Below are 104,967 nucleotides of genomic sequence, written 5' to 3' on the forward strand. Positions count from 1 at the left end.
GGAGGACAGCTTAGAGAGTATCTAATGAAACACACTCATTGGGTAATGGTGATGCTGAAGCCCAGGCGGGTAGAGATTTTGCCAAGACCACACAATGACAATGTCCTACCCTTCCAGAATGTGAGCTGAGAGGCTACAGCCTGGGCCCCAGAACCCAAAAGATGCCCTACCACTTGCTTGTGAAGGTATGTGACCTAGGGCAAGTGACTTAGCCTTCCAGAGCCTCAGCGACTTCTTTCTAAACATAAGGATGATGACAATAGTTACAGGATGGCTGTGGAATGTGGAGAGGATATTCCACAAAGTGCAATCAGCATGATGCCAGGCAAGAAATTTGTTTAATTCATCATTTATTGTGTGCCAGGGACTTATTATTAACCACTTCAAGTTACATTTGTCATGCCAGGCATGTGCTCATCACTTTATATGCATGAACTGTATTATGTCATTTAAATCTCACAGACATCCTCTGAAGTGGGAATTATAAGTACTCCCATTTTTCAGATGTGAAAAAGGAAGCCAAAGGAAGTAAAGCAGATGTTTTCTTTCTATTAATGGCCTCTCAGAGCTAAAGAGACACTGTATATCACTGGGGCCAACCTCTCACCTTGAATGGCTCCTGCAACATTCTGGAAGGTAGTTGTGATAGGGAACTTGGTTGCTCCTAAACATCCTACTGTGTCTTTGAATGGCTTTGGTTATAAGAAAATGCTTTTTTGGAGGGAGGCAAAATTGATTTCTCTGTAACCTCCACTTTTTTGCATGGTGGAAAAAACACTGGACTGAATCAGATGCCTTAGGCTTGTGTCCCAGCCCTCCCACTTAATAGCACTGTGACCACTGGCAAGCCACTCCTCTGGGCCTGTTTTCCCAGGTGAAAATGAAGGAATTGGATGAGATAAGCTCTGGGTCCTTCCTGGTTTGGACATTTTAGGATTATGTAATTCATGATTGTGTATGTAGTGCACACATATCTGATTATAATGATGGAAACAGTGAAGGAGTGGACACTGTGTTCCAAGGAACAGATCTGTTTCTGCCAGGTGGGGACCCTGCCAGCTGAGAAGAATCCAGAAGGTTCTTAGAAATGGAGTTCTTCTCTTGTCTTAAAATAAAACCCCTCCTTTCCTCTCTTCCTTCTCTCTCCTTCATTCTGTCCTTCCTTCCTCATCACCTTATTCCTTTCTTTCTGATTCAGAGGCATAAAGGACACTTTCCTAATCAAAGTTAAAGATTTAACTCCGGGAACATGTTTCTCACATCACATTAAACATGTAGAATTAATCTGCTTTCGGAAGGGACAACCCATGGAAACAGGATCCTGAATTGCTTCCTGTCTCTGAGAACCTCTCACATTTGGCTGCTGAAGTCCCAGCTCTTCAATTATAAGGTCCATGCATGAACTTTGTCTGGGGGCCTCTGAAATAGTATGCAAATTTGTGCATGGTGTGTGTATATGCATCTTCTAGGAAAAGGGGTCTGTGAAAGAGAAGAACAGCCTTTGATAGCTGGGCTAGACTGGGAGCTGGGCCTTGGTGAACCCAGGATCTGGACCTGGGACTCAGAGTCAGGCTGTGGTGTTCTCTGTGATGTCATAGAACACCACATCAGATAAACTGGATGAAGACCGGAAAAAAAAAAGGCCTTCTTCATAATCATGTCTGAGCAGAGACTAAAACAAAAACATTATCCAAACCACAAAAATGATCAAACATCCCTCTTTCCTGGCTAATTTGAGTGACTGATACTTTTCTTCCCATTAGATATGAATTAAGACATGCAATCTTTGTATTACCCCTGTTTCCTGACAACATCCAATCCAGAGCAAAACCCCACTTCCTTGAACTCCCCCCTAAAATAACCCATCACATGCCTGCATCCTATAATAAATCCCTACTAAAATCCTTTTACTGAGAAGTTCCATAGTTCCGATGTGTGTGTTCTCTTTCATTGCAGAATCAATAAACTCAGCTTTGTTCAGTTATCATCATCTCTTGCCTGGCTCAGCTTCCTGTCTCTCTATATGTACCCTTGCCTTATATCCAACATACCAGTTAAAATAATCCTTTTAAGAGATAAGGCAGACCATGTTACTGCTCTTTTCTAAACCTGGCAGTGGCATCCATTTCTCACCAGTTGAAGCCAACACCCCTTCCACAACCTGCATAATCTGATCCCTGTGACCTCTCTGGCTTCATCTCCACATACTGACCCCTTTGCTCACTCTACGTCTGTTACACCAGTGTCCATGCTCTTTCAATAGGACACCAGGCATGCTCCTGCCTTAGCCTTGGACAGTAGGTGCTTCCCCTGCCTAGTACGATAGATGGCCACATGGCTCTTTCACCATCTCCAAGTTTTTGCTCTTCTCACCTTCTCATTGAAGCCTATTGGGAAAAGCAAACCCTCTCTCAACCACTCCCTACCTCCCCTGCCCTGCTCTACTTTTCTTTTTTCCCACAGCTCTAATCTCCTTCCAACATTCAAGGTTGATCCCCCATTTATTGCCATTATTGTTCATTGCATGTCTCCCCCAGCTGGAATCTCATTCCACAAAGGCAGGGATCTAGGTGACCAGCACCTAGACTTGGGCCTGGCCTACAGTTACCAATCAATATTTATCTATTGGGTGTTGCTGAATAAATTAGCATCATGGGGGCTGGAAAGTTAAGACTGAACACAACTTCTGGCTTGGGATTCCTCACTGAGAAACATGGAGCGAGGCTGCTTGCCTTAGGCTCAGCTCATTATCAATTCCACATATTTTTTTAAGACAGTTTCCTAAACTTGAATCATGTGCACGCCAACCTCATGATTTTTGCCTTAAGAACAACCTATACTTTTGTTTACTTCAGACCTTTCCATAAATGGACTTACTTTCAGACAAATATGCTTATTTTCAAAGAAAATTGTATATCATGGCTTTGATGTGCTAGTTACCTTTTTTCTAATACATGTTAAAATAAACATATACTATTAAAATGAGGAGTGTTCCTCTGCACTAACTCATCTTGCTTACCCCCAGTGGAAACCTGTCTTATGCTTTTCCCTTCAACCTGGGAGACCCTTCTGCTCCTTTCTACCTACCCAAATCCTGCCCATCCTTCTCCAGGAAGCCTCGGGAAGCTCTTCCAGCATATGCCTTCACTCACTTCTCTGACCTTCCTTCACACTTACAGAAAGGAATACACAAACTGACATTTGGGTACTTATACACCATGCGGTTTTGTTTTCTGTTTTACAACATAAGATTACAAAATATCTTAGGGGTATAGATAAAAGAGAGTGTTCAACTCCCTTGCTTTATAGGCCACCAAAGAGAGCAAGAGGTTTGTCCCAAATCCTGCCAGGGGCAAAGCCAAGACTAGAACTTGGGTCTTCTTGATGGTCCTTACACACTGGGAATGCACAAGTACCTACTGATGTGTCTGGCATTGTGCCAGGCACAGGAGATCATGGTGAGGACACATAGAGCTTACAGTGGAGCTAGGAAGTCGCACACGCTAAACAAACAATTACACGTGATTCAGTAAATAATTGCAAGTGCCTTGGAAGAGAATTGCAGGGTTGAGTAGAGACCCCAGCCTGTTTGGAGGGCCCAGAAAACCTCACTAAGGAAGTATGTTTAGATGCATAGAGTTAGCTGAAGAGGAGCTGGCAGATTGCTAAAGGGTGCCAGGCTAACTTGCAGAGGCCTGCTTTGATGTTGGAAAGCTGAGCTGCATTGTGGGTTAATTAGGCCACTGTGACCCAACCTATTTGCTAAAGTGCTCAGGGAGAAGGCGACCCAACACCTCAGAGACTCTGGTGCCTCCAAACATTGCAGGGGTCCCCTCCACCCTGTGTTCAGCAAGGTGACGAGACACTTCTGGCCCTCTCTGGAGGGGGCCCCTCACCCTTACCTGGCACAGAGTTTGGGAATATTGGATACATTGGTTGTTTTTGCCAAGGGAGTGCCTACAATGTGAGCTCTGACATTAACAAAAATAAATCCTTCCTTCCTGGAAGTGGAAAATCTTAGTATTACATATGAGGCCCACTACAAGGCCTCTGCAGTCTCACCTAGCTAGTAAAATGTAGGTTTTTCAAGAAGGGAATGCATTTAAGTCACTGTTACTGTTCCAACTAGAGTTTATCTTGATGTTTCCTTGTGATATTTCAGTGGAGCTGGTTAAACTATATCTAAGAAAGCCCAACTGCATCCTGCCTTGGTCTTTGAAAATTAAACCTGAGAAGCAATGCAATGGAGTCATGATGTAGAAGAGCGATGTGTCTGGACTGACAGAGCCTTGGGGTTGGGTCCCTGACTCTGCCCCTTATTAGGTTGGGAAAACTGCTTCACCTTTCTGAGCCTCAATGTCCTTACCTGTAAAATGGGGATAATAATAATTCCTGTACCTAGTGAGATTCTTGAGACATTAAATGGGAATCTATGAGAATTCCTTTGTAAGATCGAAAATGCTGCAAAAAGTCACAGACATGAACCTCCTGTTATAAATCCTCTTTTGTAAAGCTCAAACAGGCTCAGAGGCCTGGCTGGAGCTGGAACAAAGGTCACCTGATACCTGCTCACTTTCTCCCCAGGTTACTGCACTGCAGGCTGCCTTCGGGAAGAGCAATTATTGGCAAGAGCAAGTTCCTGGGGAAATCAATCTGTGCTGGGAGGGAAGAGCGAGTAGAGGGATCCCCACCGGGGTAAGAAGAGGGCAACAGAAGTGGGGAGGGGAAGGACAGACTTTCCTACCTTCTCAGTTTGCTGAGGTCTCTGAGGTTAGGCTTTCTCAGGTCTCTACTCCCACCTTTCTCCACCTCTGCATTTGCCTGTCTTGGTGTGGCTGAAGCTGACCTGGCACAAAATAACATGCTATTTCGCTTTTTTGCACATTTTGAAAGCAAAGTCAGACTTTAATGATCAGTTTTCTGTTCCTTGGTATTTTCTTTCAAGCAAAGGCCATGTTTTTGTAAGATACTACATTTCAATGGGGCTATTCTTTCTTCCCCAGCAAACATTCCTGAGTGGTAGGTTTTAGGAGACTTTCCAATTTATTACCTCTGGTGTCCGATAACCTTGGAATGAGTATCTGTCTCCATGCGCCCTAAGGCCATGTTATTTCAGAATGTTACAACTCTTAAAATTGTTCTCTAATAAAAGCAAGCGCCACTAATTCTAAGTAAAGTGAGCTTTCCAAATAAGACCAGCTGTGAATGTTGATATATAAAAAAAGGAAGACATTTCAACAATAGGAGTCCGTAGTGAAACTACGTAGCTGAACTTCTTCAGGCATTTTCACAACCGTTTAAAAAGATGTCTTCAGCAAACTCATCTAAATTAGCTAAAAATGCTGGGCATGAGGGACATGTTGCATCTGTAGGCCAATATTCAATCCAGGTAGAGGAATCTAAAGGGTAGATGTACCTGCCAAGAAAATGTGAAAACAAAGCATTTGTTATGAAGGCCACAGACAGAGAACAGCAGAATTCGACTGAGCCCAGGCTGTTCAGGACCCCAGGGGCCAGGCTGTTGGACAAACTTTTCTGGAATGGCCTCCTGCTGGGAAGGTCCACAGACCCAATGATTGTGAAGCTACCTAGGTCTACCACGGTTAAAAGCAGGAAAGCATCTGTTTCAATGTCTAATTTTTAAAAACAGATAACAAAATGCATATTTAAACATTTCCTTCTGTACAAAAAGGATGGTCTGAGAACTTATTGAGGGAGCAGATGTGGTATAGGGTGTTGAGTGAGCACCCTTGGATTTATCTTTAGACCCAGGCATTCAGCTGGTTTATCCTCAGCTGCCCTGATGGTTTTAAGTAGTTCTTTGTTTTAAACTCACATTATCTCATTTATACTAACTAGCTAACAACCTTTAGCTAGCTAACAGGGAGACACATAAGAAACATGTAGTATATTTAAGGAGTAAATTACACTCAGTTTTGGAGAGAAGATCAGGGACTCCAAAATACTGGTGACTTACTTGAAACTGAATTTGTATTTTATCTGGAGGGCTTCTTTACCCATAATTAAATACTGTCTTCCTTCTTTCAAGTCAACATTTGCACAGGTTGTCTTTTTAATGAAGGTTATTTCAGAGTCTTTTTCTGCAGCAGCTTCACCTGAGAGACACACAACAAGTAAGGTTTATCACATTCACATGACAATGTCATGATTATAACCTCTCTCAAGTGTTCCAGTCCCTCATGGCTATTTATTGACCAGAGTAAATTTATATTGAGAGGCTAATGGCTATTGGAGAGCAGCAATGTCCACATGGTTAAGACTTCACTCAGGAGTCTGGTTATGTGGTTTCTACCCCAGCTTGGCCACTTCCTGCCTGTGTGGTCCTGGCCAAATGACTCATGCTCTCTACGTAAAGGCTCAGACCCTTTATCTGAAATATGGGTGGGATGATAAAACCTACCCTGTAGAACAGTTGTGAGTTAATATATGAAAGAGCTTAGAATCCAGTAAGCATATATAAATACGTGTTATTCTTATAGAACCAGAAATTGAAAGAACTTCTCTATGCTGAAAAATACTAATCTCCATGTGCTACATGGCAAAATAAAAAAGCATTTGGTAGCTGGCAATGGGCAACTTTGTAGAAAAGTACAAGACACGTGAAAGACGTGGCAAATTTTATGGAGGAGAACTTTGAGATTCCCAAGGAACTCAGAAGCAGCTAAGAAGCTGGCTTCCCTGCCTGGAATGTGTTCCTCCCTCCCCATGTTGGCATGTTGAATTTGTACCCATCTTTAAAGACATCTGCAATTCTCAGAGTATCCAGTTAGCACTACTTGATGCTCTTTGTCCTAAATATCTGTCTCGCCTTACTAGCACAGTATAATGAATTTCTATTATACTGTGCTAGGCTGGAAACTTATTCAGGCAGAGACTGGTCTGATTGCTATATATTCATGAATGGTATCTGGTTATTAAACTCTGGCAGTCATCCTAATTATTAAATCCTGAAAAATTTTGGAAACTGTTGGTAAATAGTATATAATAGTAACTGTGTAAATGGTAAAATTGAATTAGTAATATAAATTCTAGTGTACACACATTAGTTTAAGATAATTTAACTGGGCTTTCCCCACAACCATTAGACATGACTTCCTGTTGTAGAACTACCTAAAACTGTTTCCAGCACCATTTGCCAGTTCAGCCCTTGTCATGGTCAGCAGTGTGGCTGTGAGGCACATTCATCATTATATTTAAAACTTCTTGTTATGAAACACTTCAAATATATTGAGAAGAAGAGAGAATAGTTAATTAACCTCAGCTTCAACAATCACTAATCATATTTTTCATTCATATCCTCACCTGATCTAAGTACCCTGTGGTTTATGAAAATATCAATTTAGCATTTTCCTTGAACTACATAGCTGCCCTTGATTCTAAATAGTTTAGTTTTTACTCTGGTTTACTGTTAATATACAGCAATTGTTGTGTAAGTGGCTTTTTGATACTTATAAAAAGTCAACTTCTGTATACATTAAAAATGAACACCCACAATGAAGAGATAACAAAGAACACAAAAGTTTCTCAACATTTCCTTTTAAATATCATAAGTATTAATCTTCTGACCCAACAGGAGAACAAAGAAGAAATTATATTTATTAAGAACTGCAGCTTGGGGATATTCTGATTCAGCGTCTTTTGATACCAGGCAAGAATTGGTACAAAATAGAACAGTCTTGTCACATTTCAGGAATGAAAAACACTTGATTATTTCAGTAAAAATAGGAAAGGCTTATTATTGCTTATGATATGAATGCTAGATGAAAATGGTGCTCCAAATTTGGGTTGTGGAAAGACCAACCTATTTTGTCAGAATGACAATCATGGTTAAAATTAAGAAAATTTGTAATCAACAATGATAAAAAAAAAAAATAACATCACAAATGAATTTCAGACAGTGAAACATTTGGCATAATAAAAACCAGACACATTTTTATCAGAATATTGATCAAGCAAATAAAAATTTGGTAAGTATTAATTAGAATTTTTAACTCTATAGTGTATTGTTAGAACTAATCAAGCATTCAGACTTGAAACTTGATAGAATTTCAAAAGACAAAAAAATCAATATAAACATATCGTTGCAAATTAGGTTTTTGGTCCTACTTATTGAAAAATTTACAGCTACTGAAAGGAGAACACAGCTTTTTGGGAAATATAATTAAGGTAATAAAATTTCAATCATTGGAGAGAAAATCAACTACTTAATATAAAAAGTGTTTTAAATAGCTTAAAATGAAAAATTGGAGACTTTGAAGATGAAAAAATGTTTCTTGATCTCAAGGTACTGGAAGGAACAACTGAACAGCACAGCAAACTGTGAGGAAAAAAGGTGTCAATGAGAAATACTTATATGAATACCTTATTAGTGTAAATGTAATGTCAGGGACAGTCTGGGGCTTCAGCAAAAATTCTGTAATTTCCAGCTGTTTCAATTAGGTACTGACTGAATACCTATCAAATGTCTCTGGATAATACAATCAAAGATTCAAGCCAAGCAAAAATTACTTTAAATATTGCCTTCATTAATCTGGTATTTACTACTACATATCTAATATGCACTGGAAAGAATTAAATGATATAAAGAGCTTTAAAAATTGCAATAATGATAATTGGAAAACGATTGGTATTTTAACAAGCAGCTGGTTGTCCTAAAAGAGAAAAAGCAGTTGGGAAATCAAATCAAGCCTGATAGATTCCCTGATAGGAGTATACATTTAGAAATGTATATAATAGAGGAGTGAACATTTAGAAAGTGAGCATATATACTTTTTAGTGATTTGTCTATAATGTTTAAGGAATTATGTCAATACTACCTTTAGGTATTTAGGAAAAATGCTTCAGCTTTAATAAACTGCCAGATTAATAAATGAATGACAAAACTGTATAGAAATAACTAAAGGAAACTATGAAAGTAAAGTAAGAGCTGTTACAAAATGAAGAATGATATGCCATTTGATACAGAACAAAATATCAATTTAAGAGAAAATCTAATTATGTGAAAATGTTTTTGTTTTAAGTGACAAAAGTGAAAAAATACAATGAGTGTTTAAACTCTTAAAAATTTGTGTATCTGAAAACTGTCACAGATACTTGTGAAGCTCTAAGGGCTGAAGGCAAATAAAAATTAAGAAAATCAGAAAACTAAATATTACATTTGAATAATTTTTTTATGATTTAGCTGGTAATAGAGACATACTGAATACATAAAAATGTCACACAGTGTCATAAAGACTAGAGGCGTTTTGACTGTAATTACTGCTAGGTTGGCAGAAACTGAGAGAGTTCAATACCATGAACAATAGTGTTGCTATCAGGAGAAACTACTTATTGAGATTATAGATCATGTAATGATTATCAATCCAACAGAGATATAATTGGGAGAGTTTGATGTGGTTCCTTGCTGTCAAATTGAAGCTCCAACAGGGTTTGATGTGGTTCCTTGTTACCAAACTAAGCTCAAACAGGGGAGTCATGCAAAATAACACTGACAATTCCTAAAAATAAAAAACTTCTTTGTAATTACTAGTATGATTTAATGAATCATTTGTGTTATAACCTGTATCATTTGAAAAGCCATTTTATAATATTTGTAGCATAGCTTACTTAGAGAATAAAAGGGAACATTTTAAACTGCTGTTTTATATGTTATTTTACATACAAATCCATTTTATTGCACTGGCTATCAAAACTCTCATTTATCCTCACATGGCATCTAACCCAAGGCTTTGCACTTCATAGATGCTCTTAAGTGGTGTCCCTGTTTCTACTCTTGCTTCATCACACACTGGCTCTCCCTCCTCCCTAGAGTCCAGTCACCCACTGGTGTTCTTCCAGTTCCTTGATTGAGAGGTTCTTGGCTATCTCAGGGCCTTTGCACACTTGGTTCCCTCCACCTTCTACCCCACCCTTTAAGAATGGCTAACTCCTAACACCACCTCCTAAAATACACCATCTGTTATCACACTGAAGGAGTTTCCACATTAACTCCATGTCTGTTTCAAATATAATACTTGTTATGGTTATAATTGATTTATCTGTCCATTTCCTTTTTATTTTTAAATGTGTCGCCTCAAATAGAATATAAACTTTATGAAGTCAGGAACTCTGCCTATCTTATTCAAGTTGTATCCTCTGTGTCTAATATAATGCATGGCACATAATAAGTACTAACTAGTTATTGAATGAAAGAATTAATTAATGAATTCTCACCAGCTTTGTAGATATCCAGGAGGGTTGCAGTGTATTTAACAAAAACATTTTCTTCAGCAATGGATTTGATATTAACTTTATAAGCTGTTAAAAAAACACATACACAACAATTCATGCTTAATATCACTATTGCCATATCTAGTAAAAGTTTGTCAAACAAATGAAAAACGAAGCATGGCAAGCTCTTTTGGGCATCCTGAGGTAAATCTCATTTCTTCCAAGAAGTCTTCCCAAGTACTGTCAGTCCAGTTATAGAGATCATGACTCTAACAATTCATTCTACTTAGAATCATTAGCCATGGGCACTGTTATAGAACAATCTGATATGGATAAGAGCAATATTAAACTGAAAAACAAGCACAGAAAACAAACTTACTAAGCCTTTGTTAGATGCAAAGTTCAGATTCTGATCCTTAAGATCGGTGGAGTCATGCCCCTGGAACACTCTGAGTAGCCCCTTCCTTCTCTGCACGCTCACAGAGGGCCCTGATCTATCACTCGGGCCCACCGTACGAGCCTCCTTGTTCCCTTGACTCCACTTGAGTACCTCCATTGGATTCGATCTTTGTTTTTTGATAGGATGCTGTTTTCTGACTAAGCTTTGCTGGGATTGGCAGCTGTCTGACATGAGACGTTCTCAGTCCTGTTTTCTTTTTAATCAGGCAGCGATGCTTACCCATCCCTTCTTTATGACTGAGAAGAGATCCTTTCATTTTTGCTTTTGATGGGGTTGAAGTGAATGACCCAAAAGGTCTGTCTACTTTTGAGATCCTAGCCAGCTAGATATATAGATGAATGAATGAACTCATTATGGCAGAAGCAAACGTTGTGTAAATTACTGGCTTAACATAGATTTTAGAAAGTCCTAAAATTCAGATTCATAAGTTCATATGGTGGATATGAGCAATATACCTACTGTATAAGGCACAGGTAGAGAGAGGGAACTATTTTATTTCATTTCTATTCTGTTATTCCAGGATCACCCCGTGGTCTCCAAAAAAGCCAACTAAGTTTTCTCTTGAATGTAAATAAACTATTCTGTTAAACTATTTTTTTAATATTTAAGAGTAAAGTAATTATAAAATGGAGGGAAGAAATAATTTAGTGAAATTTGTGTTTGTTAAAACAATATAGTATTATTTTCAGGTCTCAGTATATTTTAAAAACCACAGTGGGTCTTGGCTGAGGCAGGCAGCTTTCTAGCTTTAAAAAAAAAATCAAGATGAATTTTAAGGAAGGAAAAACTAATAAACCATACAAAATTTGTTCTGATGGCTTTATCTCCATTAAGAGAATTCAGCAAAATATAATGGAAATAATACTGGAGACCAGGATGCATCCCAGTTTTACTATTTAAGTCCTGCATGACTTTGAGCAAATTATTTAATCTCCCTGAAGCTCAGTTTTTTCACTGGTAAAGTAGTGATAAGACTCTTAAAGGAGTTTTATGGTCCTCAGTGAAAAGCCATGTATGGAAGCAGTTGGTAAACAGAAAGTGCTAAATCACTGTATTTATTTTTTATTTATAAATAATACTCTACCAATTTGCAAGTAAACATTTAAGATATGGTACAATATGTTCTTTATCTCTTAAAAAAAAAGCCAGAAATAAGAATTAGAAGCTATGGATAGAAAATCAAGGAGCTAATTCTATGAGGACCTTGAGACAAGACTACAACTGTACTTAGGCCTTTGATTTAGCTCTGAGCTCTGGACAGCTAGCAGGAGATGCTCCTTTTGAAATGCAGAGTCTCAAACATAGATTGCAGTTATGCATATATTAAAAATTATTTAGTATTAATATTTTTACCTTGACTTTGAAGGGTTTTAAAAAAACCCCGAACTCCAAAACCACCATTTTCCCTATATACATTTAGAAATGTATATAATATAGGAGTAAACATTTAGAAAGTGAGCATACATACTTTTTAGTGATTTGTCTATGATGTTTTAGCTATTATGTCAATACTATCTTTAGGTGTTTAATGTATTCAAAACTAGAAGAATCCAGAAGTGAAATCTTATACCTTTGTGGCTTCTCAAAAGTTCCTTTTGAATACATTTTAGCACCTTTAATTCAGTGGGATCTATTAGAGTAAAGGGTCTTGGCTGGGTGTGTACCTTACTCCTATCATTTTTAATGAAAATCATAGTTCCTTGCTGAAGGATAAATAACATTGCATGTTAATGCTGAAAATTGATGGCATTTCCTTCAAGGGAACACATGGGATGTTATATCCATATAATCACAATGTAAAGTTGTTGAGCATTCTAACTGATCAAATATTCATAAAATTTCTTGTTTAATGGAACTATCTATTGAATTTTGGAACTTACCATATGCAATCTCTGGTTTACATGCTGTTTCTTTTCTAGTATCTGCAGAGATTGTCAGATCCAGTTCTGTCTGCATTTGTCCACAGTCAGCTGGATTTTCAAAAATTGTAAAAATAAGGTTAATATAAGGCAACATTCACTCTCTTTGGGAGTAAACACATTTTCATGAACCCTGAGACAATCCAATATAATCCTACAAATACCAGATTCCTAAAACCTTTCTATTTTCTCCTCTTCCATAAAGTAAGACATTGTATAAAACAAAAACAAGACAAAACAGACAAAAATAAAGTCTTGAACAAGAGACCTATTCTAAGAATGGATAATCATTCCACATTTAGCTCTTTAGAAATGTATATGCTTCCATTGAAGAAAGGAAGAAAATTCCCCATTTTGAGTATAATCAAAAGTCCTTTGAGGGAACTAAAATGATAAGTTGACTGATTTACAGCTGTAAGATGGTACAATAAGTATCTAAGAAATGTGTCGATATTAAGGATTTTGAAAAACAACCCAAACCAGCCTAAAGCCTTACAGAGTCAGCTGTTGATTATTGGTAAGTTCTGAGTTCTTTTCTTGGCCAAGAAGGCTGCCTTGGATTTACAAAAGACTGAATGGAACTGTGCAATAAACAGAGAATGTCACTAACTGGGAAGCAGGTGCAAGGGAAAGGAAGAGGAGCTGGTGGCTCTGTTCTGAGCCTGCATTCTCCTAGGCTGTACTCCTATGACATTAAAAAGACCAAGTGAAAAGTAAGAATTTCGTATCATGTTATCCCTCTGATAATCAACAACTCTCTGCAGGGTGTTTCTCCACCTGTGTATAGTAGAGACTATCAGGTTGTTCAGGAGTTGTCAAGAAGTAGCTGTACATTTGTACTTTTCAGAAATGGCAGTTTATTGAACAGTCTCCCCCAGATTAGCCCCGGATTATGAGTGGCTGCTTTAAACAAGCAGGCAGCCTAAACATGTTAAATGAAGTTTACCTTCTACACATTTGCATGTTGTTCCTTCACAGACTTGCTGAAGTTTGGTATGGGATGGGCTATAAAATATGGTGCACTGTTTATCTGTGGCAATGAAAGCATAGTTAGGAAAGGTGATGTAATTAATGCACAACATATTTACTGATGGGTGAACCTGTCCTATGGGGCCTTGGAGGTCACCTATTGCAAGCCCTTCTTTTTGTAGCTAAGGTCCAGGGAGGTTAAATTATTACTTGCCTGTCCTGGCTGCTCTACCCTCAAAATGATCTCCCCTCCTGTGCTTGGAATTTTACTATTCGATATTCATTTCTTAGGATGAAAATATTTGATGCTTCCATGAATAAGAGGAAATAAATTATGTTAGACAAGAGTCTATTGAAAGAATTGTTAACTTTTGGAAAAGAAACTAATAAAATATATATATCTCAAGGGGGGAGAGGGCTAAGTATGTTCTAGGCAGTTTCAGAAGATAGAATGAATGAGTGTCAGAGTTTGACTCACTTTAAGATATTTTTTAAACTAGTAGAACTGTCCAAAGTGGAGTCATCTGTCTTGTGAATCAGCTCTCCAATCACTTAATATTCTCAGAAGAGGCTAAGTGATCAAATGTGGAGTCTTTCATTCAACATTTATCACTTCACATTATGTACCCAACACTGTTAGATAGATACTAGGGGTACAAGGATGAAAACATTCTGTTTGGGGTTGGTGAGAAAGGCATGCAAACGAATAATGACAATGTGATGTGAACTATAACAGAACTTCTCTGCAAAATGTGAAGAGGATATGGATGGCGTAGAAGTTGATTCTGTAAAGATTAAAGGAATAGTAAGGTGTGGGCTTCTCTAAAAAGGGAAGATGAAATGAATACTGAAAGCATACACCAAAGATAAATTAGAGGCAAATAATTTAAAACTTGGGAGCAATCTAATCCAGTATTTTGAAAATGAAGAAACTGAGGGTCAGAGAGGGGAAATGATTTGCCTGATGTCATGAAGTAGTTTGTATGTCCAAGTTAGGACTTTGTGAAGTGAGTCCTAGGAGAGGCAATATAGAAAATTTACAGGTCTCTAGAGGATTTCTAAAGGTTCTTCAATGAATACACAGTAGTCCTCTGGAGAAATTTTTGAGTAGAGTTGATTACCTGGTCTGTGGTATTCATACACTGTGAAAGTAGCAGGACTCATAAATCCAACTTGAAAGAGCTCAAATATCCGGAATCGAACACACACAAACTCACTGGAAGGAATCTGTTTGACAAATTTAAGGTTTAAGGAAATTATGGAAGACAAAACTCATAATACTTTAGCTCTAAATTTTGAATAATAATTGAAATGAGCAATGGTGGGAGGTGGAACTTACTGAATCCAACTGCAGAATAACATGCCCATCTTTGATCTGGTAATCAGTTAATAGTTGATCCACCCCCTCCACAAGCTCAGGGAAGAAAAAGAAAAGCTTGAATTTAGTTTCATGATCTTTTTGTTTAAATGCATTCACCAGTGATGGGATGTCAAATCACGGGGATGTAATCTACTTTTCAAAGAAGATGAAGAGCAGCCACTCCTCTTGAAATAGTGGACATGGCATCATTTTTCATACCATGCAGGTATATGCCCCCACTTCACTTAAAAAAAATCAAAAATTAGGTAGACGGTTTGGAAAGAATATTCTTGGAGATTCTATGAAAGTGACATACAGGAATGAAAGGATATACCCTTGTCTGTAAAATAATCCATCCATAACAATATTTAAAAGGCAATATTTACAACTCTTAAGTCCTCTGAGTTTGCATTGATTCCAGTAGGCAAAGAGATATCCATCACTGCGTGGGAGGACCCAGATGATGATTCTTCTCTGCTGGGCTTGTAGCTAAAATAAATTAGAGATTAGGAAATGGAATAAATAAATGGATGATATTCTTAAGAAAAGGCCCTATTCCTTAATAGGCTTTAATTTTGGAATTTGGATCTCTACTTATTTGTCTCTCTACAACATATTGCAATGCAATCTGTGAATTTTAGTTACCAGAGACCTTTGAGTCTTCTATTCTAAATCTTGACTCACTTGACCAGTAATCTTAATGGACCACCATTCTGGAGCTGGAAAAGATCATCGAAGTCATTCAGTCCAAGCTCTTAATTAATTAGTTGAGGAAACTGAGGATGAGAGTAAGCACTTGCTCAGGGTCACATGACTAGTTCACTTCAGCTCTTCGTAGATCTCTTGCTTGTCATTCTAGTTTCTTTTTCTAATGGAGCATATTCAAGGAAGAAAATAAGCTACATATTGGAAAGAGACTCAATAAGCATGTTTAAGAAAAGACTGGAAGGAAATGTACTAAAATGTCAACAGCTACTTTCTCTGGATGGTGAGATTATAAGTGATTATCTCTTTTCCATGCTTTTCTCTATTTTCTAAAATTTCCACAATAAACACTTCATGCTTAAAAAATGTTTCAAAGACTATCCTTTGTCTAGGAACTGTGCACATGGGCAAGCTAAGGAGAAAGGCAGAAGAGGTAACATGGGAGATTTGGAGCATTTTTTGGTTTGGGGGGGTCTTTTCTGGTAAGAGAGAAAAGGACATTGAAAGGGGGAAATCAGGAAACTTGGGTTTTATCCAAGGTGCTGAGAGATTCCACAAATCACTCTCTCTTTCTGGAGCTCATTTTCATATTTGTAAGAACTGTGAAGAGGTATAAACTTGTATTTTAAATGTATCTTTATAGTTCTAAGGCTTCATTTTGAGTGGCAGAGCCTTGGTGCTCCCATTATGCAGAATTGGAAGATTTAAAAGAGGGGCAAGTTGGTGGGTCAGGAATTGGGGACCAGGGCAGGGTGAGTGTGGTTCTGCAAAGGTTGAGTTGCAGGTTTCAGTTTTACCTCAAGCTATCTGGGAGGCAGCTGGACATTTGAGAGCAGAGCTTGGGAGAAGAGGATTAAAGGAAGAGACTGGAGAGACAGCTTCATAAGAGGGAAAGTGAATTGAGTATTAGTGAAATGGGTGGTATTATGTGAGGTGGCAAGGGATCTCTTTTCTATAATAACACCTTATAGAGCACATATAAAGCAGACCCTATTAGAAGGTTTGTATGCAATATTTACCATAATAATTAAAATATTATAAAATCTCTAGCTTATAGAGATTTCATTCTTCACCAAATTAACAACAGAATATAAGACAACATGGAACTGTAATATGACCTGGGGACATCTCCCTAATTGGATGGGTATCACAGAAGCAAATACTCTGCTCACAGATGCAAATGCTCTGTCAACAGGATGGAAAAGGGCCTCCTGAGTGGACAGTGTCTGTGAAAAGTTGCTGGAGTCTTGATGACTGGTTGCCATGGTGACTGTTTCAGCCATGGAACAGAAACCTCCCTTTCAAGAAGCTTTTTGCCTGCTGCCAAAGACAGCAATCTTCCCCAAAGGCATTTTGTTCCGAAAGAGGGAGAGAAATGAAATCCTTTTTTCTTTTCTTATGAATACAACAGAGATGTTGTAAAAAGCTAAATACACGAGAGACCTCCTGAATACAGAAACTGTAGGCTGGCATTTTTTTTTACTCAGGAGAGAGAATATTTGAAGGCAAAGAATTTACATGAATAAGCACTGCACAGTTACTTTTGGAATTTTTCCAACTTAACTTCAGCATCACGGAGCAAAAGCATAGTCCACCTGGCTTTTTTGAACATTCTGTCCCCGATTTATAAAAGCCAAAGGATACACTATTTCATACCACATCTCTATTTGCTTTCTTTTGTATATGAACAATCTGGAATTAGGTCTCCTGTCAATGAATTCAAATCAATGAGTTTTTATGTATAGTAGAGTTGTGGAACATTAGAACTGGAAGACATTTGAGATCAGATCTTCCAATATCCTTGCTTTACAGGAGAGGTCCAGAGAAGTAAGTTGGTTTGCCAACGGTCACTTAAAACATTTCATGGCAGAGGCCACCCACAGGTGTCCCACTCTAGGTATCCCCATGCAGGGTCCCAGGCACTGATTCTGGCTCTGCCCAGAACAAGTTTGCTCACACCTTCTTGTGACAAGTGTTATGGATTTAAAGGCAACCGTGATCATACCCCTCCCCTAGAGAAGAGGTTCACAGGAGTGCAACTGGCAGTTAGGAGGAAGGAAGCTGCCTGGGAAAGAAAGGGTGACCTTATGGAAAGAAGTTAGGGAAGGAGGAAGGGTAATTGAGGAGGAACAGAGGGCAGAGACTGGCCAAAGAAGGAAGGAGTTATCGAGAGTGGGCTGGCTGGTGAAGGAATCCAGCAAAGAGAGTGACTGGGCTGGGGTCCTTGAGCAAGGATGGGATGGCTGAGAGGGAGGCAGTGAGACACAGTGTGCTGTTCCTCAAGGTCAGTTGTCTCAGACTGTACCCACTGAAAGAGGTGGTTTGCATATTGCACTAGGTGTCAGGATCTGGAATTGAGGCTCTGCTTCTAACTCTGTGAGAACTTGGCAGCTTACTTCATCTCTTTGTGCCTGAATTTCTTTATTTCTAAAATGAGGGTATTACTTTATCATCCCTAAAGTCCCTTTGGCTCTAATTTAATACATAACTCTTTAGAATTTCTAAGTTATCTATACTGAGTGCTGTGATATCATGTGTGATCATAAGTAAAACCAGCAAAATACCAACCATAGGAACCTGTGTTACTGAGAAAATGAAGAGTTAAGGAAACAGAGCACAAAGGGAGGTACTGAGGGGTGATGGAGAGAAGGAAGAAGCCTGTGTTCTAGTCATGGCTCTGCACTAGCTGCTTCCCTTGGTGTCATTGCTAGGGTATATACACATACTTTCAAAAACATTTTAGCAGGGTGGCTGTGGTAACCAGAATAATGCCCCTGAAGGTGTCCACGTCCTAATCCCCTGAACCTGTGAATATGTTACTTCACGTGACAGAAAGGACTCACAGATGTGATTAAATTAAGGATCTTGCCATAGGGAGGTTATCCTGGGTTATCTGGGCAGGCCCAATCTAACCATAAAGGTCTTTATAAGGCAAAGAAGCAGCAGAGTCAGGGGAGATGTGGGGATGGAAACAGGGGTCAGGGTCAGAGAAGAAAGAGTACACTATGCTGCACTGCAGCTTTGAAGATGGAAGCAGAGGCCACAGGCCAAGGAATGCAGGTGGCCTATAGAATCTGGGAAAGGTAAGGAAATGGATACTCCCCAAGAGCCTCAGAGGAAATGCAGAACTGACAACACATCAATTTTAGGACTTCTGACTTCCAGAATTGCAAGAGAATAAATTTTTTTCTTTTAAGGCATTAAGGTTGCACTAAATTGTTATGCAGCAGCAATAGGAAACTATTACAGTGGCCAATTCAGGCCTCTGAGTTAGTCTGCAGATGGCTGGGCATAAGTGGTTCTCAGTCCTGGCTACCATCAGAATGCCAGATGAGGTCGAAGTTTTGGAAAGTTTTGAAAGCTATTGAGCTGACTTCAATGTGCAACCTGAGTTGAGAACCATTTGCTAGTAATGGTCAGGGATTTTGCTGGTGTGATTTTTCTAAGTAAGAGAGTAGGAGCTGCTTAGGACAGAATCTTTTGGTTTTTTTTTTCCTAATACTTTATCATATCTCTACCTTTCTGAAAGACAGAAAAAATTAATATCATAGTGTTTGAATTAGAAGAAGGCCAAAAATGGGAAGGAAAATTATGTATGAGCAAAAGCAAAGTTGTTCTGTATAGTAAGCAGCTATTTAAGAATACCTGTTGTGTTCTGCATTAAAAAAAAAATGAACACTTTTACATCTTCTGGCCATCTTAAAATTCACAAAGTTGTAAAGTAATAATGCCAAGGCAAAAGTGAGGCCTTAAAGTCTACACTTCCCTTCGCGGAAAAGCGCTCACCTGGCACATGCTACTATGCGCTTGTATTCGGAGTCACTGTAGCCTCTGTAGCTGGGTGCTGGCGCACACAACAAAGAAACACACAGACAAATAAAGAAAAATGAGAGTAAATCAGATCACAACAGTGTATTATTATTTTTTTTAATTTTATTTTGGTATCATTAATCTACAATTACATGAAGGACATTATGTTTACTAGGCTCCCCCCTTCACCAAGTCCCCCCCACATCGCCGTTCACAGTCACTGTCCATCAACACACAACAGTGTATTATTGAACAGGCTCTGAACACACTTAATGATTTGTGATTTGGAAGTTGGCAATTTCAGGGTTCTTAATGGAAATTCATGACTACTGACAGTACCAAGAAGTCTTTAAATAATTAGGACAGTTCTCTGTTCTCAAGAACTTATAATTTAAGGAAGGAGTCATTTAAGGTAAGTATGTATTGGTAATGTGTTTGGAGGAGGTTGCAGAGAGGAGGAACTGATGCCTGGATTCGCTGGTAGTTGGAACATTTTCTGTAGGAACAGGCTTCTGAGCCATAAATGGAAGCTATCAGGGCAGAGGAGCAGCACACACCCTGCCCCTGAGGCCATGGTTAGAGAAGGACTGGGGTGTGCTAGAGGACTTGCTTTTAGACTGGGGGAGGGGGGTGAGAACAATCCACCAGAAGAGGGTTGTGAAGGATGCAGGTGGAGAAAAAAAAGGCACCCTGATAAAAAATCATAAGTACTAGAGAGATCAAGTTGAAGATGGAAGCAGAGAAATGTGTATTTGTCTGAATCCTTGGAGTACAGAAAGAGTAAAGGATGGAAATTCAACAGTGTGAGAAGACAAATTCAAGGTGGTAGAATGTAACGTTGACATGAAAGTAACAGAAATTCTGAAATTAGATCTTTCTGTGGCTTTAAAACTAGTTACATTCTTAAAAAGTAATGTAGTTAGTCAAAACAATTTCTTGATCAATAGTACATACATAGTTACTGTTATTTAACACCAGTTCACTGCTATTGCCCAAGAGTTACCTCTATTATAATAAATGACAGTAATGTTTATTTGGATGTCAATGTGCTAAAGAATTTGATTAAGAAATTTTGTTTTTTGAGCAAGCACATACTTCTTAATTAGGGAGGCTGTCTGATATTCTCTTTGTTTAGCCAACATTACAGTATAAATTATGCTTTACCTTCAATGTCCTGGCTTTCGATTTTTAAATTAAAGTTGCAAACTTCCTCAGAGGTACTGGTTTTGTGAACCACGGTTGCCACCTACATTGAGACAAGTAAACTTAAGAAGATTCTATCTTAAATGGGAAAGTGGAAAAGGTATTATGGTAATACTGCTGTCGTATATGGAATATTGAAATATCATTTTCATAATCCAGTGCAAATGATATAAAGACCCATTTTCCCAGAAGCTGGATTTTCATCAAACTCTGTAATTTGAAACATAGCTAAGAAGCCCAAAGTAAGCAAAAATCAACCTCTGGTCAGGCAGAATCTTGGTCTAAATCCCACACAGTCAAATCTGAGCACCTCACTCTACAGGAAAGTTCCTGAGACTCTTATCCTTGTGCCTGCACACTCAAATTTTCCATGTAACACTACGAAGCCAAGAACTGTGGTTTTCTCCCAGCCCACACACCACGGTAGTGAACAACAAATTACAGGTGTGTGAGGCTGGGCAGGAGTGTTGCCAGAAGTAGGTATATTGAGAGCAACTAGACGTTATGGAAAAGTAGACAATCTATTTCCTTGCTACCATGAAATCTTATAAACAATCTTTGAAGGGGTAAATGCGCTAAAGGTAAGAATACAATTAAAACCATTAATAGCATATTAATTTATGCTCAGAATACATAGTTTATATTTTTTTTAGATATTTGGCAGTTGTAAGTTATTCTAAGCTGTTTATGTATGTACATGTGGTCTATGACTAAAATAAAAGAAACTTCAGCCCTTACATATATGCATCAATCTGCAATAACACTGGATAAATGCACTGTGACTATGTTACTAACTGCAGAAAAATATATATATATACACACACACATTCCAAAAATACACAGACTACATGTATACAAGGATTAATGTAACTATTTTTTTTTGTATCATTAATACACAATCACATGAGCAACACTGTAGTTACTAAATTCCCCCGATTACCAAGTCCCACCACATACCCCATTACAGTCACTGTCCATCAGCATAGTTAGATGCTATAGAGTCACTACTTGTCTTCTCTGTGCTATACTGCCTTCCCCGTGCTCACCCCTACATTATGTGTGCTAATCGTAATGCCCCTTATTCCCCTTCTCCCTCCCTTCCCACCCACCCCTCCCCAGTCCCTTTCCCTTTGGCAACTGTAAGTCCATTCTTGGGTTCTGTGAGTCTGCTGCTGTTTTGTTGCTTCAGTGTTTGCTTTGTTCTTATACTCCACAGATAAGTGAAATCATTTGGTACTTGTCTTTCTCCACCTGGCTTATTTCACTGAGCATAATACCCTCTAGCTCCATCCATGTTGTTGTCAAAGGTAGGATTTGTTTTCTTCTTATGGCTGAATAATATTCCATTGTGTATATGTACCACTTCTTCTTTATCCATTCATCTACTGATGGACACTTAGGTTGCTTCCATTTCTTGGCTACTGCAAATAGTATCATATGCAATAAACACAGGGGTGCATATGTCTTTTCAAACTAGGATCCTGCATTCTTAGGGTAAATTCCTAGAAGTGGAATTCCTGGGTTAAATGGTATTTCTATTTTTAGTTTTTGGAAGAACTTCCATACTGCTTTCCACAATGGTTGAACTAGTTTACATTCCCACCAGCAGTGTAGGAGGGTCCCTCTTTGTCCGCATCCTTGCCAGCATTTGTTGTTTCGAGTCATTTCTATGATGGCCACCCAACTGGTGTGAGGTGATATCTCATTGTGGTTTTAATTTGCATTTCCCTGATAATTAGCAATGTGGTCCATTTTTTCATGTGCTTGTTGGCCATCTGAATTTCTTCTTTGGAGAAGTGTCTGTTCATATCCTCCACCCATTTTTTAATTGGGTTATTTCCTTTTTGGGTGTTGAGGCGTGTGAGTTCGTTATATATTTTGGATGTTAATTCCTTTTCAGATATGTCATTTACAAATATATTCTCTATAGTGTAGGATGCCTTTTTGTTCTGCTGATGGTGTTCTTTGCTGTACCGAAGCTTTTTAGGATGATGTAGTCCCATTTGTTCATTTTTTATTTTGTTTCCCTTGCCTGAGGAGATGCATTCAGGAAAAAGTTGGTCATGTTTATATTCAAGAGATTTTTGCCTATGTTTTCTTCTAGAGTTTTATGGTTTCATGACTTATATCCAGGTCTTTGATCCATTTTGAGTTTACTTTTGTGTATGGGGTTAGACAATAATCCAGTTTCATTCTTTTGCTTGTAGCTGTCCAGTTTTGCCCACACCAGCTGTTGAAGAGGCTGTCATTTCCCCATTGTATATCCATGGCTCCTTTGTTGTATATTAATTGACCATATATGCTTGGGTTTATATCTGGGCTCTCCAGTCTTTTCCATTGGTCTATGGATCTGTTCTTGTGCCAGTACCAAATTGTTTTGATCACTGTGGCTTTGTAGTAGAGCTTGAAGTCAGGGAGTATAATCCCCCCAGCTTTATTCTTCCTTCTCAGGATTGCTTTGGCTATTCAGAGTCTGTGGTTCCATATGAATTTTAGAACTATTTTTTCTAGTTCTTTGAAGAATACTGTTGGTATTTTGATAGGGATTGCATTGAATCTGTAGATTGCTTTAGGCAGGATGGCCATTTTGACAATATTAATTCTTCTTATCCATGAGCACGGGATGAGTTTCCATTTATTGGTATCTTCTTTAATTTCTCTCATGAGTGTCTTGTAGTTTTCAGGGTATAGGTCTTTCACTTCCTTGGTTACATTTATTCCTAGATATTTTATTCTTTTTGATGCAATTGTGAATGGAATTGTTTTCCTGATTTCTCTTTCTGCTAGTTCATCGTTAGTGTATAGGAAAGCAACAGATTTAATTTTGTATCTGCAACTTTGCTGAACTCAGATATTAGATATAGTAGTTTTGGAGTGGATTCTTTAGGGTTTTTTATGTACAATATCATGTCATCTGCAAACAGTGACAGTTTGACTTCTTCGTTGCCTGTCTGGATGACTTTTATTTCTTTGTGTTGTCTGATTGCCATGGCTAGGACCTACAGAGCTATACTGAATAAAAGTGGGGAGAGTGAGCATCCTTGTCTTGTTCCCAATATTAAAGGAAAGGCTTTCTGCTTCTTGCTATTCAGTATGATGTTGGCTGTGGGTTTATCATATATGGCCTTTATTACATTGAGGTACTTGCCCTCTATAACCATTTTGTTGAGAGTTTTTATCATGAATTGATGTTGAATTTTGTCAAATGCTTTTATGCTTTTTCAGCATCTATGGAGATGATGCATTTTCGTTAATGTGGTGGATGATGTTGATGAATTTTTGAATGTTGTACCATCCTTGCATCCCTGGAGTATTACTTGATCATGATGGATGATCTTTTTGAAGTATTTTTGAATTTGGTTTGCTAATATTTTGTTGAGTATTTTTGCATCCATGTTCATCAGGGATATTGGTCTATAGTTTTATTTTTTTGTGGTGTCTTTGCCTGGTTTTGGTATAAGAGTGATGCTGGCCTTGTAGAATGAGTTTGGGAGTATTCCCCCCCACCCTTCTACTTTTTGGAAAACTTTAAGGAGAATGGGTATTAGGCCTTCACTAAATGTTTGATAAATGATATAACTGTTTTTGAAAAGAAATCATGAGGATAGATACCAGATAGCTAGAAAGAATTAGATAAATGAACGCTACTTTAGTCATGGTAACCCAAGCTTCGGTTTCTGTAACTTTGTGGCAAAGTCCCTAACTTTCTCTTATGTTACTTAATACAAGCAGACATGTGACTCTGAATTAAATAAGCTCTCAGTGAAATACTTACATGCACTGTAGCCAAGCCATTGCTATATCCAGTACTGACAACAAGGTCATCATTGAGGGGCACCTGGAAAGACAAATGAGAAACCATGCTTTCTTTCATCATTTAATAGGGAGGGAGGAGAGAGCAATGAAAAGAGTGAGCTGACACCTGCCAGCTTCCTTTCTCAGAGATTTTGTGAGATTAAATGGACAAGGCATTGAAGATCCTGTGCACACAACCACTTTTATTTATTTATTTTTAAAATGTGTTTATTATTTTTTATTAAAGAATCACTGATACGTGATGGTTTCACATACACAACACAGTGGTTCAACGTTCACCCACATTATCAAGTCCTCACCCTCTTCACTGCACTCACTGTTTATCAACATAGTGAGATGTTACAGAGTTATTAGTTGTATTCTCTGTGCTGCATTACCGTCCCTGCACTACCCAACACCTATATTGTGATTGCAAATTGTAGTGCCACTTAATCCCCTTCTCCCTCCCCATCCACCCACCCAAAACCCTCCCCTTTGGTAACCAGTAGTCCCTTCGTGGTGTCTGTGAGTCTGCTGCTATTTTGTTCCTTCTGTTTTGCTTTGTTTTTATACTCTATAAATGAGTGAAATCATTTGGTGTCTGTCTTTCTCTGCTTTGCTTATTTCACTGAGCCTAATACCTTCTAGATCCATCCATGTTGTTGCAAATCACAGGATTTCTTTTTCTTTTATGGTTGAATAATATTCATTGTGTATATGTACCACATCTTTATCCATTCATCTATTGATGGAACACTTAAGTTGCCTCCATATCTTGGCTATTGTAAATAGTGCAGCAATAAATATAGGGGTGCAAATGGCTTTTTGAATCAGGGATCTTGTTTTCCTTGGGTAAATTCCTAGGAGTGGAATTACTGGGTCAAACAGTATTTCTATTTGCAGTTTTTTGAGGAACCTCCACATTGCTTTCCACAATGGTTGAACCAACTTACATTCCCACCAATGGTATAGGAGGGTTCCCCTTTTTCTGCATCCTCGCCAGCATTTGTTGTTTCTTGTCTTTTGGATGTTGGCCATCCTAACTGGTGTGAGGTGATATCTCATTGTGGTTTTAATTTGCATCTCCCTGATGATTAGCGATGTGGAGCATCTTTTCAGCATAGAGCCACTTTTAAAATGCTGGAAATTCCCCTTCCCTTCTACATGTAAATAAGATGTCTGAGATCTCCTGAGTAAATGAGCAAAACCAACATTTTAGCGGTCTCTTTTGGTTACATTTTCATTTATATATGGTTATGGTGACAACTGGATTGCCATCTCCTTTAACTGAATTAATTCCTTTCAGTGCCTAGCTTGGGTATTACCATCCTATGTGTCAAAGAAGATTGTTTTCATTAGCACCAAGAATAGGGAACCTCAACATAACTCTGAAGGGGATGCAATCTATGTTTGCCCCTCCCACCTTCCCCTTTTGCACACCTCTCTCACCTCATATTTGTCTCTTCTACTTTCTACTTGTTTGTTTCTTGAAACCCCTGGCACCCCACCTAAAACCCCTGGCACCCCCCCATTCTAGATGCTGCCGCTTTTCTTCCCATTTTGCAAGGAGGAGAGCAAAAACTTTAGGTTAAAACTACTGAGTTAAATAATTCTCCCTTTCAGGGAAACTCTATCATAAATATGCTCCCTGCTTTGTGGAAAGCATGGGAGAGACTATTTTGAGCAAGAGGCCTGAGGAGTCCGGTCTTTGCTCACTCCAAGGCTGCAGTCTGCCTTTCCCTTTCCTTAGCGCACTATTACGAAAGGAATTTGGTATGCATGAAAGGCTGTCAGCCCTTCCTCCTCATTTCAGTAAATGTAGGTAAATGGGCCAATTTTCTTGTTCTCCTGATGCAGTATAGCAGCATTTACTGGAGAGCCACTGCAACATGCTATTGCATAAGGAATAGTACTATGGACATAAGTTGGAAGATACAGTTGGGAAATGTACACTGTTCCCTCTCACTGCCACTGTCACCTCCTCCATCGCCATTCTTCCCCAGAATCACCACATTTGGTCACATACATATTAAAGACAGGGTATGCTGTATGAAATAACTTGTTTAAGTTCATTTAAACTTGAGTTTCCCACACTTACTTGACCACCAAACATTTTTTCATTTAACACATTTTAGGAAATGCTAGAATAGAGAATTCCAAACTAGATAATAATAGCTTAGGTTTCACAGGAAGGCAGTATCATGGGCTGAGGTTTAAGTAATTAAAAAATGACAAGAGGTCCCTTACAGCATTATCCCTGTAGGGTAGAATAACTCCAGCTCTCTCCAGCATGGCCCTACCAGGCTCTTCAGGCCAAGAGCTTCTCATTATTGGCTCAGTATGTGAATATCTGGCAAACTCTAAATGCTCCCAGAGAACAAAGTCACATTACTGAGCTGGGGGCCATAAGCACAAATGCCTGCAAAAACTCATGCACAGACCAAGTATGGATGAAGGTGCATATACGTATATCATGTGACCTCTGGGGACAGGGCAAAGTGAAGAAGGCGGCCTGCTGTTGACAGTACCCTGTTGCCAGAGCTTAGGGTTTTTCAAAAGACTCGGAAATCAGATTCTTATTGGAAATCCATGGGTTTTAAAATGGTGGAATATATCTATGCCTATATATATATCCATATCTATCTATATATGTTTTTATTAAGGGTCAATAGTTTGCAACATTGCATTAAATTTTATTTCTCATGCCTTTTTACTTTTCACACACATAGATTTGTGGAGGATGTGGACAGTAAGAACTATTTCTTACTGTTACTTGTATATTTTATTATTTGTATATACTTACTTATAGATTTTAATATGCCTTAAAATACCCTAAAATGTGGTAATTAGAAAAATACATATTAGCATCTGTATACTAGCACCTACTATGACTGATACAGAAACTGGTTTTCCCAATGTGTCCTTTTCTTTGGGAAATTCTCATAGGCCATCAAGGTTTTCATTTTTAAAAATCCAGTAGTAGGGAAGGACAAGGGAAGTTGCTGGGGAGATCTAAAGGCCAGTTTTCCAATTTGGCCACAGTCTGCACGTGTGGTTGGGACAGTGGAACCACTGGCAGACTCCTAAGTGTGTCTTCTCTCTTCCTCTACCACTTCCTCTACCTTTGTGAGTGTTGCTGTTCTCTTTGTGGAATGTTCTTCCCTTTTCCTCACCTGACTAACTTGTTCCAATCTTCCAGATTTAACCTCCCCATCTGGACTCAAACTCCTCTCGTCTTTCCATTTGAGTCAGGAGGCCCCTCTCTGTCTTTCCATGTACTGATTAGGTTCTTTTTTTTTCACTGTCTGCTTAAATGACTGTTTCCCCCCAGCACACAGGTTCTTTGTGCTTGTTTGAGTCCCCTATGTCCAGGACACAGTAGGCGTCCCTGCTTAGGACATAAGGTGTATTCAATATAAGCTGAAGTAGTGAATACATACATTCACAAAATAAGGGTAGAACAATTATAAAATAGTTTAAAAAGTCCTTCATTTACCTCTACTGGCCTCCCAAGGAAATTCTTCTCTGTTATCTTGTAATTGTAGAAGTCACCTTTATGCTTGTAAGAAATATTGATATCCATATTCAAGTGGAGTTTTTTAACCAGGAGTGAATATTCTGTCAGGCCCTCGATGGCATTAATTGTATCCTATCAACAATTGACAAGGCACAAAAGTCAGTTTAGCTCATTTACTTACTCTCTGTGTTTACAAATACCCTTTCTTATGAGAGGGTGGGATAGCATTGTCTGGAGATAAAACTCCAGCTGATCTAGTGAAACTGGTCAAGGGCCCTCATGTGGAAGTGGAAGGATGGTCTTTTCCTTCCCAATACCAATGCTGCTGTTATCAGTGTCAGGAAGGAAGTGTGGCCTCAGGTCCGGGTTCTCTGCATATCCCGTACGTGTAACCTCAGGCAAGTCACTCTTTGCAGAATACCTCCAACTCCTTGCTTGACTGTTTCCTTCACATCCTTAGGTCTCAGCTTAATTATCTCCAAGTGAGGCCATAAATACGCTCCCCCTTCCCATTATTCTGTTTTACTGTTCCCCTTCTGCCCTTTATAGAATTCATCTCCATTTATAATACTTTTATGCATAATTTGTTGTTGGCTTCCCCCATTGTAATATAAGATTCATGGGGGGAAAGTAGGATATCTTTGTTGACATCTATTACATTTAGTAAGTACATACATGTAGCTATTAAACAAGTATTTGTTGAAGGAATCAGTGGAGGAACTTAATTTTGGGGGCTTCATCTTTCTCATTGATAAAATCAGGAAATGTGACTATATCAGAGATATCAAAATACCTGGCTTCCCCCTCTGTCCTTGTCCATAGCAGCCAATGCTAATCAATGGGCAGTTTCCTGCTAAGCCCAATGTTCCCCCCAAAATGAAACCTGTTTGCCTCCCTAGATTAGATGATTAGTAAAGTAATCCTGAAGGACCCCTCCAGCTCTAAATTTTATAAACATGTACACACACTCCATCATTGTCCAAACATCCGGGGAACAGAGAATATGCTAACACCTGACCTAAATTTTGAATATAGATGTATATTATACAATTACATAACAGTTATTTATAGCTTAAAATACCTAAGCTATGTCTATCTCCTCCATAGAAGAAGAGTGTCAATGCAGGTCATTTCTAAGGGTCTTTTGATTCTAATCACTTATTCATATCTATGACATGGGATGTTCCTTTGTTGGACAAAAAAAAGCATGGAGGCCAGAATGAGTATGGAATGAGTGGTGTGGGAGGCAGTAAAAATGTCTCCAGGGGATCAAACAAGACAAAGAAATGTTACCTGGGTTGAATAAAAGCCACCTCCATACCTCTGCTCTTCAGATAGCCATTTGATGATTGGGTTAACATAATTCATCTCTTTTAAGCTCAGACAGGTGAGTAAAGCATAGGCAGTGGTTTCTACCATCTGTGCGGTACCAGCATTAGGGGCAGAGCTGTCTTTCTGCTGAGGATCATCTTTCCAAAAACGATAAATGGGTGGATTACCTGAACATCAACAAATCACATTCATTCATATGATTAAATTTGAATTTGACATAACCATTCGAGCAGATTTCTAGAAATTTCTTCTGGTAGTGTTTCTAGAAGTTTCTTACTCTTTTACAAGAAGAACGTCCTCAAAGTGACCAACATAAAACAATACAGTGCTATTTGTCTAAATTTAAGGACATTATACAGTGATTCATACAGCTATTTGTCTTTATTTGAAATGGTCAGCATGGAAAAGTCCACATATACTAGTGAGACACAGAATAATAGTGTGGAAAGTGCAGTAAATGGTAAATAGTGCAACCAGGTTTTAGTCTCTACTAACTTCCCATGTAGACTTGGACAAGTTCTTTTAGTTCTGTGGGACTCATTTCCTAATACCTGAAGTGTAGGTAATACTTTCTTTGTTGCAGTGAAATTCAAGTGATATACCAAATGCAAATGTTTTTATAGACCAGAAAACACCATACACATACAGAGGATTATTATTATGATTGACACTACACAATAAATTGAGGAACTTTTTTCCCTAACAGAAAAAAATAATCTACATCACAGAAATTATGAGATCACACCCAAAGCCTTGTTCAGTCTTTTATTATCTTGTCCCAATTCAAAGTACTAAAGACAATCTCATATTTGCAGCACTTTTCATAAATTAGTTTCTAAATAATACTTGTTTGTTATTGCCCTAGTCATTTAAATCTGCCACCTTGAATCCTTTTTGGGGGGACAAATTATTTTTTAAAAGACCATAAGGCATATTTGGAAATCATTTTTGATGACTGGTCAAAATTTTGATGTGCCTGTTTACAATTCATAATTACATGATTTGCATGACTTTGGACAAAATGTTTTCCCACCCTCTCAGAGACTCAGATTTGCTGTATTAAGAATTAAAAGTTTAGTTTTTAAAGCTACTTCCAGAATCTTTACATTATTTGAATTATTAAATTGTCTTCTAGCTCTTAACCTCTATGATTTTATGATCTGTATCTTACAATATCCAAGACATTTCTTTTTGTGTTATTTTAAAAGTATTATACAAGTAGTTTTGATTCATACAAGTATGTTAAGATTCAGTCATTTTAAATGATGACAGATGTCAAATTTTGTAGACAGTGATAAAACTCATGTAAGATTTATTAAACCTTTAGAACCTCAGCCTAGAGAGGACTCTGGAGTGCCTGACCGTGCCTGTGCTGGTATAGGCACACTGGCCTGTAACCCCTGCTACTCTTTTTCTCTTTTCTTTCCTCTTGACCTAAAGGAAGCAGTATCTTTATTCTTCAAAATGAAATACATCCATAGCCAGCCTGGTACAGTATAAAGAGAGTGGAAAGAGCAATAAACTGGTAATTAGTACACCTCTGCTCAAAATCCTCAAATGCCTTCCCTTCCCACTTGAAGTGGAAGTTAAAGGTCTAGGGTTTCCACTGGCTCCCACGGCATCTTGATGGGAGTAAGACACAGGTACCCCTTGCTCTGGTGGAGGCACACCCAAACTAGGGTGCATGGCTGGGCAAGGGGAGCACAGGCTGGATTTCAGGTTCAATTCACTGGCTTACTTGGGAGTCTTGTACATGGCACAACTGCGTGCAGGAGTCCTGTCACATTCCTGTCATGACCTTCAGGCCCTACGTGGCCTCCTTCATCCTTCACTCTTTCTTTCCCTGCCCTCAGCTCCTACCCATCATCTCACTCCTCTTCAGCCACCCTGGTCTCCTTACCATTCTCAGAGCACCAGGCATGCTCCTGCATCAGGCATTTGCACATGCCTGTTTCTCCACCAGGAATACTCTTCCAGATGGCCACCAGCTTGCTTCCTCACCACCTTTCAAATCTTGATGCAAATACTTTCCTCTCAGTGAGGAAGCCTGACCACCAATCTAAAGTTACAGTCTACCACCCTTCCTGTCTTCCTTCCCTGCCTTATTTTTCTACACATTGGTCACCACCAATCTATTCACTAGATGCAATACTTTACTTATTTATCATGTTTGTCTTTCTCCCTAACTAGAATGTAAATTTTATGAGGGTCTGGATTTTTTTCTTTTAGTCTGTTGCTTTATCCCCAGAGGCCAAAACAGTGTCTGCCATATAGCAGGTACTCAATATATATTTGTTGAAATAAGGAATTAATTGAATAACAGCACTTAATACATTGCATTCATGATGGTTTCTTACTTACTACATAGTATTGTGATAGCTTGTTTTTTGAGACAGGGTCGTGTCTACTCAATTTTGCTGCCACCAGTCCCTTCCCAGAATTAGCAGACTATATGCTCAGTAAGCACTTGCCACATAAATGTATGGAACAAGTCATACCTTTAACGGAAGCTTTCTTCTTCAGGGCTGAGACAAATGAACGAAACTGTGGGTGAGTGTTATCTCCCAGGGAAAGAGCATAAGCAGCAATGGCCAGTGTGAAGGTGCTCTGGTCCAAGTGGGTATTTTCAAGCAGAAAAGTGTCAGCTTTAGTTAGAGCTGTGTTGATTTTCTGGAAACAAGAGCAGACGATACCTAAGTTTGCCAAGCATCAACCCATCAACTGATGTGAACTACCCCCAGGTGGCACCATCCTGGGGCAGGCAATGTGAAAGGTGGAAAAAGAAATGACCTAATCGTTCCTGGAGAAGGAACAGAACGTAATTTCAGAAGTAAAAATGTGGTTGTCTAAACTGGGTTGAGCTCTGTGCCTCTGAATTCTTACATCTCCTGTACAGGTGTTTCCCTTTGTTTCCATTTCCCATGTAGGACCTAGCCTCTGAGAACAAACATCCAGCATAGACACAGCTTTCCTCATTGCCCCTCAGCATTGCTGGGATAGATTCATATTTTTCACATTTTCAAAAGGAGTTTAACTAAATAAAATCATAAATAGGAGAAAAACAGCCAAGTTGCCAAAATGTTTTTTGCTTCTAAGAATTCCTGGGAAAATGGTCTATTACTTTGTACTGAGACAACTAAATCTGTTACTTTGGGTAAATGGATTAGGAGAAAGCCTGGTGCAATGCTGCAAATATCTTGCCTGTCTCCTCTCCCAGCTCCGTCTGTGTTTCACTCATGTACTACTAGGTGCCAACTGGTCCTCTAGACCCTTGGGAATGGGTCCTTGTTGATTATTTTGTCCTCTTAAGTGTAAATAACAATTCTCTTGAAATAAATGAAAACCATTATTTCATTTTGTGGTTCAAGTACCCCTGAGTTTTTCCATCTCTGTTCTGTGTGCTGGTTTGAAGGACATGTCTAATTTACTTCTGGTTTGTAGGCAGGAGTATTTAACCTCAGCACAAGGATCTGTGTCTTCCCAGATCAGGGTATCATCTCTATTACCCTATGGCATCTTCCACACTGATTCACTTAGGTAAATCCTCTTCTTTCTCCCTCCTCAGCTTCCAAGCAAACGAAACAGCACAACCCAAATAAGCAAAAATGCCATCATATATCCATGGTATAGTGTGCCTCAGTGCGTATCGTAAGATTTAACAGAGACAAGAGAAAAAGGCAGGGGACATGGGGTCATTCTCTCATCATCAACAGAAGTTATCAGTTCTAGTCCCAGTTCTATAACTTAGCCCGTGACAAATTCACATGACTTAAAGGCCTCAGTTTTCTCAACTGTCAACAAGTAGGTTGGACTAGCTGGTGTTTAATATTTGCCATAATTCTGAAATCCTTTGATTCTGGAGTTAAAGTTATTTCCAAGGTGGCCCCTTCCAGTGTATGGTACAGAAACAGGTGATGGAGGTTGGAAAAAGGAAATTCTTACTTACCATAATGGGGCATATATCAAAAGCCTTTCTAATTCCAATCACAGAAAAGGCTGTAAGATATAAGGTGTTCTCTTGGGCTTCAGAAGGCAAGGTACCCTAAAATAAGCAATGTTAAAAAGGAGAGTGAAATGTTATCTTTAAAGTGAAATGACCTGGTTCTAATCTACGTTTTGAGCCCCTTCTCCCTCTTCCCCTCATGCATTCCAGTTGGACTGCTTGCCATTTCTCAATAAGCTCTGGATCTTACTTTTGTGCCTTCATGAGCCCTTCTCTCCCTCACCTCCCACCCTGGAGTTCTATTTTATACCTCTTCACCACATTCAAATTCTTTCCCTCTTCCAAGACCCTGTTGAAATGCCACCTCCTCTATGAAGTATTTTACAGCTTCTGTTCTCCCATATTTTTCCTCTTAAGGCAGTGACATTCCAATGCAATGCTTTTGTAAGATCTTCCATGAAGTGCCCTCTACTTACCTCTCCAGCTTCATATCACTCACCCCCTAGTTCTCTTGATTCTAGTTTTTTAATGAACCACCTTATCTCTCCACTTCAAAATGCCAGGCGTGCTGTTTGCTCCACTTGAAACACTCTTTCTGACTCCCTCCTAGCTCCCAGGAGCCTGATCAACTCATTTTTTCAACTCCCCCAACCCAGGTTAGATCTCCTGATTTCAATGAAACTCTCTCTCCCTTTTTTAAACATGTATCATATACTTGGAATTACTTACTCAAATGTCTGACTTCTCTGCCAGGTCATAAGCTCTATGGCCTCAGAGACCACACTTGTTTTGTTCACTGCTGTGTCCCTACCATGTAGCATTTAGTACACATTCAACAAATTTTTATTGAGTAAATAACTGAACACACAGAGTTATATCTGGGTTAGAGTGGCTAGTATGTATACCTCACTTTACCTACCAGCATGTGAGCTCTTTTGTGGCAGGGACACTCTCTGGTTCCTCCTTCCCACACTTCCTCCCCCATTTTGCCCAAAATAGGTTCTTACGTGCATTAGGTGCTCAGAGAATGGTTGTTGAATGAATGTGGATGGATGGATGGATAGGTTGGTATCTTAAGAAAAAAAGTTTTGTAGTATTTTACTCTTCAAATAGCATCTAGATGAAGTCAATTGCCCTGATTTATTGTGGGAGTCCTAATCTGCTATCGATGCAATGGAGCCACTCAAGCCTGATAAGAAAGGGACTGGATTGGGACAAGCAAAAACAAAAACAAAAAATCTCAGAGAAAACTTCTTGAATCTTAAAGTAACATTCTAAGAAGTAGAAGATATTGTAGTGGTATCTTGGAGAGAGATTGTAATTACTCTGTAATTCAAGTTTATAAATAGATTCTAATCTCAACACTTTGCTGCAGTTTGATAAACTGACCCCAATCTCTCTTATTAACAGTGTATAATTGGGTTCTATCTTTCATGACAACATTGAAGCCTTTGTAAGGAGGCTCTCAACTTTATGTACAGATTCTGTACATGGACAGATTAGTACATTTCACCCATTCTGAGATCTCAGGCCCTTACAGCCTGCGAACCAGCAATGCCTGTTATATGATATATCAAGGATATCACTTATCTGACCTCTTGTGAATTATCCAAAGAGCAGTAGGAGACCTTGCATATGCTTTACCTGTACACAAGGGGAGTTTCTCAAAGGATTGCACATGTCTTTTTTTTCCCCCTCTCCTCTTCATCCTCTTAAAATAGGATGAGAACAAAACTCAAACTTACAAATAAAATTATTGCTAACCTGTATATTTGTTTTCCTTACCTGTAATTTTACCGGTTTGTACTGGGAATTTTCCTTAAAAGATCCATTTTCTAGTTGACAGTTCTCAACCAGCCACAATAAAGAATTACAAATTGAATTTTGGTCCTGATTTATGTATTTATTTACTTGTCCAAGTACTCTTAAAGCAAAGGCTGTTAACCTTTAAGACAAAATCAAGTAAATAAACATTTAGATGTTGAATCTCCTTTGGCTCTCAATTTACAATGTGTTTTAATTCACAGTACCTTTATTCTTTAAGAGAAAATAACATTTTAAATGATACAATTCTAAAGTAAGTCATCATGATTTTATAATGGAAGAGAGGATTTTAGGAAGATCCCTTAAAACATTCAGTTCAGAAATGTGAACAACACATCTTTTGTGATTGCAACATTGTTAGCCAGCACACAAACTAAAAGTTGATGCCTGAGACCTGGAAAAAAAATTACTGTCCAAACTAAAAGACAATAGCGGTGAAACAAACACTTTTAAGTCAAGGTACTGACCCATGAACATGAGACATGGAAGACTAAAATCATAAAATTCTAGACTATAAAATGTGTACATGCTTTCTAACCTACATCCCTGTCTGGGGCCTGAATTTCCTCCCCTATCATCTACCGGAGTGTTTGTCCTCCCTCGATGAGCCTTACCACTGATGCAGAATTCACCACCTCATGAGGCAGTTTTTCATAATTATTGAGTCAAAAAGCAATTTCAGTCTTTACTCATATCTCCCAAGGAATATCAGAGAGGGTCTACTCCAAAACCCCCATCAGGCCTTACACCTCCACCCCCCTGCTCCCCTTTCCTGTCCTCAGTCATTTGCCCAAGAGTCACCTACTAGCCAGCACCTCAGGTCGTTGCTTCTGAGACTCACAGCACTTGACTCTCCTTCTCACTTAAAAATTTGTTTTCATTTTCCTTTTCAAAATGAATGTTATATTATCCTTTGAGCTTTTTTGTATCTTCCCGGTATTTCTCAAAAAAACTTTAAAGAAAGTACCTGGGTACCAACCATTTTCTTCTATGAATATGCTTCTCTCAAGGAACTTCTGGAGTTGGGTTTAGGACAGTACCTAAGAGTTTCTATGTTTCTGGCTGAACACTCTCCACTCAGTGTTGCCCAGAACTCTTGAGAAGCTCTGGGGGTTTATGAGAGGCTATTGCATCTTCTTGGGGGGATTTCTGTTCCCCAGGTATTTAGAGCCTAGCTCCTGTTGTGGTGGTTTCCAGTCTGCATCATCCTCCACCCCCTGCATCCTGGTGGTATCCTCTACTCTGATTGGTATAATCCAGGGGCCTGTGTGTCTTTTAAAATGTGCCACTTACTCATGGTTAGACCCATTCCTGAGGTATAATCTGTAGGACTTGGTGACTGATAGAGACCAAAAGGAAAGGGAAGAGTCAAATTTGGTCACTGAAGACCAAGTATAGAGTATTACTGTACACTGATTAAGGAAAAAGAGAAAGAAGAATGAATTTGGCATTGATTATGTTTGAAGGGCCTTTGGCTCCCAGGCCCTGCAATGTGGGTCTGGAGCTTAGAAAAGAATTTAGGCCTTGAGACATTAATTAGGGAATCATCTGCATAGAAGTTATGGTAGTCATAGGCAAAGATGACATTGCACAGGGAGAAATGACAGAAAACAAGGGGTCAAGGATGAATTCCTGTGGATTCTCAACAGTTAAGTGGCATATTCTAAAAGTCAATTATTATAGATTGAAAACTCCTTAAAAACATTTCATATAGTAGACTCCCAACAAAGCACCTGGCACACTATGTTTTTATTAATTATTTTGTCAAAGCATAATAGTTTTTTTTGAAAATAGATTGTCATATGGACTTTTAATTAAATCAGACTGTCATTAGAATTATGGAAGTATTATGAATTATGGAAACTTCATTAGAAAAGTACTTATTAAGTATGTTCTAGGTACCAGGAATACCTGGGACCACCCACCTGGAGCTTATACTTCAAGGGCAAGACAGACAATAAGTGAGATAAGAAAACATGTTAGTGATAAAGTCTAAGAAGGAAAGGAAAGTTGGGGAGAAGGATATGAAGTGTTGGGATATGAATGGGATAATGCAATTTTAGATTGAAAGGTTAGCAGAGGCCTTTTGGTAAAGACCTGAGAGAAGTAAAATCGTCAGCCATGCTGATACCTGGGGAGAAGCATTCCAGACAAGGGAACAGTCAGTAGAAAGGCCCTGAAGTGGAAGCATGCCTAGCATGCTCAAGGAACAGCAAGGAGGCCAGTGGAGCTCTAGTGGAATGAGAGAGAGTGGTAAGGGATGCAGTTGGAGAAGTGAGGTGGGGCTAGACCATGTGAGGCCTTATAGATCACAGTAAGAAGTTTGGTTTTTATCCTGGGTAAGATGGGGGGAGCTCCTGAATGGTTTTGAATGGTGTGACCTAACTTATGTTTAACAGAGTCACTCTGGTTTCTGTGCTGAGTATAGACTGAAGAGGGGCCAGGGCTGAAGCCAAAAGGCCAGAGGAAGATAGTGCAGTAATCCAGGTGAGAGATGAGAGTGGCTTGGATCAGGATGGTGTGGTGGGGTTGGTAAGAAGTAGTCAAGTTCCAGATATATTTTGAAGGTGCAGACAAAAATATTTGCTGGGTCAAATGTGGCTTGTAAGTGAAAGAGGGCAGTGAAGGTTAACTAGGCTTTTAGCTGGAGTAACTGGACAAATGATTTCCATTAAGGTTATTCTTTAGTTAATTAATCAACTACTATATGAAAACACAAGGTATTTATTTCTACTTACCAGGTGCTAGCACTTCCACCCTTCCACATGCTGTATGAATAGTCAATATTTCTGTAGGACATGATGCTCACCAACCCTAAGAGGCACCAGAAAAAGAACACAGTGCTTCACTTTCATTTCTTCTCAGAGTGCTCTATTAGCCCCTGGGAATGGTAAATTTCTTTGGTGTTGGGCAGCAAGCATGTGCTCTGTGGCCAACATTGGACTTCTCAAAGGAAGTATATGAATTGCTTGAACTGGAAATTACCAAGTAGAAATTCTGAGCTCTTTGAAGAAGGAAGGAAGTGGTCTGTAGAGTTTGGAATGCAGCTGTCTTGTCTCTTATCCAGGCATTTTGGTAAGTTAAGCCAAAATATTATAGCAAATAGTATTTATTTATTACTTATGTAGTAGAGTCTACCTCATGATTTTTTCCTGTGGAAATGCTTTTGCCATTAAACTTTTGTGTAATTCATAACAAGATTTTTATGTATAATATGTGAAATAGATTTTTATTTTACCTTCTTTCAATTTTTTCTTTAGGTTCTGTTGTTTAGTTAATGAGTTCGGAGAAAAAATGTTCCAATTATTTCCTGCTTCCAGGTAGTGAAAAACATAGAATATTGGGACAATGCTCATCAGTTCCGCTTCTGCATTCCCCTTAGGGAGGTGGGTAAGGATATCGATGCCTTCCTGACTCAGAACTGCAGACATGACCTCACCTAAAAGCAGTCCTGTAACAAACACAATAATCAAAGTAGACACAATCAATTTTTATCAACTTCTAAGTAATAGCATATTTTAAATAGATAAGAGAGCAATCATCCCTATTATTTCCTTTTATTTAGGCAGTTGAATTACTTCTCAACTGGGAAGGAAAAAAAAGATCTGGTGAGAGATGCATTTAAAAGAAATACTGTTAGAATATGATGGCAAGATGGTATGATAGTGGGCAGGTCACTGAATAGAGGACATGGCAAATTAGTTGTCATTCAGTCTGACATCTTTACACATTGTAAACCCTAATCAATAGCTTCCACCAAGCGAAGCAAAGAGTCTGAACTGTGAATACTCTGGAGCACCCATAAGTTCCTGTTTGATCCTGAGCAAACCACTTTTTTATATTTCCAGCAACAGGATTGCATATGATTAACAAGATTCTTTCTAGTACTAACATTCTGTGATTTCAGGGTTTTATCTGAGATAAAATGTAGTCAGAACATTCTGTTATTTTAATGATGTTATTGACCTATAAAGGCTAGAGACAAGGAGAAACCTACCAAAGATGCCACTTCTGCAAATGTACTGGAAGGAAGAGCACCCCTCTGAGACTAGTCCTTCAACAGAGCAGTGTGGCTCCTGGGACCACCTGCAGGACCTAAAGCCTTCTCTGGAATATGACTGGTCCCTAAGATCATGGAAGTTGAATCTAGAAGCACTGCACCCCCACTTTAGAGAAGTTTTTGGGCCAGTGACAGCCCCCACCCTCCATCATGGGAGAATGAATCTTTATTTAAATCCAGCCAGTGAGAGAAGATAGTTGGAGAAGTAGTGGGATTTGAAGGTGGGAGTAGGACAAAGTTACTCCCAGAGGTAGATTTGTATATGCTACTGAGTAGAGGAGAAACAGAATAATCATGAGGTATTGGATTTTTCTCTGAAGCATAAAGTGAAAAAAGAAATAAAAATGGCATTTGTTAGTTTACCTTTTACACTCACAATCCTTTTGACTTTTGTTTTGGGGACCAAATCTAATGGTACCCTGTATGGGAACTCCTTGTGTCTGCTAACAATACCTGGAATTAAAAATAAAAATTATTAAATTTACACAGAATTCTTAGGGTAAGACTATTTATAGTTTATTTATAATATACCTGCTTGCAAAGAATTTTTTAAAAGACTTTTTTATAATAACAATATTAAAATGTAAAAAGGAAGTTAAAAATAATCAAGGATATTTATCAAACCATAGGTGTATATAATCTGTTTAAATAAAGCACTTAATTTGACTGTAAGCTTTCTGGTCATTATAAGATAGGAAATAAATAGGTTATATAAACCGTGTTCACCAGTAAAAGGGAGCATGTTGTTTTGTCCAAATAGAGAAAATTGTTCTCAGAACTGAAACCTAAAAATAACTTACATGTAATTCCTTAGTCAAGGATATGTGAAGATTACCTCCACTGGGAAGCATGCCCTGAAATTCTTTCTACCTTCTCCTCTCGGTCTAATTTAGACACCTTTTCTCTGTGCACAGTAACAGAGCTTTAGCATACTTGTATCAAGAGCATTTTTCTATTCTAATCATTGGTTTATTTCATATAAATGATAATATTTATTATTCTGCTGGTAGAATACCACACACTCTGCTAAGCTCTTTAAATGCATTGTTAGACTGGATCCTCACAACAACCTCCTATTAGATCTATTATTATTATTTTAATTTTATAAATGAGGAAACTGAACCTTAGAAAGCAAATTGCTCAAGGTCACAGAGATACCATAGATGGAGCTTTGATCTGAACTCAAGAAGTTTTTCTGCACAAAGCCCCTCATAGTCACCACAAAGAGACTACACCTCCCATTGTCCTGCTAAGAAAGCTCTTTGAGGGCAGGGACCATTTCCTATTGATTGCTCTAGGCCCAGTGTTTAGCAGTCCCTGACACAAGGCAGATGTTAAAATAATAATAATAATAATAATAATAATAATGATAATGACATTTTGCAATCTAATGGCTTTGCAGAAGAGACAGGAATGTTCCTCCTTCTTCCTTCATTAACCTTTGATAAATTCTGAAGATATAATAATAAAATAAAACTCAGTGAAGACATTTAAGTGGTTTGCTCTGTGGTTGAAAGAGTGAGTTCAGAAAGAGCTTACTCTGGACATGACATCTTTCTATGCCTTGGTTTGCTCTTTGGTTCTTCAATAGAGGTAATATTTTCCCCAAAGGCTTTTGGTGATGGTAAAAATAATATAGATAAAGAGCATGACAAACAGTTGCTGCTTGATATATGGAATGTAATGACAGTAGGATATTCGAAATTACCCAAGTTTGATCCTCCACTTTTTTTTCCATTGATACTTGCCCTTGACTATTTCAATTCTTATTAGCAACTCTGCTACCAGCTGGAAAAGGTACAAAAGAGAAAGCCAAAACTATGAGAAGTCAATTTACTCCTTGTTAGGGATCATGATAAAAACCCATCTAGATTTCACATATAAAGATAGATGCCAGATAAATTAATACTCTTTAAAGCTAAATATATAAAACCAATAGGATAGAATATACAGCAATATCTTTGTGAAGTAAGGGTGGGGAAAGACTTCTTCAAGATTACCTCCAGAATATCTAACCATAAAATGAAATTATAATGAATTTGACTCTATCAGAATCAAGGATTCCTGTTCAAAACCCACTAGAGCCTGTTATTCTCAAAGAAGTATACCAGAGACAAAATTAAAAAGACATAGAAAAGAAAACTCAAGTGCAAAATAGGAAGAAGTGCAAAAGATAGGAATAGGCAATTCACAGATGGGAAGCCCAAATGGCCAAGAAGCATATGAAGAAATGTTCAAAAATTACTAGAAATCAGAAGAACCCAAATTGAAACAATAATGAGATATCATTTTATACTCTTCAAAGGTGACATATTTTAGAGAGACAACTAATACCATGTGTTGGTGAAGATGTGGAGAGATAAGAACCCTCAGGCAGTGCTGATGGAAGTGCAAATAGTACAGTCATTCTGAGCAATAAGTCAGAAGTAAATGATATTCAGTATATGTATGCCCTTTGACCCAGCAGTCCCACTCATGGATATATCATCCAGATAAATGCTCACACAAATTTGTACGGAGACTCTGAAATATTATGTAAGAAGCAGTGAATTAAATGTACATATAGATGTGCAAACAGAGATATTTCTTTAAAACAGAGTGTTGAGTTTAAAATTTTAAGGAATAGAATAGAATCTATAGCAAAATACCTTTTCTATAGGTTAAAAGACACACACACAAAAAACACCTTTACCTTCCTATTCAAAGACACAAATCAAGTACATTTGAGTGAGTACATTTGGAGGAAAGGAAATGGGAGAGGGGGTCAGGAAAGAAGGGAGAAAATAAAACCTGAGAGGCAGCTGCCCAGACCTAGGTGTAGTGTGTCAGGAGTGAGGAAGGAGCTGAACTCCCTGCATCTGGGATATGAAAAGAGCTGGGAAAAAGGGCTTGTCAGGGAAAGAAAGGAGAAACTAAAAACTAGGGCTAGTCATATTGAGTCACTGTGTTTAGTCTCTTTTTAAGCTGATGTCACACAATTTTTATTACTATTGCTCACAATTTGTTCTGATACCTCATTCTCCCTTACTGACTTTTTTTTTCAGATTTCCCATAACACTGTTGTCCATTTACTTTTCCAAATATATCTTAGCCTTAAAAAAGGGGGAATTTTATAAAGTATCATACTGATAGATCAATTCCAATATATAAATATTAGATGTATTTAGTACAGTCTCTGAAATACACTGGATTGAATTGATTGTCATCTTCACCCTATTTAACTCTTTAAAAGGTAAAAATACTGCCTAAATCTAAGGTCTAAAATGATGAGAAAAAAGTCATATAATAAGATTGGAAAGAGGCATAGATTTTTTTTCATGGAAGATTTATTCCCAGATAAAAGATCATTCCTATCTTGTGATCTTGATATTCACACCTAGGATGTATCAGACCATTTCGGAAAGCTGTTTGCAATAATTTCAGTATAGAAGGCATAAGGGCGAGAAGGAAGAAAGCTACAGGACACAGTGTCCCTGAGGCTTGATGTAACTGCATGAGGCCAAAACCCTCAGAACTTGTAATACCTCTACCCATAGATCCTTCACAAAGGGCAGGCTGCAAGGAGGGCTATGTGAAGATGAAATTAAAGAAAAAAGTTAGCATCTGGAATATATGTACATAGGATGGATTTTTCTTTTTACTTTATTGAAGACATTATTCAGCTTAGGATACTCAGATGATTTAAAATGTAAAGGTCTTAATTCTTTGCTTTCCCAGAGGAAATGGTACTCTGAGTAGAGTGGTCTTGATTTGTAAATAAACTTTTTTTCCCATTGCTATATCACTGAAAGAAAAGAAAGATAATTCAGGGCAACAATAAGGTAAATTTTAATCATTTAATAAGAACTATAACAATTGGTCCTTTTTTGTGTGTGTTGAAAAGAATTGTTACCTGAGTATGTTCTAAATTTCACAAATACATATGTATTTAGGCCTTGATTAAATGCTCAAATGTCTGCAAAATTCTAACTTTGAGAAGATTCAGAATATCTCAGTTAAGGAAAAGCAGGGAAGCAGGAATGAAGAAAGGATTTGTTAAGTGATTAATCAGCATTATTGTGTTTTCAAATAATGTATGTTAAGTACGTATATAAATGACTTCTTAGGTGTTCTTTGGACTGATGGGTTTATAAGAATCTTATCAATTATATTTGCAATGGATAGAAAATGACTGGATAGGTGGATTCTCAAGATGGCAGCAGGAGTAGGGTGGTGGAAATCTCCTCCCAAAACCACATATATTTTGAAAATACAGCAAATACAACTCTTCCTAAAAGAGTGACCAGCAGATACAGTATATGAGCCAGGCTACATCTGCAAGAACCCAACATCTCACGGAAAAGGATAAGATACAAAGCCATGGCCCGGTGGGACCCAAGCACTCCCCCCACCACAGCTCACTGGCGGGAGGAAAAGAATCAGAGTGGGGAGGGAGTGGAAGAATGGGACTGCTAAATAACCAGCCCTAGTAATCTGCCTTGGGAGCACAGACACACATTACATGGTGACCTGGACATTAGAGAAGCAGAAAAGCAAAATCCAAGATTAGGATTGCGAACAGGTTCTCACAGCTGGCTGCCCTGGGACAAAAGAAAAGCAGGTGCTTTAAAAGTCTTAAAGGGACAAGGGTTTAATAGGTGGAAAAAATACTCCTGGCACACTCAGCCCAGCAGGCTGGGAACTTTAAGGAACTTCAGGCACGCTAACCCCCCCCTGGATGGCAGAGCAGCTCCAAACTGTCTCATGGCACAAGCAGCCTGCCATTCCTGCCCCCCGCCGGCACTGCAAGCAAACTGGCTGACTCGCCATTGCTACAGAACAGCCGGAGAGCAGCCCCACCTACAGCAACCACACAGCTGAATACAGAAGTTTCTTCCTGCACGCAGCAAACCAGCCCAGACCCAGAGGCTGCTCCCTGCATGCGGTTGACCAACACAGACAGTGGAGACCAGTGCAGAGTCCAGGAGACACAAAGGGGCTTTGTTCTTGTGGTAGAACACGTGCCTCTCGCCTGTGACCCCTACCAGTGCCCTAGGCCATCCTGAGGACCACCCCACCCATGGCAGCTCAGGGGATTAATCCAAAGGCTGCTCCCTGTGTGTGGTTGACTGGCACAGACAACAGAGACAGGAGCAGAGTCCAGAAGCATGAAGGGCTTTGCTCTTGCAGCAGAACACGCGCAGCTGGCCTGTGACCACCGCAATTGCCCTAGGCCATCTTGAAAGCCACCATGCCCACAGCACCTTAGGGGATGAACCCAGAGGCTGCTCCCTGTGTGCAGTCAACCGGCACAGACAGCAGAGACAAGGCAAGGTGACCGGCAAGCAGGAAGGAATTTTGTTCTCCCAGCTAACACACGGGCCACCTGCTGGTGACCACTCCCATCGCCATGAAAAGGCAGAAGAACCTTGTTCAGTCCAAAATCCCTCAAACACCAGAGAGATGACTTGGTTAGACTGAAATCACCAATCTTCCTGAAAAAGAACTCAAAATAAAAGTCATAAGTATGCTTATGGAGCTACAGAGAAATATTCAAGAGCTAAGGGATGAATTCAGGAGGGAGATAACAGAAATGAAACAAACAATAGAAGGATTAAGAGCAGACTGGATGAGGTAGAAGAGACTGTTACTGGAATAGAAATTAGAGAACAGGAATACAGAGAAGCTGAGGCAGAGAGAGATAAAATAATTTCTAGAGATGAAAGAATATTAAGAGAACTGTGTGACCAATCCAAAAGGAACAATATCCACATTATAGGGGTACCAGAAGAAGAAGAAAGAGAAAAAGGAATAGAAAGTGTCTTGGAAAAAATAATTGCTGAAAACTTCCCCAATCTGGGGAAGGATATAGTCTCTCAGAACATGGAAGTCCACAGATCTCCCAACATAAGGAACCCAAGGAGGACAACACCAAGACATATAATAATTAAAATATCAAAGATCAAATACAAGGACAGAACATTAAAAGCAGCAAGAGAGAGAAAAAAGATCACCTACAAAGGAAAACCCATCAGGCTATCATCAGACATCTCAGCAGAAACCTTACAGGCCAGAAGGGAATGGCATGATATATTCAAGGCAATGAAACAGAAGGGCCTTGAACCAAGAATGCTGTATCCAGCAAGATTATCATTTAAATTTGAAGGAGGGTTTAAACAATTCCAGGATAAGCAAAAGTTGAGGGAATTTACCTCCCACAAACCATCTCTACAGTGTATTTTTGGAGGGACTGCTCTAGATGGAAGTATGCCTAAGGCTAAATAGATGTCACCAGAGAAAATAAAACCACGGAAAAAAAAGTAGACCAACCAAATACTAACTAAATGCAAAATAAAATCAGCTATCCACAAAATCAGGCAAGGGAAACACAAAGAGTACAGAATAAAACACCTAACATATAAAGAGTGGAGGAGGAAGAAAAAGAAGGGAGAGAAATAAAGAATCATCAGACTGTGTTATAATAGTGTAATAAGTGAGTTAAGTTAGATGGTTAGATAGTAAAGAAGCTGCCCTTGAACCTTTGGTAACCACGAATCCAAAGCCTGCAATGGCAATAAGTACATATCTATCAATAATCACCCTAAATGTAAATGGACTGAATGCACCAATCAAAAGACACAGAGTAATACAAAGAATAAAAAAGTAAGACCCATCTATACGCTACTTACAAGAGACTCACCTCAAACCCAAAGACATACACAGACTAAAAGTGAAGGGATGGAAAAAGATATTTCATGCAAACAATAGGAAGAAAAAGGCAGGTGTTGCAGTACTTGTATCAGACAAAATAGACTTCAAAACAAAGAAAGTAACAAGAGACAAAGGACATTATGTAATGATAAAGGGGTCAGTCTAAGAAGAGGATATAACCATTATAAATATCTATGCACCCAACACAGGAGCACCTACATATGTAAAACAAACACTAACAGAATTAAAGGAGGAAATAGAATGCAATGCATTCATTTTAGGAGACTTCAACACACCACTCACTCCAAAGGACAGATCCACCAGAAAGAAAATAAGTAAGGACACAGAGGTACTGAACAACACATTAGAACAGATCGACCTAACAGACATCTACAGAACTCTACACCCAAAAGCAGCAGGATACACATTCTTCTCAAGTGCACATGGAACATTTTCCAGAATAGATCACATACTAGGCCACAAAAAGAGCCTCAGTAAATTAAAAAAGATTGAAATTCTACCAACCAACTTCTCAGATCACAAAGGTATAAAACTAGAAATAAATTGTACAAAGAGAACAAAAAGGCTTTTGTTTTGGAGGCTTAACAACATGCTCCTAAATAATCAATGGATCAGTGACCAAATTAAAACAGAGATCAATCAATATATGGAGACAAATGACAACAACAGCACAAAGCCCTAACTTCTGTGGGACGCAGTGAAGGCAGTTTTAAGAGGAAAATATACAGCAATCCAGGCCTATTTAAAGAAGGAAGAACAATCATAAATCAATAGTCTAAAGTCACAATTATGGAAACTGGAGAATAAATGAGGCCCAAAGTCAGCAGAAGGAGGAACATAATAAAGATCAGAGAAGAAATAAATAAAATTGAGAAGAATAAAACAATAGAAAAAATCAATGAAACCAAGAGCTGGTTCTTTGAGAAAATAAACAAAATAGATAAACTCCTAACAAGACTTATTAAGAATAAAAGAGAATCTACACACATAAACAGAATCAGAAATGAGAAAGGAAAAATCAAGACAAACACCACAGAAATACAAAGAATTATTAGAGAATACTATGAAAATATATATGCTAACAAACTGGATAAACTAGAAGAAATGGACAGCTTTCCAGACAAATACAACCTTCTAAGACTGACCCAGGAAGAAACAGAAAATCTAAACAGACCAATAACCAGCAATGAAATTGAACTGGTTATCAAAAAACTACCCAAGAACAAAACCCCCGGACCAGATGGATTCACTGCTGAATTTTATCAGACATATAGAGAAGACATAATACCCATTCTCCTTAAAGTTTTCCAAAAAGTAGAAGAGGAGAGAATACTTCCAAACTCATTCTATGAAGTCAGCAACACCCTAATATCAAAACCAAGCAAAGACACCACAAAAAAAGAAAATTACAGACCAATATCCCTGATAAACATAGATGCAAAAATACTCAACAAAATATTAGCAAACCAAATTTAAAAATACATCAAGAGGATCACACACCATGATCAAGTGGGATTCTCACAGGGATGCAAGAATGGTACAACATTCAAAAATCCATCAACATCATCCACCACATAAACAAAAAGAAGGACAAAAACCACATGATCATTTCCATAAATGCTGAAAAAGCATTCGACAAAATTCAACATCCATTCATGATAAAAACTCTCAACAACATGGGGATAGAGGGCAAGTACCTCAACATAATAAAGGCCATATATGACAAACCTACAGCCAACATTATACTTAACAGCGAGAGGTTGAAAGCTTTTCCCCTAAGATTGGGAACAAGACAAGGATGCCCACTCTCCCTGCTTTTGTCAGCATAGGACTGGAGGTCCTAGCCATGGCAATTAGACAACACAAAGAAATAAAAATCATCCAGATTGGCAAGGAAGAAGTCAAACTGTCACTGTTTGCAGATGACATGATACTGTACATAAAAAACCCTAAAGAATCCACTCCAAAACTACTAGAACTAATATCTGAATTCAGCAAAGTTGGGGGATACAAAATTAATACACAGAAATCTGTTGCATTCCTATACACTAATGATGAGCTAACAGGAAGAGAAATCAGGAAAACAATTCCATTCACAACTGCATCAGAAAGAATAAAATACCTAGGTATAAACCTAACCAAGGAAGTGAAAGACCTATACCCTGAAAACTACAAGACACTCTTAAGAGAAATTAAAGAGGACACTAGTAAATGGAAATTCATCCCATGCTCTTGAGTAGGAAGAATTAATATTGTCAAAATGGCCATCCTGCCTAAAGCAATCTATAGATTCAAGTCAATCCCTATCAAAATACCAACAGAATTCTTCAATGAACTGGAAGAAATAGTTCTAAAATTCATATGGAACCACAAAAGACACCGAATAGCCAAAGCAATCCTGAGAAGGAAGAATAAAGCAGGGGGATCTCGCTTCCCAACTTCAAGCTCTACTACAAAGCCACAGCAATCAAGACAATTTGGAATTGGCACAAGAACAGACCCATAGACCAGTGGAACACAATAGAGAGCCCAGATATGAACCCAAGCATATATGATCAATTAATATACAATAAAGGAGCCATGGATATACAATGGTAAAATGATGGACTCTTCAACAGCTGGTGTTGGGAAAACTGGACAGCTACATGTAAGAGAATGAAACTGGATTACTGTCTAACTCCATACACAAAAGTAAATTCGAAATGGATCAAAGACCTGAATGTAAGTCATGAAATCATAAAACTCTTAGACAAAAACAGAGGCAAACTCTCTTGAATATAAACATGAACAACTTCATGAACATATCTCCCCGGGCAAGGGAAACAAAAGCAAAAATGAACAAGTGGGACTATATCAAACTAAAAAGCTTCTGGACAGCAAAGGACACCATCAGTAGAACAAAATATACTAAAAAATGACGTATCTGATAAGGGGTTGACATCCAAAATATACAAAAAGCCCACGCACCTCAACAAACAAAAAGCAAATAATCCAATTAAAAAATGGGCAGAGGAGCTGAACAGACACTTCTCCAACGAAGAAATTCAGATAGCCAACAGGCACATGAAAAGATGCTCCACATCACTAATCATCAGAGAAATGCAAATTAAAACCACAATGAGATATCACCTCACACCAGTTAGGATGGCTGTCATCCAAAAGACAAACAACAACAAATGTTGGCGAGGATGTGGAGAAATTGGGACCCTCCTACACTGCTGGTGGGAATGTAAATTAGTTCAACCATTGTGGAAAGCAGTATGGAGGTTCCTCAGAAAGCTCAAAATAGAAATACCATTTGACCCAGGAATTCTACTCCTAGGAATTTACCCTAAGAATGCAGGAGCCCAGTTTGAAAAAGACGGATGCACCCCTATGTTTATTGCAGCACTATTTACAATAGCCAAGAAATGGAAGCAACCCAAGTGTCCACCAGTAGATGAATGGATAAAGAAGATGTGGTACATATACACAATAGGATATTATTCAGCCACAAGAAGAAAACAAATCCTACAATTTGCAACAACATGGATGGAGCTAGAGGGTATTATGCTCAGTGAAATAAGCCAGGAGGAGAAAGACAAGTACCAAATGACTTCACTCATCTGTGGAGCATAAGAACAAAGCAAAAACTGAAGGAACAAAACAGCATCAGACTCACAGAACCCAAGAATGGACTAACAGTTGCCAAAGGGAAAGGGACTGGGGTGAATGGGTGGGAAGGGAGGGATAAGAGGAAAAAGGGGCATTACTATTAGCACACAGAATGTAAGGAGGGCAGCATGGGGAAGGCAGTATAGCACAGAGAAGACAAGTAGTGATTCTATAGCATCTTACTACACTGAAGGACAGTGACTATACTGGGGTATGTGGTGGGGACTTGATAATGGGGGGAATCTAGTAACCACAATGTTGCTAATGTAATTGTATATTAATGATACTAAAAAAAGAAAAAAAGAAAAAAAGAAAATGACTGGATAGAAAATAGAAGGGAAGTCATGTGGTTATTACTATTTCAATGCTTTGCATTTAAAACTAGTGGAATTATTTTTCTTTGTTCCAAATTCACCCAGATCATAGTATAGTACAACACATGCTATCAAGGATTGCAATGAACTAAGAAGTGGGTATTTCTGATAATAGACAACTAATATTTTAAAAAATAGTGTTTCAGGTCACATATACAATTTGATTTCTAAAGCAAAAGCCAACATAAAAAACAAAATTGTTTTACCTACCATAAATACCCTTTGGGTCCAGAGTAATACCAGCATAACTTTCCTTTCTGATACCTTCTGGCTAAAATAAAGACAGAAAACATTCAGGTTAGAACATAATCATATCTATGTGACCTGAATTCTTGGATTTATTTGCCCATTTTCCAATTTTTAAAAAATCCCCCTTTTTTTTGAGAAGGCAGAATATGTTTAATTATTTATATATACATGTAAGAATAAGATTTTCTGGTTATTTGCATGATAATTAGAGCAAACAATTACATTTAAATTATTACATAAATGAAGTAATTGATTTAAGTATGTATCAGCTCATATAACCTCATGTAACACTCTATGAAATAGGTGCTCTTATTACTCCCAGTTGCCAGATGAGAGAGATCGAGAAAATAACCTTTGTCACACTGCTAGAAGTGGTGGAACCCGGATTCAAACCCAGGCAACCTGGCTCTAGAGTCTGCATGGAACCACCATGCAAAGATGCAAAGAGCATGCTTTGCACAAAATAAGTCAGTACATGTTTACTGAAGTGAATTTTGTGGCTGAAAACAGAACTGAGAGAGTTGAAGATGCAGAACGACCCCTGTTCTGCCATTCACTAGCAAGACTGTTATCTTCATCTTAATAAGATAGCCTGAAAACACTCAACAGACTATATGGGTAAACAGTACTTAATAAATTATAGTTTTCTTCCTTTTTTGGCCTGTTTACTCATTTATAAAATGGAACATTTTCTAGACTGTTAATTCTAAACTAAAAATGCATGAGCTAGGTCTTATTAATTACTCTATTTCCAGTACCTCCACAGCACCATGTCTGGCATGTAGATTTCCAGGCACACTTTCTGAGTGTGTTGAGGGGAAAATACCTTGAAGGCTATATGCCAAATTGTTAAAATTGGATATTTCTGGGCATGGGAGTTATTGGTGATTTTTTTCTTCTCTGTGGCTCTTCAGTATTCCATATTTTCTACAGTAAACTACTATCATCATTTTATTTAAAAATTTAAAACATAATTTCAGACTTAAGGAAAGTTACAAAAAAATCTGATAACTTTCACCCAGATTCCCCCAAACGTGAACACTTTATTACAGTTATGTTTTCATTTTTTTCTGCCTCTCTTTCTGAATCACTTGAGCGTAAATTATTGACAACTTTTTTTCAGAACAAAAAAAATGTTAAAGAGAATCAGAAAAAGCATGTTTTTCTTACCACCACTCGTAATGTTTTTACTAAAATTTCTTTTCCAACTGAAGTCTCCAGTGAAAAATTGATGTTGTGGAGGCCGATTTCCAGAGGGAGCACAGTGAAGGTCACCCAGTGACTGGAGGAACCCTCTATTCTCTGGGGCAGACATTTGGAGGACTTTCTCCCCTGATGTTCAGTGGCTGAGCTTCCAGTACAGATCCCCTCCACAGGAGACATTTTAACACAGAACTGAAATATCACCAGTGAACAATATATCAAAACACTTTGTGAAAAGGAAACCATGTCCTGACTGTTTAATTGGATACAAACTCTCCCCTGGTACTTTTACAGTGTTAAATAATCCCTTAATTCTAAGGCAAAGTAGAAAGCTCATTTCAGTTCATCTAAAACACACATAGGTTGCTGTAGAGCCTAGCGTGAAATGTCTTACCTTCCTTAGACTGTTACCTAACTGTTATCTATGAAGCTACTGAAGTTCTTTGTTCGTGTTCTCATGATAGTATTTGTTGCACCACCTCCTTACATGTTTGCATTTTAGACAGTGGGAGTCCCAGGCTCAGGTACTCTGTGTCTTATTCATCTTGATATCTTTTAGCATTTAACAAATGATGGTTTTATGAAAAGTTAAAAACTCCATCTCTTGGCACTCAAGGCCCTGACTAATTTGTCCCCAACTTACTTTTCCAATCTCATCTCATATTAACTTCCCATTTATACACCATGTTACAGCCAAACTCTGGCTCCAGAAAGACCTAAGTTCAAATCTTGACTCTGCCTCTTACTGTGTGTCAAGAGCAGGTTGCATTACCTCTTTAATCCTCCATTTCCTCACCTTTGTAACCCTCCATTTCCTCACTGAGTTCTGGCTCAAGTGAAAAAAATTGAATATTTTCCATTTTCCCTCCAAAATCTAGTGAACTAACAGAATTGAGAACTATACCCCAAAGGATAAACCCTTAAGAAACAGAATAAATCAAGCAGGTACACAAGAAAGAGTGCCAACATTCAACAACTAATTTGAGGAATTTCTCAAAAATGGAGAGGTCCTTCTTCCTCTTAACTATCTTCTTGAGAAACACAACCTGGGTGGTTGGGGCAGGAGCTAAAGAAGCCTATTGGGTCATCCAAAGCCAACCATTCTCCCAGGACAGCAGGGGTAGGGTAGGAAAGGATAGATACAGAAGAATCAGTTGATAAAATTCAACATAAATTCATTCTAAAAATTCTTAGTAAATTGGGAATAGAAAGGAACTTTTGAAACTGAATATATTCAGTTTTTTCAGCTACAGAATTAAATTAAAATCAATTTAAAAAATCTATGACATTGGTCCTACTTTCAGTAACAGCTAAGTAGATCTTATTGGATAACCATTCTGCAAATATTAACTATAATCTCTGAACAAAACATATATTTAAAAAAACTACCTGAAGTCACTAGAGAGTGGAAGAGAAGATGACAGTCACAAGAAATGACTGATGATGGTGAAAGTCCTGTTTTTACAGTTCTGACCTGAGGACAGGCCCCATTAATACCTTGAGTGGTGGCTAAATCCCTCATAGAAACTGCCATCTTACAGCCTGGGACTGAAGATCTGGGGGACAGAGTATGGGGAAGCTACAACAGCTGAAAAGTGAAGGGGCTCCAAGTATACTTTATAAACTTTGCTCAAACCCAGGTGGTGAGATGTTTGAAATAAAAATGTTACAGGGGATGACAAAAATCTACAAAGTGAAGATGAATATGAATGACTAAAGTGGAGGAAAGGGTTTTAGTGGCAAGGAGATCATGGACCTCAAAGTCCATGGTGAAAGTGAACTAAATGTGAACTCATCTTTCTCTGAACCACCACAGCACAGTGATTATCTTATAGACTTGTATTCTTTAAATTGGAGTTGCATGAATATTGTCTTAACTCTTACTCTTTTCTTCATCCCTCCACTGAGTTGAATTTGTACATGTGTGTGTGTATGTAATAATTCAGTTAAGAGAATTATCAGAAAATCAGAGAATTCTTTTTTTCCACTTATTTGAACATATCATAAACACATACTTACCTGCATTCCAGATGTTCTGTAGTTGTAAACAGTTCCTTTTAACTGAATCTGTTCCCCTCGTACAACAGAATATGGTATATTCATTTCCAGAAAGATGTCTTTGAACACTTGTGCCTTGAGAGTATCAGCCACACATATACCTTCAGCCCAAAGTGAAAACAAAGTAGAAGCATATTAGGGAATTCCTATAATGCCTTATTAGTACTAACATGTCACAGATTTGCTTTGCTTCAAAGAAAATGGAATATTAGACCAGTTTTTCTCTGTACTATCACCCCATGTCCTTGAATTTCCTATTTCATTGATCTTTAGTTCAGTAGTTATTGGAATTAACAGAAAACTTTATTTGTCCAACAAGTACTTAATTCTATTTAAGCATGAGAATGCTTATCGATTAAAGAAATAAATCTCTTTTTATATATTCATTATTGGCTCCATTTAATGGGTATAAAATTTTGATTGTGAAAAACCAAGATTTTGTAAAACTAAAGAATAATGAACAAACAAAACCAACTCTGAAGTTATTTATAAACTATCTGTACTACATCACCACAAAAAGGCATCAGCCAAGGAGAGAAGTCGTGTATTTGTTTCTAACTCTATTCAAGTACCCAGTCACTGAAAAAAATGAAGGAAAATGGGGAATTGATACCAACATTTATAAAATGATGGCTATTAACTAGTGGAGGTGAGGATTTAATAATATGGGTAACTGTCAAACCACTGTGCTGCATATATGAAACCAATATAAGATTGTATATCAATGACACTTCAATAAAGAATAAAATAATATGATGGCTATTAGAAGAGCATAAGAAGAAATAGATATGGTCAAAGATGTGAGCATATCCAAGTTTTTTTTGTAATACATAAAAAAGAATATATTAAAGAATTATACCACTTAAGTTCTGGGTAAACTAAGCAGACAATGACCAAAAAAACTACATTTTGATAATCAAATCACTCCTTAAATGAGTGTATAACTTAAGCTTGCTTACCACTGTTTGATATGCCAACACCTTGAATTTCCCAGGTGGTTAGAGAATCAGGTAGCACAATTTGCAACTGGTTTCTGAAAGTTAAAATGTTGATATTCAAATACAGTGGAACATTGATTAACCCAACTTGACAGCGTTAATTAACAGAATTTTTGTTTCATACTGCCTTAGAAGAAAGAAAAAAACTCACAACAAAACGAAATCATATCAGGTATTAAGGAAAAACCAAGCAACAAACATATATTCAGGATCTCTTCTATTTGTTCTACATTTTTAGATATTTCACTTATGTGATGAGAGTTCATACGTAGAAGGATGCCTCTGAAACATTGCAAACACAAAAGTGCACCACAAAGAAAAAATTATGTGCATTGCATAGTAAGTTTTAAAATAAGGAAGCAAAATAATGCATTTTAACACTGCTCATGACAAAGCTGACGTAACTAAAATTTTCTGCTTAAAATTGAGCTTATATAGTTATTCATTCAATAAACAGCTATTGTCCACCAACTTTTTGTCAGGCATAGGTATAAATACTGAGTACACAGCACTTAAAAGATATGGTCCTGCTCTCAAATAATTTGTAATCTAGTGGAAGAAACAGTTAAGCAAATAAATTGCAATTTTCTGTAATAACTGTACCAATAAAGCATTTAAATAGTTCAGAAGCAGTGCATTGATTCAACACATTTATTTCAGTGCCTCTACAAGCTGGACCCTGTGCCAGGTGCTAGATATAAAATGGCAATCTGAATTTAGTTTTCATCTTGGAGTTACTTTTACTTACACTTTAATGTGGAAGACAGGCAAATTAATCTAATCACTGGTAGGGTTGGAGGCAGTGGTGGGAAGGCTTACCATACATAGGAAGTGCTAGCTAAGGGGCAATGTCAGCTGCAGTAGATAACATTATAGACAAAGGGTTACGGGGGACAAGGGTGGAGATAAGGAGACCCATTATAAGACTGATGCCATGCGCGGAACTCAGTGTCTTGCCTGCTCCATGGAGAGTCAGTGCTTTGAGCTTCCTGGGAAGGGAGATGCTCAGGGACTTGGCACTGTAAAGCACTGTTTCAATGCCTGGTACAGAGTAAGCATTCCATAAAAATGTGTTGAATAAAGGACTTTAACAAGAAAAGAACTTTTCTTTTCATCAATCAATGTTTGTTTTATAGTACAGATATTTCAGGAAGAAAACAGCTGCTTAATATAGTGTATAGCACACAGTTGTGTCCAGTAAAGGCTTACTGAAGTGAAATGAAATTAAATGGAAGGGTACACTTCTTCCCTAAGAGTTAATCATGCCTCAGAAACAATTATTAGAACAAATCACACATTTAAAAAAATAATAATAATAAGTCAAAATAAAACAAAATTTAACCCAATAGTATTGTCTTAAATTTTACATAAACTATTGGGAAATGGGTAGTTTCCAGATTTTTGGCCATAATATTTTCATTTTCCCACATTTTTCAGAGGAATATCAAAGAAGTATACTACCTTCTGGTGACATGATGAACTTCCCATAACCAGCTTTCTGGAAAATAGCTCCTTATTTCTGGCTTGGTTACTGGTAACAGGGTCTTTATATCTAGGGGGAAAAAAGCATATTTGATTATGGAAAAACAACATAAATTCTACTTAGAGCTGAATTTTAAAATATGGACATTAATCTATAACTTAAGCATTTTATGAAGGGTCAATGAAACATTTTGTTTAGCAATTACAAAATAGAACTATAAAAGCCTTAGAAGTTCTCCACTAATACCACTGACAAAACAAAACATAAAAATATCTTTAATTATTTGTTTTTTAAATTGCAAAATCTTTAGTGTTCCTGAATTATACAAGACACTAATCAGTCTATAAAGTTATCTGCATTTTTAGAAATGTAATAATTGTGTTTATATTAGGAGGTTTTTGTGATTCTCCTTCTTACCTCAGAAATTTACTTACATTTCCTCTGATAAAAATAGACAGAACTTCTGCTTCTGTACAAGATGTACTAATAGGGATTGGAGTTACCTTTCTGCATTAAAAATCTTAAAAAACACTACACAGATGGACAGTGACTGTGAAGGGGTATGTGGGGGGGACTTGGTGAAGGGGGGATCCTAGTAAACATAATGTTCTTTCTGTAATTGTAGATTAATGATACAAAAAAAAAAACAACTTAAAAAACAGACACACTCTAAAAAACAACACTTTTCTTACTTTAGTGCTTAAGTGATCCAGGACTGTGATCCTGGAGAGAAGGGAGACAGATAAGGTGAAACCTAAAATTGTCCAGGTTTACTGTCTGGAGGCAGTTTACAGACTGCAGAGGAGAGAGAGAGGAACCTATGCAGACCCTTGCAAGTTGTGGCAACACACATGGGAGTTTTGGGGGACCAAGCTGTCTAGAATGAGGGGCAGAGTACCAGAGAGGAAGGAGCTGCAGAGACTGAGTTACATGCAGCTGAAGCCAAACCAGATGATTTAGTTGAAAAATTGGACAATGAAAATATACATATTTGATTTCTCATGAAAACACTGCCTATAATAAGCAAAAATGTGAAAGCAACCTATATTTATCTAATAACATGGTTTTGGTAAATGGCCACAAGAATTTGTTTGCAGAAATATATCCATTCAGATGGATGATGTTTTAAGACATACTGTAAAGCAAAACAGTAAGATTATTTAACAGGAGCTGTGCCTGCTTTTGTTTGTTTTGTTCTGACTATATATAGATGAAACAAAAGTCATGGGGATGGTAGTAGAGAATGGAGAATATAGTTAATGATTCTGTAACATCTTCCTATGCTGACAGATAGTAACTGCACTTGTGGGGGTGAGGATTTAATAATATGGGTAACTCTTGAACCACTGTGATGTATACTAGAAAGCAATGTAAGATTGTATATCAACTACACATCCATTAAAAAAATTACTATTCAAAAGAAGAAATTCAGATGGCCAACAGACACATGAAAAGATGCTCCACATCGCTTGTCATCAGAGAAATGCAAATTAAAACCACAGTGAGATATCACCTCACTCCAGTAAGTATGGCCATCACTAAAAGACAAACAACAACAAATGTTGGCCAGGTTGTGGAGAAAGGGGGACCCTCCTACACTGCTGGTGGGAATGTAAATTAGTTCAACCATTGTGGAAAGCAGTATGGAGGTTCCTCAGAATGCTCAAAATAGAAATACCATTTGACCCAGGAATTCCACTTCTAGGAATTTACCCTAAGAATGCAGCAGCTCAGTTTGAAAAAAACAGATGCACCCCTATGTTTATCGCTGCAGTATTTACAATAGTTAAGATATGGAAGCAACCTAAATGTCCATCAGTAGATGAATGGATAAAGAAGATGTGGTACATATACACAATGGAATATTACTCAGCCATAAGAAAAAAACAGATCCTACCATTTGCAACAACATGGATGAAGCTAGAGGGTATTATGCTCAGTGAAATAAGCCAGGCGGAGAAAGACAAGTACCAAATGATTTCACTCATATGTGGAGTATAAGAACAAAGGAAAACTGAAGGAACAAAACAGCAGCAGAATCACAGAACCCACGAATGGACTAATAGTTACCAAAGGAAAAGGGACTGGGAAGGATGGGTGCGAAGGAAGGAACAAGGGTGGGGAAAAAGAAAGGGGGCATTACGATTAGCATGTATAGTGTGTGGGGGTACGGGAGGGCTGTGCAACACAGAGAAGACAAGTAGTGATTTTACAGCATCTTACTACACTGATGGACAGTGACTGTGAAGGGGTATGTGGGGGGGACTTGGTGAAGGGGGGAGCCTAGTAAACATAACGTTCTTCATGTAATTGTAGATTAATGATACCAAAATTAAAAAATAAAAAAAAAATTATTATTCATCACTTTAAAAAAATGAGGAGGTTGAGGCTCAGAGCAGAAAAATAATCATTCAAGTTGATAGAATGAGCTGGCTTGAAATTTGCCCTGGGTCTTGATTATAAACTAGTGCTCTCTGTTTTACACTACACATATATTTTGATTTTCAAAATTAATAACTGATTTCTTCTTATGGATATTTTATAAGTTATCTTTTCTACTTGCAATTTGAAATAGAGCATGAAAACCATCATTTTAGCTGCATAAAATTTACACAAAATTCCTCATATTGCGCAGAATTGTGATAGGAAATGTCAAACTTACGTAACCTTCCCAACTGGATTTTTTTGTGAGACTCTTCATCACGGTGCTGCTTTGCGATGTTACAACATTCCTTGAAAGCTCTGACACAGTTTGGTCCTATCTGAATGCGGGCAGCTCGCTTCTCACAGTTTTCATCATCATTAAGAAAGGCTCCATCATAACAGCATTTCTTCACTATTGAGTGTTTGTATTTAGCAACTGAAATGGTAATGATACAAGTGCCCTTGGTCATGCTCAGAGTCATGACACACAGCTTAGAAGGGATATTGAGGGTTACTTGGTTTCTATTGTCACCCCACAACAGCCATGGCTGGTGGACTGCCCAGCCTTTCTTTGGAACTGCTCTAGGAATGGGGAGAATGTGTCCTCACCAGACAGCTCATCCCAACTCACACTAAACGGTTAAATGGCTTCCTGCAACTAAGCTAAACACTCTCCCTTGAAACTGGTCCTTGGGTTTGACATCCTTTGAGTAAAAAAGTGAACTATCTGAGATCTCAAATATTTGAAGATACCTATCATCACTATACAAGTATTTCCTTCTTCAAGCTACATATCTTATTTTTCCAAGTATCTCTTTTATGATATGATTTGTGGACTTTCACCAGTGGCAACATTCTTCATCATAAGTGCACAAATGTATCAGTGTTTTTATTTACATATCATTAGAACTTAGAATAAGTTTGGAATTAAAATAACATATACATACATATGGAAGGAATTATTATATTACTATAAGCATGATTATTAGCTTATCATTAGTACTCAGGCAACTGATTTCCAATTCTAAGTGCTTTCTATTTTAATTGCCAATTGTCATATTTCCATTCAAGTAATTGTTTTAGAATAATTTCTGTTAGACTTATTTCACAAAGAATGATCCAGATTATTATTAACTGTTAAAAATATAAAATAGAAGAAATAGATTTTGGGGTACACCCCAAGGTTAATTAAATCATGGATTTTCTCATAATAAAATGGAAGAATATTATTTTAATTGCTAGGTAAAGTTTGTAGAGGGGAAATATTATGACAAACAAAAGTCAATTGTTTAGATTTAGAGATAGAAATAATAATAATAATTTTCCTCAGATTAAGGTTATGGCAAATGAACTATTGGACTTAAATGGATTAATCTTTCTGAGAGAGGTGAGCTAGATGTCTGTACATATCTTTTAATTCATTCTATTTAGATTAGGGAAAATTAGATACTATTTATTATCTCCAGCTTTTGACTATGATCATAACCTTTTTACAATCACATGAAATGTTTAGAGTACCTTCTTCCTCTATTTTCTTATTCAGCATTCTTCTTGGCCTGAGAATCTCTTTACAAGGTTCATCTGTTTAAAAAAAAAGAAGATGAAGAAGGAAGAAAGGGCGATAAAAACCTCAAAAAGAAAATCCCATGAAATTATTTCAGTATTTAAAACAATCATGTCATTTGTTCATTCAGCAAATATTGAGGGTCTGTTTTTGACTATGCATTAAATGTTAGAAATCTTAATATGACTTGTTTTATCTTAGAAGAGCTCATGATCTAGTGTCATATGGTTCAACTTGTTTGATCTGAGTTTGGTTTTGAATCTTGAAACCTTTCTGGTCCACTGATTATAGAAAAATACCTAAGGATTTAGATGGCTTTTCTTGGGTAAGCTATTTTTATTATTTGTTCTTTGTGCTATATACTATTACAGAGAATAGCTCTAGGATAATTATGAACCATTTTAAAGCCCTAAAAAGATGATAAGATGTGGGTCTGGTCCTTATAGAGCTCACAGTGCAGTGACTTAGACAACATGTATAAGTAAGTGTAAGAATGTGCAACGATGCACTGCTATTACATTACTTTTATAAGAGATAAATTCCTACAATATTCTGGATATTAAAGGAGGAGGGAATTATCAACTTTATATGGCACAGAGGCCTCACAGAGGAGATGATTCTTACACTAACTTCTTTATGCTAATACGAGGGACAGCAGTCCTGATGAGGAGAAGCCCAATGGTGTTAAATAGCATAGTGCCACCCAAGAACTACACTTGGTTCTGGATAGCTTACACATAAGGTAAGGCAGAACAGTGTGAGAGATAGCTGGAGAGGGCTGGGGAGAAGACGGAAGGCTGAGTCTTGAAGGGGAATGTTATGTAACATTTTATACAGGGAAGTTATGAAGCCATGTCATTCTAAGATCAGAATAGAGAACATTCTGGAGGAGGCACAAAAATGAGGTCTGGGAGGCAAATGCACAATGTAAATTTCATGTAATCAATTTGAAGAATAAACAAAAAATGCTGAGGATTTTACCATTTTCTCGGCTGTCATCTGCATTTGCGTTGGTGAGGAAGGTGAGTCCAGCCAGATGGAATACATCTGCGTTATTGCTGCCACCCCCTGCCCCACAGCCCAGGTCACTCTTCTCTAAAGCTTGAAATACCTGTCCAGAGAGAGTCAGTTAATTTAATAATTCTTAGGAATTAACTAAAGGCAAAATATTGAGCCTACTCAGATGTACAAATCATTCCTATGAAGAGCTAAAGCTATATAAGTTGTTACATGGCTGTAATAAACCTCTGAAATACATAGGGCCACTCACCAAAGACCAAATTCTCAACTTCATTCCTTTAGTTTGTCCTTTTGTATTTATAAATACATACCTATTCAAAATGAAATCAAGAACTAAATTTTAAGCTTAGATGAGGAGATTGTTAGAAACTGACCATGTTGTTTTGTACATAGAACACATGCTGCAATTAGTGTAACATCCACAAAATAAATTAGATAAATAAATGGGTGAAGGCATGAATGAGTTAAGAAATAAAGGAACTTTTAAGCCTCAAAAAAAAAAGCACAAGGAGTGGGGCGGAAGATGGCGGCGTGAGTAGAGCAGCGGAAATCTCCTCCCAAAACAACATATATCTATGAAAATATAACAAAGACAACCCTTCCTAGAATAAAGACCAGAGGACACAGGACAATATCCAGACCACATCCACACCTGAGAGAACCCAGCGCCTCGCGAAGGGGGTAAGATACAAGCCCCGGCCCCGCGGGAGCCGAGCGCCCCTCCCCCCAGCTCCCGGCGGGAGAAGAGCAGGCAGAGCGGGAGGGAGACGGAGCCCAGGACTGCCGAACACCCAGCCCCAGCCATCCGGGCCAGAGTGCAGGGCCCTCGATACTGGGAAAACAGGGCAGCAAGAACAGTGAGCAGGCACTGGAGGCTGGGCGACAGAGGACATAAGAAAAGCGCGCGACCATTTTTTTTTTTTGCTTTTTTGCTGCTTTGTTTTGGCGAGCGCTGTTTGGAAGTCTTAAAGGGACAGGGACCCCAATATTAGGGAAACAGGGCAGAAAGACCGGTGAGCAGAGGCGTGAGGCTGGCACCGGAGAATAAAGAAAAACGAACGACCACCTTTTTTTTTTTAATTAAAAATTTTTTTTTTTTTTTTTTTTTTTTAATTAAAAAAATTTTTTTTCTTGTTTTTTTTTGTGGTCGTTGTTTTCTTTTGGCGGGTGCTTTTTGGAAGTCTTAAAGGGGCAGGGCGGGCCACTTAATCCAGAGGTAGGGAATCCGGGATCTCTGGGCACCCTAACCCCTGGGCTGAAGGGAGCGGGGAGGCCCCTTACGGAGATAAATAGCCTCCCAGCAGCTCCTGCTCCAACGCGACTCCACCATTTTGGAGTAGCTGCCCGAGCCAGGCCACGCCCACAGCAACAGCGGAGATTAACTCCATAGCAGCCGGGCAGGAAGCAGAAACCCTGTCTGCGCGCAGCTGCGCAGCACAAGCCACTAGAGGCCGCTGTTCTCCCAGGAGAGGAGGGCCACAAACCAACAAGAAAGGAAGTCCTTCCAGCCGTCACTCGTCCCAGTTCTGCAGACTATTCCTATCACCATGAAAAGGCAAAGCTACAGGCAGACAAAGATCACAGAGACAACACCAGAGAAGGAGACAGACCTAACCAGTCTTCCTGACAAAGAATTCAAAATAAGAATCATAAACATGCTGACAGAGATGCAGAGAAATACGCAAGAAAAATGGGATGAAGTCCGGAAAGAGATCACAGATGCCAGAAAGGAGATCGCAGAAATGAAACAAACTCTGGAAGGGTTTATAAGCAGAATGGATAGAATGCAAGAGGCCATTGATGGAATTGAAATCAGAGAACAGGAACGCATGGAAGCTGACATAGAGAGAGACAAAAGGATCTCCAGGAATGAAACAATATTAAGAGAACTGTGTGACCAATCTAAAAGGAGCAATATCCGTATTATAGGGGTCCCAGAAGAAGAAGAGAGAGGCAAAGAGATGGAAAGTATCTTAGAAGAAATAATTGCTGAAAACTTCCCCACACTGGGGGAGGAAGTAATCAAACAGACCACGGAAATACACAGAACCCCCAACAGAAAGGATCCAAGAAGGGCAACACCAAGACACATAATAATTAAAATGGCAAAGATCAAGGACAAGGAAAGAGTGTTAAAGGCAGCTAGAGAGAAAAAGGTCACCTATAAAGGGAAACCCATCAGGCTAACGTCAGATTTCTCAACAGAAACCCTACAGGCCAGAAGAGAATGGCATGATATATTTAATACAATGAAACAGAAGGGCCTTGAACCAAGGATACTGTATCCAGCACGACTATCATTCAAATATGACGGTGGGATTAAACAATTCCCAGACAAACAAAAGCTGAGGGAATTTGCTTTCCACAAACCACCTCTACAGAACATCTTACAGGGACTGCTCTAGATGGGAGCACTCCTAGAAAGAGCACAGCACAAAACACCCAACATATGAAGAATCAAGGAGGAGGAACAAGAAGGGAGAGAAGAAAAGAATCTCCAGACAGTGTATATAACAGCTCAATAAGCGAGCTAAGTTAGGCAGTAAGATACTAAAGAGGCTAACCTTGAACCTTTGGTAACCACGAATTTAAAACCTGCAATGGCAATAAGTACATATCTTTCAATAGTCACCCTAAATGTTAATGGGTTGAATGCACCAATCAAAAGACACAGAGTAACAGAATGGATAAAAAAGCAAGACCCATCTATATGCTGCTTACAAGAAACTCACCTCAAACCCAAAGACATGTACAGACTAAAAGTCAAGGGATGGAAAAACATATTTCAAGCAAACAACAGTGAGAAGAAAGCAGGGGTTGCAGTACTAATATCAGACAAAATAGACTTCAAAACAAAGAAAGTAACAAGAGATAAAGAAGGACACTACATAATGATAAAGGGCTCAGTCAAACAAGAGGATATAACCATTCTAAATATATATGCACCCAACACAGGAGCACCAGCATATGTGAAACAAATACTAACAGAACTAAAGGGGGATATAGACTGCAATGCATTCATTCTAGGAGACTTCAACACACCACTCACCCCAAAGGATAGATCCACTGGGCAGAAAATAAGTAAGGACACGGAAGCACTGAACAACACAGTAGAGCAGATGAACCTAATAGACATCTATAGAACTCTACATCCAAAAGCAGCGGGATATACATTCTTCTCAAGTGCACATGGAACATTCTCCAGAATAGACCACATACTAGGCCACAAAAAGAGCCTCAGAAAATTCCAAAAGATTGAAATCCTACCAACCAACTTTTCAGACCACAAAGGCATAAAACTAGAAATAAACTGTACAAAGAAAGCAAAGAGGCTCACGAACACATGGAGACTTAACAACACGCTCCTAAATAATCAATGGATCAATGACCAAATCAAAATGGAGATCCAGCAATATATGGAAACAAATGACAACAACAACACTAAGCCCCAACTTCTGTGGGACACAGCAAAAGCAGTCTTAAGAGGAAAGTATATAGCAATCCAAGCATATTTAAAAAAGGAAGAGCAATCCCAAATGAATGGTCTAATGTCACAATTATCGAAATTGGAAAAAGAAGAACAGATGAGGCCTAAGGTCAGCAGAAGGAGGGACATAATAAAGATCAGAGAAGAAATAAATAAAATTGAGAAGAATAAAACAATAGCAAAAATCAATGAAACCAAGAGCTGGTTCTTCGAGAAAATAAACAAAATAGATAAGCCTCTAGCCAGACTTATTAAGAAGAAAAGAGAGTCAACACAAATCAACACTATCAGAAACGAGAAAGGAAAAATCACGACGGACCCCACGGAAATGCAAAGAATTATTGGAGAATACTATGAAAACCTATATGCTAACAAGCTGGGAAACCTAGGAGAAATGGACAACTTCCTAGAAAAATATAACCTTCCAAGATTGACCCAGGAAGAAACAGAAAATCTAAACAGACCAATTACCAGCAACGAAATTGAAGAGGTAATCAAAAAACTACCAAAGAACAAAACCCCCGGGCCAGATGGATTTACCTCGGAATTTTATCAGACATACAGGGAAGACATAATACCCATTCTCCTTAAAGTCTTCCAAAAAATAGAGGAGGAGGGGATACTCCCAAACTCATTCTATGAAGCTAACATCACCCTAATACCAAAACCAGGCAAAGACCCCACCAAAAAAGAAAACTACAGACCAATATCCCTGATGAACGTAGATGCAAAAATACTCAACAAAATATTAGCAAACCGAATTCAAAAATACATCAAAAGGATCATACACCATGACCAAGTGGGATTCATTCCAGGGATGCAAGGATGGTACAACATTCGAAAGTCCATCAACATCATCCACCACATCAACAAAAAGAAAGACAAAAACCACATGATCATCTCCATAGATGCTGAAAAAGCATTTGACAAAGTTCAACATCCATTCATGTTAAAAACTCTCAGCAAAATGGGAATAGAGGGCAAGTACCTCAACATAATAAAGGCCATCTATGATAAACCCACAGCCAACATTATATTGAACAGCGAGAAGCTGAAAGCATTTCCTCTGAGATCGGGAACTAGACAGGGATGCCCACTCTCTCCACTGTTATTTAACATAGTACTGGAGGTCCTAGCCACGGCAATCAGACAAAATAAAGAAATACAAGGAATCCAGATTGGTAAAGAAGAAGTTAAACTGTCACTATTTGCAGATGACATGATACTGTACATAAAAAACCCTAAAGACTCCACCCCAAAACTACTAGAACTGATATCGGAATACAGCAAAGTTGCAGGATACAAAATCAACACACAGAAATCTGTGGCTTTCCTATATACTAACAATGAACCAACAGAAAGAGAAATCAGGAAAACAACTCCATTCACAATTGCATCAAAAAAAATAAAATACCTAGGAATAAACCTAACCAAAGAAGTGAAAGACTTATACTCTGAAAACTACAAGTCACTCTTAAGAGAAATTAAAGGGGACACTAACAGATGGAAACTCATCCCATGCTCGTGGCTAGGAAGAATTAATATCGTTAAAATGGCCATCCTGCCCAAAGCAATATACAGATTTGATGCAATCCCTATGAAACTACCAGCAACATTCTTCAATGAACTGGAACAAATAATTCAAAAATTCATATGGAAACACCAAAGACCCCGAATAGCCAAAGCAATCCTGAGAAAGAAGAATAAAGTAGGGGGGATCTCACTCCCCAACTTCAAGCTCTACTATAAAGCCATAGTAATCAAGACAATTTGGTACTGGCACAAGAGCAGAGCCACAGACCAATGGAACAGACTAGAGAATCCAGACATTAACCCAGACATATATGGTCAATTAATATTTGATAAAGGAGCCATGGACATACAATGGCGAAATGACAGTCTCTTCAACAGATGGTGCTGGCAAAACTGGACAGCTACATGTAGGAGAATGAAACTGGACCATTGTCTAACCCATATACAAAAGTAAACTCAAAATGGATCAAAGACCTGAATGTAAGTCACGAAACCATTAAACTCTTGGAAGAAAACATAGGCAAAAACCTCTTAGACATAAACATGAGTGACCTCTTCTTGAACATATCTCCCCGGGCAAGGAAAACAACAGCAGAAATGAGTAAGTGGGACTATATTAAGCTGAAAAGCTTCTGTACAGCAAAAGACACCATCAATAGAACAAGAAGGATCCCTACAGTATGGGAGAATATATTTGAAAATGACACATCCGATAAAGGCTTGACGTCCAGAATATATAAGGAGCTCTCACGCCTCAACAAACAAAAAACAAATAACCCAATTAAAAAATGGGCAGAGGAACTGAACAGACAGTTCTCCAAAAAAGAAATACAGATGGCCAACAGACACATGAAAAGATGCTCCACATCGCTAATTATCAGAGAAATGCAAATTAAAACTACAATGAGGTATCACCTCACACCAGTAAGGATGGCTGCCATCCAAAAGACAAACAACAACAAATGTTGGCGAGGCTGTGGAGAAAGGGGAACCCTCCTACACTGCTGGTGGGAATGTAAGTTAGTTCAACCATTGTGGAAAGCAGTATGGAGGTACATCAAAATGTCAAAACAGACTTACCATTTGACCCAGGAATTCCACTCCTAGGAATTTACCCTAAGAATGCAGCAATCAAGTTTGAGAAAGACAGATGCACCCCTATGTTTATTGCAGCACTATTTACAATAGCCAAGAATTGGAAGCAACCTAAATGTCCATCAATAGATGAATGGATAAAGAAGATGTGGTACATATACACAATGGAATACTACTCAGCTATAAGAAAAGGGCAAATCCAATCATTTGCAGCAACATGGATGGAGCTGGAGGGTATTATGCTCAGTGAAACAAGCCAAGCGGAGAAAGAGAAATACCAAATGATTTCACTTATCTGTGGAATATAAGAACAAAGGAAAAACTGAAGGAACAAAACAGCAGCAGAATCACAGAACTCAAGAATGGACTAACAGGTACCAAAGGGAAAGGGACTGGGGAGGATGGGTGGGTAGGGAGGGATAAGGGGGGAGAAGTAGGGGGGTATTAAGATTAACATGCATGGGGGGGTAGGAGAAAAGGGAGGGCTGTACAACACAGAGAAGGCAAGTAGTGATTCTACAACATTTTGCTATGCTGATGGACAGTGACTGTAAAGGGGTTTATAGGGGAGACCTGGTATAGGGGAGAGCCTAGTAAACATAATATTCGTCATGTAAGTGTAGATTAGTGATAGCAAAAAAAAAAAAAAAAAAAAAAAAAAGGGCAGTTCCTGTGTGGTAACCTCCAACGAGTTCTACACAAGGGTATAAAGGGCATATAAAAGTGTAGGCAAAGGGTCTGTTTGTGTTTATACAGAGGATCAAAGCCTAATTGGGCTACCCCGAAAATGAACTAAGATACGATATGAAAAAGAACTTCCAACATCTGCACCCTCTGGAAGACTCATGCCAGAAGATGATCATCAAAAAACCCCAACAAAGATCCACGCACTGCTACAGCTGTAGATGCACTCATCCCACCAGTTCCTGGACCTGCCATGGGAATGAGGAAGGAGATATCTAAGCTGGCCTGTGCATACAGTAAAACAACAAAATTGGACTGGATCTATACTGTTGGAACTCAACCAAGAATTTGGAGAAGTGCAAATTGTAGCGCTCCAAAGTCTTACAACTACAAACTATTTATTGTTAAAAGAACATATGGCATGTGAACAGTCCCCAGGAATGGGTTGTTTTAATTTGTCTGATTTCTCTCAGACTGTTCAAGTTCATTTGGACAATATCCACCATATCATAGATAAGTTTTCACAAATGCCTAAGGTGCCTAACTGGTTTTCTTGGTTTCACTGCAGATGGCTGGTAATTACAGATATGCTTTGGTTATGTAACTATACTCCTATTATGTTAAGGTGTGTGTGCAATTTAAGTAGTAGCTTAAAACCTATACATGCTGAAGTTACTCTACAAGAAGATATATCAAAGAAATAATCAATCTTCCCATGTTTTCTTCCGCCTGCTACTTCTATAGCTTTTCTTCTTCCTTCCTAATTACAACCCTTAAATAGAATTCGTGCCTCATATCAAATTTACCGAGTATCATAATTCTTCCAAGTGGTAAAGATACCTCAAGACAAATGCTGGGCATAGAAGCCACAGGGCATAAATATGCAAAGAAGTAAAAAGCTAACTTTTTCAAACAATAAGGCTTCTCTCTCACTTACCAACTTCACATTTCCCTGTATGGCCCCGGAAGATGACTGGTTAGCCAGAGACGGGTAAGATTCCTCAAGGGAGGAACAACCTAAGACAGGCACAGTCGCAGGGGGGCCATCAGGTGAGAAATTGGGGATCAACAGAGGTGAGGCTTAGAACCTCACCCCCCCGTTCTGAGAGAAATCTTCTGCATACGTGGATGTTTTATTGCCCTGGTCTAGCTTGGATTAACACATAGTCTACAGGCACACACCTGATCATCTACATTTGCTCTCTTACAACACTAAACTATATTTTCTACCTTTATCTTGTATCTACCTACCACTTCAGCATTTTATTAAAAATAATAATAATAAAGAGAGAAATGTGGTATCCACATATAAATTAAGTATAAAAATCAAATGAGTATTCATATTTGAACTGACTGTTTATAGTTCATAATGCATGAGCAAAACCGAAAGTTTCTGTGATGACTGCCCTTGTACTGTTCACTATGTAACTTATTCACTATGTAAGAATTTGTTCTCCATGTAAGAACTTGTTTGTTATGCCTCAGAAGATTGGAGACTGACGAAAATTAGGCTTGGGATGGATTAATGATTGTGCATTGAGCATTGACTCCCCTATACAGAATTTTATTGTTGTTAACAACCATTTGATCAATAAATATGAGAGATGCCCTCACAAAAAAAAAAAAAAAAAAAAAAAAAAAAAGAAGGACAGACTTCCAATGGTAAAATAAATTAGTAACCGGGAGGTAATGTATAGCATAAGGAATATAGTCAAGATATTGTAACAGCCTGGTAGGGTGATAGCTGGAACCTAGAATTATGTATATAAATGTTCTACCACTGTGTTGTACACTTGAAACTCATGTAATGTAATACTGTGTGTCAACTACCCTTCAATAAAAAATAATTATTAAAAAAAAAAAAAAAAAAAAAAAAAAGCACAATCTCTTGTGTTTTTGAGAAGAGTGCTCTAGGTTCTAAATTCTCCCACAAACCAACCCCTGTAGCCACACCGTGAAGCACTGCAGAGTCACCGCACACACCAGTAAAAGACACTACTTAACTCTTCCCATGGGCTTCTTGGCTCTGCTTTGGACTCCATATATAGCACTGTCCACTGCTGTTAAAGCTACCCAGGAACCTGACTCAGTATCCATATTAAGAGATACACGTTGGCCTGGAGAATATGTATCTGCACTTGGAGACAGATGAACCTACAAGGTCATTTGAAAAAGAAAAGACAAGGTCATTTGTGTAAGACAAAACCTCACATTTACAATGTACTTTATTCAGATGAACATTTGATTGTGACTTAATTTGTGGCTTACCTGGAGCTGGTTGCCACACTTTTCTTCAATATTTAACCAGACAGAGTCAGACACTAATTCTGCTGTGTGCTCTCCTGTGACGATGTAATAGACCAGGAGACGGGCTGAAGGAACCATGTTTTGTGTCACTGGAATGTTTATACTTTGATAAGATAAATCTGGAAGTTTCTCCCTTGTGCCGAAGTGAACAATTTTGCCCTTGGATAAAATCTAAAAATAAACAGTGGCAGCAACAATAATTACAAAAACAAAAACTTCACTGAAGGACAGAGTTTGGAGCTGGAAATAGAAATTGTGTTAAAGAAAAAGAAAGCTGATATGTATGGGCCCTATGTGTCAGGATTTTTATGTTTACTTAATTCCTTTAATTCTCACAATAACCAGTAAGATAGGAATATTATCCCCATTGCACAGATGAAGGGACAGGGTCAGGAATTAACTAAATGTCATACTGATTTTAGTTCAAAATCACATAACTAGAAAAATCAGAGAGCTAAAATTTTCCCCCAAATATGTTTAAAGTCATTACATTGTCACCAAAATCTCTTTTGTTTTATTGATTTAAAAAAATATAGAGAGATGAGTAAGTAGAGTGCATCTTATTGGAAATTAGGTTTTAAAGCCAGAGATTAGCTTCTACACTGGAGGTGTAAGTTTAAAAATATATAGAGATCACATAAAACCAAAATATCCTCAAAGATGCCTTAAATTGTCCTCAAAGAGCAGGATTGCCTACGTGATTTTGGTACATAGTCCCTAAGCAGGTCCACTAATTCTTTATCAGTCAATATGATTTATGGTCCTCATTTATTTTTTAATTTCTTTCTCAAAAGTGTTGAAAAAGCCATCACCAACTGTTTGGCCTGGCCAGCAGAATAATTCATTCCACTTCTTCGGCAGCTGTCAGGAAGCCCTGAACATTTTTCACACATTCCTTCCTAAGTTTCACCAACAGGTTTGATCGGCCACTTGTGTTTTATATAAATGTCAAAGGGATGCTGCTGAGCAGTAGAATTAGAGGAGATATGATGTGACTCAACTCTTAAGGGCAGGATTTGGTTCCTCCTTTTATGCTAATAAAATGCTTACATTTGAAACAGGTCTAGGCATGTCATCTTTGGCAGTAAAACAGAGCACAGTTAATGTGGGAATTTTATCAGGCTCCCTCTGGAGTAATCAGGCTTTCTTTGGTGAAAAGCAAGGAGTCAGAGGTTCCCAATCCAAATCTTCCTCTTCGTCTTCTGAGCTAACCATGATGAGCCTTTTAACCTCTCTGACCCTCAGTTTCCTCATCTGTGAAATGGTCATGAGAATCATGCCCTATCTCAAAGGTTTTTGGAAAGCTGATTATCAAATTAGGTGATGTTTTTTAAAGTGCTTTTAAAAACGAATGTTAAAGGATCATTGTAATGCTTCTCTATAGGCAAAGGAAGTATTCCAGGTAGGGGAATAGCTAGATATAAATCTATTATTATTGTACTTACCAAGTAGTTATAGTGAGTTATTTTGTCAATATATGGACTCTTGGGGGTAACAATAATATTCAGATGTTCTCCCACAAGCAAGGGTTTATAGTTTTCAGTCCAGTCAATATAAAGGTAACTTTGGCTAAGAGATGAATATGCTATTGCCTGGTAATCATTGCTAGCCTGATTTTCTTCTGGAAGATCTGGGTCATCAGTTCTGACCTGAAAAGGAAAATTTCAAAAAAAACATGTGGACTGTGATGAAATGTGGTCTGTGAAGCATACCTTTTAAATTCCTCTCTTTGCTTTATAAATTTCTAAATTCTACAACACCAAATGCTAAAGAGAAAAAACTGCATTACTCCAATGTTTGTACAGTTGTGGTATCAAATAACTTTACAAAGACTATGGACATTAATCAGAATAATATGGGATTATGGGCTATGGTGGGAAAGTTTGCTGAGGTGAAGAGAGAAAGATGCTCCTGGAACAAATACTGGCACCCTTCCTGAAATGTCATGGCAAGCTGGGGACTCCTCTTCCTATGGGTGGGACAGCAGGGATTAGGGGTAAGAAGAGGTCTTGAGGAATGGGCACACCACACAGACTCTCCAGTCCAGTTTCATTGTGAAGTAGTGGCACAGAAGAGTGCTTATAAACATGGGATGGGGCAGGAATGATCTCAGGGCCACAACAGCCACCTTTGACAGCAAAGGGGTTACGTAATAGCTCATAGTGTTATATGCATCCCAGTGCCATCATTTATTAACTCTGGATAAGTTACTCAATCACAAGAGAGGTTAGAAACCTCCATTTTCTCAGCTGCAAAATGGCAGAGATAATATTTTCTAACTGATAGCTGACTAAATGGGTAGTAAATGTGCTGTACATAAAGCTCTTAGCACTTTGTGAGCGCCCAGTGGATGAGTGAATTTATGCAAGCTGAGGTCACTGATGGGTATTATTAATTTACTCATTTTTTATATGGGATTGGGAACTTAAACATTATTTACTGAGAGAAAAGACTATTACATGAGCTCTAAGGTAGCATGATTTATGCAGCTAGAGAAAAGGGAGGCTTCCACATTTGACTCTTTCATGGACCCCAAAAAGATAAAAAGTGGTATTGAGGGGAAGAAAATATTCCTGCCACTATATTCTACTGCTATACCAACTCTGAAGCTTCTAGATTTTAATATAGTCTTACTTATATAAGAGAAAATAGTTCATTCCCAATTTTAAAAAGTGATAGATTTGTTTCTTCAAGGACCATTTGATGGATAGCATATTGCCTTTGGTGATTTTTTTTTTGGATGCAAAATTGTGGGTCTGTTCACTGGATTTGTGTATAAAATCTACCACATCTGCTTTGCACACTAGCCAAAACATACAGTCAAAAGCACACATTGTCCTAAAAAATTTACAAGGAGAATTTTAGCTCACGTTAAACTCCAGCATCGTCACTCCAGATGGGAGATTAACCACAAATGAAGCTACTCCATCACTGGAACGTGTTACACTTTTCTTTGACTCCAAGTGGGATGTCTCTTGGTTTACATCGACGGTTTGTGCACTCAGAGTCACTGGGACCCCTCCAATCAATTTGTCAAATGAATCCTTAACCTGTACCTGTTTGTCAGAACAATCCAAATCCATTTCAACAGCCCACCACTTTTTTTAAAGCAAAATAATTCTGAAATAATTTTCCCCTTCTCCACCAAAGTACAAATTATTCATGTTTAATTCAGTAATGAGAAGCATTTCCTCAGATACAGAAAGGTTTCATTCTATTTAGTTATATCATTTTTTAATGGATTCCCTATACATTAAGCAGACTTAGAACATAAATATTCTATTAAGTCCATCAAGCAGATATGATAAGGTCTTCTGCTCTCTAACTTATATCTCTGTTCAATTGGTTTAGACCTGGACAAAGGAGAAAATGAGGCAATCATTTCTGAGGAAAATTCTCTTAAATACAAGAAACAATAAATGCATCTTATTTTCTCTTTTAACTTCTACCTCTCACTGCCATGCTTATGGTCATACATAATTTCCACAGATGTATTTTATATTGTTTTCTTTTTATATATGATATGCAGTATATAAAGATATTTTGAAATAATGTAAATATATTCAATATAATATATATTTATGACTTTTTATTATATATATATAATTGTATTATCATATATAGTCTATAACAATATACCATATATTATTATATATATGTTATATATGTATGTTAGAAGCTACAAGCATGTCAAAAGCTTGCTTTAGCTTGGTAAAACTTTGTCTTTTTAAAGCCAGTGACCCATAGTGAGTAATAAATAACTAACATATTTTAATTATACTAAAGGTGACTTTTTAAAGCAACATATTTTCAAAGAAAAAAAATAAGATATTATGCTCTAGCTTTCTAAATTAATGACAGGGAACAAAATTTCCATTTTGAAAATAAGTATTATACATAATAAAATATATAACACTAAATATAACAAAATGTAATTAATAAGTCAAAGAATGTTTTAACACCATACTATTAGCATTTTAAAAAGGAAAACTGAAGGAAGGAGAGATGGAGAGGAAGGAGGAAGCAAAAAAAGAGAAAAGATTCAGGGACAGAAAGAGTCAAAATGGAAAGGGCAGAAAATGATAGAGAGATGAGATCAGACAGAGTTGTGCACAAAAAGAACCCAGAGACAAAGTGAGAAGCACAGAAATGCAAACTCAAGAATACCCAGGAAGTAAAAAATGGTGAGAGAAAGGGCTTATTTTCAATGAATGATATTTCTGTTTTAAGGCTTTTTAAGAATGCCACCAAACAATTTCAGATGTAATATTTTTTGAACTATAGACTTACAAGTTTTTAGTTACATATTATTTAATGCAATGCTTATTTAGACAATGCCTAACGCAGGCTATCTTACTAAATACTGACACTTGGCCTAAGTGTTGAAATCACTCCTGAGGCGGAAGCAGGTCTGAAGTTTCCCACCCCTGTCTGCATCTACAGGAGGGGCAGGCTTTCCAGAATGAGTTCCTTCTGTGATGTGCCATTCCAGCCTTCCCATTTGCCACCCCTATGTTCCACCCCACCCTTCTTCTACCTTGACAGAAAATGGAATCCCAGGCTTCAAGAAAAGAGGAGTAGCAACCAAATTCACTTTGTAGGGAGAGAGGATATATTTGATGCCAGGGATTTCCGCCTCTTCAGAAAATCCACCTAAGGAAATGACAAGCATCACATTGACCATTTTTTAGGAGTATATGGATCTGTATGGGATCTATTTGACCTCTACATTTTCTCACAGACTTATCCATTCACTCACTCTGTTCCTGCACTCATTCATTTACCAATAGTATGTAGGACATGGATCTTGGTTCAGAGGGGCAGTGCAGAAGATTTTAGAGCTCAGGAGTTTCCCAGGCCATCTGCACAAGGCTTGGGTGTAGAGCTGCCCTTGTGGGAATGGAGCTTTAGGATTGGACTGAGGAGGCATGTGAGGAAGGGAGGCCACTTTTTGTCAGTGACCTGAGTTTCAGTTGAATAAGTACAAGACCTAAAGAAAGAATGGAAGTGTAAAGCAGAGACTAAGTTGTACAGAAAGTTCACTTTTAGAGCACAGGGATATGGAGAGACATGGATAGGAAGACAGAAGAAGAGTGCTTGAGGTGGAGAGAACCCTGAGGGCCCACGGGCAAGAGCCCAGGACTGTTACCCTAGTGTTAGCTAAAACTCAAGCTAAACCATTAGGAATGACATACAAAGGTCTAATATCCCCAAACTCCTTTCCAATATTATAATCCTAATGCCCCCTGTATATATCCTACATTTCAGACAACTGGATAATCTTATCAAGCTTTTGGACACACCTTTGGTATGTCTCCTCTGTAGAGGGTACCCCATTTCACCTCATCAACCATCACTGCCTCAAAACCCTATCCTTCAAGACTGACCATGTTTTTGGTTGCTCAAAAGCAGACTGGACGTTGTTGTTGGTTGCTCACCTTCCTCTGAAGATTGGCTTATTTAGTACTTTGCATTGAGCACAAATGGAATTCTTTCTTGTAACAGAATTCCATGTTTACCTGTCTTGGAGCTGACACTAGTTTGTAAGTCACTCAAGCACTGGGATTATACATCATTCATTTTTGTAAGCCTGCATGTTCAGAAACACTCTTAGAATAGCTCATAAATATTGCTTAAATTGAACTTACTTGAAATAAATTGAGAAAAAAATGAAAGTGGGAAATATAAACATAATGTCAAAAACAATAGCCTGGGCAAGGAGTATCATTCTCCAACACCTATTAAACAGTTGATATGTGCAAGGTGCTCAATAACTGGATAATTGCCTCAATTCTTCATTCTGCTACCCTACATGGACAAATTTAGAGGTGGAAGGGGCCTTAGGAATTATCTAGTCTAATTCTCATTTTACCAAAAAAAAAAATATATATATATATATATATATATATATATATATATATAATTATTTGTTCAAGTTCAGGGTTCGGTATAAATCTGAAAACATAAAGAATATTAGTAATCAAGACTAACCAGAAGTAAGACAGATTGACTCAACTTGGAGTAATAATTATAATTATTAAAAACCATTAGCGTGGCACTGAGAGCTCTAGATAAGATGTTAAGGATGCTAAGGAAGGAATAGGTAGACAGAAGAAGGAGGAGGAGGAGAAGGGAGGAAGGGGGAGATGAGCTAACACATATGGTACTCACTATGTGACAGGTACTGTTTTAAATGCTTTGCAAAATATATAGACTTCTTGATCTTCACCAGAATCTTATGAGGTGTATGACACTATTGTACCCACTATAGAAACATTATTGTCTCAATTTTAGGTAAAATTTCTGAACATTACAGTTCAAAAGGGATTTTGGAGGTATTTAGTTTAATTCCCTTATTATACAGATAAAAAGACTAAAGCAATGATCATGTTATATCTCTCATTTGCATAGTATTTTATAAAACATTTATGTATACATAATCTCATTTAGATTTTGATTCTGACCAGGAGAGAATATTGGGGTGCTAGACGTTTAATCAAGATAGCTTGCGGAGCCAGCCACTCAGGATATCAACCCAGCAGGTGTTATCTCATTTTTGCACTTGAGGCAATAGGGACCTGATGACTGGAGAGTGGCAGAGCTATACTCTAATCTCAGTTTTTAATGATATAAAAAGTAGAATTTAACTATGAAAAAAAATAAAATAGGAAAGAACTGCAGAAATTATTTGTACCTTTAATACATCTAAATATTATCCAAGCTAACAAAACAAACACTTACCTGTAGACTCTATGACCGTTACACCAATATAAAGGTACTTGTTGTTTATGTCTTCTAGGCTGTCATAGGACAGCTCTTTAATTGCCGTTTCAGAGTTAAATGTGACTTGAGCAATTCCATTTATCAACTTTTTAAAAGGGGGAAAATAAAAAGGTATTTCAGAGAAGAACTTATAAGGAGAAAAATAACAATCTCTTTTTCCTAGCTTCTCCATCAAAGGCAAATGTCAGAGGAAGAGTTTATTGTCACCAGTAAATGTCTAGGTCCACAATTAAGCCCAGATGTTGTTCTGTAATTTATTTGTATAGGATTATAGACAAAAGGAGTCTTAAACATCATATGTTTCAACAGGTCTTTTTCATACTAGCTGACAAAGATATCTTCTTTGAGTCATCATCCACCTTTCTGGGCCTATTCTCTAGCTTACTTTTGCTTTTAACTGAGAGTCTGTTGGTTTTAATGATATTTTAATTTGCACTTCACTGTTACATATGGAAACATTACTTTAAAAACATACAAAGGGTAAAGGGAATAAGGGGTTAGTTCACATTATATAATTATTAACTGCACCAATAAAATCAATTTTGCCTTATTTTTTCTTCTAAAATTGAATAGCTTGAGGCTAGGGATTTTGTCTTATTTAGCTAGAAATCCCAGTGGCTAGCATAGAATCTTGCATTAAGAAGAGGTTTACATGCATTTATATCTTGAATAAATAAAACTGTTTTGAAAAAGCAAAGGCTAAATAGCTGATGATGCAAACTACATGAGTATTCAGTAGTGAGCAGAATGACATGAGCCCTTAGCATCTATGGTATCATGTAAAGAACACTGACCAGGGGGAAAGGGACCAGGGCTCTAACCTGAGCTCCAGCAACCACTAGCTCTTAACCATGGACAAATAACTCCCTAATGAATTCATTCACTTATGTATATTTATAGTGCACCTGCCGTTTGCCAGGAACCATGTTGGCTGTGGGCACATACATAATGGGAACAATTTAGACAAAAAGTTTAGTGTAATGAGTGATAGGTAAATAATTAAAGCATTACAAAAAAAGGGGGCTTCTCACCCCAGCCCTACTGAAATTTTGGACAGGATAATTCTTTGTTCTGGGGATAATGTTCTGTGCATTGTAGGAGTTTACCAGCATCCTGGCCTCTATCCATTAAATACCAGTAGCACCCTCCTCTTCAGCTGTGACAATCACAAACATCCCGTTGGAGGTTAAAAAATCCCTCTTTTTTTTGCAGTTGAGAATCCCTGCAATAAAGTGTCAAACATGCTCCACTGAGAGAAGTTCAAAGCCTAAGGAAAAGGTAGGCAGGGGCAGCTGAGTTTACAGGAGTCACAGAGACTTGCCGGAAAAAGACATTGAGAATTAGAAGAACAGCCAGGCAAAGAAGAGGCAGGAGGAGACAAAGGGAAAGAACATTCCTAAGCAGAAGGAGCAGTACGGCAAAGACCTGGAAGAAAGAGAGTCTAGGGTAAGTTTCAGAGACTAGTGCAAAGGAGAAGAAAGAGGAAAAGGGTCTGAGATAGGCTGGCAAGGGGGGCAATGAGAAGCCAATGGAGCATTTGGAGCTTCAGTTTCCACACCTATATAAAATGAGGGGTTGGACTAGACGATTTTGAAGAACTTTCTATCTCTAGCATTCATGATGCTTCTTCAGGTATGAGCAAACGTGTTAATATCTTACCATTGTGCTTTGTATTGCTTTTTGCATCATTTCTTTTTGATTATCTTTTAAGTCTTCTCTTATTCCAAAAGTGACATAAACTTCAGCCTCAGTGACGACTTTATTATAAAAATATCTGTTAAACAATAATACCATAAAACTGTTTTGCTAACATGGTTATAATAATAAAATTCAGATAAAATGTAACAATTTCAAATTATATAAATCACTGATACTCTCTAAAGTATCCTGCATACACTATTACATTTCATCCTCATAAAGCTACCGTAATAAAGCCAAAGTACTGGTTTTTATTACCATGTGCTAGATGAGAAAACTGATCTTGAGGAGATCAAAAGACCTCAGGTCCAGGGCCCTTTCCTACAGGACACATTACTTCCTTGACGATTTTGCTATCAGTGGGTAAACTACCCCTATTTTCCTTTACATCTTTATAAACAGCATGTCCAATCTCACTCTTCTGTAAGTTCTTTTTAAAAACTCTGCGTATTTCCTTTTAGTTTAGAGTTAAAGTAAACTAAAGGAAAATTTCTACATAGCAAATAATACCATAGAAGAGCTAACTTCCCTTATTCATAGGATGAATAAATAAAGTATCTCCATCAAAAGAAGCAAGTTTCTATAATTCTCTGACAAGTGAGCCTTTTGTGTTCACTTATACTAAGTGATAAACACTGTATTTTAGGAAAGTGCTAATAAGAGAGGCAGTACAGAGTATTTGAGGGCACAAACTCTGGAACCAGACAGGCCACGAAACTTAATAGCTATGTGATCTTGGGCAAATTGCTTAACATATTCACACAGAGAAGACAGGTAGTGATTCTACAGCATCTTACTACGCTGATGGACAGTGACTGTAATGGGGTATGTGGGGGGGATTTGGTGAAGGGGTGACCCTAGTAAACATAATATTCTTCATGTAATTGCAGATTAATGACAACAAAATAAATTAATTTAAAAAAATTGCTTAACATATTGTACCTCTGTTTTTTCATTTGTAATATGGAGATAGTAATGTATCTACCTCTTAGTTTTCATAAAAACTAAATGAGCTAATACATACAGAGTGCTTAGAAAAGTGCCCAGCACAGATAGTTATGTAAGTTGATTATTGTTATTAATAACTGCAGATCGCTTGCAAAACTAATTCTAATTCTCTACCTGCCCCATGTACCCACCACCTTTGCAGGTCCTTGCTTGCCAAAGTGTGAAGGAAGTCTATTTCCTCTGGTCTGGTCTTGTTACTTGCTTTAGACAAAAGAATGTGGTGGAAGTGATGGGGTGCTAATCCCAAGCTTAGGCCTCAAGAGGCCTTTTATGCTTCCACGTTCTTTCTTTGAGAATTGATGCTATTACAGGCTAGCCTGCTGGGTGACAAGAGACACACATAGTCCAATAATCCTTAGAGTTTCAGTCAACAGCCAGTCAACTGCCAGACAAACTGTAAGACCTCCTAGACCAGCCAGACCCCAGCTGACCTTCCAACTGACTACAGGCACATGGGCAAGCCCAGATGACATCAACCTGGCCCAGATCAGCAGAAATGCCCAGCTGCCTCATAAATGGTTGTGGTTTTAGCCATTGGGTTTTGAAGTAGTTATGAAGCATTAGCTGGCTGATGAAGCCATTAAAAAAATGACAAGAAGTGAAGGCTTCATATCGCAGACCCAATATCCTAAGGCATGCTAGTTCCTAAATATACGCAATGAACTTAAATCTTTGCAAATTTTTTGCTGTTGAGTGACTAACAAAGCTAAAATCAGAGTAAACAAATAAACTATAGGCATGATATCTCCTCAATCAATCTTAAAGGCATGGAAGACATTGCCAATAAATCACAGATCTCAATAATATCTAAGTGTATTAAATCAACAAATTGTTCACATTAAACTTGCACAATGTTATATGTCAGTTATATCTCAATAAAGCTGGGGGGGAAAATCACAGATCTTACTTTGGGCAACTATCACAAACCAGAGGTGGCACTCAGTTTAGCTGGATATCATCTGAAAAAAATTAACTTTCTTACCTTGCTTTTATAGTAATTCCAAAATTATTAAAGTTCTTATAGCCAATGAAACTATTTTCTGGTTCTATTATGACAGAAAAATGAGGCAACACTGAAAATAAAAATAAATAGGCAATATTACCATTAAAGTTACAGTAGCCTCCTTTCTGGTATAGTTGGACAAACTGCAATATCAACACAACATATACCTTGTTTTTATCATTGTTATCATCAACCAACAACATCCCTGGGAAGCCTCCCACTCTACCAATCAGAGGTCAGTCCAGCTCTATATACTAGAAGCACTTTGCTTATTCTTTGATTACAGCATTTATTATAGGCAATTATTTCCCTCACTAGAGTATGGGTTCCTTGAAAACAAAAAGGATTATACGTATCTTTGTATATCCCTCTCTCTCACCCTTCTTATATGTCTTAAACATTAGTATCTGCTCAACAAATGTTTATTAAATTGAAAATAGAAAAGGAAAATTCTTCATTATTTAACTTTTCCCTCTTTTGTTTAGTACACAAAACCCATCCAGTCTCCAAATTCCAACAGAAAACTCTGACTTCAAAAGTCAGGGCAGAAAGGAAGGAGGTTTTTTTCTCTCTCTTTGGTATCTTGATTGCCCAAGAGAAAAAAAATTTCCTGTCTAAAATGTCACTATCTTTTCTTTCTACTAACTCAGACTGTGTACCAGGGCTTATAGATTCTAATTCCATTAATCTGCTCAACAGTTAATAGAAAATTGGGTTATTGAGTGACCCGGATATGCATAATGGACAAAGACTGACTCACAAGTGTTAAGTGAAGTAGTAGATTTCAGATATAGCTCCTGTGTTTTCTAGATAGTAGAAGTAAAAGACTAGAAGGCTAGAAGTAAAAGTAAAACTTTCTAGAAGACTAGAAGTAAAAGAGGAACACAGTTTGTTGCTCTGGGCTGCATTCCTGTTATCGAAGATCAAGGCCGGTGTGTTTTTTCCAAAATATGAGGTGGAGGAAAACATTGCATCCTTTCATCTAATACATATGTGTTATGTCATAGGCACACTCCTATCAAAGGGATAGACCAGTGAACAAGAAAGATACAAACCCTGTCCTTAATGAGCTCATAGTCAATCAGTGAATACAGTGATAAGCAAAAAATTACACAGATAAACACTTAAACACAGTTATGAAAAATTTGATACAATTAAATACAGGGAATACTTCCCAGGAAAGAGAACTTAGGGAATGCTTTGCTGAATAAATGGCTTTTCAACTGAAACTTGAGACATGAGTAGGAGTTGGCTAGGCAATAAAGAAGAGGAAAAGTATTCTAGGCAGACGGAACATCATGTGTTAAGTCACCACTGCTGGAGGGAAGGGAGGAGATGAATGGCATAAATGAGGCTGAAGAGCAGGTCAGTGGGGCCAGCTCAAAATAAGGTTTTTGATTTTCATTGTCAAAGGAATGAGGAGTTCTTGGGAACTTTTCCATAGTGAAATGACATGATAAAATTCACATTTCAAGATTATTTTGGCCAATAACAAATGATAATAGCTTAAGCACAGATAGCAATCACACTTCTGCAGTAGCCCAGGAGGGAGACTGGTGATGAATTGATGAGGATGGCTGCAGATAATAAGAGATAAATGAATTCTAGATATGTTCAGGAAGCATCAAAAAAACTTGGAGGAAGGGAGATCAGTTAGGTTTATATGTTACTGAGAGTCTATAATCTTTAAAGTTGAGTTTCATTATAACAAATTTGTTCTGTTGCTGTTTTGTTTGTTAATTGTTAAAATTTATGTATTTATTCTCCATATTATTATGAGTCTCCTGGGGAATAAAAAATGACTTCAAGCAAAAGAAAGTTAAATTTGTTATCAGAGCACACAAATAGTCTAGTAAACAACTACAAGAAATGGAAAGATTAGGCTATATGTTAATTATTAGTTCATTAATATGATTGATTTCAAAATAAGAATATCTTAGATTTCCAGATAAATATATTAGGAATTTGTGAGCCAGAAGGAAAATAGCCCTGGACTAGGGGTAAGAAAATCCAGTTTTTTTAGTTCTGTCACTAATTGGTTATAATGACTTGAGTAAATTATCTATTAGTCTTACTGGGTTCCACTTACTTCATCTCTGCTTGTTTAAGTTTCTCCTAAAATCATAATTCTGGGAGAGCTTAACTAGTCAAGCTTCTTTGGGGAGGAGGTCCTTCCCAGCCCTATGATGAGCATCCCAAGTCCAGAGAGTTGATAGCCTACTGTTCAAGGTTAACAAGAGCAGGCTGGAACTAGATCCTAGGGCATTCCAAACCCACCACTCCCCCACCCTTCTCAACAAGTACTTCTAAACATATCAGCAAGGCTGCCTCATCTTCATCTGGCAGTGATTCATAAGTTCATTAGTGAAAAGGATTATTGCAAAAACACTACTTTTTTACAGGTAAACTTTTAATTGTCAGAATTTACCATATTCTTTAATTTCAAAATATGCAGTTCCAGTTGTTGAAAAGTCCTCTTTATATTTAGCTTGAATTGTCCACACACCGTATCTGTGGAACAAAGTATTTAAAATTACAGATGTCATTAAATAATTTTAATGTATTCAGAGGAAATCTAATCAATTCTTGTTTCAAAGAGGGAAAAGTATGTAAAGATGTATTTTACCTAAGCAGTATATTTTATTTGTGGCATATTTTAAGCAATAAACAGAAATAATTGAGCATTTCAGGGTAGTAGAAACTTTTTAGTAATTTGTTTTAATCAATTTAGTTTTTCAGATATTGCGCTATTTTCTCAGGTGTTTTATCTTAATATAGTTAATAGCTTTGATTTGAAGAGCTAATGATACTTGAGAATTAACTTAACCTTGAAGCATAATTATACTAACATAATACTAAAACCCAAACTATAGTAGGAAATTCATAATAGTGTCTCTAGAAACATATAATACAGATCAAGCCTGTGACCAAATGATGAAATTGACACCTTACATAAAACAAGTTATGGTTGGAGACAAAGTAAGGTTTGTTTAAACAGGAAAATGACCTGGGTTTAATTAACAACCTTCACCAAAAATATTAACTGAGCACTGGATTAAGCATTGGAGATAAAAAATTAACATGATAAAAAGTACCTGTCTTTATAGCTAGAGGTAATAGCCTGTGGGAGCTCCAATCCCCACGTTTCCATTTATGAGCAGATTGGGCATGAGCAAGTTGCTGAACCTCATTTGTGAAATGGGAAAAATATTATCTGCCCTGCATATTGGCTCTGCAATCAGTAAACTTACTATTATGGATATCATTATCATCATTAATTCAGTAAGCATTTATCAAGCGTCTGCTGTGTTGAAGTGCTAAAGATAAAACAGAGAGCAATACAGACAAGACCCCTGTCTTCAAGGAGGTTATGGTCTAATGGGGAATGAAAAGGTAAGTAAGTAAATAAATAAATAAATGCAAAATTGACTTAAGTGCCATGAAGAACATAAAACAGGAGAGTAAAAGTACATTTTATTGTGTGTCTACATTTGATTGTGTGCCCGGGGATAATAACCTCCTTTGAAAAGGGAGCATTTGCCCTGTATCTTAAAGAATGAGATACATGTTTCAGAGTGAAGCATGGGAACCACATCAGGCTTTTTGACTGATAGTCTATTAGATTCCCTGAAGAGAGAAGCGTTGATGATTTTGATGAAAAAAAACCCGGAGGACTATTTTTGCCTTTTCCAAATTCTTATTTCTACATGTAAAGAGGAATGGTGAAAAGTATTTGGGGGTGGGGATTTTGCCAGAAACTGAGCCTCACTTTACATTAGACCTGAAAAGATTTTGCACATCCTCATTTCTCTCACACTGACACCCTTTGTTAACACTAGGTGGCTCCATTTGACTGGTTATCTGCCTCACAACCAAAAAGATCCAGATGTGCTTTTTAGAGAAAACTAATTTATTAACAAATATTTTTAAATACTTAGGACTTGATGGAATCTTGAAGTCAGGAAAGGAAATAATTCCAGTATAATCATTTTCTTCTACAATGTCAACTTCTGATCCTTCGGGATCCTTTGAATGAAACAGACAACTTCAAAGCACATAAACCACATTAAAAAAAATTAACATTACTTTATCACCAATCTACAGAAATATTTACTAACAAATATCCATGTCTTCAAATTAAATATGAAGGAGGAAGATCATTTATACACTGTGGAGGGAAAATATGGTTCATTTAAGCCACTTTCCTCCCTCTTTTTGGACTCCTCCTCTGTCTTCTCACACACACACACATACACACAGGTCTATATCAATGTCCAAAGTATATGAAGAGACTCAACTGTATTGTATAACTAAGAAGAGAATTGTAATAATAACTGATGTCATAATTAACCAAATGTGAACTTACAGGCTTTGTAAGTACCAGAACCTATATTTCATATTTGTCCATTTTAAGTTTTCCAAAGCACATATACTGAAAAAAATGCATTATTACCTAGAAATTTTATAACTATGCAATATGGAAATTTTGAGCTTGATTAAACACTCAAAATGATTAAACAAACTTGTACATTTTCATAAGGCTTTCTTTTGTGTGTGGGTTTGAAAATGATTGAAAATGAGGCTTTCTACTTTCTTTGGACTGTATGTGGAGGTCCATTCTGATCTTAAGCAGTAAATTTACCACCATATGCCATGACTGTGAAATTCATGTTCAGGGTTTAAGGTATTTTTTTTCCTCAAGGTCTGTTCTGAACAAGAATTAGAACTGTAGCTAAATATTTCCTGGGCTGTTCTTTTTCCATCCTGCACTGTGCTTCTAAGATGATCTCTCTCCAATACTATTTTCAGGACCCTTCCTGTACAGACTCCCCACTGCTCTGAAGTCAGATTCCTCAATCCCCTCTTCTGGGCAGTTTATATGGGATTACTGGCATTCATTCTTCCTTGTGTGGGGCCAGGATTTTGCATTATTCATGTTCAACCATGGAGAGGGGCAAGAGGTGGGATAAAGAGTGTCTGTCCACATCCTCTAATATTTTCTGACAGAAAAGGGCATGCGAGCTGACATTGCCTCTCCTTACTTCTCTTCCACATTTCCTACGTCAGTCAGCCAGTTTATTTACTATCCTCATTTCTTACTTCTTCCTGCCACTGTGGCTTAACTCAAGCTATTTCAGAACCTGGGATGTTCTTCATTATTTTTAACAAACCCATGTTTATTCCTTTCTCTGAAACCCTGCTCTTGGCTCTACCTAGTCCATTCCAGAAAAGGATTGCCTCATGCCTCACTCTCACACCATTTAGTCTTGCCTCTGAGCTCCTGTATGATTTGCCCTACTGTACAATTTGTTTGGTTTATGCTCTAGTATGGTTTTGTTCTCTAGTATCTACTTATATGTGTATATCTGTTCTCCTAAACTCAAATAGTGGGCGCCCAAGGAAAAGACTCACAGCTCCTAGAATCCTGCTTTAAAACAATTCAATTCATGCCGCCCCATGATTATGGACTGGTAAATTCACACAGAGGTCTGATATTTATCTCCACCCTGTTAATCATCTTCCTCATTTCTGTCGATGCCACCCTTACTCGCTCCCTCCCCTCACCGTCTCATCCAGGCAGTTGGAGAGGCCTCTCAGCATTTCTGCTACTGCCAGAATCACACTGACCAGCATCTAGATTTCTGCAGCAGCCCAGAGTGGTTTCCCTTTACACCATACTTCACTTCCACTGTAGCAATGCTCATGACTACAAATTTCCCTCGTAACCTGTCTTAGTCCCCTGCAATAAATCTACAGGTGCTCCCTATAACCTGCCACTTGAAGTCCTAGTCAAGGTCTGGCCTAATTTCTAAATCTCATGTACCCTCTGTTCCCAGAGATGCCTCTGCTCTTCAATCAGATGGCTTTCTTCCTCACCATCCCTTTCAATTTGGACTCTGTTCTCCATTGTTCCTTTCCTAGCAATCCTCCCACTTCCTCTACACATAATCTAAATTCCACTTACTGTTCTACGTTCAGTTCAAATTTCACTTCATCCTTGAAATGGCCCCTGGCCTCCTTGATCTCTTCTCTGGACTCCTACAGTTTACAGTCTATATCTATAGTTATCCACCACAGTCTTGGAACATTAGTGCTTTACAAGTAATTCATTATAAAGTAGTCAGATGTTAAAGTTTCTGAAAGGTTTATGGTTTTGTAAGTTATAAAGGATTCAAAGTTATCCTTACACATCATCACTTTTTTCCACCACATTAAAAAAAATTAACATTAGTTTATTACCAATCTACAGAAATATTTACTAACAAATATCCATGTCTTCAAATTAAATGTGAAGGAAGAAAATCATTTATATGTTGTGCAGGGCAAAGATGGTTAATTTAAGCCACTTTTTTCACCTATGATCTGGTGAGGTTTTTGTGTTTTTTAATAGGAGAAAAGGTATTGCAGCCTATTGTGAAGGATCATTACTAATACCCCTACTGTTAATAGGTGAGATATTACTTCCCCACAAAAACTTACAGAGTTGTGACACAAACTGGGTAAGACCATGGAAATTTATTGCATATGTGCATATCATCTATTATACGTGGAATGGCTGATAAAAGGTTGATAACTGTGGATCTTTATCTAATGGTTTAGCACTATTTTTCAGGTATTAGTATGTTAGTTTCTAAACTTTAATTTCCTTAAATGTTAGTATCATAGATGGTAATTCTTTACTTTGTATTGTAAAAATAAAAAATCTCATACAAGATAGATATTTAATTAATTTTAAGTGATTGAATGATGTTCTTTAAGAAAGAAATTATGAAGGACATATTTAAATGATTTCGTTTCAAATCATAACCTGCTCAGATTTAATTTTTATACCTTTTTTGCAGATGTCTATTGCAGAGGTGTAGACTTTAAATGTTACACTCAAAGGAAGTTAAATAACTTTATGTGGTATTAGGGCAGGGTTATGGAACAATGTATCTTGTATTGAAGATGAGTTAAAAAATAAGTAACATACTTACTATAAAAGTTAAGACAGTTTCTCTTTTGGCTGGCTTCAAGTCATCATTCAGTGAATAAACTCTAACCTTTACTGTAAGAATAATTGACATCATCAAAAACTGCTAAACACAAGGGTATTTTGATTTTGCACAATAATCATCTTTAAAAGAGATGAGTCATTAAAAATCAACACAGTCAATACACACACTCATAACTAAAAGAAAGAAAAAGCTAGTTTGTGGACATATACATACTAGATTCTTGTCTTTTGAAGAGAATCATTTTGGATTTCTTTAAAAGAGCTAGTGAATTTAAAGTACAGTTCACTTTATTAAAATATATTTACATATAACCTTTTGGAACACATCTATAGTACAAAATTAGGTGTATCTGTAATGAAGCCATGTTTATCAAGAATTTCATAGTAGCAAAATAGGGATGTCTACCATATGGATATATGGGAGTATAATGTATTGTCTCATATTAAAGATTTTAATAGAAAATTAAGTAGTTTAATTCAGACATAATACTCCTCCACTTACAAAATCCAAGAAGCCCCAAAGTATCTCTTATCCTTGCTAAAGGCAGCTTTATATGTATGTATGTTCATTGAACCATATCCTACAATTGTTCTCTTATTATTAAAAGAGTAATGGCAAAGGTTCAACAATGATTAGTTTTCTTCCATTTCTTTCTCTTGGTTTACAGATCCCACCTTTAAACAAACACATCTGCTTAGCTTTTAAATCATGGTTGCTTGATACATGCTGATCCAGTTTCTCCCAATGACATACTGTAATTTCTCTAGGGTTTTTCTGTTGTTCAAATCATTTCATTGCCAAAACTTTACCCACAAAATAAAATCGAACTGGTGCCATAAAACTTTTAAAGGGTCACTATTATGCAAAACTCTACATAGAAAGCAACATTGAGCTCTCTAAAATTGGTTTTTCTAAGACTAAAGATCAAAGCAAAATGCCCAGTAGGCCCCCCTGCTCAGCTGTCCCCTCCCCACGCCCTTGTCTCCCGCCTTAAGAATACACCTGGTCCAGGCCTGAGCATCAGTGGAATGCTGCCAGAGGCAGAATGCCACAAAGTGAAGAGCTCAGGCCCTGGAATCCAAAACTTGGGTTTCACTCCTGCCTCTGCCACTTCCTGGTGTGACCCTGAGTGGAATACTTAATCTGTTTAAGTCTTAGTTCCCTCATCTGTAAAACAGGACTGCTAGTATCTGCTTCACAGAGATGTGGAGAACTAAATAAGACAAAGTTTTTGCATAGCCTGCTACATAGTAACTACTCAGTAAATGTTTATTTATTTTTATTTTATTATTATAATTTCTATAACTACTACTTGTCTACTTTCTAACTAGTTTGTGTTTAGGTTAGAAAATTAATCTTGCCTTCCCAGCAATGGTGCATCAAGGGTGAGATCAATAAACATTTTTGTACCAAAGATATGCCTGCTCAAATTGATTTTTAAAAACTTATTAACTTTTTTTAAAGTATTGAGTGCCTTCTATGTGCAGGCTCTATGTTAGGCACAGAGATACGGTAGTGAGACAAAACAGACATGGAAGTCTTCCATTGCAGTGGAGAAAAAAGACAAACACATGACCAAACATATATGTAAAATTCCAGGGCTGGGAAGCACTACACAGGACACTGCCTGGCTTTCAAAGAGTGTAGAAGAAGGAGGTTTGAAGCAGTCAGGGAGGTTAGGGAAGGCTGATCTCTATGGGATGACATTTAAAGGTTGAATAGGGATGAACAAGGCAAAGGAGGGGCATGGATATGCCAGGCAGAGGTACACAGGCCTTACTATGTATGTGAAAATAGTGTGAAAAAAACAACTGAAAGAGGTCAATTTAGCTGGTATCTACAGACAAGGAGAAGAATGATAGGTGATAAAGCTGGAGGGAAAGGCAGGACACAGGCTACATGGAATTGAAGGGTTTTGGCTCAATAGTCTAAAGGCCTCTGTCCTGTAAAGCCTTGAAGATTTAAACCTTTATCCCAAATATGCTTATACTAAAAACTTCTCAAGGATCTTCATATTAAATGTGTGGATTAGAGCTATAAATAGCAAGATTTAATCAATTTTTAAAAGAATTACTTTGAAGTAATTCTTTTTCTTCTGTGTAAGTAAGGCTTTGTGCTGCTCCATTAAATAATAATGGAAAGCACTTTCCTGGTGCTTGCTTTGAACTAGTTACTATTTTAAGTGCTTTGTGCATATGAATTCACATAACCCTCACAACTTTGTGAGGTAAGGTCCATTATTATCTCCATTTTACAGATGAGAAAGTGGAACTCATAGAGGTTGAGTAAGAAGTGCAGGGTCTCAAAGCTCAAAACAGGCCAAGCTGGGATTTGAACCCAGATAATCTGGCTCCCAGAGGCTTCTTTTAACCACAATACCTTTCACTATGGGGTCAATATTTAAAGGAAAGTTCTCTAGTTTTTCTCTGTGATTTGAATAGATTAGGATACCATATCTTCTCACAGTAAAGTCCTGATAGAAAAATAAGAAAGAAGGCTGTTCTTAAGAAGAATCTTAATAGCTAAGCAAGATCCCAGGCTCTGGGTATCAGACTACTTATTGGATAAAGACTGAGGACTCCAGGTGGCGGGTCGTGTCAACAGGACCTAATTAATGAAACATTCAGTAATATAGGAGGAAGATTAGGGCAAGGATATGTTTGTTTCTAGGTATGAGTATGTTTAAAAGGGCCCAAGCTTTATGGGCTTCATGTATGCTGTCATCTTCTTGGAGTCAAGAGATGGTACTATTCCAGTGATGATATTCTGTCCAAGTCAAGTGCAATATCCCACCCTCTCTAGGCCTTTCCTTTCTGAGCCAATCCTAACAGGTGCTCCTGCTGAAAAGGTAATGGTGTAAGCCTGCTTCATCCGACTCCTGTCATCAACATAAATTAACATTTAGCAAGTATGTACTATGTGAAAAGTTTTTCATCAAACCTGGCTGGGCCTGACTCCCTTCCTCTGTTCCTCACCAATAAAAGCATTATTAAAACTCCATAATTCCCCTCCAACACATGGTTCCCTCATAATTCCATTTCTCACATGCTCAAAAGTCAGTGACGGCGAGAGGGAAAGATGAAGGAACTGAAGATTGCAGACATGTGAACACATTTGAGCAGGATTCACACTTTACCATGTTTTACCTTTGGTTCACTGGGGATAAATCCAGCCATTCCCCAATCACAGTTTTGACTGGCTGTCCTGCCCTTTTTCCCTCTAACAGAACCATGAATATGAAACAATGTTTTAATAGGAACTTTTATAAGTAGATCCCCTTGGAAAATTAATGTCCATATATTTTGTGATCTAGTTTATTCTTTGCTGAACAGCTGGATGTCCTGGATTGAACTTATTTTCTGAATTTGAGGAATAGCTCCACTGTCAATGGAACTTTTTCTAATGAATGTGGGTCTATAATAAATTATTCTTCCACTGTCAAAACTATATTTGTGATTACAGCTTGTACTTATTTAATAAGGACATTTCAGTTTTTAAAAATCTTTTTTTCTACATGGAAATAACTGATGTCTCAGTTAATGTAATTGTTTATTTTATAATTTTTATACAAATTTACAATTTATATTTAAAATCAATTTTCCTATGAATTTACAATTCATATTTAAAATCAAATTTAGATTTAAAATTAAATTCCATTTAATTGTTTATTTAGCAATTTCCATATAAATTTAAAATTAAAATATTCATAAGTGTAAAAGTCTAACTTGCTTTTGAGCAAATTAGAAAACTGTCTCCACTTAATTTCCTCTGAGTGTTAAGGAAACTCTACAATATAGTGTCAATCCCATCACCACCCCCAGCAAAGAAAGAAGCATCTTACACCCTACCTGACTGGTCTGGAGTATAAACAGGTTTGTCTGTGTGAATGAAGAGAAATCCATTGTCATAGGTTATTGGTATTTTTTTTGATTTTGAAAAGTGTTTTGATAAAACATCCAAATACACATGTGAAACTGGGTTTTGTCCTCCAGACAACTGTTTGGGTTGTATCTGCAAAAGAAAATGTCAACAGAAGAATATAATCATTTTAAGGTTATAATACATATTGACTTTCTAAGTATCACTGTAATCTCATTAGAACAAAAAATGAGAACGTATACTTAATCATTTAAAAAGTAGTTGAGGAGCCAGAATAGTAAATAAATTTTGCCTAAAGCCCTTCAGTGTCAAATATCACAATAAAAATTTAGCTTAAGCAATTAAAAGTCTTTTTGGTTCCATGTTTCCTAAATTTTATATGCATTTAGTAAAACTACTATGATAGAAGCCCTCTTAAACTTTCACTTCATCAGCCCACTGGATTAGCTGACTATCTTCATTTCTTCGGTTCAATATCCTGACCAATGTTCAGGACACCTTGCACTTTATCTCCATTCTTCTGCTCCCACAGGTTGAGCTACATGTTTTCCCATTTGTATATGTAATTGTAATTATCCACTTGACATTGCATGATATGCAAACTTAATACATACAAAATAACAAGGAAAGAAAAGTTTTCTATGAAAACTTAGGCTTTAGAAACATGGGATAAAACTCAAAACACTAAAACCAACTGCTGTGGAATTAGATATGTGAGAGTACTGTAGAAGTTTGAAAAACAATAATCTATTAAGATTCTGCACTCTGCACCTGCCTTTACATTCTTTTTCTGAGAAACAAACCGTAGAACAAAGTTGATAAAGTGTGACATAAATAAATAAGATTCAAAACTAACCAGTGGACCCATACTTAAAGAAAAGACCTTCGCACAACATCAAACAATTGGCAAATAAAGATACATTATAATATTAAGATAAGATTAAGTGCTGAAGATATGCATTGATTTTTATGATTTCCTAACTTAATGCACTTTTCAATGAACCATCTAAGCACTGTTCAAGAGAACTTTCTGTGATGATGGAAATGTTCTGTAGCTATGCTATGGAATGCAGTGGCCACCAGCCACATGTTGGTATTTGAGAACTTGGACTGCAGCTAATGTGACTGATGAACTGAATTTTTAAATTTTAGTTAATTTGGTTGATTTAAATTTAAGGCTAACAACCCACACATCTGTGGCTAGTGGCATTGGATAAAAGTGTCTACCAAAAATAACACTTTTGGGAAATGTATTTTAATTCTTAATCAGTCTAATAATTGGAAGATTTGTTAAGAGATTAGAGCATTTACAATGAAGAACATTAATGAAAGAATTCCTACATTTGGTTAGAATTTATTTAGATCAGTGTTTCTCAAACTTGAGTAATATACAGACCCCTTTTAAAGAATAAAAAGTTCTGGAGGGCTCAGTGTTGACTTTTTATTATATGTAATATAATAAAAAATTATTTTTAATACAATGTTACTTAAACACATACAAACCTGAAATGGTATAATCTTCTTCTTATGATTATGGCTTTTATGTAATTTAAAAAAATCAAACGGATTTACAGAATAAATTCAGATGCTAAATATCAATAAAATTCTAAATTTTAAGCTCTATATAAAATTTCAAATTTTAATTTCTTTTTAAGAACTCATTTTAGAGAAACTCTGGTCTAAATGAATCTCAGAGCCCCTCCCAAGTCTAGTAGTCTTTGATTTTCTGGTTCTTTATTTTTGAATTTATATTAGAATTTAAAACAACATTTTGATTTGAGTATTAAGTAAAAAATACTTAATAAATATTAAGTATAAAAGTTATTTTTAGTTATCAGAATTTTTAGTAAGAAATGAGTTGCAAGCACTTCTCTAACCAAGCTATACTACCATATCTTAATAGAAGGAAAAGTTATATGATCTGGTTCTTGTATTAACTACAGGTTGTCAATGAGAGCTATTCACTTTAACAATCAATAATTTTATTAGTTTTAGTAGCTGTAACTGAAGAATATTGGAGTTTAAACAAATATTCAATAGCATCCATTTTCTGCAGGCAATGCATTATATAGCATAGACCAACAAGAAAATAAAATTACATGCATTGCTCAAAGAGCACATTCTACTAGTTAGAATTTTCCGTTTAACTCATATTTTTCTTAGTGACTGATACTTACTAATCACATGGTTGGTAGAGTGGTATAAATAAATCATCACCTCTCTAGGCTATCAATATTCAAACTTTGTACACATTTTATTGAGAATAAGTCTGTGTGTATAAAGAAAATGAAAGATAAATACATACTGTTAAGATTGCAGAGTTTTGGAATTTATTTTCTGTGGATAAAGTAACATACACTGAAGAATAACTAAATGTTTTATCAGGATAACTTTTAATAGAGATTGTTGCATCAAAGGCTTCAGTGTATCCATAAACTTGAATTACAATATTTTCAGATGCTCCAACACGTAATACTTTTGGTGCTGAAATGACATACCTGTTGAAACAGGAAAAGAAAAGGACCAGTATCTTTATATGGTATAGTTTGTTATACTTCTGATTTTTTTTCATCTCACTTGAGAGACTCAGTTTAAAATAGGCACATTTTCTCAAATTAAAAGTGAAATCTTTAAATCAAAACTTATTTGTGATCTATGATAATTTCAGCACAGTTTCCAAGAAATAGCTTGGAACTAATAAGACTTGAAAAGTAGAGCTGGAGATTCAGTGAACATTTAGAAAAGAAATAATAGCAGATTCCTTCAGCTATGGCAGCAAAGGAAGACTTTTAATGGTGTTGACTGGAACGTGTAAATGGGTCAGTATTTTTGCCCAATGAAGAGAAAAGCAACATAGGCACCAGTGATTGAATTCCAGCTCTGCCATTTACTGGATGAGCAACGATGATAAATCCCAACCCTCTCTGAGACTAAAATAGTTTACCTATGAAATGTCATTTTCTTTACCAGGATGTGATAAGGATGAAATGAGAACATGTATTGAAATAACCTACCATGCTTAGTACTCAATAAATGCTACAATTCACTAATTTCACTAAATTAGATGAAAGGAAGTAATCTTAGAAGTATAGTGCTATACTAGTGAGTGGATAAAGAAAAGGATAGAATAAAAGGGAGCTGGGGGAATGCAATTAGAAATAAAGTAGTGATGGAGGTCTTTGAGAAATGAGTAATAACAATCATACAATAAAGACAGTAACAGCAATTGAGTAGTTACCACATATCAGAGGCTGTATCAGCACTTTATATACAACTCTGAATCTTTACAAAAGGCCGATGATGTAAATACTATTATTATGCCTGTTTTACAAGTGATAAAAGATTAATTTGATGAAGAACACATGAGTTATAAGTGAACGAGGCAAGACTCTCATTTACATTCAGGTCTCTCAGTTGTCACATTATAATTAAGGTCAAGGTTACAAGCTATGTTCACAACCATAAGCTGTTCTCTGTTTTACTTTTCATGTGATTTATACAAGAATGGAAACGAATCTATAAAAGCTTTTGAAATAAGAAATTTAAAATATGCACACTTCATTAAAAGAAAACTTACAAATATAAACTAGGTTATCTATATCACAAAAGTGTCTAATTTGAATAATGAGGACTACATATGCTCTTGCATAGAAAAAGAAGTGTGTTTCAATCCAAAAGGTCATAGTGATTGACTAATTCAAGTGGCTGACTGAATAGGCCTGGAGGGCATCCACCACCTTGCCAGGAAAAATTACTGCAGGCTCCCGTCAACAATACGACATTTAAAAAGGCTTTGACACCAGTAAGTCTTTAGTAATAACTAAACGGACTTGGAAGCAGTTAAATCCTTGAATCATCTGGCAGTTTTCCTGCATGACAACTAATTTGGAACCATTTATAGACAAATTGTAAAAGAGGGGAAAGAATCTCTAAACTTCCAACCATCGTCTGAATTCCCCATGTACTTACCCAGGAACAACGGAATATGAGAAAAGTTAAAGTTTCATGATAATAAGGTACCCTTACTCTGTGCTAGGCACTGTTTTAAGCACTCGACATATATAAACTCACTGTGTTGCTACAACCACTATATGAACGTAGCATCTTATTCCCACTTTACAGATGAGGAAACTGATAATTAACTTGCCCAAGGTCACACAGCTAATTAGTTACAGAATTAGGAATTGAACCCAAGCAGCCTGTTTCCTGAATTAACACTTGCAATTGCTATGCTAAACTGAAAAGAGTTTTGCAATCAGAAAAGTCTAGGGGAAAAAAACTTAATTTCAGTATTCTTATAATTTAGATCATTTTCACTTTAATATTGTTTTAATTTTGGATTGTCTGTGTGGTAGTGGTGGTGAAGCATAAAATATTCAGAATTTAGAAGTCCCTGAAAGATGGTTCTGGAACCACCCTTCATATAGATTTTGGTCCTTATTGATTTATTAGTACCACAATCTATTCATAAAAGAATTTCATATTTTTCTTATTTTCTTGGAATAGTTATTGAGGATCAGGCCACCGAGCTTTCAGAGAAGCAAGAATGTTACTTTGGTCTCTACCTGGAATGTTCTTTCCCTAGCTATTTGCATGGCTTGCTCTCTCACTTCCTTCAAGTTCTGTTGACTGTCCCCTCCTTAAAGAAACTTCCCTGTCCATGCTTCTAAATAGTGCTCCATCATTTCTCTATTCTTTTGATCTTTTTTTTTTCAGCACTAATGATTACCTGACCTTCTTTTCTCATTCATTCATTCATTTGCATCTCTCACTAGAAAGCAAGCTCTATATCATTGACTATATCCGCAGTGTCTATCATATGATAGGTGCTTAATAAAATTTTTGAATCTCCAGTCAATCAAACTAATTAATTAGTGTGTAAATGATGCAGTTTCACTTTTTCACAGATAGAGAGGAGATGCTTATTAAAGCCAGTAGAGTGTGGTAGAAAGAATTCAGGACCATGGGACCAGGTTTTTGTCCCCGTTCTACCATTAATTTGAAGTTACTTAATCTCAATCTTGCTGAACTTCAGCCACTTGTTTTTCAAAAAGAAATAAATAAAAAGTCCCTACAGAACTGGGATGACTATGGCCTTGTAAGAAAATCAGGTTAGGGGTGGGATAGTGCTAGGACATCCTAAGTTCATATATTTATAATATATTTTACATATTTATATGTACACATTTATGACAAACTGGAAAAAAATTGAAGTGGTTAAGAGGTATCCTTAATTCAAGTCCTGCTTCTGTGTCTCTCTAGTAGCATGACATTTGGCAAGTCATTTGCCCTGTGTGGATTTATTCCCTATGAAATTGGTATATTCAATTAGATATACTCCAGTTCCCTTTAGTACTAAAATGCTATTTCTAGGTATGAGATAAATATTTTTAAGACATAGTTTAAAATGCACACTATTTCAACTAAATTGTGTGAACACTAAAATTTGTGAAGAATTAGTTCTAATTACAACAAAAGTTCTTCAAGTCACATTATCAGAATTGACCCTCAAGTAACCCTTGCTTTACTATGTACAGTACATGAAAAACACAAGAAAAACTATGCACCAAATAGAAATAAGCAATAAATGCCAAGAAAATTAATCTTGGCTTTATTTTGTGCTTTTTTTAAGACAAATTTTTGAATAACTGCTTATCTACATTTTTATAAATAACAATCTCATAAAAGCTGTCATGTTGTTAGCCACTCATCAAATCAAATGCTTCCATGACTTTTCTCATTCAGAGATAAGACTATTGACTTGGTGTTCTTAGAAGTAGAAAGTCATTTTCAAATTAACACAGTCTGTTGAATTTACTTGTTACTAATAATGATAAAGATGCTCTGGAAAATGAAGATAGGTTCTTTTACTTACGTTTGTTCCTGTCCCCAACTTTTTCCCAGGAAGATTAAAAACCAAAGTATGCTCCAAAGGCCCATGGCTGGAGATAGCCGTAAACCATAGATAGAACCTTCTTGAGGTTACTCTCCTTTTAAATAAACTGAACTTGAAGAATTTGAGTAAGTTAGTTTACTGGTTAATTATTAATGTCAGAAAGAGGAACTTCTACAAAGGAAAACTAAAATCAGAATGGAAACACCCTTTAATGCCCAGGAATAAAAGCAGGAGATATTTTATAGGGGTTTACACCTAGAGAATTTATTTTGATTAATACAAATAAAGGGATTCTAAAACGGAAGTTTGGTGCTACAATGAATGACTCAAAGCTAGAAACCAGCGAATTGCACTGCCTTTAACCTTTCCTCCCTTGACCAGGGCAATTGCTCTGATGTTGTATCTAATCTGTGAACAAGCATCTGGTAGATTCACTCTGATACGACAGAGACCCACTGGGATTCAGTTTCAAACTGAGGTGACTTTAGAATGGGTCTGGTTTAGATCTTGCTCACAAGGTGGTCTTTATGGAGAAGTCCTGAGCAGTAGTGTCTTTGGCACTGGATAGGCCTAATGATGCAGAGGGGTCTATGGAATAATTCCTTGGTCCGTCCCAGGCTAGAGAAAAAGCTGACAAATTGTGCCCAGCAATTAAATGCCATGCTGAAGCCTCTGGCATCATTCTCTAGGAAATAGGTAGCCAATCAAATACTTCACTATTTCTCTAGGAAATAGGTAGCCAATCAAATACTTCACTATTTAGTAGGGAATGGATATCATCTAATATCTATTAATTCATACACAAGTTCAAAATTTGCATTCATTCAGAGAATATCTTTCTTTTAAAAAATAAATATACCTTTCAGTGAGGATTTTAATAATTTTAGTGTAAGAGCTCAAGGAAAACAAAGTTTATAACAAGTATGGTAATTAATTTAGAATGAAATAAGATTTCATCTTGAAGATTTTTATGTTTACTGTTCACTAGAAAATTTTCTATATGCTACCTTCCTTTAATTAGCACTCATTTCTATCTTAGTATATAATAGGTACTCTACTTTAAAATAATAAACATATTTCTCTGAATATTTTTCTATAAGTCAGATGTATTATGCTTACATTGGCATTTCTTGCTTCGAATTAATAAGATTCTATTTTTACCAGCACTTTAGTACCGAAAGAAAGGCACACAAAGAAAAATTTGATATACAAACTTCACTAAAGATACCTTTACTATTGTGAAATAGTAAAAATCTACTTTTACTGTCCAACCATCTAGCCTTTTTATTTCAAAAGGAAATCTGTAAAATGATTAAACTGGGTTGTGAAAGATGGGTCAAGTTAAAACAAACAAAGTACTTTGCCATCATTTTCGGGAAAAGATATTTAGGATAAAGGGAGAAACAAATCATTGTAGATAACATTTGTATTTTAAGTGCAAGGAAGTTTGTTTGCTGGTGTTATAGAGTCAATGTTGATAAATGGTACTTGCAAACTACTGGAATATTTCCTGGTAGAAAAATGTTTTAAAAAATGATGGATCTCAAAGGATCTCCATTGGATCTTATTAAATCCAATGGATCAAATTATTAAAATCCAATGAATCTCAATTCTATTTAGGAATAGAATGGAAATTCAGTAATTTATAGATTCTCAACTGTGTTTAAATTTTTTAAATTTTCCTTTTAAATATAGCTTAGAGACAGAGTCTTCTTCACATTTTAAAATGTTGACCTTTGTGGGGGTCTTTGACATTTACACAGGATATCCATCTCTGAAAGGGAAGAATCCAGGTCTGGCAGAAACTCTGGTGGTCATCTGACCTTCCTCCTAAAGCTATCTCAATTCTACCCTCAGGATCCAGCCCAAATGACTCTGCTTAATTCACAAGGACCCTCCTAATCTGGGCCCTGCTTGGTTCTCCAGTCTCAGTGCCCCTTCTTTACTTCAGTCAAGTAGCTGAATTACTTGTTATTATACCAATAGTATTATTATTATTATTATTAAGTCACCATGACATGAAGGAGCTCCTAGCAGAGTAACAGACAGCCAAATTCTATTACTATTATACTTAACTTATTTATACCCTCAATTTGTTGTGTCATCTGAAACATGGGTTATATATGGATTACTGCTACCAGCAGTGCAGTCCATCTGAGCACTCGACCATAACATCAGTGTGAAAAGGAGTCTTGGGGTAGAAACCACATCCAGCTGGGGAACCTTATTAGTAAATCTCTCTCAGTAGTCACTGTCTTCATGTATATTTAAATGGATTTAAAAAGACATTTAGCTACAGAAAGTGCATTGAAACTAAGTCTTATAGGAAAGTCCAATGTGTAAAATAGAGTAATGATGCTCCAGGTGAAGCAGAGTAGGGTGACCCTGTGTCTGCCTGTCTCCCCATGGGAATACTCAGGTGGCCACAAGGAGGCTCAGTGGGAACCCTGGTACACCTGGACATACGTTTTAAAAAGCATTGATTGAAAGCACCAAACAACTCCTTCCTAGTGTTCTTGTTTCACCTACTTTATTCCTGTTACTTCCTCTACCAACATCCCCAAGCCCAGCTTGAGATTAGTTTTTCAGCTGGTCAGGCTGGAGGAGAAACTAGTCTCTTTTCTCCTTGTGGCCAAGATCTGCTGCTTTAGCTGCAAATTAAAGTGATTTGTGTTATCAACCCCCAAACCTTCTAAAAGCCCCTTGTTTAATCACAATCCTGTACCTCTGTCCCACATTCTAGACCATGGTACCCCACCATCACATCAGGAATTCACCACAGACTGCAAGAGGCCTAGTAGAGGATAAAGAAAAGGTGAAAACTCCAGGTATAAACACACAAACTCTAAGTATCAAAATATGCAAAACAATGCTATTGTCTATAGATATTTATATTGGCAGTAATAATACAAACATGATTGTGAAAGATAAATATTAAATCAGGAGAGTCGTCATATCTGGAAAGCGAAGGAGAATTTGTGGAGAGGGAAGCTTCCACTGTATCCATTACCGTTTGCTTTAAAGGAACATCTGAAGTCAGTATGGAAATACGTTACAAATAGTTTGGTAAAGTTTAGTGGTAGTTATACTGGTGTTTGATGGGTCAGTAGCTGCACTTTTCTTAAGTTTTGAAATATTTCATTGAGAAAAAAAGTACAGTTTGGAGTGAGGCAGGCTTGAATTCAAATTCTGACTCTAGCATGCGATTTGGGGCAACTTAATGAGCCCTTGGAACCTCATTTTTGTCATCTATAAAATCAAATAACGACTCTTAAGAGCTGATGCTTATGAGAATGCACACATATCAAGTTCTTGGCACATAGTGTGAACCTGAAACTAGTGACTATAACTACTGTTGTAGGCTAAGACAAATTCAGGCCCTTCTAACTCTTTCTTTGGAAATACGTGCATAGGGTCATAGCAATATGTATTTAATACAGTTCTACCCTCCTGGCTGCACAAGGCAGAATGTAACACACATGGTAGTATGACTCTCAGGATGGAAGCATATCTTTATCACTGAGCCCAGCAGAATCTTGTGCCCCTTGTTTGTTTGTTTGATTGTTTGCTGTCAATTAAAGGTCTAGGATTAGAGGACCGACTTCTTATGAGTCTATCCAATTGCTACATTGACTTGTAACTTAGTGAGCAAAGGAGCACAGCAAGGTTCCCACAGGCCAGAATCCTTTTTAGAAGGCCTTGAAAGAACTTTCTCTTGTTTATGGCACTGACTGTCATTAGCAGATTATGTGTACCCTACTATTTTATCTCATAAACTATACAAGGTCTTTGCTCAAAAAATCTTCCTCACTTTGACTGGTATGCAAGATGTTTGAAGCATTTCCTTATTTCTCAGGAATAGGTCTAATAATGAAGAAGAAATGCCATAAATGATAATTCACCATCTCAACAAGACCTACAAACTCCAGTGCATTTTAATAGGTGCTATTGAATGAGATTCAGACATAGAGGACATGTTCCCAACTTGTAAAGAGTTTATTCAAATAATGACAACACAATAGCTATCAATTATTAGCTCCTAATATATACCAGTTATCACAATAATTAATTTGCTAAATTGTCTCTTACCTTCACAACCATTCTGAAGGGTGTTATTACCTTCCAGTTACCAATGAAGAAACTGAGGCTCAGAGAAATACAGTGATTTGCCTCAGGGAACACATCTAGTAACTTGCATTGATGGGGATTTGTTTGTGTTGGAATCAGTAGGAAAGAGAAGGAAGTAATACTGAAGTTTTACCTCCTCTTTGACATCTTTTCCAGCTATTTTGTCTCTCATTGATTCTCCATTTTATAAACTCTCAAATAATTTATAGCCTGGACCACACATTTTCATTCTTATTTATATACCATTACATCCTAGGCAAAGGTACAAGATGGGAATAATATGACATTAGTGAAGAATTAGTCTGACTTGTATCTGGTTCTCCTTTCCTCACAGCTTGCCTTGGTAAGACTGGCTAAAGATACAGCCAGGCAGGTGGCACACTAGGGAGATTAATTGAAAAGGCCAGAGGTGGGAAGACCTAGAGAAAAACTGGGTAAGCTATGCCCTAGGAACACAATGCTTCAAATCCAAGGGTGGATGATTTTGTATTTAAGTCTCAAGTGGTAACTAAAGAAAAACAAAGAAAAAAGCTGTTGCTCAAGATATTCTTGTAAATCACCAAAGTAGTGGGTTGGAATAGCATGTCCCCAAAGGCCACTTCAGATTCTTAAGCCAACAGTGGAATAGGAGAGGATTTCAGAGTAGAATGTTGAGAAGCAGAAAATAATAAGACCAAAAGAGAGAAGCTAGTATTTATGATGGAATGCAATCAAGCACATTTTCTTCAGAGGAAACAAAAGGACACAAAATAAAAGGTGTCCACACTCTCTTTATCTCTCAGGTTTATAACTCACTGAAGATGTTTTTCCTGTACCCTAGACCTTCTAATGAATCAAGCTCTGCCCCCAAACACCCTCTTTGGCTCCACGGTCCCACACTTTTTCAGACAGTCTTACTTCCTGTTCAACGTATGTTCTTTTCTAATTCTAACATCTGTTACTCATCCATACTCATCCACCCAACCAGTGGGTAGATGTGGTAGCCCATGTCCAAGATGGCCCCCAAAGTCCTTACCTCCCTGGTATTCATGCCTCCGTGTGATCTCCTCTCACACACTGTGTCAGGTTGGTCCATTTCCCCAATAGAATACAGCAAAAGTAAAGATGTGTGATTTCCAAGGTTAGGTCAAAGAGACATTGCTGTTCCCACCTTGCTTTCTCTTGAGTTGCCTGCTCTGGGGGAAGCCAGCCACCATGTAGCAAAAATACTCAAGAAGCCTATTGACAGGAACTAAGGCCAGAGCCAGGTGAGTGAGCCACCATGGAGGTAAATCCTCCAACCCAGTCACACCTTTAGGTGCATGCAGTCCCAGCTAACATCTTGCCTGCAAACTCATGAGAACACCTAAGCCAAAATTACCCAGCTAAGCCATTCCTGAATTCCTGCTCATAAAACTGAAGATAATTAATGTGTTATTTAAGCCATTAAGTTTGTGGGTAATTTATGACATAACAATAGTTTGTACACTAAAATAGCTATTTCTCTAAAGATGCAACTCTCGTGAAAGCTCTTTGCATTCACCACCACCACTAAGGGGCACTTGCTCAGGTCATTAATACTTTGATTTCCAAGTGTCCTTTAAGTTCTTAAAGAACAGCAGGCTCAGAGGCCTATGTGAAAGCGCCACCTGCTGGTAGAAACTTAATCTTACAGCTAGCGGCAATAATTCAGGGCTGATGGCCAGTGCCAACCAGGGATGCTTTTCCAACGTAGACTCTGGCTTCCCATTTTATGTCTCTTTTAGCTTTTTCAGTTCCTGGAGATGACAATGCCTGCCTTGCCTTCTTCTCAGAGATGCTGAAATGTGATATCCCTGAGCACTGAAAATCATAAAAACACATCAGGAGTTCTTCTGATTATTCATTCTGGTATCTGATTGTTCCTGCTTTATCAACTCTTTCTGTCTGCCTGCAAACATTCAAAAGTCTCTGTTAATAGAAAAAAAAAAGCCAAATATCACAAAACCTCTCAATGGATTTGTTACCCCAAAATCACTCCCAAATCTCTCAAAGGTTAGTCTGCCCCCACCAACACTATATAATGTTCTTTCCCTCCATTTAGCCATCATTGAAAGCCTCATGGATATCTCCATGGAAGTGGGTAGAAAAAAGAAATGATTGCCCAGCAGCAGAGGCCACTTGATGTTGGTTGGCATGATTTGACATTATCACCATTTCATAGACAAAAAAATTGATGATCAGAAAGGGCTGGAAGGAAGGGAGGGAGGGAGGAAGGAAGGAAGGAAGACAGTCAGGCCAGAAGCACATAGAAAGAAGTAGCCAAGGCCTCCTATACAATTTGAGGGTCCCAGTGCAAGACGAAAATGTACATGTGCTTGTTCAAAAATCAAGAAAAAAGTGCTGTCAAAAACATATTAAACATAAAGCTTTTTCCTTTCTTCCATGGCCTCTCCCTCAACTTGCCATGGTAATTTTTTCCCCTTTTTTAATTGGCTATTAAATGTCATTCTAAGTAAAGGAAAATTAAAATTTTAAATTAATGGCATGAATTTTACCATTCACCTCTATATTGTGTGGTTTTTAACTGCAAATATAAGAGTACTTAATTCATATTTAGAATCACCAAAATTACAATTCATATTTCACAGCTGATGCATGCATATATTTTTGGTCTTATCTGAACAGTAGAAATGCTGCACAAAATGAACTCAACTGTTTTTTACTTCTTGATATATGTGTATTTTAACACACTCTCTACCTTTGTTTATGATGAATAAGAAAAACCTGAAAGTAAAAGGAACTGTGGATTATCCTATCTTCCCCTTTCCCTCTATGTTATCATATTTAGTGTAGGTGGTTGGTTAATACAGGGTAGTAACATGGGAAAGAAAGAAATGATGAGGTTTCTCCATCATTTGTGTTTCTTGAAATGCCAATGTCTTCTTTTTGCATTCAAAACAAGTTCTGGTTCCAGTGAAAAATGCAGCCTTGGGCTGTCAGCACCACTGCTTGCTCAGTCATAGACAGGAGACATGTTGTATTCGCATTGAGTCTTATTAAACTTTGGCACCCTGTGGGTCCACTGGAATCCTGTATCCGTGGGGAATTGTGAATGCTGTGTGAAAGGGAAAGCAAGCAATGGGGGACACGTATTGCATATCTCTCCTATGTTCACATGCATGCTCCATTGTCCCATGAGAATTCCTTATAAAACACAAGTTCAAGATAAAATTACTAATAATTTCAACAGAAAAACAAAGCACTAAACTAGTTGTGGAGCCCTTCTGAGTGCTGGGCCCTGTGCCACTGCACAGAATGCATGCTTACAAAACTAGGAGTAGCTAAGCCAAGAGTGAATTCATGTTTGACTCCAAAGGCAAGTCTCTTATCACATCACATGGAGTCTCCTCAAATAACATAGGACAAGGCATTGGCAGAGTGTTCAAAGAGTGTTAGGTAGACGAAAAGCTTTTAAGAGGCTGTTTTAGGCAACATCAAATTTCTGGTCTTGGCTCTAGGATGCTTAGAGAAGTTACTGAAGATACAGAAGGACTGGGGATTAGGAGAATGGGAAGGGGTAAAGGGATTAAAATCTAGGAGAATGATGAGGAGTGAAGGATAAGGTTGTCAGAGGACACACAG

At 37.5% G+C, this 104,967-nt stretch overlaps 1 protein-coding gene across 1 annotated transcript; it reads right to left on the reverse strand.

Annotated features, from left to right (window-relative positions):
* Nucleotides 1-333: 333 nt before the first annotated feature.
* Nucleotides 334-97,369, reverse strand: C5 (complement C5). Its single transcript, XM_036915481.2, has 41 exons — nt 97,216-97,369; nt 93,646-93,838; nt 91,310-91,472; nt 87,441-87,511; nt 84,398-84,489; nt 82,892-82,974; nt 80,443-80,533; nt 78,414-78,528; nt 76,713-76,839; nt 74,509-74,624; nt 72,842-73,027; nt 71,417-71,620; nt 69,933-70,142; nt 69,669-69,818; nt 60,827-60,956; nt 59,800-59,862; nt 58,520-58,717; nt 55,836-55,926; nt 54,336-54,409; nt 53,338-53,477; nt 51,286-51,510; nt 50,077-50,137; nt 39,491-39,580; nt 38,306-38,518; nt 37,806-37,881; nt 35,029-35,188; nt 33,247-33,342; nt 31,799-31,970; nt 29,262-29,467; nt 27,948-28,100; nt 24,432-24,494; nt 20,618-20,699; nt 19,430-19,487; nt 15,325-15,427; nt 14,918-14,992; nt 14,700-14,805; nt 13,556-13,639; nt 12,571-12,660; nt 10,234-10,317; nt 5,978-6,116; nt 334-5,416 (listed from the first exon to the last, which is right to left on the reverse strand). The coding sequence occupies exons 1-41, from the start codon at nt 97,278-97,280 to the stop codon at nt 5,278-5,280; spliced, it is 5,037 nt and encodes a 1,678-aa protein (XP_036771376.2). The 5' UTR covers nt 97,281-97,369; the 3' UTR covers nt 334-5,277.
* Nucleotides 97,370-104,967: the final 7,598 nt, after the last annotated feature.

The sequence above is a fragment of the Manis pentadactyla genome, chromosome 3, assembly GCF_030020395.1.
Source record: "Manis pentadactyla isolate mManPen7 chromosome 3, mManPen7.hap1, whole genome shotgun sequence".
Classification (NCBI taxonomy): Eukaryota; Metazoa; Chordata; class Mammalia; order Pholidota; family Manidae; genus Manis; species Manis pentadactyla.

Bases quoted from the DNA above. Each gene is read 5' to 3' on its own strand.
- C5 (XM_036915481.2), bottom strand. From the start codon at position 97,280: ATGGGCCTTTGGAGCATACTTTGGTTTTTAATCTTCCTGGGAAAAAGT. The intron at 37,882-38,305 runs GTAAAATAAAAA...GGTGCCTCTTAG, and splicing joins AAAGAAAAAATTGAAAGAAG to GGTTGGTGAGCATCATGTCC. The intron at 19,488-20,617 runs GTAAAGCATAAT...TGTGTGCGCCAG, and splicing joins CGAAAGCCAGGACATTGAAG to CACCCAGCTACAGAGGCTAC.